At 41.0% G+C, this 144179-nt stretch overlaps 1 protein-coding gene across 1 annotated transcript; it reads left to right on the forward strand.

The window, feature by feature from the left end:
- The first annotated feature begins 20282 nt into the window (after window positions 1-20282).
- Window positions 20283-97387, forward strand: LOC118928253 (relaxin receptor 2). Its single transcript, XM_057491718.1, is given in 19 exon segments — window positions 20283-20419; window positions 26801-26844; window positions 43520-43666; window positions 45898-45975; window positions 48547-48652; window positions 49432-49503; window positions 64264-64335; window positions 64963-65034; window positions 66550-66621; window positions 67637-67708; window positions 69946-70017; window positions 71467-71538; window positions 74545-74616; window positions 74717-74788; window positions 76945-77016; window positions 87619-87848; window positions 88530-88940; window positions 91880-92098; window positions 96152-97387. Coding segments are annotated over 19 exon segments (2352 nt in total). The 3' UTR covers window positions 96412-97387.
- Window positions 97388-144179: the final 46792 nt, after the last annotated feature.

Raw genomic sequence — 144179 nt, forward strand, 5'->3', positions numbered from 1 at the left:
AGAAGATTGGAGACTGACAAAAATTAGGCTTGGGGTGGAATAATGATTGTGCATTGAGCATTGACTCCCCTATACAGAATTTTATTGTCGTTAACAACCATTTGATCAATAAATATGAGAGATGCCCTCACAAAAAAAAAAAGAAAAAAAAAAAAGGACAGACTTCCAATGGTAAAATAAATTAGTAACCGGGATGTAATGTATAGCATAAGGAATATAGTCAAGATATTGTAACAGCCTGGTAGGGTGATAGCTGGAACCTAGAATTATGTATATAAATGTTCTACCACTGTGTTGTACACTTGAAACTCATGTAATGTAATACTGTGTGTCAACTACCCTTCAATAAAAAATAATTATTTAAAAAAAAAAAAATGTAATACAAGAGAGGTGAAATTAATTTTAATAATATATTTTACTTAGTTCAGTACATCCAAAACATTATCATTTCAACATATGATAAATATTTTAAAATTGTCATCAAGCTATTTTAATTCTGTTTACACTGTCTTTTAATTTGGTGTGTGATTTATACATGCGGCACAACTTGATTTAGACAAGCCACATTTCGAGTGCTCAGTGACCACATACGTCTAGTGCCAACCGTCTTGGATAGAGAAGGTATAGATCCACTGGTGATTAAGAGGAGGGAGCTTGGGCTTCAGACAGTTTAAGAGTTGGAGCCAGCATGATATCATGGGGAAAATGCGGGTTTCGGTTACCAGTATTCAAATTCTTGCTTCCCTAGTAATATAAGAACCTTCAGAAAATTGGTATATCAATTGATACCTAAAATGTGATCAGTAGTACTTTGTTGCATGAAAATGCCATCGAATTTCAGAAGAGAAGGAGACCATGAGGCTCAGGGAAGGTCTAGAAGGTTTTATGGAGATGGGAGGTCTTGGGTTGGCTTCACAGATGGCTAGAACTTAAAAATGAATGGAAGGTATATTGGTATTTCTAGGTGATACAAGAGAAATTAATATATATATTATACATATGCTCCTGGATTACACATTCTACATTTACTCTTGGATTTAATGACTTTGACATTATATATTTAATTTCATTCATTTCTAGCTAATTAATGGCAAAACCTGTTCTAAATACATTGTAAAATGTAGTTTTATCTTACACTTATATCTTTTATGTTTTTTCTGTAACTTTCAGCCTACATCATCAGAAATCACACTAAATTCATCAACATTGTACGACATGGAAAATAATCAGACAAAACAGCATTAGGGATGTTGTTCAGCTGCATTATAAGAAATGACCAACAATAATTTCACAGAGTACTGCATTTTATGACTTTTTATTTTTGTTAAGTGAGTCCAATTATGACTCTGTTTCTTCTAGTAGCTTAGGGTTTTTTCTTTATGTTCTCCAGGCAAAGCCTCTATGTCTCATCTGCCTGGAGTGAAACTCCTTCAACCATCCAAGAAAACAGCTGAGTTATTAGCACATTTTTCACTTTCATTTGCTACCAGCCCTAGCGCATCTTGATTTCTTTGTTCTACAAATGTATGCCATCGCCAAGGGGGTGCGTTAAGCATATTGTGATATAATTAACATGGAGTATTGTTCAGAAAGTAAAGAGGGTGGGATGTTTTTCACTTTTAAACTCTGTATTTACAGCCCTTCCCACACTGTGCCACAATATCTAAAGATGGAAAAGCATAGGCAACCAGCTGACATTTATCTCGTGACCATCCTGTTGTATCTAACGCTCCAGATGACCAGCACCCCATCATCTGACATTCAGGCATCACCTTGACCTCCTGCTCCTCTTTGCTGTTGTCATGGGTAAACTCCACCTCACTCCCTCTCATTCACTGATGAATTTGTGGACTGAGCACATTCTTCATTCCCACCGCTCCTGTCATCATTCTTAGCAACTTAAACATCCACATGGACAACTGATTCAGCATCTTAAACTCTCAAATCCTTAGGCTCTTGGCTTCCAATGACCTATTACTTCCTCTCAATTCAATAACATTTCTGGAATCTTTAAAAAGCTCTCTCCCTGAAAGCCACATCTTTCCCTTCCAGCTCACCTATCCTGAGGGCCACTCCAGAAATTTTCGCCCCACCAAAACATTGACCCAACCTTTTGCTGCCGTCAATCTTATCTCCCCCCTGTGCTTGTGACTCTTCCTGCTCAGCATAGATTCTGTAGATCATGACTATAAACTTAACCCCCACTCCTGCCTCCTTCACTTTGCTGGACTTGAAAAGTTGAAACCCCACCATCCACCTGCTCCCCACCTGCCCTCAAGCAGTACAACAATGGTGCAGCATATACACAATCAAGAAGACTCACTTCTGTTTAAGTTCACAGTGACCAGCTCACATCTTTAATACATGTGCTTGTTCACTCTCCAAAAAGACAATTTCTTATCTTCCCCTTTCTGCTCGACTTTGCTCATCACAAACACACACACACACTGTCTCCCCTCTACAATCTCTGCTTTCACCAATAACTTTGTTTCATTTGTTACTAAAAGAAATAGAGACAGTCAAGAAGGCACAGAATTAATTCACTTTACGGGACTAACCTGAATTAAGAACTTTGCTACTGGGGGCAGTGATAGATCAAGATAGAGAATATGTCTAATAAAAGCATGATTACATTTCTTGTCTACCTGAGTTTGTGATTTGAGAACATTATATCTTCAATCAAAACAGGCTATATGACAGTGAAAATCTTCACTAAGAAATATTTTAAAAGTATTGCTACATGATCATGTAGTTAATTGTGTTTTTCTCTGGTTGAATTAAGAATCCTGCATTCTTTGAAAGATCAATGGCAACTAAAATGATCTGTAAGGCCACAAAGGTCTGTTCTTGGACCTGTCATTTTGTTATTTTTATGGATGAAGATACTCAGATGCTAGAAAGTTAGAGAAAAAAATAATATGTTGGATGAAAAAGATTCAACATGCTAAAGCAATAGACAAACAAATAAGGTAAAATTTCATAGGGATAAATATAAAATCCTTCATTGGGGTCTAAAAACAAATTTGTGATACTGCACAGGATGGACAACACGGAATTAACAGAAATAAATGTACAGAGTAGTTCTGTATTCACATAAGATTTATGTTCATCGCAAAGAAAGTAGTGGCCCACCATCTCACACAGGCCGGACCTCAGCTGAAGAACTGGGTTTTAATTCTGGGGATTTTATTTCAAGAGAGAAATGTAACATCTACAGCTCATCAAATAGAAGGGAGGCAGGAGAGTGAAGAACAGAGGGCTTGTGTGCGCAGCAGCTCTCTGAGAAGCTCCAGCACATCCTGTGGGGACTGAAGGCACATCAGGGCGGTCAGCATAGTTGAATCTGGTGCGTTGAACAGGGGATTCAAATCCCAGCTCTGCCAGTGATACACCTCGTAAACTCGGGAAAGTTACTCACCTCTGCAAGCCCCAGTAGCTTCATTTAGATACAAGTTTTGAGATAATCTTATAAACATGAAAATCAAATTAAATAGTCCATTTGAAGCAATTAGTCCATTTCTTTCACATAAAAATGGTAACTAAACAAATGTTTGTGTTTGGGCCAGGCAGGACTGGCAAAGGTGTAGGAGAAAAACAGATTGTAGTTTTTATAGAGTCAGAAGCCGGTCCTTTCAAAGCTCAGTGCTTTTCATATTCAGAAAATATTTCTCTGTTTTACTCAGTTAAGGTGAGAGTTACTATTTTTTTTATTTTTAATCCAGACAGATTTCGTCCTGGTTAGGAGAAAAAACTATGTTTGTCCACATGTAAGCCAGAGAGACACTTCTCAGAGAGAGAAGGGTCTGAACACAGCAGGTGTCGTGGTAACAGCCGTGAAGCGCTGACAGATGCGGGGACATTGTCAGGAACTGCTTGGATTCTGTCGCCCGGAGTCTCTTTTTGAAACCTGCCTTGTGGCATGGGTTTTGTTTATCCAAGGGTGGTGTTTCCTTATTTGCTGCATTCAGGGAGACTGGATACCAGGCTTGGGGACAGAAAGTGATTTCCTGCGGGAGGGACTCACGGTAGCCATTTAAATGACTTGAACCAGCGCCGCTGTATGGCTCACCCCAGGCGGAGAGCTGGGATGCTTTCCTATAATCTCCCAGGAATTGCGTTTGAGTGCCTTTCCACTCCAACGAACAGGGAGCTCTGACCTGCATCCCTCCCTCTGGTGTTAATCATTCTCTTCCTAGACCTGCCCACGTAGGATAAAGAGTAGCGCTATCAGTCCTCCGTCGGGAAGCTCACGCCCTGCAAAATTAGCCGGATGCCTTGTTTTGCATCTGAGAGATCTCTGGTGGGCACTGACGTGCTGGTGGCATGTTTACACTCACCCCTGTACCTCCAGTCTCCCAATGTGTCTTGGTGAAAAGAAGTGCCTTTCTTGCTTTCTTCTCCCTCTAGCCCACATCATTCACTGTATTCTGCCATTTAGAATCAAACTTTCTGACAGAGTGGTCCTCAGGGCCAGGTAGAGGCAACAGCATTGGCCATAATCTGGTCTTCTGTTGGGTGGCAGGCAGTGGTGTTCATTTCATCACTATGTTGCACGACTTACATATATGTTACATATGTGCTTTTGTAAGCATCAAGTAAGGCAAAAGAAGAAAAAGAGTAGCCCCATGGGTTCCCGGCACCTCACCACCTCTTCATTCCTGAACCCACTGCAGCCTGGACCCCTCCCCCAGCACGCCCTTTGAACTTCCCTGCTAATGTGACCAATGGCCTTTTCATCAGTAGGTGGCTGTCTTTATTCCACTGGAATTCTCTGAGCTGTTTGATGGAATTAAGACTCCAAGCATTCTGGAATATTTTCTTCTCGTTTCCTGGACAACCTCCTTTCCTAGTTTGCCTCTTCCCTCAGTCTTTTTCCTCAGATTCCTTTTTTGCCCCCACTTATCCACCGGTGGTGGACGCTACTAGTTAGCTAAGCAACCTCCGCCCCCATTCTCTGTCTCTCTAGCCATCGTCCAACCAAGGTAGGTCACTGAGAAAGTTCTAATCAATGAGATACACACACAAGTCAGGTGTGGGGTTCCCAGCAAAGTTTCATTTTCTTGATAATTGGCACCTTCTTTCCTTCTTCCTCTTAGAATGCAGATGATGTGACTGGAATTGCCCCCAGCAAACGTGTGAGTAGGAGCTAAAGGAAAACACAAATTAGAGAGATTTCTGCACCAGCTAAGTGCTGACTCAAGACTTCTTGTTCTACGAGAATAAAACCCCATCTGTTTAAGCCACACGTGATTTATCGGTTGCAGCCAAATGCTGTTGATTCTCAGTTCCTTCTTTTTCCCTTGATATACTCTCCCTGGGTGACAGAGTCAAGTCCCCTGACACCCATATGCTGCTGAGGTATGTACACATCTACAGCTGTACCCCAAGCTCTTCCCTCTCCTCCCCATAGATATAGCCAAGTGCCTAAATTCCGTACGTCCAAACCGTCCCTCACCAGCCTCCTCCTCCTCTGCTCACCCACGATTAATCTACTCGGTCTCTGCAGCAGAGAGAAATAACCATAAAATCCTCCCACTCACCCATCACTTCCCCCAACAACCAAGCAACCGATAAAGCCTCCTCAGCTTCATTCTGCCTGCTGAGTTTTCTTCTCCTTCACTTGGAAGGAGAATTCAATGGGCACAAGGTACTGTTAGAGTCTTTCCCTTCAACACTTTAAAAATTTTACTCCACTCCCTGACTGCTTGAATATTTCTCTTGATGGCAAATCTTGTAGAAAGCAGAATACTCTTGGCATAATTGGAACAGTTACTTGCCCCTCTCTTCCTGCCAGAGAATGAAGGGATTTTCCCTGACCTTCAGAAAACCCGGGAGGGCTCCTGCAGGTAAAACTCACAAAGTATGCACCCCGCCCCAAAACTGGGCCCTCCTGAAGCTTTTAACTCTCAACCTGCCCACACTGAGTTTCAGTTAAAAATGCTTCCCTAGATCAGTACTGATTCCTGCAGAGTTTTCCGCTCCAGGGCTTCCGCTCGGAGAATTTGTGATTTTCTGTGTCTGCTTGTCTGTCCCTACAATTTTGGAGGCAGTGGTTTGTCCAAGACCTCAGTTCTCATGGATCTAAGCAGAGTTGTTGATTTCCTATTGCAAAGCTTTTCATTGTTATGTCAACAGGGAGAGATGATTTCCAAGCTCCTTACATGGGAGACCAGAAGCCAGAAGTCTCCAATTTCTTCTAAACTATTTCTTCACCTCAACCCAGCAGCCAACCTGTCTTTGTTCAGGCCATCATCCTCTCTTTTGAAGATGGCTACAACCACCTTTATACTGCCTCCCCATCTCCACGATCACACCTCTTAAATTCACTTATTTATTCAAATAAAGCAGTTACTGAACACTTGTTTCAATAACACAGGCAGAGAACCAATTTCTAGAAAGAAATCAATCACCTCACTTCCTTTCTCAAAAATCCCCCATTGGCTCCCCATGAGCAGCAGATTTAAGTCCAAAGTTCAAGAACAGACCTTCCCTGTATGAACGGGTCATCTTTTTGAAGCCCACCACTCATAACCCACTCTGCAATTCCTAAACACTAACCATCATGAGACCCCATCTTCTGTACCAATGCCATTTATTCCCTTGCCTGGAATGCTCTTTCCCTTTCTTGCATAACCCATTCTAATGCTTCAAAGTTCAGCTTAAAAATTAGTGAGCCCTTGCTCAGGGGCACTTAAAGGGACCCATTTATGGGAAGAACCACTTGAGGCTACAATTGTAGCTCTCTGAACAGCTCAGGTTTCTATTTTAAATGAATGCTTAAAGTTTTTATAAAATATATGTTCATTATAGAAAACTTAAAGTAGACAGGAAAAGCATAGCAAAGAAAATAAAGATACCTAGTGAAAAGCGCTGTTGGCATGGGCTGCGTATCTGCCATCATCGTGCTGACACTGAGGATGTACTTTTAATCATCAACATTTCTCAGCAATATTAAAGACTCCTGGGACTCAAGATTTTCAGTGACAGCATAATAGTTCTTGTGTGGATGTCCTTTAATTTGTTTAATTCTTCCTATGCTGTTGACTGTTTTGTTTGCTCTCAATTTTTGCTGTTATGAATTATGTGCACAAAGTTTGCCTGCATTTCTGCTTATTTCCAAGTGACACACTCTTAGAAGTTGATTGACAGAAAAGATGGAAAGGTTTTTAAGACTCCTGATAACATTACCAAATTGCTTTTCAGAAACAGATTAACACTCCCACCTGTAGTGTATTAGAGTTCATATTTCACTGGCACCCTAACCAGAATTATCTTTAAATTTTTTTTACTTATTCATTAATATTTGGTATCTTGTTTTTATATTTTAACATCTTTGTTTATTAGTTCAGTTTAATGTACTTTCACATTTTCTGGCTGTTTGTTTCTTTTTCTATGAGCTACGCTGGAAACGACCAGCCTCAAGGTACAGAACTTAGCAGTAGTGATACAGTAAGAGGATTCACTCATTTTACTCATTTCTCAATTTGAGCTATTGTATAAACTGTTATATGAAGCTATTTGTCAAATTAAGATAATCTTTTAAAAAATATATAAAATCACATAAGGAAGAACTTAATTCACTCAAAATTAATTGAGAGGCCATTATGTACCATTACTGTTCTAGAAACTGTATACAAAGAAAAATTAGACATATATTTTCCCTTCAAAATGCTTATAAATTTCATCATCATAGTACACAATGGAGTGTTATCTGCTAGAGAGCTAGAAACTCAGATTTCATTGTACACTCAGAGGAGAGCATTGAACTCCTTATGAAGCAGAAAAGTCGGGGAAGGCAGGACATTTTTTGAGAGGAATACTAAAGATGAGAAGGAGTTTAGCAGGCACAAAAGGGGACAGGCCTGTCAGATACAGAGTTACACTGTCCAACGGATCCCAGTGCCTCGGGGATCTGTCTTTGGTGGGATTTGAGAACTAGGTGTATTAGGAAATTGTAAGATTCAGGAATGGTTATGGTTAGTGTGAGGCCAAGCTATCAAGAAGCTTCTAAGTATTAACAAGGAATTTGAACTACTCCTATTTTGGGCATGGAGTCAACATTTTTAAAGCAAGGTATACTATCATCCTCATTTTGAAGATGAAGAATTGGAGGGGTAGACAAGGTAAATGATCTGCCAGGTGATGCTATTAGGAAGTGAAATAATTCAAACTCATCTGTCTCCAGACAGGGCTTTTGTGTTCAATGCCGTATGCTTCCCTTTATTCCCCTGAGCCTCACCATGTCCACGAGAAGTATCTGCCAGGAACTGTGCGAGGTACTATACACTGCACGGAGGAACCGGGCCTGTCCTTTCTGCCCCTTTCACACACCGTGCCTGAGACACACACACACACAGCCCCTATGTTACACACTCACTACGCGAAGAATAGCTACTCATCTATCTGGCAAAGGACAGAGCTGTGGGGGACAGTGCAGTGGGTGTTGGGATGTCAACATAATTTGTTTCAGGCTCAGAAACAAAGAATATACTCATTACCAATAAGAATGCAAAACACACCTCTATTTATCTTCCCACAGGTTAGTATGACCTCAGGAAGCACTGGTTACAAAAGCATTTTTCTTCTTTCCACCCATATTGATAAAAGAACGTTCTTAATCAGATAATTAACATTTTGGAAGTTTGAATGAGAGAAAGAAAAATGCTTTTTTCCCTTGGTGTTCAGGGAATCGTTCTGCCCCTTATTAAAGTCCCACTGGTAAAAAAAGAAAAAAACGCACCATTTGGAAAGTTTGGACCATGGTCTAGAAAACCAAAGTCTCCTCCCTGACAGAATCCATGTATGCAAGTTTTCACTTTGATCCCTTTGGTCTCCTCTTCACTTTCCAGGTCCTGGTCTTCAAAGTGAAAGAAAACCTAAAAATAACACCTGTGTCCTTAAGACCTACTGTTTCCTTCCCTGTACTTCAAAGTTACTGGAGATATTTTTCAAGTTTATTTAGTTTCTCTGAATTATTTTTATATGAGTCAGTAGAAACATGATGCTGAAAACGTGATAAGAAAGAAGTTTGCTGTATTTTGATGGCTTACTGGATAGCAGCTCATAAACCACAAAGCCCGCCTATGAGCCCTCTGTCCAGACACGTCATGACTGCATGAGGTCACCTCTCCAGAATACTCTGGAATTTATTAACCATCCGGAGATAGTGTTAAGGTTGCTACCATGATTCTGTAGGTGTGAAGCCTCCTTATTTTTCTGCAGCCTGCTTATCTCTCAGCAAGTGCACATCAGCCCTTTAACAGAAACTTTATGTCAGTCATAGAGATTTAGTGGCATAGAATTTCTTTACTTCGACCTTCAAATTCTTGACATGACAGCCCTTTATTTTTATTTGACTTAGTTTATATATTTTTAAGTACACTTAAATACTTATTTTTATTTATTTTATTTTTAAAATTTTGATTACCCATTGATTCTTCACAATCTGTCTTTGTGTGTCACTCTTGAATCACTGTTCTCTTTGAAGAGCTTTACCCCTGTCATCAAATGGCCACTACTGCATATATATTGGGAAGGATTTGAGAAATACTGGTAAAAGTTCTGGGCATTTATTATTAATTTGTACCTGTTATACAGCTGCTCAGATTTTTAAAGAAAAGATTAAAGTACCCAACCTTGAATTGCATATTCTAAAAATCTACCTCTTTTCATCTGAGATATAACAACAAACAAGATAAGGTAACTGCCTCAAACACACAGCTAAGCATTTGAGTTTGGTAGAATACGTTTCTAGAAGTAGATGATGCTCAAACTAGTCAGAATAGGATTCAAAATTAAAGAACATGTGTGTAACATTCAAATCAAAGATGTTTGTTTTGTCTAGCAGAGCTCAGAAATTGACTATCTATGGTATTTGCTCTAAGTAAAAATGTGGTATAGATTAGTAAGATAAGCCTGAGACATTTTTATATTTATATATAAATATAAAATTATATATATAGAAAATGAGATTTGAGTTTCTGTTTTGCCGCCTGAAGCCATTTATGTAATAATCTTTTGAAAGATGTATTGATCCTTCTAGGAGAAAGTCATTTTCACCAGTCATGAAGAAATAGTACCTCCTGTTTATTGTGGAGGGAACAACTGTTAATGATGATTTTTCTCTTAATTCAGGAATCTTTAAATGAACCAAAAGAGGATATTCACCAAGATGAGAAACACTAAGACATTAATCAAGGAAAGGGCAAAGAACCTGAAAAGAGGATATATGGTGAGAGGAAGGGGGAGGAATAAATAATGGCTTAAAGTTATTGATGTAATTATTCAGGAAGAAAACTACATAAAGTTCAGCAAAACCCTAACAGGCCATTTCCGGTTGTGAAGGTTTGGCCTTGGACCTGGCCGGGTGGAGGTGGGAGCCGGACTGCAGGCCTCCGAGAAGCAAGGGAGAGGAGACCAGGACCCGGGGCAAGGGGGACTTGGACAAGGTGTGGTCTGGAAGAGACAGGCCGGCAAGATGGGAGGCTGGGACCTTTCCACTGGGAGAAGTTTCTAGGAGCAGGAAGGGCTGTGTGCCCTTTTATAAATAGAAATGTGCCACCTGTAACGTGAAGGTGGTTTGCCATCCTAAGGGGTTTTAGGTCTACTTACTGTCCATGGTCTGGAGTGTCGGAGGGACGTGAAGAAAAGGGGACAGTGTGATGGGAGTCACATGAGGTAAGAAACAGGAGAGACTGAGAATTCTGTTGATTCAAAACATTGGAAGAAGAAGCAACTAGAGGAAAAATAAGCCCCTCAAATCTCCAGATGTTCTGTCACAGAGAGTGGGTTCCTACTGCGCAAAAGAACTGAAGCTATTCTGATTTAAATACAATGGAACAAGGTGACACTGGCAAGCAGGAGCCCTAGGCTAACCTCCCTGCCCCTGATGTGAGGGTAACACGTTCTTCCTCAAAAGAGTAAAAGACACACAAATTAAAATAAGCAGCAAGTGCTATTTTAGCTTCCAAATTAGGGAGGAAATGTGTGAGTGATGAGTTAGAGTCTTGCCATTTCATAACTTCATGTATCATAAATTGGATCCACCCTTTAGAAAAGCAATTTAGCAATTATACGTCAAAAGAGGTACATATGTCAATATGTATGGGGCAATAGTTGCATTGTGGGTCTAGATCCTACGAATATTATCCCAATGTGAAAATAGCATCATTGTTATTTAAGCAACTGAATAATTGCCAATGACATATTTTTAAAAACCTGTTTGATCCCACTGGTTTGCTTGCTTTACTCCCAAATCCCATTGAAATTGCCAAAGGGGCATTTTTTTAAAAAAGAGGAAATCTGGTATCAGCTCTGAAAAACTAGGAACATTAATATAAACATGAAAAAAATGCTTCAAATCTGCCAGACTGCGTGGTGCTCACCAGAGCAGATTGCTCACATTTAAAACGAGCAAAGGCAGACCCCAGAGGGATCCCTGAATGGGCTCTGGAAACCTCAGCCAGCAGAAGAGAGCTGCTGGGCCATACATCAGCCCGTGGTGGGCTGGAGGAGTCAGGGGTGACAGAGGAGGAAGCAGTGTAGACACACCTAAGTGAAGGTTTCCCTCACTAGGCTCTGCCAACCAGCGGTGCCCGGGAACAACCTGACTGTCCAGAACTACCCTTCAGCCAGTGGGTTATGCTGTGACACACACCTTCCTGACCTTTCCACCTCCAGGCCTCACAGCCCATGGGACCTGGACCGTGGTAACCCAGGACCTCAGAAAACATACATTTTCCTCTTTCACTAGTTGGTGAAAGGATTAACACACAATTTCAAAAACAAACAAAACAAAATGATAAAAAACTCTCTCCAAATCCTGACCCTGAACAAAGACACATCACCCCTTCTGTGAAGGTGAATCAAAGATAATCGCAAGATAAATGAGATAAACAACAATATTCTGTTAAAGGCTAAAGAACGATAGTCTTTTGAAGAATAACTTCTTTAGAAAAGGTGAGACATGAACACCCAATCCAAATATAAACTCAAGATGCATTGAACATTTCCTTTAGCTCATTTCACAGTAAGAAGTAAAAACATCGGGGAGGCGAGGATGAGTCCAAAGAGCAGATGCAGACATGAACCATCTGGAATACTGAGGCAAATCTGCTTTTAGATGCAAAATTTGCCTCTTGGACAGAGCATCAATCACCAGCACCTTCATCTGTGAAGGCGTGTGGTTAACATAACCATTTGCCCACTAGAGTTACCTTCTATTGCTACGGAATCACCAAATTGTCAAGCCAGTGGAAGAGACAGATCCCCACAAAATTCAATGGCCTATCAGAATCATGGGTCCGAGAATGATTTTTAAAAATATTTCTAGAGGTACCTTAGGGGTTGTAAGGTCTCTGTCAGAACTACTCCACTCTTCTCAGGGCCAGCTTCCTAGTCCTGTGACCCGGGCAGTCTCAAACAGGAACCTTGCTCAGAAAAGCCCCTGCTGGGGGTTTAATCCTCTGCAACTCCTGTCTCTAAAGTCTTAATAATTTCATCTTTGAATGTGTGCTTTATAAATGAAGTGTAATGAGACAGTGGAGGCTGTGCTGAGGGCTTAGAGTTGACTTAACTGACTTCAGATTTACTTCCTGCCATCTCCTCAGCTCCCCACAAAGGGGAGAGGACCCTGCCATCCCCTCCACTCCCCATGAAGCCCCAGGTCTTCTGTGTCCCTGCAGTCATGGCCACCCTCCACCTGGGCATCACCCTGGCAGTTTCCATCACCGTCCTGTACATGGGGGTGAGGAAAGTGGGGGGCTGGACACATGCCCCCAGTTGTCCTCCTCCAGGCAGGCAGCACAGTGGCATGTTCAGTGCACAATCTGGGGACCCTTATACACCCCTGATTCAGCTATAAATGTGTCCCAGTGTGGATGGCAATCCATTGAGGGCCACCCATCTGCCCCAGGTTGAGCTATGGATCCCTACAGGGGAAGAGAGTTTGATAGGTAAGACTTAGCGGCTTGCTGTTCTAATCCCATCTGCTTTCCTGCCCCTCCACCCCACCCCAATCCCTTCAGCAAAATAAGCCAAGAGCAGCTGATACTGAACAAGAAATTGACTCCCAGCATTTCTAGCCTCTTTCGTCCATACTTCTTGCACTTATTTTCCATTCCCAGCTGCAGGCTGTAATTCTGATCCTAACCCCACTCCAGCGCCCTGCCATATTTGCTGCAGTTTTTTTTTGAGTGTTTTAGCCTTGATTTGTATGTGTGCTGAGTGTGTATGTGTTTGTAACAACATAGACTAAAACTTTTAGAGGGTTACTTTTATAGATGTTTCCTGTGTCTTAGTTCATCACTTTCAACTAAGGAAATGACCTTGAGCTTTCAATTCTATTCTCTCATCTATCTGCCTGTTCTTTCATCAGCAGCGCCTGGATTTCATGTCTATAGTAGAGGGCTGGCAAGATAGCCACGGAGTCAGGCAGATTCACCCACTGCACGGCTGTTTAGCTCTCGGATCTTGAACAAGGTGATTTAACCTCTTGAATTTCTTCTGTAAAATATGGATAATAACAGTGCCTGGTTCATAGCATTATAGTGAAGATTAGAAAAAGTAATGCACAGAGTGGTTAGCATAATGCCTAACACATCATAAGTGCTCACCAAATGTTAGTTTATCATCATCATAGTTGTCATATCACCATTAGCTTTCTTTAAAATGGATTTTGAAACCTGGTGGTTCATAACCCATTTTTTGAAGTAATTTTTGCCTGTTTATGTCTTTCAATACTATGCAAGTTGTTTGTGAAGTTCTAAAAATCTACCAGGATTCTTTGTTTCAGTTATGCTAACCCTGTAAGATAACAGTCATTATTTTTCTTAAAAATCAGTATTTACACCTAAAAACATAGCAGATCTTTCCATTTGTTCCACTCCCACATCCATCAGGACAGTTTGGTGGTTTTCTTCCCATTGGCAAATAGATACTAATGCAGGAGGGACATTAGCCAAGGAGATGCCTATTACCCATGTGAATGGCAAGATTTAGCACCACGCCAGGGGAGGAGAACAGATGTGGGCAGGAGGACCCATCTGGAGGGCCTGGGGTGTGCAGACTCTCGGGAAAGGTCATAGCTTGGGACTGCACGTTATGTACCACTGCCGTGCGAGGGCACAAGGAGCAGATGGCCACCTGCCACCCAGCAGGCTTTCCTCAGTCTCCCTGACCCTGCACCACCCAGCCTGCAGAAATAAATGCTGTTGTTTAAGCCACACAGTCTACAGTATTCTGTCACAGCAGCCCCTGCAGGCTCAGACAGTCATCTCATTTCTATTTGAAATTGCATCATTCTCCAAGTGTTCAGGGAATTCCCACCAAGTGGTACCTGGGTCCTGAGCTGTGCTGGAGGCCGTGTGGGGGGCAGAGCAGCAGGGCACAGCCAGGAGCCTCCTGTAGAGGGTGACAGTGGAGGTGTGAGAAGGCAGACGGAAGCAGGCCCTGGAGACAGAACATCGATTGAGTGACCGTCAGGGCGGTTTTCTGGAAACATGCAAGCCTCAATTCCTTTACCCTCCTGTCCTGCCTGCAATTCAGTGTCACACCTAAAAAGACAGGAGGAGAGGCCTCGGACAGGAAAGCCGGAGAGAACCCAACACTGACAGTTCACCTTACAGGAAGTTTTATCGCCCTGTGTTCCCACCTCCCCTTGCTTCTCTCCCTTTTCCGACCGACTGGGGCCATGAACGGTTTCCCACCACATTAACTCTGGAGATCTGAGGGGTTCAGCAGCACCCACAAGAAAGGATGGATGAAAACTGGCCATTTAACTTCTCTGGGCGCCAGCAGGGAGCAGAAGGAAGGAAGGCGTCTTCTGCTTCTGTCCTATATTGTGCAGGTTATCTGGAGAGAAGGGTGAGGATTCCAATACCAGACCTCGATTGACTTTTTAGTAAATTCAGACAGTCTTGTCATGGTGTGGAAATGGCTGACCCCTGCCTGCTTCTGGGATGAGAAGTCCACTGTGGGAAGCCCTCCCCTAAGGCCAGGACCACACGTTTGTTTCTGTTTGGCACTGAATGATGGCAGGTGGATTAAATGAGAATATGAATTTGAAAGTAATTTGTAAACTGTAACTATACAAAGCTCTATTCAGATAGAGTGAATTGGTTTCTCAAACAGGCTTCACTGCTTTAGGAGAAAAAAATGTGTTGACATTACTTGTCAAAGTGTTCCTGGCAGTCATTTTCCTCATTAAAAAATGAGTAAGTCAGCTTTCTGCCCCAACCTGTACGGCCATGGATATGGGCATGCGGCCCTGTTTCCCAGGGTGTAATGGCTTCAGGTTCATTCAGCCATGAAGAAAGCTTTCGGTTACATTACAGCCAATCTGACAGACCAAACAGAAGTCATGAGTGCCTCCCCATTACAGTTGGGGAACAACGTACCTGTGAATCCCTATGCTGCAGCAAGTGGTTCAGAAAAGGAGTTGAGACACATGGCGGTGCTGACATGACCTAAGCAAGCTGGTTAACCTCTTTCAGCCTTAATTTTGCACTCGTTAAAAAAAAGTGCATTGAATAATACTATACTAACTCTGCCTATTTCAGAGTTGTTCTGAAGATTAAACAAGGTCTGTAAAAATACTTTGCACACTATCAAGTGACCTGTGGAAGCTAAATTTTATCAGTTATGAAATATATTATGATATAACTGGGTTAGTATTTAGAAAAGGAATCAAGTTAAAACCTAACTAAAAAGGCAGGAGATTTTTTATCTCCTAAAAGCCAATATTTGGGAGGTCATAAAATAAGAATAACAGCAGAAACAAACTATGTTTTAAAGGTGTTGTCTCATTAACTACTCATAAGAACAAAGTTCCCAACATTAGGGAAGACTGCAATTTTTATTCTCTAACTTTTATTCATTGAGCAGCTTAGAACTTAGAAGAGGTGTGAGAACGTATATACCTAGAGGAACAAATAAGGTCACAAAACTGTATGGGCAGCAATGAATTCTGTATTATAGACTAGAATTTGCCTCCAGAATTGAGAGGAGGGACAAAGCTCTGTGAGCTGGAAATCTGGAAAGGGGTGATGAGAAGGCAGCGGGACTTTGACCAGATCTTGAAGGACTGGTCACATGTATTCAGACACACATAGATTCCTAAGCAACCAATGCAGGCAGGGAGAACAGTACGTGAGCAAAAGGTCATAGGTGAGAAACCATGGCTGTCCTTGAAAAATATTAGGGTTTTCTGTTTGGCTGGAGGGAAGGAACAAGGGAGGAGCCAATGGGAAACTGGGTGAGAGAGGAAGACTTTGAAAGCCAGAATAAAAGCATCGATTTCATTATAAAGGCAGTGGGGAATGATGGAAATATGCAAATATGGAGGGGTAATCTGGAAGTGATGCAGAATGCATCAGACATGATGCAGCCGAGTTAGAAGCCTTTTAGGATAGTGTATCAGTCCGTTACTAAATGTATGACTCCGTTAGTAAATGGAGACCCCACTAGGTCTCCCTACTGCCTTTCTAAGCCTCCACAGCAGCTGTCCATTGGGTCTTCCAGATCTTGACCTCTAATCCCATCCTCCACCAGAAAGAACCAGACCTCCTTGGAGGAGTGGCTGATTCCTGGGCCAGGGCAGAGCAGGAATGTCTGTGTATGCCACACAACGTGCAAAAGTGGTAAAAACAATATGATGGGGTGTATGTACAGGGAAACAGGAACCTGAAGGGGCACCCACTGGTCAAATCTGGGACAGATCACACTTACAGAAATGAATTTTATGAGCAGGAAAGGCAGATGCCCATGTACTGTAGAATGCCTGTTGCAGACTGGTAAAGCTAGGAGTGCTGGAATTGGAAAATCAGCATTTTGTCACCATCATAGGAAGACTGAATTAGGCAGCAATCATCAGTGGATGCTACTTTATGAACAAACTTATTGAAAGGAATAAGATATGTGAATGTTTTAAAGCAGTTCCCTGCAGATCTGTTACTGGTTGCCAGGGGGAAATAATGTACACATTATAGCAAAGTCAAAAATACCTTGACCAGGCCATCAAGGCCATCAAGTTGACAGCATGAATGAGGGGCTGATGGAATTTGTGTTCCCCTAGATGGGACACTCTGAGAAGAACACATCCCCTGTGCTGTGTTCTGGCTTGTAAAGCACAACCCAAATCTAATAATAAGGAAACATCAGGCACACCCAGAGGGAGAACTATTCTATTTTTTAAAGTGAGGATCAGGGTATGTGTTCTTCAAAAACATCAGTGTCGTAAAAGACAACAAAAGGTTATAGAAATGCTCCAGGTTACAGGAGCATGAAAAAGCATGAAATCCAAATGCAATACCTACCCCTAACCTAGATCTTGTCTGGAGAGGAGAAATGCTAAAAATATTATCATTTGGTCAATTAACATAACTGAAACATGGATGGTAGGTTAAAGTGTTGCATCAATGTTAAATTTACTGATGTTGAAAGTACACTGTGGTTATATAATTACAAGGAATAAAACACAAGTTTTCTATCAAGAACTTGTAATAAACAGAAAATCAATCAAGGTTTTAAAATACTACAAAACAGTAAATTCATCCATTTACTCGTGGATCACATGACCCCTTAAATTCTTTTTAGCAAAGAAATCTTAATATTTTAGCAAACTAAAATCATTGGCATCCAAATCTCTTTGAGTTCCATGTTGTATTATTTTCAATGAGGAAACAGCTAGAAAGAAAAGTGGTAAGAGATGGAGAAAAACACACAGAGTGAAAAGAAAGCTGGATGAAGAAAATAGTCACAGCTTTACTCCATCAGCAAATGTTTATTGGGGGGCTCCTGTGTGCCCAGAACAATATGCTATCAAGGAGGAAGCGGGTAGAAGGAAGGAGTGACAGACAGGAGAAGGCCTGTGGTTTCTGAACTAGAGGAAGCGCAGGTTAACTGTTCCTAAGGCTGCGCTGGTGGCGATGGTACAGCCTGGATGCTGAATCTGCCGCCCTTCATTGCGATGCTGCGTTAAGGTCTGCAGGTCACAGTTCTCCTCGGTGCATCATTCAATTTGCACTGACTCCTCCCCAAATGGAATAATCCCAATAATACAATCACACTGGGGGCTGCAGAAGCTCTTGGCAGGCCCACACTCACCTAGGGAATATCAGCCAAGATTCAGATGAACTAGGCCGAGGGCCAAGTTTGGCCCACAGGCTGGAAGTTTGCCAAATGCAAAGTAATCCAATGTTATCTTAACAAATATTCTGCAGTTTTTGGTCATGTCCTGAGTTCAGTTTAATGTAGTGAAAAACTGATCTTAATCAAGGATTACTTTTTTATGGAATGCCATCCTATTTATATTCCTAAAAGATACATTAAAGGAAATGCAATTAATTATAGCTGAAATATATAATTAGTCCCTGTTGTAAATTTCAACAAAGACTCAGTTTACTAAAATTAGTAAGTGGTTTTTAAACTACAGAAGTAGTTCAACTTATGCTAGTTAAAGACATACTCTGCAGACATCATAAAATTGTCAGTATTTGTTTCAGGAAATGAGGTTTTGCTGATTTATTCAATGACTACAACTTCCTGGACCATTGACATGATTTCCCTCTCTCTCTCTGTCTGTCTCTCACATTCCCTTCTTTCTTTAGTTTTCTGTTAGCAGTGGCTTCCAAAAAGGGCCAGAAAACATGAAAATGCGAAGCACTAAAAGATGAAATACTGTATTATGATGATGGGTCCCCCTTTCCTTCCCATTCTCCTAAATTATGTGTATGTTAAATTTGGCTAAAAGAAAGGGAGATGTCTGCGCCTGCAGAAGCATGAGGGAAGGGAGGGCAGTACAGATTCTAGGCAGCCAGCTATGCTGGATGATGCACATAAAAACTTGGGCCAGACATTGTACCAGCCAGTGAGATCCTTCCTGTCTCTCCGTACCTCAACCCCCATCCCAGGTGCCTTTCTGAGTCTCTATGAGCAGCCTTGACCATCACTGGACCTCAGGGGCCTCCTAAATAAAACAAAGACCTAGAGGAGTCATCCATCCTTACATGCATCTGCCTTGGGGATGGCTCTGTGATTTAATAGCCTTTCCCGGACCCTGTGCTTGGCTGTAACTATTGGGCTCATCAACTTGATTCTGAAGTTAGCTGCTATATCATAGTCCATGAATATACAACTTTTCAATATTTTCACAAAATTTAACTCCATTCATTTGTTTGCTTTGTGTGTTTTAATATCCATAATGAAACCCAGTAGCATTTACTGGCAGGACCTAGCCAATTTTCTGCATACAGCCTTAGAATATGTACATGTACCTAGTTACCTATATGTACATGTAATTAGTTACCTAGCCTCATCTACTACCTGTGATATTATAGCTTTTCTTTTCTTAGTTCTTTTATTTTGGTTTGCCCATAAGCAGCCAGGATATGCTGGTCAAACAAAGAATGCACACTAGGTAGTAATCTGAAATCAGCTGTATGTGGCCCTAGTACTGTGAGCGCCGTACCATGTTAATGACTTTTCAAAAAGCTTCTAATGACTATCTTCTTATCTATAGCAACCAAGTGATTTAAAATTTTTGACTGTAGCTTTTCAATCCCTTTATTTTAAAGTCATTTAGTTAATTATTATGACATAAGAGTCTCCTTATTTGCCCCACCACACCTCTTTCTTGAATTCTGACATCAACTTCCAACTACTAGCAAGGCAATGCTATCTGCATGTTCCTCAGGCCCCTCAAATTCAGCACATGGAAATATTCCCTCAGCATTGCCCCTGATTTAGAAAAGCAAACTCCTCCTCCTACGTCTATTATCCAGTGGCTCAATCTTTCTCTCTTCGTTCATCATATCCCTTCAATTCTACTTCCTGAATGTATCTCACATTTGCTTCATCTTCTTCATTCCCTCCACCACAGTCCTGCTTCATGCCTTCCTGGACTAGGGCAACAGATCTAACGGCCCTCCTCCTTCAAGCTCTGCCCTCTGCAACACCATCTGTGGTGGCCATGCCAAGCTATTTGTCCCTTCCATTTGATTAAAGCAACTCTCACTTTCCTGCTACAGAAAGCCTATGTTTCTTCCCTCATAAATTACGCTTGTCCTATTCTGTGAATGTCCTTGGCTTCTGCCCACAGACCCCTGCCCTCTAGCCCTCTGCACACGCCACGTTCCCTCACTCTTCAGCTCACACGCAGTGTCTGTTAAAGAATAGATCAACAAATGAAATAAAAGTAGCCATCGTGAGTTGCCACAGCATGGCCCACAGAGGAACAGAGTTGACTCTGCATCCAGAGGTGATCTGACTTACTGATTGTTTGGGGAATGGCTTTTGCTCATTCTGCCACCGGAAACCAAGAGCTGGGGCGCTGCTCTGATACTTCGTCCAGCCGTCAGGATGTGAAGGGATACAAGGAAGAAGGAGCGGACAGGCCGGAGCTCACATCCAAGCAAAAGGCAAGGTAAGGGAAGAGGGAGAGAACAATGGCTGTTGTGAGTCTTTGGGCTTGTGTGAGGCCTTCTGTGGGCTTTGCCAAGTTTGTGTTTTTATGATCCTATAAAATAAAGGGCTGCATAATGAATTCAAAAAGAATTTAGATAAAAATATCATTTATGGCTTTTCACTTTAAATCAAGCAACATTACCCAGTAATACACATGACTGTGCTACATAAATAAAGGTACATTTATTCAGGGTAAACTCAGCACACTGACTCAACAATTGAAATAGGCCCGAAATAGTGCCCTAGTTTATTTCATGTAACCTGAAGCTATAAATGCAGGCACTTAGAGACCATGAAACATACACAGTAGAAAATAGCATCTACTCACTTAAGCACATACTGAAGTTCAGTCACACAGAATTTCAGAAAAACCAAAGGTCTTAAAAATATTTAGGAAGCATTTTGTGAATAATGAAGGGAATGCCACCTCTGGGAGTGACCCCTGTATAATTCACTTGAAGAAACCTGGGAATAGAATAGAATATTGAAGATATTCCTAAAAATGAAAATTTCTCCAAGGAAAACTGGAGTTAGGATATACATTTATTCAACATACATGGCATGTGCCTCTAGGTCAATATTCTCAGTTTTGGTCTTGAAAAACCAAGGACTGATGACGTCCAGACTGACCTATCTGAGTTAGGTTTTGCCGTGTCCACCAAAACAGCAGCGAGAGAGTCACAGGTTCAGGGGCTGACAGCAGTAACACGTATGCCTCAGTCACAGGTCTGTGCATCATTGTTGGCTCTTCTGGGCTTGGCTGGACTCAGGCTCAAGCATGCTACCTCTGGCTAAGGAGTGGGAGACACAAAAGGTCAAGCCACAACCCACAAACACACTGAAAGTCTCAGCTGGAACGTGGCACGTGTCACATCTAGTCACAGTCAATTGGTCAAAACCAGGCCATGGGCAAGGGAGAAGTCGGTGGAGCAGATAATATCCATGGCCCTTAAGAGGTCCTGCCAAGTCACATGGCAAAAAGTGGGGATGCAGCATCCTTCTACAGCAAGCAGAATACTTGGGAACAGTCATCTAATGTACTACGGCATCTCTGATATACTTCTCGAGTATCTGTCGTGGTTTTGGTGCAGCCATGCATGACCAGACACGGTATTCTGACAAGAACCTGCTTTATTTCCTTCTCCCTTTAGCCTTTCTTGAGTGAGCCTAATACCTTATGCCACTGTGAGGAGAGTTGCCCTGACTTCTAATCTCTTAGGCTGTTAGGTTGTTCAAGATGGACAGAGCTCAAGTTTCACCTAATGGGCTTTGCAACTCAACTGAAATGTTCCCTTCCCTCAAATGCCTTAGAACTTCCTGTCTGCATGGTTCATTTTGGTTCTTACTTCTTAATATATCTCATACATGACTTTATCCTATACTCTCTTTAAAAATGGTTTCCTGGGTACACAACTTTTAGTTGCCAGTTATTTTCTCTCAGAAATTGGGATGCTATCCCACTTCGTCTGACTTCCATTGTTGCTGTTGAGAAGTGTGCTGACTTCCCAATTTTCCTTTTGTAGGTGGTCGGCCTTTTCTCTCTCGTTTCTTTTAAATCCTACCCTGCATATTTTCTTTTCATTGTGGTGTCATTAATCTACAATTACATGAGCAACATTATGGTTACTAGACTCCTCCCATTATCAAGTCCCCCCCCCACCCCATTACAGTCACTGTCCATCAGTGCAGTAAGATGCTATAGAGTCACTACTTGTCTTCTCTGTGTTGTACAGCCCTCACATGCCCCCACCCCCCACATTATGTGTGTTAATCATAATGCCCCTTTTCCCCCCTTATCCCTCCCTTCCCACCCACCCTCCCCAGTCCCTTTCCCTTTGGTAACTGTTACTCCATTCTTTGGTTCTGTGAGTCTTGCTGCTGTTTTGTTCCTTTAGTTTTTGCTTTGTTTTTATACTCCACAGTTGAGTGAAATCATGTGATACTTGTCTTTCTCCACCTGGCTTATTTCACTGAGCATAATACCCTCTTGCTCCATCCATGTTGTTGCAAATGGCAGGGTTTGTTTTCTTCTTATGACTGAATAATATTCCATAGTGTATATGTACCACATCTTCTTTATCCATTCATCTACTGATGGACACTTAGGTTGCTTTCATTTCTTCGCTATAGTAAATAGTGCTGAGATAAACATAGGGATACGTATGTTGCCCTTTATATTTGATATTATGCAATTTCAATACCCAAATGTCCAGTCGTTGATTTATTTTTATTTGTACTGCCTACTAGAAATGACTTTTCCTATTTCTGTAAATCTTAGGTTTTATCGCTTCTACAATATTCTCAGTCATTAGCACCTCAGATATTGTTTCTTCTTCATTCTCACTATTCTCTCATTCTGGGACTCCAGCCATATTTTGAAACTTTTCCTGCTTTCCTCCAAATCTCTTAACTTCTTCAACTGTTTTAAAATCCCTGTTTATCTGTACTACCTTCTGGATAATTGTCTCAACAATAATTTTACCTACCTTCTGGATAATTGTCTCAACAATAATTTTACCCACCCACTGACTCCTTAAATTCTGCAACCCTGTTGCTCATTTCTAGAAAATCTCTTTGGTTCTTTAGAGTGATTTCTTATTCTTTACTCACCTTTTGTGATTCCATCTGTTTCTGTCTTTAAACAGTTTGTATTCCATAGTTGATCACTCCAATATTGGAGGTTTTGGGGGCTCTAAATCTATTGCTTTTGTTTCTGTTGACTTTCACCCAAGTGTGTGTGGTTGATCTTTGCTAATGAGCCAGTATTTCATTGATGTTAATCTGGGTAAAACCTAAGGATCTGAATTGAGGATCATGTTTCTGTTGCATGGTGCTAGTGGCCTCCTTTGACAGCGCTCAGCTGAAGCCCCTGAGGAGGCTGAGATGGAGCCTCAGAGCTTGCCACAGACCCAAGGCTTGGTCCAGAAGCGGCAGCACCAATATCCACATTTGTTTGCATAATCTTGCCTTCTACATTTGTTTACTGTTCTCCATTGCTGTTTCAGCAATTCGGTTTGGTTTTGTCTTGTGATCTCCCTTTAGATTTAGTTCCATTCATTTTGAGACTTCAGAAACAGAATAAAATTGTTTTATGCAGGGGCTATTATTTTCAAGCAAGAAGGCCCTGCAGAGTATCTAATCTACAGTACTGCCAGCAGTGGGTGTCTTCGGTGATATTTTTTACTTTGGGTTTATAGCTCTGCTTCTAAAAGCTGAGCTTGCTCAGAGTTGAAATTCCCAGATAAATGGAGCATGACTTAAATTATTTTAAACATAGAGCAGCAGAGTAAAACACTCAACTTTGACTTTCTTGCACAAAATGCATCCAATATCAGGACTGGTTTGCTTAAATGACTGACTCACTATGTTAAGGAGATCACATCACTCAGTTAGGTTTGCTCTGCTCTCAGGGTGCATATAAATCTGTCACCACTGCTAAAAAGGTTACTCAAAATAATGCTGATTGAATGATGAGTTAATAATATAATCTCATAAAGAAAGGCTAAAGTAATTATCATCACAAATAACTTAGCTAGTATGGCTGAATTACCAAGGCCTTACTACAACTCCATTTATGGTAAGGAGACTACTGGTGCGAACATTGCCACTGTGGGCCTGCTATCTACCATGATCTTTGGATTCTGATATTTGTTACTCCGTAGTTTATCTTCTTGAGGAAAAATATTAGCCATTAATATAATTCATTCATTGACTAATGCTGTCCTTTTCTCTCAAAAAAAGAAAGTGATACTAAACAGCTAAGGATCAGGACTTACGAATAAAAGATTAGAAAGTCTGTAGAAGTGAGACGTGTTTACAAGCCTATCTTGGCATTAAGCACAGTGGGTGTTTAATAAATATCTTGAATGAAAATATTCATTTGACAAGAATGTGAATTACAGCCTATATGAAAAGCAATCATGCAATTCTGAAAATGTGCTAAAATCAGGGTTTTCTGAGCATATTTAAATAAATTGTGTTCTGGATTCAGAACTTTATATGTAACAATGGCTTCTAAGAAGTGAAGAAAAGTTACAGAAGAAATTAAGAAACTCCCCTACCCCCATGCCTTTACACATAGAAAAGGATAATTAGTACTTTCAGTAAAAAAACTCTCTTGAATGAGCCAGAATTATATTGAATTGTACTATGTTGTAAATACTATATTTACACAGCTTTTATGCTATTACTGCCCAAAGTATGCATGCATGCTATGCACAGGTGATTAGAATGAAGGAGTGAGTTGATTCAGACAACAGTCAATAAAGTACACTTGCACAAATTTGAAGTTACTATCTAAGGATGAATCAATTTACACACGTTTCTCTCATCTCTGCCTGAAGCAGTCTCTAGAGTTTCCCTACTAATGATGTCTCTAAGGAAAGAGTAAATTCATTCACTCTCATTTAAACCCATACATGGTATCTTTGTGAACATTTCACCTACTTCAGTTTAGTTCAGAAGGTTGGATATTCACACTAGAAAAATCAAAGTTAAAACATACTGAGGGACACATTTCAGTGTTTGTACTTTCTGGCTTTGGGAAACTCTATAATGAGCCAAAGATGTTTGTAAATATCATTTATCCTAACTCAGATCTGAATATTTTTGTGTTAATATTTCAAAGATTAACTCCAAAAGCCTAACACAAAGGGATGATGATTGAACTTTTTAGCAATTTAAATCTATTTCTAAGGTTCATATTCATGAAAAAATCTTTGTTTGAAGTTCTTTGAAATCTTGACATCTTTTTCTTTCTCCAAAAGTTGTATTTTCATGGAATATATATTTAAACTTCAAATAGACTTGTGATGGGCAATTCATGGTGTTTAACTGCACTTAAAAATTCAGGCTTAAAGTTTCAATATCAGAAACTAGCATCCATGATGTTATTTGCAGAATACAAAATGTAAGAAAAGATGTTTTTAAAGTGAAGTAAGGCAATTTTCATCTGAAAAGACCTTGAGGTTAATGAAGAAAAAGGTCCTTGAAATGTAAGAAAATATCTTGAAATATTTCTTCTCATCTTTAACGTTATCCTCGCTGCTCTTTGTTTCTTTTTTTGAAAAACTAGAAGGAGAACGCATCTCAGTGTGTCTGGAAAGAGCCTTGGGGGAATTTAGCTCACTTGTTAAGAGAGAAAGGAACTAACCACATTATATGATAATTAAAGTATTTTCTACTTAAAATTCCTTTTGAATCTTTATTCTATCAAAGGCTGGAATGAAAGAAAGCGCGATGAAAACCCCGTCTCTCCTGATACGTGATGATGACAGACTGTTATCACGGGATGTTTTCTTAAATCACTGTTGCTACGGCACCATTAATAACATAAGAGAATCCATATCCTTCAGTAACACAATCCTCTGTCCATATCAGGACTACAAACGGCTTTGTATGTCTGCATAGAAATTTCCCTGTTAGTAAAATATATATTACTCTGACAGTGAAATTCTCCCAATAACTTTTGTAGAAATCTTTATGACCACACAAGGGTCAATGAAACCCTACAACCAAAAATCGCTTTCTGTACTTTTAACTGGCACGAACTGCTGTTTAGGGGCTGCTTTCAGGATATAAGAACTAAATTTTAATTAATGTTTTCTAACAGGCGTGCAACACAGAATTGAAAGGAAGAATAAAATTATCCACTTTTAAAAAGAGGTATTATTATAGAGGAAGTAAATGAAGTTGCAAATATTGTGTAAATGCATTAATGAGTAAAACACAAGGCCATATATTTTTGTTATTAGTATCTTTATGTATGTTGTATAAAAACATTTAAATGCATTTGAATAGAATCGGTGTTCTTCATGCATTTGCTAGTAAGTAGCTTTTTGTCGCTTGCTTATTGCATAAAAAATATGCTTGTAGAAAGTTTCATCACCTATTCAGTGTAAATCTATATCCCTTCATATCTAACAACTTCATATATATTTGTGTGTTGAATATAAAAGCACATTGTACTACATGCTTTGAGGGGAAATTTTTAAGTGATTAAAAAAATATATTTCTTATCTAATAGTACCAAAGTCTTATTTATATCTCTTTGTACATATATGATGAAGTAATGACCAATAGTGCAACTGTAATTTTAAAATAAAATGAAACAAACAAACCAAACAACAAAAAAGATAGGCTACATAGTGTCAAAAGATGGTTTCCCCTCATGCCAGTAAAGCTCTAGCTGTGAGCATGCTCAGACGCATGGGAGGTACCGAAGTTACTATGTCAGAACTCCTTCTGAGGTGTAAGGAGGATACATCTGATAACTCAATCGCTGCAAACATATTGTTATTTTGCTGGTAGTAAACATCTCTGCAGCCTCAAATTGATTGAATTTGTTCCTTCTACTTCATTTCATCATTCTGATAGATATCAAAGGTAAGTCTGGTGCTTTCTCACATAAATGAATGCAGTTTCCAAAAGAATATAATATTTCTCTTAAGTTCTATCACATTTATCATAGACTCCTTCAAGCGTTTGCTAAACAGACATCCAATCTGCATTTTCATTATCATTATCAGTCATTGTTTCTAGTCCCATCCTAGCAATTTCCAGATGGAAGAAATTTTTCATGGGAAGAACTGCCTTTATATGTCATTAAAATTCTAGATGAAATATATTTAAAAAAGAACGTGAACTATACCATTTATGGAGAAAATTTTAGTATTTGTAAAAATTATGATAACAAATTAATTAGAATTTTACCTTACAATGTTTCAACCTGTTGAAATCTGTTCATCAAATGTATGCAATTGCTAGTTACTGTGTTTCATTAATGTAGTTAAACTAGTTAAGCTGGGAACCGCAAAGCCACAGACAAATCTGAAGACCAGTATCTCTCCCTAAGAGGAAATCTATCTAATAACAAATTGTTAAAAATGTACAAAAGTGTACCTATTTTGATAATTCTCTTTTCTGTTTTTGATATTTAAACATTTTTATTTCAGTCAAACTGCTAATTTTCAAGTTAAAGACATTTTTATTGTAAAGCTGAGAAAAAAGATTTTAATCTTCACCTGGTTCTAAAGAAAAATAAGGACTTGTTTTGTTGTGAGCTTGTACATTTGTTAGTAAGTAAATAAATAATCTATTCATCATATCCAAGGCATTTTGGGTTTATTACTATTATTAAAAAATATACCTATTTAAGTTCATAGTCTTTCTTAAAGACTTTGTAAACTCTCTGAGAATAAGTTACAATTTGAAGTTATTTTACTTTTCTGAGAAATTCATTTTAGGCTTTTAAAATATTCACTTTTATTAAATGATCAACTGAATATTTTAAAACTTGAATTAGAATGCAGTGTTTATAAGCAGTTGTTTAAGAACTAACAAGTACAAGATTTGTTAAACATTTAAATTTTAGTTTGAATTTGAAGTGGTACTAAAACTATGCTTCACATTATTTAAAAATATTCTGATGCACTTAGCACAATTTATATTTTGTTTTAATCTCTTAATGAAAAATTGTTATCTTAAGTTATCACTAGTGTGTTATTTGAAGTACTTCTTAAGAAGAAACAACATGAGCTCATTTTGCAGGACATACAGATGTTTAACAATGTGATGTTCTTTGATTTAAGGTCCCTCAGAAGGTCATATCTTATGCACATTTGCAATACTCAATTTCATCTGATTTTTAGAAGGACAGTTAAAAGTAGGTTCTTGGGTTCAACACATTTTATAGAGGTCATATATACTCTTAAAAATTCTTTAATATACAGGAATATAAGGTTAATCAATTTTACTATAGTATTGCTTTTACTTATACTAATGTATTTCATTGATTTTGCTTAGAAAAAATCTGAGATGAAAAACAGCTATTACTAAAATACTGTTTTAAGTTTTGTCATAATGTAATGGTGTTCTTTAAACCAGAAAAAGAAGGAAAGAAGTTTTAAACACATGATCACTATTTGTTTTCTTTTTCTAAGTAAATGCTATATTTCAGATCCATTGTAACAATAAGTATTTATTAATTGTAATTCTCTGGAAATTTTATTTTCTAATCTTACATTACTTTGGATTGCTAATTTAACCTGTTATACTTTAAATCATTTATTTTCAAAATTGGATGTGCTAATCAATACTTTGATATCTTCCTTGTATTTATTAAAGTACTAATCATTTGCTACATAAATAGCAAAACTTCTTTCTTTTTCGCAATAAAATTATAGACAGTTAAAGCCATAAGATATAAAAAGCAAAGAAAAGTAATTTTGAATTATGTAAGAGCAAAGATTGCTTTTTAAAGTTTAATTAATATCTGTTTTAGATTCATAGGACCAAATCTAAACCAAACAGGAAAGGGTAGAAATTATATTTTGTCTTTTTTCTTCTGGCCAAGACCAACTTGAGTTTGAGGAATAAATGATACTATCTGAAGCTACAGACATTAATTTATAAGTAAATATAACATCTTATTATCACTTTCTACTGTATTTTATCATCCATTTATTCACTGGGTATCCTTATTAACCAGCTTCAAACCACCTCATACCCTGAAAAAATACAGATTTTGTGGACTAATCATGGACAGTATTACAAACCCAAACATGGGCTTACACGAGAAATTTAAATCATGAAGTGTCAAGCATCTTACTTAGGAACTACCAATTTCTACTTACTCAAATAATTTGCTAACCTTGGAAAAATGCCGTCATCACCAGCAGGGACCCAGCAGCATTTTGAAGTGAGCAGCGTTTGACTGCCCCCTAGTGGACAAGCTCAGAGCTCAATTCCGACCGTCCTTTTTCTGAGTTCAAATCGGTCTCTGTAACTTGAGAAAAGGTTTACCAATTAAATTGTAATTTCACACAATTACATCCAGGCTTCTGATAGCTGCGAAAATCAATTATACTGCAGGCCAGTCATACTGAGAGGCTACAGCAACGCCACTAATGAAAAAGAAACGCATCCGCCTAGGGGCTGAATGGAGCCCCGCTGTGAGGGAGGAGGGAAAATATCAGAAACTCCGAAGTTAAAACCACTCAGGATGTGCCAACTCTAACAGCACTGCTAAATACATGTGGCAACAGATGTCTATCATTCGTTCATCTCACGGTGAATAAATATGACCAGATGTGTTAAGAGTTTTGAGGACGCTCACTTGAAGTGGCAAAATTGGCTAAATTCTAGAGATGCAATTGGGATGCTGCTTTTAAGAAAATTGATATTGAAAAATGGTGTGTTTTTATCCTAGGAAATTGTGGCCTGAATGAAACTCAGTTGACTAAGAATAGTTTTTGGGTACATAGTTATATAATAATAAATTATTATTTTTAGGAGTATTTTTAGGATGAGCACATATATATATATAATATATTGCATTATATATATTATATATGCATATATCTCTATAATAGTGAGAACCAAAACTGTCTGGTTCACTTGTTTGGTAAATATATAACCTAATGTTCACCAGGCAAAAAGAATGTGCTTGTTTTACATGAGAAGTAACACTGGAATTATCTAAAAATGAAAAATACACCTCTTTTCCATGCTTTATTCACATATACCAATTTCTCACCCCTCTACTTCCAGTTGTTGAGGACTAGAGAAAAAAATAAGTTTGCAATAAATTTCCACATGGCTTAAATGCCTCAGAGAAGTGCATCTAAATCAAAATGAAATGACTGATGTAATAATTTTGCGACAAATAGAGTTCTGCACATTTTAAGATTAGAAAGGAATTTTGATTGGAGAGTCAACTTTGAATACTAAGTTAAAAGCCTTTGATTTTGAGCATTCCATTCACTTAAATGGAATCACACAGTAAAAAAAAAAAAGCCTTTGAAATATGCTCAGCCTGACTGACCCCATCGCTGACCTCTCCTCCTGCGCGCCCTCCTCTCCACTGTTCTGGCTTCTGCCCTGCCACTGTCTCTGCGCCCTCCCCCCGCTGCTGCCCCCTTCTTGGTTCGGCTTCCCACCACCTGGGTCCCCTTCTCCCGCCCACCTCTGCACACTTCCGTCTGGGATCCGCTCCCTGACCCTCTTCCCACCATCTCTGCACCTCACCTGCTCACTCTCACCTCTGTCTCCCAGGTTTCCTGGCCTCTGAAACCCTCCTGTCTTGTCTTCCCGTCTCATTTTCAACCCTCTTGCCCTCTGAGCTCCTATCTTCTCCCGCTCAGGCTTCATCCTTCCCGCATCCCGGGCTCTCAGATTCCCGTATCTGCTCCTCCCTGATGATTAGCATCGTCTTTACATTTGCACCTTGGAATCCGCGATCCCTCAGGTTGCTCCTCCTCACGTATTCCTCACCTCTGGTCATCCCTGCCTTTGTTGAGCTTCCTCTCCGGAGTCTTCAGCTGCTTTTCTCACCTCCCCTTTGACTCTGCCTCCTTCCTGTTATTCGTGTCCAGCCCCAGTGCCTCCGGGCCTGGTCAGCAGTCACCCTTTCTGCTGCTCAGATTGCTGGAACATGTGCCCAAATGGAACCAAACAGGTATTACATCGAATTACATCTTCAACACCAGTTTGCTCTTGTTTTTTACATCCATGGTGATTTATCTACAATTCTGAAATCCAGAAAGCTCTGAAAATGGAAAGTTTGAACACTTTTGCCTACAAATCTGGTCAGAATTGGCCAATAGATCATCTACCCTGAGGCTATTTAGAGCCTTTATTTATAAACTTATTGCAAAACGTCATACACTGTGATGCAGATAAATACTGATGTGTTTAATTATGGGTTTTTCCCCCAGACCTAGCAAGGAATGTTATGGAATTTATAGTGTGTATATCATATTAACTTCCTAAAATCAAACAAATTATAAATTCTGAAACACATCTCTCCAAAGGGTTCCTATGAAGGTATTGTAGATCTGTACTAGCCATCGCCCTGTTTAGCTTACCCACTGTCTGGTGTCATATTATTCTCACTAGTAATATCTGATCGTCCTCTTTGCCCATGAAAGTTGTGTGTTAATAGAATAAATGTTTGATGAAGAGATCATTTTAAACAATTCTCCCTTTCTCTGACTCTAGTTTACTTTTTATTCAAGCAAATTCTTAGAAAAATGTTAGTGACTATATTTTTCTTTCTAATAATTCCAACCATATTTAAATCTGTTCTGGTTTTATAATGATATTATTATATCATACTATTATACTTGGTTTTGTTCATGATATTATTCTTTCCATTATTTCTATGGGAATTTTAAATTGCACAGATTTTTGACAGCTCTTTTAAGCACCATCATTTAGTTCTCAGATATAAATTCTCCCCTCTTTGGAGCCCTGGACATTTTCATAAACTTGGAGGGATATTTTCCTGTTTTCCTGCACAGTCTCCCTATGAATGGTCCCATAACTGCTTCAATATAGCCATTGGAGTGTTCAGATCTGAGCTGCAGTTTGTATCAGTATCTCAGGGATTTCACCTCATGGGTGATTCAATTCTAAATCTCATGCCCAGTTTGCAAAGGTGTGACTGCTGGTCAGGGGCAATGGGCAATATGTAAATCACTGCCTTGAGTGGTCAGGCAGAGCTATTTCAATCCTCATTCCTTCCCAGGGTCTCAGTCCCAGCATGTGGCTCCTGTAGGTCCTGGAGTCACCTGGGTAGGTGGCATTCAGCCACTTCTCAAACAGGAAAGAACCCAGCTCTCATTGCTCATCAGCCCCAGCTCCTGTTGACCAAGCAGGACAGTTCCTCTCCCGACTGGCTTTTCTTCTTGTCCTATTCTGTGGAGAGTTGTCTCTTCCACGAGCTAAGGGTTTTAATGAAAAAACATAACATCAATGTTTTCCGTGTCTGTGGGAAAGAGTATGTCATGGGGAGCATATCCAAGACTTGCTCACAATAGGACATCTGGACCCAGAAGCTAAGAAAAGAAGGTGGTTTTTATCCTTGTGATTTTGCCTTCTTAGAGATTGGCACAGGTAGGCACACTCACCAGAGATGTGGTCATGAAGTAAAGGGCTACACAAGCATAAGGGATGGGCTAAGAGAGGTGGCACAGTGACAGGATGCTGGATTCAGAGCTAGAAGACCTGTGCTCATCACAGCGCCTGATCCTTACCTGCCTTTGACCTTCAGCCTCATTCCGAAAAACCTCTCAGCCGCAGCCATAACACTGGTAGAATTGTTTAGTTTCTAAGAACCACTTATAATGTTATTAAATAGATTCTAGGACTCCATCCCCCATAGATTCAATAGGTCTAGGGTGGGATGTGGGAGTCTGCCCATTCTAGAAGGGTCCCAGGGATCTGATCAACTTGTCCCATGGATCATACCTCCAGAAACTGGTATTAACAGGTCACACATCAAAATAGAAGCAGGCTTTTTACAAAACAAGAGATGCGAATTCCTTGTTATACTCTTTGTGTGTACCGGGATTGCTAATTGGGTTCGCCTGGATTATTTAACTTGCTAATTCTACCTGAAAGGTTTTTTTTTAATTTTGGGGATTATGAGGACAAAAATAGTTGGCAGGGGGATAGCTGAACGTGTACTGTCTAATGACCAATACACAGCCTCTTAAGGGATGGTATAATTTTTAGAAGTATAATTAATCTGAAAGTTTATAAAGCAGTTTTGATGTTAATTACCACTCCCTTCTTTGGAAGAGTTAGTAAACCCCTGACATACGTGGCCAGGGAAGAGTCCTGATTTGCAGAGAGATTCTCTTTCTCAATCGTTACCTGGATTTCATTATCCAATTTTTTGTTTATGATCCAGCCAGTGGACCCTGGAATTAGTCATTTGCTGGACGAGAGTGCTAATGCAGGGGCCTCTCCTCTCTCCCCCCTCCCCCCTCCATTCTGTCACCCCCAGCCCCATCTCTTACTCACACTTTGAGTGAGACTTTCTGTCTCATCCGCACAGGCTAAAAATAGTGCATCTGCTGTTGCAGATAGTCCTACTCTTAATTTCCTTTTATGTAAATTCATGAAATGTAAAAAATGCAAAAGATATTAATTCGCTTTCATTCTGCCTTTGAGGGCCACTGAAAAAGCGTTCCCTCAAAAGCCTCAAATCCTATCTGAGGATGAGGTGAAAGAGTTGTAGGTAAACTTACCTACAGGCAGGAAAAATAATCTGTGCTGAGCGGTGCTGAAAAACTCCATTCCCTTGCTTAGAAGCCATTCCTTCATGGTTGTTTCCTGCTTCCCACTAAAAAATGCCACTCTTAACTATGGTGGATAAAATGAAAGCTCCTGTGGCCAGGATTCTCACCTGGCCCAGGTTGGTTAGCTCACTACACACGTGTGAGCAATATGTTGTTATTGACTCTATATAGAGAGCCCTGCCCTGTGCTCTGGGCAACATGGTGGCACGGCTGCAAGGCTGCAGGAGAGCAGAGCAGAGGCTGGAGTGGTGGCAGTGCTGAGGACAGAGGCCTAGAGGATGGCTGTGTGGGTGGACAGGCCCAGAGGCAGAGTCTGACTTGCTGCATGCAGACTCGCTCTGAGTGGATGGGATTTTAGTGACTGACCTGCCACCGTGGAAATAAAGTTGGATATAAACCTTTCTTCCCAAGAACATTCTAGTATCATTTCTTTGGCCTCATTGAATCCATAGTGAACTTGCCTAGGGCTGAAACCCATTGGCAAGACACTACTTAAGCTGTAACTACTAAAGCTAAAATTATCTACTTTGAAAATAGGTTGCCCTCAGTGAGAGCACAGGGTTTTGCAGTGCAGTGTTATTTTCGTTCATTGTATGTATGAGTTGCAGGGGTTTTGCAAGGAGTAAACGCATGGGGCAATTCCTTGTCCTATAACCTGATTTCTAGGTGTAGAGCATAGAGTGAAATAAGCCAGTGTGGGCGGTAGAATTTACCTGGAAATTGCCCGCCTCTCCTCGTCTGCTACCTCTGCTGTGTATGGGAGATTCCTTCAAGCAAAAAAGCTGAAGTAAAAAAAGAAGCATTGATAGAAGACAAATGAGAAAAGGGAAAATGAGCATAGAACTTGTGTGTGCACCTAACCTACACTGGCATATATCCAACACAAACTTAGCCTGTTTCTGACATGATCATTGAAGAACCTGTATGCTCCCCACTTCCACATGCAGGGATTTAGGCATGTGTAGGCCAATTATGGAAACAATTTTATTATCCTTGAAAATGTTAATTAAGTTCAGATAACAATTTGGAGGCATATGGTATGTGCTAAAAACTGAGAACTTTTCTAGGCATCAGGAGATACAAAATTAATTAAGTAAATTCCTTTCCATAGGTGGGGCACAGTAAACAACAGGAAGAATGAAAATATCTCTAATTATAATAAATGCCATAAATACTACAATAAATGTATGCGCAAGATGCTCTGCAAAGAAAAGAGAAGTTCATCCTCTGTAGTGGTCATGGAGGGATCAGTAAAGTTTGCAGAGAAATGATTTTTGAGATAAATATCAAAGAACGATGAAGTGCAAAATGAGAAAAATTGCATTTTGGACATACAGAACAGGGCAAACTAATGCCTCAGTGTCTTATTACCATAAAACGTGTGTTTCCCTGATGGAACACACAGCGATTATAAGCAGTACAGGAGAACTGTCCACTGGCTATGCTTGATCTGAAATCACTTTGAATGATTTAGTTTCTTCATTTTCAATATCATATGTTATGCATATATCCATTTCTTATCCATTTTATTTTGGAAGGACAGTTGGACTGTTTCCAGTTTTGTCCTTTTCTGAGTACTGTTTCTGTGATATCCTTGTCTGAGTCTCTTGGGGCACCTGGGCGTGCATTTCTACGGGGATCTGTATCTAGAGGTAAAACTGCCGACTCATAAGGCTCCCAGAGCCTCAGGTTTGGTAGGTTACAAATGACAAACTGTTTTCTAAAGCAGTTGCTCTAATTAAGAGTCCCACCCGTGTGTGAGAGTTTGCATAGCTCCATAGCCTTGTCAAATAGTGTAAGATTGTTTTTTTTTAATTATAGTCATGCTGGTAACCTGTGTTCTATCTCCTTGTAGTTTAAATTTGCATTTCCCTGATCACTAATTAGATTTAACACTTTTTCAGATTTTTTTGGCCATTTGGATATCCTCTTATATTTAGAGTCTATTCAAGCTCTTGCTACTTTTTCTATTTACTGTTCATCTTTTCTTTATTAATAAGTATTACCACTCTCTCTCTAATATATTTGTGTATATATATATATATGTATATATAAGGTAGATAGATAATATAAATATATGCATAAATATAAATATAAAACATATATGTATTAGAGTATTAGAATGTATTCTAATTACAGACTTTGAAAGTTTTTGAAACATCTCTGCAGCTTATTTTCATACTTTCTTAATAGTGACATTTTCTTATCTTTCAACAGTTCCTAATTTTAGTCTAGTTTATTTCTCTTTTCTCTTTTGAGTGATGCTTTTGTTTGTTGTTTTTGTATTTTCTTAAAATCTCTACCCCAAAGTCATAAGGACTTTCTCCTGTATTATCTTCTGGAAATTTCCTTGGTTTACTTTTAATATGTAGCATAATCTACCTCTAAGTGACCATACTCAACGGTGCTCTGTGGTGCCACCAGGTCATAAATCAAGCGTGCATATGAGTGTGTCTGTGTCTGAGCTATCTATTCTGTTCCATTGATCTATGTTTCAGTTGCCCTGATATCGTGCTGCTTAAAGTCCTGCACCACTGTGAGTCTTGATACACAGATGAGTTCTCTCAACTTGTTCTCTTTCTTCAAAGCTGACTTGGCTGTCTCTTTCTCTCCTGCATTACCATATGCCTTTCAGAAGCAACTTACCCATTCTGCACACATATACATGCACACTCCTGGATTTTTGTTGTTTTGAAGCTATAGATGAATTTGATATAAATGTTAACATCTTTAAAATAGTAAGTCTCCATTCATCTAAATCTCTAATGTCTCTCAATAATTGTATATACTTTGCATCAATGTCTTGCAGATTTTTGTTAGTTTTATTCCTAAATATATGAAACAGTTGATGTGATAGTAAAGGGTATTTTTTTAAAACATTTCATTTTCTAATTGTTTGTTGCTGATATATAGAAATTAAATTGATTTTATGGACACCTTGCTTAACTCACTAACACTAATAGTTTATTATTCTGGATTTTTTATGTTCACAATCATACCAGTCATGAAAAATGACAGATTTATTTCTTCTCTTCCAATAATTAAACCACTGATTTACTTGCCTTATTGAATTTGCTAAGCCCTTCCACACAATGTTGAAGAAATGTAGTAATAGGGGATATTGCTGTGCTATTCCCAGTCTCAAAGGGAAAGCCATAAAAAATTCACCATTGAGTATACTATGTTATAGGTTTTTATAAATATCCTTAATTGAATCAAGTAAATTACCTTCTGTTTTCAGTTTGCATAGTTATCTTAAAGTCAGGATCTGATAGTTCTCTCTGGAGCCCCTGTCATGAGGAGAGTTAAAGACAAGTGACAAACTGGGAGAAAATATCTGTGAGTTATACAACAGAGAGCTAACCTCCCCAGAGAATTCCGGTGACATTGCCAGATTCCATTTTCTCACACATATTAGAGCACTGTTCCAGGCCACTGCTGTCATGAATGTAAATTTTACCAGTCCATGAGCCTAAATAAATTAGGTTTTCACAAAGCTAAACGCCTTCCTTTCAAAGGATTGTCTTTTCTTCTATGGGTATGTTCTCTCTCATTTTAACAATAAAATACTATTTTTCTAACAAACCATTATTATAAAACACAGTCACTCAGGGGTTTTTAATGTTCTTATTTGCAAAACTAAAATATTAGTAACTTTTTGCAGGTCCCCCTAACTTCTTCAGTCAATCCGATTGGTGTCAGAAACCTCGGACCTCATCTGTGTATCAGTGAACCTCAGGGAATTGGCAAAGAAAAGGAAACCAGACCATTACAGAGAAAAGGGTTGGTGATAAGGGAACCTTTGGAGATTATGGAGAAAGAGGAAGTAAACCAAGGCAGTGGGGCACCACGAAGCCAGGGCAGAGAAGGGTTTCTACTTGGTGACTGCGGTTGGCTGCGTTAGCGCTGCAGAGAACTCTGAAATGCTTATTGTATTTAGTAACAAAGAGGATATTAGTGCTTCTGGTGTGAAGAATGACAGCAGAGCAGCACGGCCAAGACAGAATGCTTTTCAGAAGAAAAAAGGGTGGTGAGAAAGTGGAGACACTGACTTGTACGATTTTTCTGGGAAATTTCCTTTTGAAAGGAGAAATGTGTGCCTCCGTCCTTGTGTGGACAGAATAGGATTTGAGTGGATTGGCTGCTTGCTTGCTTGAGTGGTTGGCTGGTTTAGTTGGTTGACTGGAGGGGATTGAATAAAATTAATGTTAACAGAAAAACCCTTAACGGGAAAGACAGGGGTATTGAAAATGTAAGAGATAAAGGAAATAATTAACAGAAGGGAAATTCTGAGAAGAGGTGGTTAGATGGAATGCAGAACTCAGATGAGAGGCTAAACTGAGCGCAGGAAGGGAGACCTTTGTCCTTGGTCCACCAGAAAAGATGCTTCCAGAACTCCAGCCGTCTTCACGTCTCAGCACAAGTAAATCAGTGTGTAGGGGTCCCATGCGGGTGCCAGGTCCACCGAAGTCTGGGATGCATATAAATCTGTAATCCAATGTGACTAGAATTGGGGAGAATGACCACCAAATTGAACAATAGCCAGTGAAAGTCCCTTGGGACGGGGCAGTCAACGAATCCGAGAGGGATCAAGGGAGAGGCAAAGAGCACAAGCTGTCCCCTTCTGTCCTCCCCACGTTTCCCATCAGGCTGCACCCTGCCCCTGCAGACACCCTCCTCACATCCACCTAACCTTCAACACCACAGTGTTATTGTCCGAGTTCATTATGCTCAGGCAGCTTGTAGGAAGAACGTAGTCTCTCAAACTCAAGGAGAACAAGACAGGTGTTCGAAGACTAAAAGGCAAGCTTTCAGCTAAAAGAAAGCATCTCTCAAGGTGAAGTGTATAAAGTTTCCTGGTCAGTAAAAGAGATCGTTTGGGGAGACAAGTGTTCCTTGTGCCCTTATACACCTAAAACCCCACAAAGGCCTCGACATCCTGTGTGTGATCCACATAAATACACCAGCCTAGGGGAGACATGGGGCTGCAATCTACCCCTGGTGAGAATGATATTGACAATTTGAAATTCACCTGTTTTCAACTATCAGTCAACATGTATCCAGCCCATACTTTATTCCACATAGGTATGTATCATTACTGTAAATCAGTTTGTCCAAACATCAGACAATATCTGAAGAGGGAGACGGGATGACTGTTTTCTGAGAAAATCTGTGAGTAGAAGCCTGAGGGAAATACACAGGCATTTCGTTTGTCCTGAAAAACATGACAGAAATGGGTCTCGGTGACCTTCCGCGAAGGCAGGCATCCTTGAAATGGAAAGGAGGTGGGGTAAAAGTGTGCATGAAATGGGGTCTGAATCCTGTACTTACTGACTGATGTGGCCACGCAGTCCTGTCAGGGCAAACGGTAGCATAAACGCATAATATTTCTAAGCTGAGGAAACAACACGCAAGAGGCCAATTCCTCTCCACTCACCGTCACATAAAAGCTTTCTTAGCAAGACTTTACTGGTTTCCTTCACCCAAACAGTGAATCGTCTGCCCCACCACGGTGGGCCTTCAGTGAGGCACAGACCCGTCCCCGAAGTGGGGGTTCTGCAGTGGGTGGACTCGAATGAGCTGGATCGTCTTTGCTTCTCGTGGGGGCTGCGCTGAATTGTGTGGCTGCCCCTCGTAGAGATCCTGAGCCCCAGCTGGGAATGGATGCTGTCTGACCCTTGACGTAGCACCTAGAGGGCATTCGGTAAACATTTTCTTGATGCTAAATGAGTGGTTTCCCTGGTGCTGCTATTTCAAGAGTGGCTGGCTCTCTGGCGTCCGTGGCAGAGGGTTTTCATCTGCGTCTGAACAAGACCGAACTTCACTAGGAGTGGTGCACTCTGGGAAATGGCCTCCCTGGCCTGGACCCTCTGTGGTCCCCGCATTCCTGGGGCCACAGGGTCGTCATCTCTGGCCTCACTGAGGAGAAAGACCTGGCCAGAACAGCAGGCTGAGGGGGAAAGGCTTTGGCCTGCTGTAAGCAGGACTAGCCCTGGCAGAGAATCAGAGAAAGAAAAGAAGGACGTGTACATCTCCTTGAATTCTTAAACTGAGAACCTAAAAGGTCGTTCTCACCTGTTGTTTCCCAATCACGCAAGGAAGATGTTGGTGGGCAGGAAAGAAAGAAACGTCCTTGAGCAGCAGTCCAGCAGGCTTCAAAAAGCTATCAAAGAGTCATTTTAAGCCCCTTTGCACAGACATGTCCAGAATATTGACCCTAAGACAGAAGAAGAGAGACTATTCCTGAGCGACTTCCTCCGGTGCTCACACCTCCCCTCAGCTGTGTGTTCGGCAGGGGCCCCACAGAAATTGCTGTGGAAGCTCTCAGCATAGCTTTAATGCAGGCATCCTCCATTTTTATAAGCCCCAACTTTCCATAAAAGCTCACTTTTTCCATTCCCACAGATGGCAGGAAGAATAGACTGCAGAATATACCCTCCACAGGTGTCTATTCATTCTTTTTCATTATGTGCCAAATACAGCAGGGATTCTTAATTATCTTTTTAATTGTATGACAGAACAGAATGATAAATGGAATAAACAGAAGACTAAACAATATTTTATAATCAGAATAAAAATGTAAGCCTGAAACTTTTGGAGGTTTAAATTTTGTAAGGGCCTCTTCCTTCAATTCCTCTTTTATTCCTAAAGGACCCATTAATTCATTCATTAATTTAAAAATTTATTGAGCACCACGTACCAGGCCCTAAGTTACAGGATGAGGATTTAGGATGCAGAGGGCAAGGGGTAGGGTACAGATTTCATTTATTTACTTTCAATTCATATAAAATTTCTACCTTAAGATGTCTTCAGGAAAATGCCATTCTGGGGTGAAAATGGGGAATTATGAGAAACGCAATGGACAAACTGTTTGCGTTTGGCTGGTCTTTCTCCGCCCTTCCCTCACCCATCCTTTCTAGATGTGACCCAGTTTTTAACACAGAAAAAGAAACTACCTTGATCCCTCTCATCTGACAGTTGAATGTTTGTTTCCCCCTAAGTGAGTCTGTCGCTGGGAGATGGGCATTACTTGGGTCTAGCCCTCAGAGAACTCAAGGTTATCTTCATGGTAAATCTCATAAGGGAACACAAAAGACTGTCTTCAAAATGCCTTATAAGGCCTCAGCCTTCTATTGCAAAATTGTCTTTAATCAAATGTTTGAGCAGTTCTTCTGGGTAGTTAAGAAAGTATAATTATTAGAAGTTTATGAGGACATTTTCATTGTTTATTTGTCATTAACAGACCCCCATTAATTTTCAAAAGAGAGTTGAGGCTTCTTAAAACAGAAGCTGTAATGTCCTAGGGCAGTTAAGAGAGAAAAACGTGGAGAAGTTGGGGAAGCTTTATTACAGCTCCTATTATTTTTTCATAGAAGTCACAAAACATGGTGAAATGCTAAGGCACAGCAAGCCTCCCTCTGCACCAGACCTTCCTGAAGTCCTCTTTTTTTAGTTGTGCTGAAATTGCCTGTATGACAAGGCTAACTGAGGGCCCGGCAGTCTCCAGCACTTCACAGGCCTTAGCGTGGCCAGCTCCTGAAACACACCCATATGGAAGATATTATCATTACTGTATTTTAAATATGAGAAAACAAAAGTTTAGAGATCAAGTATCTTGCTCAAAGTCACACCACTAGTGAGTGGCAGAGCGAGTTCTACTCCAGGCAGGTCTGATAATGTCCAGAGTACTTCACTGAGGTACATTTTTGAATAGTGGGTCACAGATCAACATAGTGGCTTATGAGTCCTTTTCAACTGAGTCAGAAGAGCAATGATCAGAGCACGTCCCACATAGTAAAAGGCAAGGAGTATTTGAAGAAATTGTTTTCAGTGGTGTGCATGAGCGAGCTTGTTTATTTGTGATACAAAACTTATTTCTAACTGTGAGTAACACTCTTTAAAAAATTCCAAAACTGTTGCACTGAGATGTATTGATTCTCATTCATTCATGTTCCAAACATAGAAGGAATACGAGTTTTTATGACTCTGCCCTCTACAGAAATCTTTACACAGAAGAAATTAAGAGATTTAAAAATCTAAGACTCAGTATGCTTCTTGCTGGGTGAATAGGCTTCACAAGCCAAACCCCACAGGCATGCAGCTGAGGGTCCTTAAAATGGTCACACCTGACTGGTCTCCAGTGCCTAGTTGCTGGTAGTAAATCATTCATCTGTCACTGCCTTAGAAGCAGAGAAAAAGTTTTTTGCTTTTGTAAGAACAAAAATCCAGTGGGTAGAAAGCATAGGCCACATCCCTTCTCAGGAAAGGCCTAGCAGATGCATCAGCCTCTGGGGAACAGTGTCACTGTCACATTGACTGTCCCCAGGAGAGGGCCACACTCCCCGTCTTTGCATTTATGGGATTTTGTGGGTCATCATGACTAAAGGTCTAAAGCTCAAATAATGAGATCATCTACTCTTCCTCTCTAATGAAATCACTAAAAGCTTAACATGCACGTGTAGCTCAGACATGTCTTTAGTGCCTATATCAAACTCCTGCCTTGTGATAAAGGGCATTATTTGCTAGACAACAAGGGCCAGCAGGCTCCACTATCTTTAGGAAAGCCTGGTGGCCTGCCTGGTGGGGGAGCAGACCACTCCAAGTCAGCATTTTCTTTAAGGACCCAGATGTAACAAGGACATTTCCCCAAGAACCAGAGTCAGAAGTGCCATCATGTTCTCAGGCTTTGCTTTGTCATCTTTCCATGGAAGTAATAACACCAACCACACAAAATTGATATTAAGATTAAGTGAGATAATTAGGGTACACCCAGTGCAAAGTAGATGGTGCTCCACGAAGGTTTATTCTCCATCCTTCCGCTGTATTAACAAACATCTTACCATTGACTCAAGGAAATTTCTGGCCATGACTCAGGGGCATGGTTAGGAACACTTTGCCAACAGCCCTCTCTTCCTTCAATTACTCATAATGACCTGTAGACATGCCTGAGTCTACAGTCTCTTTAAATCAGCTTCTGTGACATTTCATGTTGTCCCCCTTTTTTAAAACTATGTGACTTCCACAATTTTACTATTTACAAAGAACATACCTCTTTATTTTCTGGAAAGTACTGTTACAAAATTGAAAGACTGTCTCTTACATCTAAATGCCTGGCATGTTTTGGTCATCCTATCCACAGAGCAGGGCATTTTCTCAGAGCTAGTTATATTTCCTTACCGCATTCCTTCATTCAACCCAGCAGTTGTTCAACTCTTCTCTTCTCTTATGTTCTCCACACAGAGACTGTTCCCAGTTTGTACTCATAGAGGACATATGCTCCTTGAAATGTAGGTTCCTGACTCAGTCGATGTCCTCAGAGCAGAATGGTTAAGAGTGGGTCTCTGGGATTGGGGACGGGGGTGATTTAAACCAGCTGTATGTCACTTTCCAGATGGGTGACGGCATTCGACCTCCTTACTCCTGAAACATAAAAGACAGTGTCACCCAGACATGGATGAAGGAATAGCTGAGATAACCATTGTGCAAAGGCGTGGCACACAGTAAACTCAACAAGTGTCAGATGTTATTACTATTCTCTCTCCTTATTCAGATGTGGTTCTGCACTCCTGATTCACGCTTCAGCCGTCCTTTTGCCTATGCATCTTTTATTATACGTCACCTCAAATCCTTGTAAAGGACTAATGAGTAAGCAAATCCCTCTGTTGGGTTCTGCTAGCTTTGACTTCATACAAAAGTAGCGCAGTAGCTTGGGTTTTGTTACTATTGCCTTCATCAAGTGGAGTCAAAATGGGCCTTGACTCCATTGCTGGTATGGCTGGTGTTGGGTTCATGATGGTGATTGGGTAGAATGTTCTAATTAAGAATTCAAAGAAATTGTGCACTGAGAGTAACGGGAGACAGATTCAACCCAGAGGGATCCTGGGGAAGTGACATGAATGGGGCACCATGACAGGAGCTCGGCCATATTAGAACTTTCTTGCTATTACATGAGATTTTGGTCCCCTTTCACTTAGATTTTGTACTGACTGAAGGTGGTACAGTCACTCCTTTGTGCCCAAAAGGATATTTCCCCTGCGGGAATCTGACCAAGTGCCTGCCCCGGGCTTTCCACTGCGACGGCGTGAACGACTGCGGGAACGGGGCTGACGAGGGCAACTGCGGTGAGTCCGCCTGATACCTGCACACGGAACAGTAATGGTCACCCGGCAGCGGGGCGGATCTGCTCTTCTATAGGGAACACAAGTAATTGATCCCTGATTGATTTGTCGTGATGACCTGAATTTTCTTAGAGGTTGCTTAAATCAGAAATACGGTATTATAAAATATATTATAAAATACAGAATGACAACATGTATAAAATACAGTATTGTAAAATTAAAAATATTTTATAAAAATTGAAGTTGTATTTTCAAATCTCCTTGGATTCCCAGATTTTGGTTTTAAATGGCTTCCTATGGCTACCTTCTTAAGGATTACTAATATGGTTCAGTTGCAAGAATATCCTAATCCCACCCTGAGAATGAATTCATTGACCAGGTGTCCCCTCCTCAAGGAGAGGCTGGCTTGCTTGGCCATGTGCCCTGACCCGGAAGCTCCCCATCAGTCTAGGATGAGCACTCGGTCTGTGGCCACAGCATCCTAGTGTATCTGCTGTGATGTACTAAGGACCTTCTTGTCTTTTCACATACTAATCTCACTAGACATAGAGTCCTCGAGAAGAGTTTATTTGTGCCTTATTTGTTTTGCTGTCGCAGAGCCTAAAACAATGAAGTCCATCGCAGGTGCTCAAACGGTGATGGGGGGCAGCCCTCCGGATGCCCGTGGGCAAGTCACTCAAGCTCCTTTCCTTTCCTCCTCACTGCACGGGGATCAGAGATTCTGCAGGCTTATCTGCCTCATTAGGATATTCTGAATGCAAATTAGATAATTCCTACAAAGGCATCAAATAGAATCATTTAAAACACCATTGAAAGTATTATAAGACAGAAATTAATTAAAGATGACAGGGCTCAAAGGCACCTGTGTACAACATTTTAAACTTACTTTTCTGTCTGTGTGGACTTTGCTATCATACATATAATGTGTACCTTTTTAAGAGCATATGCTAAAGTAATGATACTGCAAATGATGCCTCCTTTTTAAAATGAATATGATTTTATTGCAAAAAAAGAAAAAGAACCTTGGCAAATAAGCAAAATCATATCTTCTGACAAATTAAGAAAACATTATTTCTTTCAACAGGAATGGATAGCCTTCATGAAAAGGAATTTCATTTTTGCTTTATTAAAAAGATCAGGAAAGATGACTTTTATTTTTTTGACATGTAAAATTTTTTTTTAAGTGGTCCCAAAATGTTTATCTTTTTTTGTTTTTGAGAGGGCATCTCCCATATTTATTGATCAAATGGCTGTTAACAACAATAAAATTCTGTATAGGGGACTCAATGCACAATCATTAATCAACCCCAAGCCTAATTCTCAACAGTCTCCAATCTTCTGAAGCATAACGAACAAGTTCTTACATGGTGAACAAATTCTTACATAGTGAATAGGTTCTTACATGGTGAACAGTGCAAGGGCAGTCATATCACAGAAACTTTTGGTTTTGATCACATATCATGAACTACAAAGAATCAGGTCAAATATGATTATTTGTTTGATTTTTATACTTAATTTATATGTGAATCCCACATTTCTCCATTATTATTATTATTATTATTATTATTATTATTATTATTTTAATAAAATGCTGAAGTGGTAGGTTGATGCAAGATAAAGGTAGAAAACATGATTTAGTGCTGTAAGAGGGCAAACGTAGATGATCAGGTGTGTGCCTGTAGACTAAGTATTAATTCAAGCTAGACAAGGGCAACAAAACATCCATGGATACAGAAGATTTCTCTCAAAACAGAGGGGGTGAGGTTGTAAGCCTCACCTCTGTTGATCCCCAATTTCTCACCTGATGGCCCCATTGCGAGGAGACATGACTTTTATCAGAACTCATTACATCTATCAATGTAATATGTAATGCATATGCATTTGACAAAACAGAATTCAGATTATATTGTATTATTCTGAGGAACTCAAAATTAAGATCAAGCATTTAAAATGTCAGCATAGAAATAGGTGACAGTTTCCAAGATGGATACATGTATGTAAAATAATTACTGATTTCCATTATATATTTCAAGATAAATACATTTGAAATATTTGTAACTGAAAAAAAGGGGAAAACTCCAAATGTTTACCTAGCTCTTTGTCCCTTACCATTGATGTTGTTAATACTTAAACAAATTTTTAATTGATTTCATTATCAAATTTTTATACTTTTGCTTTGTAGTTTGATATTTGGTTTATAGAATAACTGACACATATTCATAACCATTTCACAGGAGATACGAGTGGATGGGCAACTATATTTGGCACAGTCCATGGAAATGCTAATAATGTGACATTGACACAGGAGTGCTGTAAGTGGTATTGGTTCAAAGACTCAGTATCAGCTTTGCAAGCAACACGGTTTGTGGCTTATGGATTTATATGGGTAGTGTGAGAAATTCCCTGTAGAATTTCACTTTCAGTTCAGCGTATTTCAAGGGTCAACTGATCTGTTGTTTGCCCATAGGCTGAAAAGAAAGAAGAAAAAGACATCCTCAATTCATGATCATTTTATGCATTAGCCTATCATTGCAAGAATATATAGGCATTGAATGATTGTGACAAATAATAAAGATCTTATTCCCTCTAATTATTTTCTTCAGTAAAGATATTGAGCACCAACTGCTTTCCAGCCCCTACATCAGACACTGAGACTACCGTAAGATGTGGTCCCAGCCCACAAATACATAGTTCACATTGCAGTAAGAAAGACAAATCCTTACAGAGGCAGGAAGGATACACTATTAATGCTAAATTGGAAGAATGATGTTTGCACAGGCAACGTGGACGCCCACTGGTAGAAATGATGGCCCTGCTGGGAGTGGGGAAAGGTCCACAGAAAAGATGATAGTGAGATGGACTTCGAAATCCTTGGATGGAGGGAAGGGTAGGAGGTAACAGGATGAGCAGGAAAGCAAGGCCACGAAAGTGCTGGAATGGGAAGGTAAAGAGCACAGTTCCCGATGCCTTTGGCAATGGTTCTGAGTGCACAAGGTGAAGGACATGAACCCAGAGAGGGGCCAGCTCCTTAGGGGTTCTGGGTACACACTTTGGAGATTGGCTTCCATGCTGGACATAGAAATATGTCTATGTATATGCATGTATTATATATGTATACTGTGAATATAGACACAGTTATGTAGGTACATATATGATTATATATACACATTAGTAAGTACATATAATATATGTACATCATGTATATATTATTAAATACTGCATTGACAATAGCTTACATACTTTATAATACTAGTTTATAATTACCACTTATTAAAGACTTATTCACAAGTATATCATGTATAAATTTAGAAATTAAGAAAATTAAAAACAGACAGAACTGAAAGTTCTAATATTCTCTTCCTGACACCTTACACATGTCCCATGTGGCTATCACTGCTGTACACAATGGGCAGCCTCCCAAGTTGTGTGCTTATTTTCTTTCAATGAAGAGGAGAAGCACATGATAAGAAATATATGTGAAAACGATCCCTCCACCAGAATTGTAGAGAATGGGTTAGGATGGTGGTTTTCTCCCTGGGACAATTTTGCCCCTAGAGAACATCTATTTATCAGTAAATAGAAGTCTGCGACCCCAGGGTTTTAATCTAATAACACTATTTTCAATGCCAATATATGTTGAAGTAAACATTTTGAACTTATCTTTAGGAAGCCGAGCTACCTAGCATAAACCTATAAACAACATTGACTATTTCCCAAAACTTTGTATGCTAAAATGCATCTTTTGAATTGAGCAGGTATTCAAAATAAGTGTGTTGAATTTACTAAAATTCAGTGAAGTTAACTTTTAAAATAAAGTTTAAAACTGATCTAGAAGAAGCAGAGCAACTTGATTCAACAGATTTCAACAAATTAAAAAATCAGATTTCAACAAATTAAAAAAGTTAATTTTTTAATTTATAATCAGATTTCAACAAATTAAAAAAGTTAAAATTTGAAAATAATTCTCATTTTTCTTAGTGCCTTCAAAGCAAATACCAATAGAATCAGAGACAAAATCAAATGCTCCATTAGTATACCCTGGTCATTCTCTCTGCCAAACACACACACATGCACACACACACAAACACATACACACAAAGGGACTGTCCCACAGAGTGACTTGGCCTGGTTTCTCCACAGATTCTTCACACCTTTATATGCCATTATTTCTATAATTATGTAAGTTTCTTCAGAGTAAATTTTGAAATCTTATTTCTTCTGAATGCTTCAGATAGCTGGATCTAAGGTTTTCTCAACTTTACAGCTTCTCTACAACTTGTACGACCTACTTTAACTTCCTAGCCAGGAAAAACAAGAACCCAAATGACAGGGTATCTGACTTTTTATTTTAATAAAGTGCAATGGTGTCTATGGTAAAACCTGCGACTTCTCACAGCTCTGAGAGGTTTGAAAATGGTAAAAGAACTGAACTGAATTTAAATCAACAGTATTTATTGAGCAACCTCTTTGTGCCATTCAATTAAATCAAATTGCCTCAATTGTACCCATTCAAGTTTAAAGATTATACCATAGAGATACACGCAATTATAGTAACATTCTTCGTTGAGGAAAACTTAATCTTACTTTACTAGATGATTTTCTGATATTTAAATTTTTCTGTGGCTTCTTTCTAATCACTTATTATATGTGTGTGAAATGACCCCTGGAAGCTACAACTGAGATGAACACCACATCAGCCTATATTTGACTAGGAAAGGATTCTGACTTGTTTTTATCATAGGGCTGAATTATTAGTCCTTTTAACAAGACATAAATGTTATATACATTCAATGAAAAGAGAACAACATCAGTTCTTAGAGACAAAGTCATAATTAAAGCAAAGTATATTTTCCCTAGTGAAATCTCACTGTTTTTGCCGGTAGTTCTAGACCAGTTTCCACAGCATTGTGACTGCAAAGAAACTGAGCTGGAATGCGTGGATGCTGGCTTAAAGTTCGTGCCCGTGATTTCCAGCCATGCCACCTTACTGTGAGTAGATGTCAAATCCTCATGCTATTTACCCCTAAAGTCATATGAAAGCCTTGTAACCCGATCCAACGTGTCTTTGTTGTTTTATGCTACTTGTATATTGGCAAAATAACAGTGCCTGCTTTTAAGACCACCAGCCATTAGAGAATTCCAGTCCTTCTCCAGGGAAAAAACATTTTCAACACTGTATGTTGAATTAGCCAGGTTATGCTTTAGTTCACAGATGTCTGGAGTTCTAATTTTTAATTGCTTTCTGATGTATGTATTATTAGGAAAATGCCAGATCTGTACAACTAAAAATAAAACTCAAAAAGAATACTCACATATTTGATCTCATTTTTAATGGTGGCCAAGACTGCAGAGATATAAGAGCTATGAAACTAGCTATGTCATCATCCTGTGAGTTTTTCGATGCTGTGAAAAAACCTTTTGAGAGCCTCAGGAATTTCAGTCATGTCATAATTTGGGCATGCGTGAGTTGGTTAGGATTTGTGGACTTTTTGGTTTTGTAAAGTAGAGTAAAAAAGTTAAATCACTGTAGACATTCCAGACTATTAACTAGCTGACTAGACTTGCTAAGTGTTTGCCAACTGCTCTAATTGTGCTTCCTAAGCTTTTTCTTCTGCCATGATAAAGTTTTAAGTTACTTTGTTTTTTTTCAAGTGTGTGTTAAGTAGCTTGAAACATCACCAGATATTTTCTTCTCAAGCACAGTTTCTAAGGAAGAGTTTGGTTGGTCATAACAACCATAATGAAGTCTGCTTTACATGTTATTTTAGGTCTCTTAAGAAAAACAAAATTCATAGTCTTCCAGATAAAGTTTTCATCAAATACACAGAACTTAAAAAGATGTAAGTAGCTATTAATAGTGTTTTTTAGGGGGAAATCCTTGTGATGTTTTGTTTAAGATGTTTTTGATCCGAAAGTAAAATGAAATATAATGTTGATTACCTTTATCATTAAATTAATTTTTCTAAATATAGTGAAGATTAGAAAAGAAAGCATTGAAAAGTAGTATCTTTCCATTTCATAACATAGCTGAGCTAATTTTGATTTAAGCTATTTTTACAGAGTTAAGAGTTGAGAACAGGCATTTTAATAAGAAAACACATAGTTGAATGCTTTTCTCCAAGATATTTGGAAACAGACATTGCAGATTCAGAGACATTAGATGCACTTTTTAACTTCAAAGAAAAATGTTAGCATAGGCAAGAATGATCAGATCATTTAAAACACATGACAGGCTACAGGCTGTCTCCCAATAGGAGCAAAAACACAATCTGAGTGAAATCAGGGATAAGAGTATATCTGAGGAAATAAAATGTTAATAAATCGGGTGCAGTCAGCAGTGAAAAAATGGTCATCAGTAACGAACAAAGTGTCAAAATGTTGCCAATATCATCCTAGAAAGCAAGCCAGGGTCGGGGGTATATGACCGAGAGACAGCCTCTGTGGGAGGACAGGGATGGACTGGGAATTGTCACAACTTACATAACTGTCTCTTGATAGAGTCCTTGCTTTGATTGCCAGCTCACCAAGCAACTTTATGACAACTACATTCACTTTCCAAATTACTCATACTAACATATTTGGGAAACATTCTTATTTGAGGAATAAGATAGTTCCCATTTGAGTAAAGAAAATGAGATCATTCAGACTTTTATGAGTTTGACTACTGTGTGTCAGTCCCTCTATGCCCAGTCACTCTGGGATAAAGGAGAGATCAAGTTTCTATACTTGCCAAGATGGTCATTAGAGTACATTTAAAAATGAGCAAAGTTACGCTGTAAGGCCCCTTGGCAGGGTCATCAGCTTGTTATTTTATCCATCAACATTCGGCACAGAGGAGGAGTTTTAGAAATGTGGAATATGTCAAAACCAGGAATGAAAAAATTCTGATCCTTTGCTGATACTGGACAAACATGTTTGGTTTCAGATCCCACCGACAGCTCTGTGCTGTTCATGAATCCAGGTCCAGAATCCCTCGTACAGAAAGGAAGTCATTGGCGTGGGTCCATTAGTGAAGTAGAATTTTATGTGAACGTAGATAACCATGCCTGGGTTTGATTATAGCCTGTGTGAATTTCATCTGCAGCCAGGACCTTCTTCTCCATCCTGGAAATGTGGTCACAATGTCATTGTCACATGGGAGTAGCTGTGCATTAGCTCCGGGTTTCCAGATTCCTCTAGAGGACACACTGCTTCTAATCTTACTGGGAATTCTTAAGATCACAACATACTCATTCTGTGAATCAATATTGTCCTTGCACTGCCTGACTTATGCTCAAGGGAGGACAAACAAAGGAGCACTAGCAGAAAAAAGGAAAAAGATTCACAGTTTAGAGCACCTGTTTAAATTCTATTGCCTGGAGTCATAGAAGTTTTATGAATCTCTAATTAAATCTTTTCATTATTCATTTGGTAATTAAAGTCTGCAATGGTTAAATGAGTGACCTAAGATCTACAACTAGTTAGTGGAAAAGCTAGAATTAGAGCCTGTCTTCGGATGCCTAATGCAGTGTTTATTTCAAAATAACCAGAAACATAGAAATGGAAAGAAATTGTTCTAGCATCTAATTGAATCTTCTACCAACACATACTGCTCTTCAACACACAGACCACACCTCCTTCTACACACTTTTTTACCCTCTAGTTTGGGGAGAACCATCTTCTGGGGGGGGGGCAGAAAGATCAACTGAAGACCAAGCAAAGGAGCATTAAAATTAGACTTCTCAGGCCAAGTGCTTTCCCAGACTGCTGACCCAAAGCCTTGTGCTATGTCTGTATTTATCTCTCACAGTATCTGCTGTTCCACTCAATGGAAGAATATGGAATCACTAATTTCACTAATTCAGGCCCCAGTTTTTCCTAGTTAAAAAGAGTAGGGGTGGGGCGGAAGATGGCGGCGTGAGTAGAGCAGCGGAAATCTCCTCCCAAAACAACATATATCTATGAAAATATAACAAAGACAACCCTTCCTAGAATAAAGACCAGAGGACACAGGACAATATCCAGACCACATCCACACCTGAGAGAACCCAGCGCCTCGCGAAGGGGGTAAGATACAAGCCCCGGCCCCGCGGGAGCCGAGCGCCCCTCCCCCCAGCTCCCGGCGGGAGAAGAGCAGGCAGAGCGGGAGGGAGACGCAGCCCAGGACTGCCGAGCACCCAGCCCCCGCCATCCGGGCCAGAGTGCAGGGCGCTCGATACTGGGAAAACAGGGCAGCAAGAACAGTGAGCGGGCACTGGAGGCTGGGCGCCAGAGGACATAAGAAAAGCTCGCGACCATTTTTTTTTTTGCTTTTTTGCTGCTTTGTTTTGGCGAGCGCTTTTTGGAAGTCTTAAAGGGACAGGGACCCCAATATTAGGGAAACAGGGCAGAAAGACCGGTGAGCAGAGGCCTGAGGCTGGCACCGGAGAATAAAGAAAAACGAACGACCACCTTTTTTTTTTTTAATTAAAAATTTTTTTTTTTTTTTTTTAATTAAAAAAATTTTTTTTCTTGTTTTTTTTTGTGGTCGTTGTTTTGTTTTGGCGGGTGCTTTTTGGAAGTCTTAAAGGGGCAGGGCGGGTCACTTAATCCAGAGGTAGGGAATCCGGGGTCTCTGGGCACCCTAACCCCTGGGCTGCAGGGAGCAGGGAGGCCCCTTACGGAGATAAATAGCCTCCCAGCAGCTCCTGCTCCAACGCGACTCCACCATTTTGGAGTAGCTGCCCGAGCCAGGCCACGCCCACAGCAACAGCGGAGATTAACTCCATAGCAGCCGGGCAGGAAGCAGAAACCCTGTCTGCGCGCAGCTGCGCAGCACAAGCCACTAGAGGCCGCTGTTCTCCCAGGAGAGGAGGGCCACAAACCAACAAGAAAGGAAGTCCTTCCAGCCGTCACTCGTCCCAGTTCTGCAGACTATTCCTATCACCATGAAAAGGCAAAGCTACAGGCAGACAAAGATCACAGAGACAACACCAGAGAAGGAGACAGACCTAACCAGTCTTCCTGAAAAAGAATTCAAAATAAGAATCATAAACATGCTGACAGAGATGCAGAGAAATACGCAAGAAAAATGGGATGAAGTCCGGAAAGAGATCACAGATGCCAGAAAGGAGATCGCAGAAATGAAACAAACTCTGGAAGGGTTTATAAGCAGAATGGATAGAATGCAAGAGGCCATTGATGGAATTGAAATCAGAGAACAGGAACGCATGGAAGCTGACATAGAGAGAGACAAAAGGATCTCCAGGAATGAAACAATATTAAGAGAACTGTGTGACCAATCTAAAAGGAGCAATATCCGTATTATAGGGGTCCCAGAAGAAGAAGAGAGAGGCAAAGAGATGGAAAGTATCTTAGAAGAAATAATTGCTGAAAACTTCCCCACACTGGGGGAGGAAGTAATCAAACAGACCACGGAAATACACAGAACCCCCAACAGAAAGGATCCAAGAAGGGCAACACCAAGACACATAATAATTAAAATGGCAAAGATCAAGGACAAGGAAAGAGTGTTAAAGGCAGCTAGAGAGAAAAAGGTCACCTATAAAGGGAAACCCATCAGGCTAACGTCAGATTTCTCAACAGAAACCCTACAGGCCAGAAGAGAATGGCATGATATATTTAATACAATGAAACAGAAGGGCCTTGAACCAAGGATACTGTATCCAGCACGACTATCATTCAAATATGACGGTGGGATTAAACAATTCCCAGACAAACAAAAGCTGAGGGAATTTGCTTTCCACAAACCACCTCTACAGAACATCTTACAGGGACTGCTCTAGATGGGAGCACTCCTAGAAAGAGCACAGCACAAAACACCCAACATATGAAGAATCGAGGAGGAGGAACAAGAAGGGAGAGAAGAAAAGAATCTCCAGACAATGTATATAACAGCTCAATAAGCGAGCTAAGTTAGGCAGTAAGATACTAAAGAGGCTAACCTTGAACCTTTGGTAACCACGAATTTAAAGCCTGCAATGGCAATAAGTACATATCTTTCAATAGTCACCCTAAATGCTAATGGGTTGAATGCACCAATCAAAAGACACAGAGTAACAGAATGGATAAAAAAGCAAGACCCATCTATATGCTGCTTACAAGAAACTCACCTCAAACCCAAAGACATGTACAGACTAAAAGTCAAGGGATGGAAAAACATATTTCAAGCAAACAACAGTGAGAAGAAAGCAGGGGTTGCAGTACTAATATCAGACAAAATAGACTTCAAAACAAAGAAAGTAACAAGAGATAAAGAAGGACACTACATAATGATAAAGGGCTCAGTCAAACAAGAGGATATAACCATTCTAAATATATATGCACCCAACACAGGAGCACCAACATATGTGAAACAAATACTAACAGAACTAAAGGGGGATATAGACTGCAATGCATTCATTCTAGGAGACTTCAACACACCACTCACCCCAAAGGATAGATCCACTGGGCAGAAAATAAGTAAGGACACGGAAGCACTGAACAACACAGTAGAGCAGATGGACCTAATAGACATCTATAGAACTCTACATCCAAAAGCAGCGGGATATACATTCTTCTCAAGTGCACATGGAACATTCTCCAGAATAGACCACATACTAGGCCACAAAAAGAGCCTCAGAAAATTCCAAAAGATTGAAATCCTACCAACCAACTTTTCAGACCACAAAGGCATAAAACTAGAAATAAACTGTACAAAGAAAGCAAAGAGGCTCACGAACACATGGAGGCTTAACAACACGCTCCTAAATAATCAATGGATCAATGACCAAATCAAAATGGAAATCCAGCAATATATGGAAACAAATGACAACAACAACACTAAGCCCCAACTTCTGTGGGACACAGCAAAAGCAGTCTTAAGAGGAAAGTATATAGCAATCCAAGCATATTTAAAAAAGGAAGAGCAATCCCAAATGAATGGTCTAATGTCACAATTATCGAAATTGGAAAAAGAAGAACAGATGAAGCCTAAGGTCAGCAGAAGGAGGGACATAATAAAGATCAGAGAAGAAATAAATAAAATTGAGAAGAATAAAACAATAGCAAAAATCAATGAAACCAAGAGCTGGTTCTTCGAGAAAATAAACAAAATAGATAAGCCTCTAGCCAGACTTATTAAGAAGAAAAGAGAGTCAACACAAATCAACAGTATCAGAAACGAGAAAGGAAAAATCACGACGGACCCCACGGAAATGCAAAGAATTATTGGAGAATACTATGAAAACCTATATGCTAACAAGCTGGGAAACCTAGGAGAAATGGACAACTTCCTAGAAAAATATAACCTTCCAAGATTGACCCAGGAAGAAACAGAAAATCTAAACAGACCAATTACCAGCAACGAAATTGAAGCTGTAATCAAAAAACTACCAAAGAACAAAACCCCCGGGCCAGATGGATTTACCTCGGAATTTTATCAGACATACAGGGAAGACATAATACCCATTCTCCTTAAAGTTTTCCAAAAAATAGAGGAGGAGGGGATACTCCCAAAATCATTCTATGAAGCTAACATCACCCTAATACCAAAACCAGGCAAAGACCCCACCAAAAAAGAAAACTACAGACCAATATCCCTGATGAACGTAGATGCAAAAATACTCAACAAAATATTAGCAAACCGAATTCAAAAATACATCAAAAGGATCATACACCATGACCAAGTGGGATTCATTCCAGGGATGCAAGGATGGTACAACATTCGAAAGTCCATCAACATCATCCACCACATCAACAAAAAGAAAGACAAAAACCACATGATCATCTCCATAGATGCTGAAAAAGCATTTGACAAAGTTCAACATCCATTCATGTTAAAAACTCTCAGCAAAATGGGAATAGAGGGCAAGTACCTCAACATAATAAAGGCCATCTATGATAAACCCACAGCCAACATTATATTGAACAGCGAGAAGCTGAAAGCATTTCCTCTGAGATCGGGAACTAGACAGGGATGCCCACTCTCTCCACTGTTATTTAACATAGTACTGGAGGTCCTAGCCACGGCAATCAGACAAAACAAAGAAATACAAGGAATCCAGATTGGTAAAGAAGAAGTTAAACTGTCACTATTTGCAGATGACATGATACTGTACATAAAAAACCCTAAAGACTCCACCCCAAAACTACTAGAACTGATATCGGAATACAGCAAAGTTGCAGGATACAAAATCAACACACAGAAATCTGTGGCTTTCCTATATACTAACAATGAACCAACAGAGAGAGAAATCAGGAAAACAACTCCATTCACAATTGCATCAAAAAAAATAAAATACCTAGGAATAAACCTAACCAAAGAAGTGAAAGACTTATACTCTGAAAACTACAAGTCACTCTTAAGAGAAATTAAAGGGGACACTAACAGATGGAAACTCATCCCATGCTCGTGGCTAGGAAGAATTAATATCGTCAAAATGGCCATCCTGCCCAAAGCAATATACAGATTTGATGCAATCCCTATGAAACTACCAGCAACATTCTTCAATGAACTGGAACAAATAATTCAAAAATTCATATGGAAACACCAAAGACCCCGAATAGCCAAAGCAATCCTGAGAAAGAAGAATAAAGTAGGGGGGATCTCACTCCCCAACTTCAAGCTCTACTATAAAGCCATAGTAATCAAGACAATTTGGTACTGGCACAAGAGCAGAGCCACAGACCAATGGAACAGACTAGAGAATCCAGACATTAACCCAGACATATATGGTCAATTAATATTTGATAAAGGAGCCATGGACATACAATGGCGAAATGACAGTCTCTTCAACAGGTGGTGCTGGCAAAACTGGACAGCTACATGTAGGAGAATGAAACTGGACCATTGTCTAACCCCATATACAAAAGTAAACTCAAAATGGATCAAAGACCTGAATGTAAGCCATGAAACCATTAAACTCCTGGAAGAAAACATAGGCGAAAACCTCTTAGACATAAACATGAGTGACCTCTTCTTGAACATATCTCCCCGGGCAAGGAAAACAACAGCAAAAATGAGTAAGTGGGACTATATTAAGCTGAAAAGCTTCTGTACAGCAAAAGACACCATCAATAGAACAAGAAGGATCCCTACAGTATGGGAGAATATATTTGAAAATGACACATCCGATAAAGGCTTGACGTCCAGAATATATAAGGAGCTCTCACGCCTCAACAAACAAAAGACAAATAACCCAATTAAAAAATGGGCAGAGGAACTGAACAGACAGTTCTCCAAAAAAGAAATACAGATGGCCAACAGACACATGAAAAGATGCTCCACATCGCTAATTATCAGAGAAATGCAAATTAAAACTACAATGAGGTATCACCTCACACCAGTAAGGATGGCTGCCATCCAAAAGACAAACAACAACAATTGTTGGCGAGGCTGTGGAGAAAGGGGAACCCTCCTACACTGCTGGTGGGAATGTAAGTTAGTTCAACCATTGTGGAAAGCAGTATGGAGGTACATCAAAATGCTCAAAACAGACTTACCATTTGACCCAGGAATTGCACTCCTAGGAATTTACCCTAAGAATGCAGCAATCAAGTTTGAGAAAGACAGATGCACCCCTATGTTTATTGCAGCACTATTTACAATAGCCAAGAATTGGAAGCAACCTAAATGTCCATCAATAGATGAATGGATAAAGAAGATGTGGTACATATACACAATGGAATACTACTCAGCTATAAGAAAAGGGCAAATCCAATCATTTGCAGCAACATGGATGGAGCTGGAGGGTATTATGCTCAGTGAAACAAGCCAAGCGGAGAAAGAGAAATACCAAATGATTTCACTTATCTGTGGAATATAAGAACAAAGGAAAAACTGAAGGAACAAAACAGCAGCAGAATCACAGAACTCAAGAATGGACTAACAGGTACCAAAGGGAAAGGGACTGGGGAGGATGGGTGGGTAGGGAGGGATAAGGGGGGGAGAAGTAGGGGGGTATTAAGATTAACATGCATGGGGGGGTAGGAGAAAAGGGAGGGCTGTACAGCACAGAGAAGGCAAGTAGTGATTCTACAACATTTTGCTATGCTGATGGACACTGACTGTAAAGGGGTTTATAGGGGAGACCTGGTATAGGGGAGAGCCTAGTAAACATAATATTCGTCATGTAAGTGTAGATTAGTGATAGCAAAAAAAAAAAAAAAAAAAAAAAAAAAAAAAGGGCAGTTCCTGTGTGGTAACCTCCAACGAGTTCTACACAAGGGTATAAAGGGCATATAAAAGTGTAGGCAAAGGGTCTGTTTGTGTTTATACAGAGGATCAAAGCCTAATTGGGCTACCCCGAAAATGAACTAAGATATGATATGAAAAAGAACTTCCAACATCTGCACTCTCGGGAAGACTCATGCCAGAAGATGATCATCAAAAAACCCCAACAAAGATCCACGCACTGCTACAGCTGTAGATGCACTCATCCCACCAGTTCCTGGACCTGCCATGGGAATGAGGAAGGAGATATCTAAGCTGGCCTGTGTATACAGTAAAACAACAAAATTGGACTGGATCTATACTGTTGGAACTCAACCAAGAATTTGGAGAAGTGCAAATTGTAGCGCTCCAAAGTCTTACAACTACAAACTATTTATTGTTAAAAGAACATATGGCATGTGAACAGTCCCCAGGAATGGGTTGTTTTAATTTGTCTGATTTCTCTCAGACTGTTCAAGTTCATTTGGACAATATCCACCATATCATAGATAAGTTTTCACAAATGCCTAAGGTGCCTAACTGGTTTTCTTGGTTTCACTGCAGATGGCTGGTAATTACAAATATGCTTTGGTTATGTAACTATACTCCTATTATGTTAATGTGTGTGTGCAATTTAAGTAGTAGCTTAAAACCTATACATGCTGAAGTTACTCTACAAGAAGATATGTCAAAGAAATAATCAATCTTCCCATGTTTTCTTCCGCCTGCTACTTCTATAGCTTTTCTTCTTCCTTCCTAATCACAACCCTTAAATAGAATTCGTGCCTCATATCAAATTTACCGAGTATCATAATTCTTCCAAGTGGTAAAGATACCTCAAGACAAATGCTGGGCATAGAAGCCACAGGGCATAAATATGCAAAGAAGTAAAAAGCTAACTTTTTCAAACAATAAGGCTTCTCTCTCACTTACCAACTTCACATTTCCCTGTATGGCCCCGGAAGATGACTGGTTAGCCAGAGACGGGTAAGATTCCTCAAGGGAGGAACAACCTAAGACAGGCACAGTCGCAGGGGGGCCATCAGGTGAGAAATTGGGGATCAACAGAGGTGAGGCTTAGAACCTCACCCCCCCGTTCTGAGAGAAATCTTCTGCATACGTGGATGTTTTATTGCCCTGGTCTAGCTTGGATTAACACATAGTCTACAGGCACACACCTGATCATCTACATGTGCTCTCTTACAACACTAAACTATGTTTTCTACCTTTATCTTGTATCTACCTACCACTTCAGCATTTTATTAAAAATAATAATAATAAAGAGAGAAATGTGGTATCCACATATAAATCAAGTATAAAAACCAAATGAGTATTCATATTTGAACTGACTGTTTATAGTTCATAATGTATGAGCAAAACCGAAAGTTTCTGTGATGACTGCCCCTGTACTGTTCACTATGTAACTTATTCATTATGTAAGAATTTGTTCTACATGTAAAAACTTGTTTGTTATGCCTCAGAAGATTGGAGACTGACAAAAATTAGGCTTGGGGTGGAATAGTGATTGTGCATTGAGCATTGACTCCCCTATACAGAATTTTATTGTCGTTAACAACCATTTGATCAATAAATATGAGAGATGCCCTCACAAAAAAAAAAAAAAAAAAAAAAAAAGGACAGACTTCCAATGGTAAAATAAATTAGTAACCGGGATGTAATGTATAGCATAAGGAATATAGTCAAGATATTGTAACAGCTTGGTAGGGTGATAGCTGGAACCTAGAATTATGTATATAAATGTTCTACCACTGTGTTGTACACTTGAAACTCATGTAATGTAATACTGTGTGTCAACTACCCTTCAATAAAAAATAATTATTAATAAAAAAAAAAAAAAAAAAAAAGAGTAGGGATTAACCTTAACTGCCTGAATCAGCTGGAAACTTCTCCAAATAAATGCTTAATTCTGTTTTGAGAGAACTTAGGTGCCACATCATAACCTGAGTATCATCCAGCAAGGATTCTCCCGATGCAAGGAGCTATTTGATGCTTTCTAGGCAATTTGATTCTCCTAGAGACTCAAAGAAAAGAGACTAGGAGACCGTCATCAATGAATATGCACTAAGTGACTATGCCATGCAAGGTGCAATGCCTTATATTCATATGCCACTTTTTAAAGTTTACAAAGGGTTCCAAGATTTGAAATTCTTATCTGATCCTCAAAATCTGCAAGGTGAGGCAGAAATCATGAAGGGCCCTTTCAGGATGAGGAAACCTACTCGGGAAAGAGAGGTTGTTTGCCCAGAGTCAGCCAGCTGATGAATAGCAGAGCTCGGTCTCGAAGCCAGACCTCTGATCGTGACCCTTTGGAAGCCTACCCACATGGTCCAGTCTCAGAATATTGTTAACCGTCAAGGAAAATGTCCAGGGACCAAACTCTGCTTTGAGAATGACTCAAGTTCTTCACAAGGTGTTACTAGAACCTCGTAGAGCAGCTCATAAGCTTGGCAACCCTCCCTCACGGCCGCTCCCCTCGCGCCTCCCAGCAGCTCCTGCCGCTCTTCTCCAACCCCCGGCCTCAGCCCAGCCCTGGTCTCTCCTGTCCTTCAACACTACCTTTTCTTCCAAAGTCTGCATTACAACAGCTCAAGTAACCAAGGTAGCAAAACTCCACCTACTCACTATCCTCCCAGCACTCTGTCATCTGAAAATAAGATGACCCATCTTTACCCAAGATCTGGCGTAAAATACCAGAGAGGGTGTGGCCAAGTCACCTTTCCAGGGCCTGTTATCATCATCCTTCAGACAATAAGTATTGTCTTTTGTTTCGTCCATAAACACACCATGAAAACACATGATCGGTGTCTGGTAGACATTATACCGAGTATTTCTGTTGACCAGTCTTTCGGAGAAGAAGGCCAGGAGGGTCTGACGTGCCTGTTCTCTCCCTCTTCGAGGCGCTCACAGAGCGGTGTCCTGTGAGCCTGCTCTACGATCTCTCCCTAAACAAATGTCAAGCTCATCCAGCCAGAGCTTGTGAAATCTACTTTTTCCATTTTTGAAAAATGAGAACTATGCTTCCCATCTTTAATTTTCCAGCTGCTCTTCTCCTTTCTAGATTCCTCAGTAACTGGTCATGATTCAGTGTTTTCATTTTTGGTGTTTCTCAATTTCTAGGAGAAATTGCCCAAGCCAGAGGGCTTTAACTCATTTTGATGAATGTATTCTACCATCTGGGCTTGAAGTGCCCCGACTCTGTATTCTCTCTATTCATTGCTGTCCTGAGATTATCTCTTGGACTGAGAAGACAGGAATAATGCAGGAGTTGAGAATTTATATTTATATATTATCATCATATCATAAAACAGTTCCCATACACTAGGCTTGGTCATTTCCTTAACATTTACTTATTTATAAAATATAACTAGAAATACATTTCCATTGCCCATGGTATTCTTTAGTCTCTGAATTTTGAACATGACTTAGATCATTCTCTGGACTACGATTCCATTTTTTATGAACCCTTCCCATTCATCCTTGAATTTTGAAGAACCTCCCACTGACCACCTCCTTCTGAGTTGGATGGTCCTAGTTTTCTCCCACTACCATGTACCACCACCCCTCAGTGTTGCATATGTCAAAACACACATGAGGATCAATGATTATTTGTTGAAGGAATGATGTGTACAACTAACCCACAGGACTAAAGCAAAGGTGGGGGGCATCTTCAGCAGGGAGAATGAAAAACATAATCAGAAATCTTCAAAGGATATTGTGACAATAGAGAAAAGGGCACTTTTCTAAGAGCAAAGGGTTCCCATAGGAAACAAAGAAACATTGTTCATAATCATTGAATCATAATTGTAGGACATTTAAATTCCTGGCTAAAGAATTTCAGTTTTATTCTGTTTGACCAAAGAAAAGGCCTACCCAAAGGTGTGGTTGACATTGTATTGAGCCAATAAACTTAATATGCATTTTTAAGTTGTATTGGGATAGATCCTAGGAGATCACCAAATTTAATATTTAATTCTAAGTGACTTTCTGGCCTGGAGTGCTGTAAATATTCACAGTGGAATAGAGGTCATTTAAGCATCCAGAAAAACAAATTCCTAAATCAAAATGAAATTTTAGTTGCCAGATGGATAACTCTTGTTCAACTTATCAGAATGCTTTTACTATTGATCAGTTTATTCATTTTAATAATCTTTTAGAATATGCAGCCTTTCTAATATTGCATGGAGGGGAGCAATTTAAGATGACCTTTCAGAGAAATAAAATATAATTCAGGAGATTGACTGTAATAGTTTATCACTGCTACCATAGAAACCAACAGCAATTTTCCTCCTCATTGTAATATAAACCTTATATAAACCAGGAATTCCTTCTTAAACTGGGTACTTATTCAATGCAATTATTGGCAGCAAAATGTAATTCAAGTCTGCCTGACTCATGAATACAAAATGTTGGATTAAAATATAGCCTATAAACACGTATGTCATTAAAGCATTTATTTGCTCTAGTTTCAGGTACATAAATTCCTGGTGTTTCTGCTTGAAAATCCCTGACAGCTGAAACAGCAGGAATACATGAACTAGTAACTTAGAAAAGCCGTTCAATGTAAAGTATATTAAATGGGCTTCTATCTCAGCTCTGAATACAAAGAGGTCACCATTGCTAAATTGCCATGTTTCCGAATTTCCCCTTATATTCACCTACTACTATTCCGCAAAGAAAGCAGGTACTAGGGGATCAAGTGAAAATGCAGCAGCCTAAGTCTGAGATAAGATATCTGGGGCTCCATTTCTCAACAGGGTGCCAGAAAGCTGACTGAATAGAAGACTGGAGGCTTTATTATTGTAGGCATTGGAATCTTAACTCAGGGTCAGGAAGGCAGTTAGGCTGTACATGTCAGATGAGTCATGCAGATCAAACGCACAAGGTCAGATTCAGAACTCACAATTACATGCATCCCTTCAGTACTGACAACATGTGGGTAAAATGTGCATGGTGCTTTTGAATTACTTATCCTGAATAAAATGTAAACAGCACTAGTTAGGTAGTACATTTTATATTTAGGAGGAACTTCAATATACCTTTCTTATAATATATGCTTTTCCTTTTTTCATGTGCTGTTGTAACATAATTTATCATATTAACTTTCCTTACATCACTGCAAGGGTTTTGAAAATGCTGAAACGGATACTGATCTACATGGGCTTATTTTATTCATAGTAGAACTTTAAACCAAAGGCAGAATTTATGTTGCATTGGGAAGCGTCTTCTCACAGACACGGTCCAGGGGCTGTGGGTTTGGAATGAATGGTACAAGGTCTTCTGGGCTTCCGGTCTACTTTGTAGGATAGAAATTGATGCTTTCTGAACTGCTGTGGATGTAATGCAGGTGCTCGGTAGTACCGATCTTTCCACGTGGCAGTACACAGATAAAATGACAGTAATTGTTCAACATTTGGGGTAAAAAAAATGGGTTTGCTGGTAACTGAAGCCTCGTCTCTGCTTTACCTAGCTGTCTATGGGGCTGAGGGCTTCAATGTCCTGGCATACCTGGTACAACATTCATGACTCAAAGGCTGGGAAGTTTTGCTAGGAAATAACTGTGGCATAACAAGATTCACAGGTGGCTGAATGAGCATATGTTTCAGCAATAGATTTGCAGTGAAGTAACGTAACAAGAAAATGTTACATATTATATATAGCAAGAGCCAAACCAAATCAAAAAAAGAGAAAGGAAAGCCATTCAAAGGACTATGTGCCATTAGTTACTATTATTAGTGATATTATTTCCTGTCCTGAAAGGTCTTTAGAAAATATGAATTAAGGCCTAACCTCCCATAATGAGCACAGGAAATGGAAATTATTTACTTAGATTGCTTCCAACAGTGCTATTATTGAATCAATACTATATTGCTAAATTGCTTTAGAGGTTAAACAAGGCATGACCCTGTGTGTAGTAGCCCCAGTTCAACTACTGATGCTACTTGGGACCTCGCTAGCTGACTTTGGCTTCTCACTCTGCATCTCAAAATAGAAATGATTAAGACTTCTCCTCTCCCTTTTGGGGAGTTAATGAGGAGTTCAGGTTGGAACTCTGAGCAGAAAGGGGAAGACAGCTCAGCAGTGAGAGGCTGGCCAGTCTCATGTGGTGCGAGACTCCAGCAAGTCAGAACAAGAAGGCCCCCAGAGTTCCGGTTTGTGGCAACAGGACTAGTTCCCTCCACCAACACGTCGCACCGGAGTTCCGTTGTCCAAATAACTCATGCCTGAGTCTCACTGGAGGGGTGCTAGGGGGACAGCGTGCATTGGCTGGGTTCAACATGAGAATAGGGTTTGGGAGTTTATAAACCAGTTGCACAAATTGTCTTTAGTTAAAGAAAGTGGAGAGCCCACCCAACAGCCTACCAAGTACAAAAACCATAATCACCTGGCACTTCTGTCTTATTCCCACCAGATTCCTTCAGCATAACTGTATTAGACACGTATCCAGGAAAGCATGTTTTGGATTACATAATCTGCAAATATTGTGAGTAACTTCTTTATAATTATATTATGAGTACAATTTTCAGTATAGATTAAAGGGTAGAATGGTATATTTAAAAGGGATGATTTGACTATAAAGAAACAGGAGGAACAGGTTATCGCAAAGTACTTAGATTCATTATTATGCTGAAAGAATTATTAAAATATTCCTAGTTTTACCATAAGGTGGATGCAAAGGTTCTTCTTAACTTTATCTTCTCAAGTGAGGGTTAGTTACACAATTTTTGAGCATTTTATTTTTTCTAAGCCTTGCGAACTTACCTATGTACCTTCTTAAAATGCTAGTCTTTTAAGGATGTGACCCAAAAGGACAAAAGCAAAAATTGCCCCACATATTTATTCCAGTCATATACTCTAACGTACTATAACATTCCAACACACTATTCTGGGGCACTTTCCAAGACTGGCCCCGTGATTGCAAACACTAGGCTTGTGGATATCTGTATTTCTTGGCTGTGTTTTGATTTTTCCTCTTCCGCTCAGATGGTAGAGTGCCTTCAGAAACAGATGTCCATACTTCATAATCATCATGAGAAGCTCATATTCTAATTATATGTGAATGACAGACAGTATCGAGTTTGCCTAATTAACTCTCCCATGCTGTTTGTAGATATCTCAGCCACAACTGCATTACAGCTCTCAGACCTGGAGTATTCAAAGACTTGCATCAGCTAACTTGGCTGTAAGTATGCTAGCTCTTTCTTCCTCCACAAACGATCCTGGTCTTAATTCCATTTGTGCATCTTGTTTTTCTGATTGTCATACGATCTGGAGCACTTTACCCAAGCAATTCAGACAATGGCATGCTGAACGGAAGTTGTGTGTGAGGAAACTGGCAGCACACTTTTCCAGGGGGCCTTCTGAGCCCAGCAGTAGGCTTGCTAGGCCCATCCATCCTGTGTTTACCCACAGCAGGTTTTCTCAATCTCAACTCTATTCGCATTTGGGGCCAGATAATTCTTTGACTGGAGGGTGGGGAAAATATGTCCTGTGTATTTTAGGGTGGTCAGCAGCATCTGTGGCCTCTCTACCCCACCAGATGCCAGCAGCTCTGGCATCCAGAGTTGTGACAACCCACAGTATCTCCAGACATTTCCAGTGCCCCTGGGGGAACGCCATTAGTTGAAAACCACTCACCAGGAAAGTAAGCCAGTTCAGGACTTTTGTGATTTCTGGAGCATTCATAGAAAAGTCTGAAAATATGATAGTTCCTGGCGTTTCACCACTTTCCAGCCTGAGTCCCCAGCTCCAGCCCAGGTACCTGTGTTTGTTTCCATCAGTTCCAGAGCTCTCTGTATTTGCCCAGTTTCCATAGGTTGGCCTGTTCTAGGGGCAAAGCCAGGACGTCAGCTTCGTGCAGATCCTTGGATATGCCGTGGCCCCGTGCTGAATGTTCCAGGCAACGCTCTTAGTCTTCTTAGACCTCGTTTTTCTCGTCTGTAAACTGGAGTCCTAATTCCTTTTTAAGAGTCATGTTGTGAAGATTGAATTGCAATGCACATATAAAGTGCCACATGCAGAGCCCCTGGCATATAGTAGGTGCTCATGTTAACTCCCTCTCTAAATCCTACATCAGGGACCTCTGAGAGGAAGATGAAATGGTACCTAGCTTCAAAGGTAAAGGGAAAGAAGGCACATTTCCCCCTCATCTAATATTTTCTAGGAAAATACCATATATAGTTAAAAACCAGTGATTTGAATATTTAAATATTTTCAGTCTTTCATCCTCAAAGCCCTTCATGAGTTTGCACAGACGTGCGAATGCCGAACCATTCGTGATTTCCTGAGCCTTTGTCCATTCATTCTTCATTTGGTCAGTCAGTAGGTCTAAGCATTTATGGAGCCCGGACTCAGTCAGTAAATCAGCGCAGCTGGTGCCGGACCCAAGTACCCAGAGGTGAAGGGTATGACCTGGGTCTTCAAGTCCAGTGGGAGGTGGAAGCAGGAAGAGGAAGCAGTCAGGACAGACCTGACAAGGGCTGGCTTGGGGCTTGTCGGAATTTGGAGCAAAGGACAGCTCCCACCACGGGGAGCAGGAAACGCTCTCGAGGGAGAGACGGGTGCCGAGTGTGGAGGGGCGGCAAGGTCAAGGGCAGGTGTTGGGGGGAAGCAGGATCGTCATAGGCCTTTTATTTTTTTCTGCTTTCATTTCACAAACGTCTCTGATGCTGGACGTGTTTGTGATGTGTTTTGTCAGAATTCTAGACGACAATCCAATCGCCAGAATTTCACAGCGGTTGTTTACGGGATTGAAGTCCTTATTTTTCCTGTAAGTATTCCTCTACCTTTCGATACGTCTGTCTATAAATTGCAAGGACACCGAACACTAGCTTAGGCTTTAAAAAAATCAAGTTAAAATTTGTATTACTCAAAACCTTTCCTGTCTTTCCAGCCACAATATTACTGTTGCTACTTCCTGGCCATAGCTCCACGTATATTCTGAGTCTACCAGTTGATTTCTTTTTTAATTTCCTTTAGTCCTCAGGCATGTTTTTATCTGCAGTTTTTGTCCAAAGATAGTATTCATGTTTATCTCCTGACTACATAGAAGTCTGTTAGAATCTCCCAGGGGGTCAGCTCCAACTACATTTCTAACAGAGGAAAATGTGCCTGTGCCCAGCAAGAGTCACTGAAAATCCTAAAATCTTCATCCTACAGAGCTGTTCTCATAATTACATTTTCCGTGCTTATTAGTACACTGGAATGATTTATCAGCAGGGTGTTATTATGTTCCTTTACAGTTGATCATATAGCTCATTATTTTTCCATTTGTCTAAAGGGGCCACAATATCATAAATTAATCATGCCGCTTAACATGCTGATGAGCTGTTTTCTCTCCCCAAATGCCTCCTATTCTTGCTTCTTAGATTTAATGCAGTTTCCAATGCAGCCCTTTAATATTATAAATGATTAGTGTTTCCCTTAAAAAGAAAGTTTGGATGTACAATGCTGGAAATGATTGTAAATTTGAAATTCACAAGGAAAATTACCATGGACTTCAAAGTTATTACCCAATATATACTTTTGATTCATTTCATAAAATTAAAGTGCATTTTTTTTCCTAGGTTGTAGATTGTACTTTTCCATTTGTGGTTTCTATGACGTCTGCTCCTTTACCGACACCATATCCATGTCTAGAGGCCATTCTGAAGAGGCAGTTACATTTATATTCTTCATCCTACTTTATCGATTTTAGCATGCACGTTTTCAATTTGTGGAAATAGTAAAAATACTGTTGGCAAAGTGGCAGGTCACTGTGTTTCTAATGTCTTATTTGTGTTCAGGTCTATGGTTAATAACCACTTAGAAGCCCTTCCCAAGGAGATGTGCACCCAAATGCCTCACCTCAACTGGATGTGAGTATGCACTTAAGGGTTAATTTGCTATTTGCCTGGATTAAGGAAACTAATCCTGAAGTTAATTCATGATTACAGAAAAAGCCCACCCATGATATTCTTTACAAACCCCAAATCCCATTATGTTACTTCCTGGTTTAAATCTTTGGAGAATTCCCATGGCTCTCAGGGTCAAGTTCAAACTTCCCCCCAAAGCACTCAGGACCCCACATTTTCTATCCCTCCCCCCATCAAGTCTCTTTCCCTGCCCGCCCTTTTCATGTGCCACCAATCCACAGCTCCTCTGACCAATTTCCTGAGCACATACTGTTTCTTCACCTTTAACAGTCTTGCTCGGTTATTCCTTTTATCAACTCCAACATTTCCTTCAAAAGTCCACTTAAGCATCACTCCAGGAAGCCACCCCAGACATACCAACCAATTTCCATGGCTGCCTCCATGTTCCCATACACCATGAACAGACTTCAGCAAGCCACCCATTGTCTACACCACACCCCTATCTCACAGTACTATCAGCATAGATTCATTCATTTACTTGTTTGCCCTGTACGGTTCTGTAAATTCTGAGGGCAGAAACCTATCTTGTGATTTTATATCCCAATATGGACACCATGATCAACACGTAATAAGTGCTCAACAAATCCTTATTAAATGAATGTGCTAAACCATTTCCATTACTTGTTAGCTTTTAACCAATACTTCATTAAAGCATTTACGTAAGTCACTCCATGGTTTCCCCACCACTACCTGCCATTCCGTGTCATGTTGACCTTCTCAGTCTCCTGAGACAGGCAATACTGTCACAGTCAGTGACTCCCTGCCCTGTGACATGTGACTGTACTGTCCCCTCCGCTCATTGCCAAATCAGGGATGATACCTTTTATTTATTTACTAATTTTTTTGTATTTATTTATACACCTGCCATCAAAAGGCTTTTAAGTCAGTAGAGGTCTCATGTGAGTGTGCCACTCTTAACACTTGTGGGATATAAAAACATTTTCCCCATTTAATGAGATTCAGACTTTTAAGAGGCTACAGTGCTTATTATTTTAATCCATATTTAGACAGTGAAAAAAATATTAAGCTCCTACAAGACCGCCTAAATGGCTTTAAAATAGGGTTTCAAGGGAAATGACAAATGGATTGGTGGTTTCAGTGTGAACATGAGTTAAGGTTCAAAGGCAGCAAAATGCCTATTATCATAGATAAGGAAGACTGTCCAAGACTAACTATAAATACAAGTTGGCAGAAAAGTCGAGTCTCTCGTTCTGAGGCCCTGCAGGAAGCAGCAATGCAGCAGTGTAGCCGAGGGCGTTCCCGGGGTACGTGTGCCACCCTTGTTTTAAGGAGCCATCGGCATGGTGTCATCTCTCCACCAGGGCTTCTAAAGCATCAGCGGGCATCGCAAACAAGGCGAGCACTTGTTAGCATAGATGGTTGCTACAGTTTAAGATCCAGGGTCTGGGGTGGAGCCCAGTATCTTTTATTCTAATAAGTTTCCGGGGGACGGAGGCCCCCCACAGCCACCCTGGGAGCGGCGCTGCGCTCAGCAACAGCGTCCCTGGCCCCCCACAGAGAGAGCCCTGGCTTTCCACTTCGCAGGATGGGACGCGCATCCTGACTCTGCAATTCAGTATTTGAAAGGCACCTTTGGCCTGAATTTCCCCTTCAGCAAAACAGAGACAAACATATCCTCCTGATGTTGGGGGGAAATGAGGGAGGTAACAATCTATGATGCCATGGTCAGTGTTTACACTCAGACAGACCTGGATAAGGAGGTCGGTCCCACCACTTACCAGCGATGTGACAGGAAGGAAAGTGCACTTCCAAGCGTCGAATCCCTCTTATGTGAAAAGGGGGCTAATGATACCAGCTTAGGGGCAGTGCTGTGTTAGGCCCTCAGAACAGCACCTGGTACCATCAAAGCCCAATAGATTGTAGTTACTGCTATTCTGGTGGCGACATTATGGTAATTAATAGCATGGTATTCAGCGCAGAGAGACACTCAGTAAAATGATGGGCTGCTCTTTCCCTCAATTTTATTAAGTTCTAGTATTAATTGGAAGGGGAAAGGAGGCATAATGTTCATTATACCAGCCCCACAATAATTAGGAGGAAGACATAAAACTTGGAATGAAGTAAAAATAAAGCTCAGAGCTGTTATGTCAACAAAAGGTGCCTCTAGGTACATGATTTGTGCAAAAACATTAAAAATGTTTTTCCTCCATGCTTTTTAGGGATTTGGAAGGCAATGGAATAAAATACCTTACGAATTCCACCTTTCTGTCATGCAGTTCACTCACTGTGCTGTAAGTATGCAAAGGAATTCAGCAAGTGAGGGGAAGCCCAAAAGATTTGGAAATCACACGAAAATGTTGACCAGGAATTTTAAAGTTGTGTTCTGTTTACAGCCTTGGTCTGACACTGCAGTATTAGAAAATGCATACATGGGTTTTGATCCCGATGGAGGGGCTGGGCCTTATGCTCATCCACCCACCATTTAGGTCTCCAGCGGCTCTCCTTTTATCTGAGAGCAATCATCATTTCTGTGCATCCTCTCCGATGAACTGGTACCCAGCCCATCATCACCAAGGAAATGGGATAATGTGTGTGAAAGTGGTTAGCTAATTGACAATTAGCTGTCACCGCCAGTCACACTGATTACTTGATGTCTCTCTCTCTCTAAAGAAGAAAGCCATAATTTTATTCTAAAAGGAAGACTGTCTAATGTATTCTGATTGGCCAAAGGTTCTGATTGGTGATTCTGATTACTGATTATGTTTCTATGGAGTCAGAAGGGCAGACAGATCAGTGAATGGGCAAATTTTGCACTGGTAAGCTTAAAAAGCCAAGAGTTTTGCCTTTGTTTTAGCCTTAGCTGTCCACATGTAGTAAGCACTTGGTAATGTTTGTTGGCTGGCTGGATGGTTGGAAAAGAAAAATCAGAGTATATCCATTCCTAGTGGCTTAACCCCTCTTCTCCAAGAGGGAAGAGATAAGGCTACTGCCAGGGGGCGTATTTATTAATTAGATTGCAGATTAGCATATTTAATGAGGAAAGAATCTATCCCACTTAGGAGATGCAGAATTTATTAATTTTTCTCATGGATAACGAGAAAGAACACTGAAACCAAACAAATTACATTGATGGCTTCTATTTTTTTTGATAGCTCCGTGTAGCTTTTGCATCACTTTCATACTCATCATCTTACGTGTTAACACCTCTGTAAGGCAGTTAGCTGCTGACCCCGTCCTTTTGCTGTTATTCTTGGAGGAGTACATTTCTAGACAAAGGAAATGTAAAAACACCATCCCCCCACCACATTTAAAATTTGTCTGTGGCCCCAGAAACTGCTGTGAGGTTGGTTCAAGCATTGCTTTTTCTGATATTCTCCTAAGGAACATTCCTTATGCAAGGATTGTCTCACAGCCTCTCTGAAAACTATTAACAATGTCCAGACTTAACATTACACCTGGGAATATTAGGAAAGAAACACTTTCTAAGGTAACGAGAATCCAAACAAGGTGCCACTTTATAGACCACACGCAGCACCCCCAATAACTTATGGCAGCAGTTCCTGGACATCCGGGTATCCTCTGTGAGAAACTCCTGCCTGTGCTCGACCCCAGAACATGCCTCACTTCAGGACTTCAAAGGAGGCTCATTAAGTTACACCCAGATCAACGGCAGCTCCCAGTGAGAGCGGGTGGTTACGCCAGATGCAAACAGCAGGGCTGACTCTCACCGTGTCTTGCAGGTTTCTGCATAGAAATTAAATTGATTTTGTTCCAGAGACGACATTTGCCTCATTAAAAAATTTAGGAGAACTGTAAGTAGCACTGTCTACCAGGAAAATCTGACTGCTTGTTCTTAGATTATAAACTCAAATGACTAAGTGAGACTGCCTTTCCACTAGCAGCAATCAAAATCCTGCAGAATACCAGATATTCAAAATCAATTAAGAAAACCAACATTATCCTAAAGCCAAAAGCAAATGAAAATTGGACAGTGGGCTTAATATGGATTTAACTTATTCTAGTTTCCCTATTTTCTTTGGGTTATTTCATATATATGAGTGTGTGTGTTTGTGATAAATGAGTTTTCCATAGCTCCTTAAACTCAGGGATCATCATGTCTAATGGCTGGAGTATAGGTAATTCTCAATAAATGTTTGCTGAATGAATAAGTGACTGACTAAAATAATATGAATTATAATGGAACAAAGGAATGAAGACACTTATTGCCTCTAGAGTAGATGAAAAAAATACAAATATCCAGCATGAAGAGTAGGAGTAGGTTCACTGAAAAATATTCAGAGAGCTTGGGCAATTTTTTTCTGTCCAAATATATGTTGGTAGATCTGAGCCTTGTAAAAAGCATCTGGCCTGCTATTAATTCATTGCTACCAATGCAATTATGTATCACTGGAAGTTAAAATTAAGTCTGTTACATTACAAATCATAGCAATTAGGGCAGAGAAATCCTTCTCCTGATCTAAATCGTAAAAATGGAAAATAATTTCTAAATTAATCTCTCCCCCATTCTGTATGCCTTGTACTGACCTCCAGAAAGGGCTGGGAAAAAAATAACTCGGTAAGAGTAATTTGAAAACTAATCCCCAAATAATTAAGTTAACTCAATCTAATCAGTAAGTATCATAAGTCAAATCCACAAATATTTAGGAGTACCTACTATGTGCAAGACGATGCATTAGAATTGAAAATGTTATCATGCGATGGCAAAAAATTACAGACAGCTCCCTCAGAAGAGCTCACTCAGTCCTTGCAGGGACATTTGTGAGCAGACCTGGGAGGATGGACACTTGAATTCGGGTTACACGGGTGGAGGGATTTCAAGACACCCCTCCCAGAGAGCAATAGGCACACTTAGTTGAGGCCACTAAAGTCTGTTCCCCACGAAAGACTGTCCTTGATTTTCAACTTGACTTTTCAATGGACACTTCAACGTTTTCTAGGTACACAGACCATCATCCTCTTGCTCTGTTGGCACGCTCTCTCTACCTGCATACCTGTAGCTCTCCTTCTGCACATGACCCAGGTGTGCTCCTCACATCTGGAGCATCGGATCAGAATTTCCAGAATTCCCAGGATGTCTCCACTGGGATGTCAAAGCAGCACCTCAGAAGTAATTTGCACATGACCCTTACCCCACTGCCAGCTTTCTTCCCCCGGACTTGCTGCCCTAGTGCTGTCGGCGTCCTTCCTAGCAGCTGGCTGGAAGGTGGCTCCATCTCCCTCTGCCCATCTCTACTCCTCACACCCCAGCCGACCGCAAGCCCTGTCCGTGCCCCGTTGAAGCCCCAGCAGCTCCCCCCTGGGCCAGGGCCAGAGCCTCCGGCCTGGTCTCTCTCCTTTACCTCTATGACTTCTCAGGCTTCTGAAAGAATCATCCCACAGTCAGAACATGGGACGTATGCCACCATGAAGAATCATCACCCCACAGTCAGAACATGGGACGTATGCCACCGTGCTGTTTAATGTCCTCGCTCCTTGGTGCCTGCTGTTGAGCAAAGTCTTTGACACAGTTCTTGAATGTTAATGTTCAGAAGAACCACAGGGGATATGGGCTTCACATTGCAGGTTACCAGGCTCCCTTCCAGAGATTCTCGCCTAATGGTTCTGGAGTGGGCACCGTGAATATGCTCTTTGCCAGCCCCCTCCCTGATCCCGACGCCTGGACATACTACGGGAAACCCTGCTTCGGAACGTACCCGTGGCCTTCCCATTTTGTCTCCGTATCTTCCAGTACATTTCCCCCTCTACCCACGTCGGACCATTTGCTGACTCCTGCAGATGTCCTGAATTACCAACGTCTGTTTCTCTGTCTCTGCTTAACCCTCACCTGAATGATCCTCTTCTTTTATTCCACCCATAAAAATCACCAAGCTTTGACCAAACACTTCCTAATTTCCCAGGCCCACTTTGACGACTTCTTCCTTGGTGTTTATCTGTACTTCTGTAATAGCACTTGGTTCCATCCCAGCTTTATAATCTAGCTGCTTACCCTAGTTGGAAGCTGCCTTTGGGAAAGACCTAAGTCCTAGTTATTTGTAACTCCCACATATCTATCAGCAGCTCCAAAAAACAGGATCTTTTGTTTGACTCTTATGCAACTTCACATCTGTTTCACTTTTAACATCTTCTCTGACTCAGAGGCATATTTTGGACTCCCAAAGATACCTGATTCCTTCTAGGTCTTAAGCCATCTCTTTTCCACACTCTGTAGAAATACTTCCCTATGATTCTTTCCAGATTGGACAGTCCTATTATATTCTGTTCTAAATTCTCAGTTTCCTTTGAATAATAGTACCATATTAAAATAAGTTAAAAATGTGTGAATTTATTCAGTCAAGGTTATCTGGGCAGACACTGTGTGGCCAATACTATCTTAGTTGGAATGCAAAATAAGTTGAAGATGAAGGTCTTGACTTCAGAAAGCTTACAGTATAGTTGGATAAACAAGATATCATCATACATGAACCAAGTAGAAATCACAGAAACAATGGAGAAATCAAAGTGTCCATAGGGTACATAAAACAGAGGAAATAAATCAAAGTAAATGTTGAAGCCAGTTTAGGAATGTGCTGGAGAAGGGCTGAGGGTAAATTCCAGGCAGGAACTGGATGAGCAAAGTGTCACATCTAAGAATGATGGAGAAGCACACCCATTTGGCTAGTTGGGCAACCAGTTATCAGGTTGGTTAAAGTGGAGCACATTTTCTGTTACGTCAAATGGAATGATGATAATTATGAGGAGTAATAGGTATGTCATTTATTTCCAATGTAATTGCCTCTGACTTTCACTGTCACCCACAGGGACCTGTCTAGCAATATGATAATGGAGCTACCACTGCACATTTTTGAAAACCTGAGGCTTCTACAAAAATTGTAAGTTTTTCCTACTCTCATCAGATTGAAATGGCAATGTCTTGATCTTTGAAATAATAATGTTCTCATGCTTCTTTCTTCCTCCTTCTAATTCCAAAAGGAATCTGTCATCCAATCCTCTTTTGTGTCTCCATAAGAACCAGTTTGAAAACCTTGAACAACTCCAGTCTCTGTAAGTGAAATTTAACAGGATGTGGATTATCATTTGGGTGGATGTACTTAGACCCAAATTTATGTTTAAGTGGGTATATTTAATATACATGAAGGCTTCTGACTTGAGCCTGCATCCTCAGACAGTTGCAAATACTATTGTTACCGTAAAATATGTATTCAAAGACGTTACCATGGAGTATGTACTGAATCTTTTTTTTTACCATTCAAATTATGTGAAGACCCTTTCTGCATTTGAAGCTAGATATAATTCCTTCCTGAAAACTGGGTCATATGCAAGAGTCTCATGTTAAAATTGCCCAAAGAATTGAATTTTCAACAGTGTTGCTACCAAACAGTTGGTAAAGAAAAAATTAAGATTTACCTGTGTTTTCCCTTTCCCTTTTGCTAAAACAGTCCACTTGATACTGATCTACAGAGTGTGCTTTTTACTCTTCTTCAGTAGAGAAAAAAATTATCCTCCAAATAGGAACATTCAGACAATTCATGTTGTGCAGTGTTTTAAAATTTCAAACATGTTTGGCTTCAGTGCCAGGAATTCTGCCCGTCATCATCCGAGCTCATGATTCCTTTCCCGCGAACAGCCCTTGTCAGCTGGGGCTTACCTGTGTGTTTCTGCACAGAGAGCAGCCTACACGACCCGACCTCAGCCTAATTGTCTGTCTTCATTTCATCCCAAAGACCCATCTGTAATGCCATACTTTTATATTCTTGCTAAATCATTTTCTACCGGAAAATACTGCAAGATTTAGGTTCTCTCTCAAAGATATTAGGGAGCATCTGCTGATGGAAAAGACTTGGTTCCTGCTCTCAAGAAGTTAGAATACAAAAGAAGCAAAAAATATAAATGATACATTGTTTTTAAATATAAAAATAGACCTCAGCATGCAGGCTAAATGAATCTTCCCTTCACGCAGCACTTACTGAATTCTGAAAGCCAAAATGTCATGTCACCACATCATTGCCTTTCTAAACGTTGAAGTAGCAATGATTTACTCCGCACTTAAAAATTTTTTTCTCCTTTATTTATTGTCTCATTTGTTTTTTCCTAAACACACACACGCTTACTTCATAGACATTTATTGGCGACCAGCTTATTCATAGCAGTCTTTGGCACCCAGGAGACAGTGGTCTCTGCACTTTTGGAAACTATGATCTTGTAATCACATAATCTCACCATCCATTGTAAAGCTAACAATGGTGACAAGTCTAGGAGAAAGCTGGGGAACAGAAGAGACAAGGGGGGGATCCTTTCAAAAGGACTGACCCTCTGATGATTCAGTGGTATAATTTCTCCCCTAAATTTCATCCCTGACTGCCAAAGAACAGGGCAGTTCCTCTCCGAAGGACACAGTGGGCAAAGGAAAACTCAGAACCATGCCAAGAAATCCTTACTTGGATTAGCCAAAAAGAAAGTGATTGAGAATCAAACATCTTTCCAAATAAACCCTAAAGGGGAAAGGCCCTGCCTTTTTAGATTGTCCTCTCTCCACCTGTGTTTGCTGAGAACACGGCAGGCTCCCTTAATTCATGCCGTCCTAGGGTCTTCAAAGCATCCATATTGGAAGAAGCTTCTGGATAAGCGGGGAGCATAGGGTTCTCCTTACAGCCCTCTGAGAGCGACTGATGGGGCCTGCAGGAGTGAGAGGAATAACCCTTCCCACTGTTGCCTTAAGAACAATTCTCCTGAATTGAAGCTGCTCATACGGCTTCTCTGGTGTTCCCTCTAAAGACACACAGGCCTGTCATGAAATTATAATGTGATTAAATCCAGACTCTCACAAAACTTGCTTCAGTGATATTCTTAGGTTGGAAATATGAGCTCCTGTCTGAGACCCTAAATGCACACGGTTTATAAAATGAAACCACAGGACCAGTTTCATAATCACACAAATCACCTCTGCCATGTTTAAATTAAGTGAACCAGTGCGTTGCATTAGAATGTCATTCTGCACAGCAAGGGACACATCAGCTTCAACCTACAGGAGGCATAAAGAGAAATGGCAATTTTCTAAGAGACTACCTGTAAAATTTTTGAATCCCGATATGAATTGGTAACATGAGATTTTTAAGCATGGCATTTCGGATATGAGAAAGAATGTAATTGCTAAAAAGTTCAGCCCTAAAAACATGCAACCTATTGTGCGTATTTTCTAGAGACCTGGAAAGGATAGAGATCCCAAATATAAATACACAAATGTTTCAGCCCATGAAGAATCTTTCTCACATATATGTATGCATGAAAAAATGGAGAAGAAAGTATGATGCAATGTTACCTGTGTTTTAGTGTAAACTGTCTAATGTATCACTACAATGTGTTTTATGCAAGAAAAGTCTTTTTATTGAGAACTTTTTAATTTTGTCACCTTTGGTCCCTATTCAAATAGAGTTCAATATTATGATGTGCCGACATAAATAACACTTCTCTCTGGAAACACTCTGTTTATCCAATTGAGGCCCACTAAGAGACCAGGGTACCGGAGTGCCACATATTACACGAGATGAAGTCACTGGCTAAATGGTACTCAGGAGACCTGGAATCATTAATCCACCTCACATGAGTGAGCAGTCGGCTGCTCTATGGTTTGAGTCCCCAGGAAGAAAGGTGCTATAATAAATTCCAGGTGTTACTGTTACTAAGTGCACTGCAAAATTGAGGTAATTAATCTTTGTCGTAGTTTTTGATAAGTCACTTTACTAGATTTGGCTAAAGTGCACTATGGAAGTTGTGTTAATATATGTGCTTATGACATGATCATTTCTTTTTTTTTTTTTTAAATAATTATTTTTTATTGAAGGGTAGTTGACGCACAGTATTACATTACATTAGTTTCAAGTGTACAACACAGTGGTAGAACATTTATATACATAATTCTAGGTTCCAGCTATCACCCTACCAAGCTGTTACAATATCTTGACTATATTCCTTATGCTATACATTACATCCCGGTTACTAATTTATTTTACCATTGGAAGTCTGTCCTTTTTTTTTTTTTTTTTTGTGAGGGCATCTCTCATATTTATTGATCAAATGGTTGTTAACGACAATAAAATTCTGTATAGGGGAGTCAATGCTCAATGCACAATCATTAATCCACCCCAAGCCTAATTTTTGTCAGTCTCCAATCTTCTGAGGCATAACAAACAAGTTCTTACATGTAGAACAAATTCTTACATAATGAATAAGTTACATAGTGAACAGTACAAGGGCAGTCATCACAGAAACTTTCGGTTTTGCTCATGCATTATAAACTATAAACAGTCAGTTCAAATATGAATACTCATTTGGTTTTTATACTTGATTTATATGTGGATACCACATTTCTCTCTTTATTATTATTATTTTTAATAAAATGCTGAAGTGGTAGGTAGATACAAGATAATGGTAGAAAACATAGTTTAGTGCTGTAAGAGACCAAATGTAGATGATCAGGTGTGTGCCTGTAGACTATGTGTTAATCCAAGCTAGACCAGGACAATAAAACATCCACGTATGCAGAAGATTTCTCTCAGAACAGGGGGGGTGAGGTTCTAAGCCTCACCTCTGTTGATCCCCAATTTCTCACCTGATGGCCCCCCTGCGACTGTGCCTGTCTTAGGTTGTTCCTCCCTTGAGGAATCTTACCCGTCTCTGGCTAACCAGTCATCTTCCGGGGCCATACAGGGAAATGTGAAGTTGGTAAGTGAGAGGGAAGCCTTATTGTTTGAAAAGGTTAGCTTTTTACTTCTTTGCATATTTATGCCCTGTGGCTTCTATGCCCAGCATTTGTCTTGAGGTATCTTTACCACTTGGAGGAGTTATGATACTCGGTAAATTTGATATGAGGCACGAATTCTATTTAAGGGTTGTAATTAGGAAGGAAGAAGAAAAGCTATAGAAGTAGCAGGCGGAAGAAAACATGGGAAGATTGATTATTTCTTTGACATATCTTCTTGTAGAGTAACTTCAGCATGTATAGGTTTTAAGCTACTACTTAAATTGTGCGCACACATTAACATAATAGGAGTGTAGTTACATAAACAAAGCATACCTGTAATTACCAGCCATCTCCAGTGAAACCAAGAAAACCATTAAGGCACCTTAGGCATTTGTGAAAACTTATCTATGATATGGTGGATATTCTCCAACTGAACTTGAACAGTCTGAGAGAAATCAGACAAATTAAAACAACCCATTCCTGGGGACTGTTCACATGCCATATATTCTTTTAACAGTAAATAGTCTGTAGTTGTAAGACTTTGGAGCGCTACAATTTGCACTTCTCCAAATTCTTGGTTGAGTTCCAGCAGTATAGATCCAGTCAAATTTGTTGTTTTACTGTATGCACAGGCCAGCTTAGATATCTCCTTCCTCATTCCCATGGCAGGTCCAGGAACTGGTGGGATGAGTGCATCTACAGCTGTAGCAGTGCGTGGATCTTTGTTGGGGTTTTTTGATGATCATCTTCTGTCATGAGTCTTCCCGAGAGTGCAGATGTTGGAAGTTCTTTTTCATATCGTATCTTAGTTCATTTTCGGGGTAGCCCAATTAGGCTTTGATCCTCTGTATAAACACAAACAGACCTTTTGCCTACACTTTTATATGCCCTTTTATACCCTTGTGTAGAACTCGTTGGAGGTTACCACACAGGAACTGCCCTTTTTTTTTTTTTTTGCTTTGTTTTTGGTATCACTAATCTACACTTACATGACGAATATTATGTTTACTAGGCTCTCCCCTATACCAGGTCTCCCCTATAAACCCCTTTACAGTCACTGTCCATCAGCATAGCAAAATGTTGTAGAATCACTACTTGCCTTCTCTGTGTTGTACAGCCCTCCCTTTTCTCCTACCCCCCCATGTATGTTAATCTTAATAGCCCCCTACTTCTCCCCCCCTTATCCCTCCCTACCCACCCATCATCCCCAGACCCTTTCCCTTTGGTACCTGTTAGTCCATTCTTGAGTTCTGTGATTCTGCTGCTGTTTTGTTCCTTCAGTTTTTCCTTTGTTCTTATATTCCACAGATAAGTGAAATCATTTGGTATTTCTCTTTTCTGCTTGGCTTGTTTCACTGAGCATAATACCCTCCAGCTCCATCCATGTTTCTGCAAATGATTGGATTTGCCCTTTTCTTATGGCTGAGTAGTATTCCATTGTGTATATGTACCACATCTTCTTTATCCATTCATCTATTGATGGACATTTAGGTTGCTTCCAATTCTTGGCTATTGTAAATAGTGCTGCAATAAACATAGGGGTGCATCTGTCTTTCTCAAACTTGATTGATGCGTTCTTAGGGTAAATTCCTAGGAGTGCAATTCCTGGGTCAAATGGTAAGTCTGTTTTGAGCATCTTGATATACCTCCATAATGCTTTCCACAATGATTGAACTAGTTTACATTCCCACCAGCAGTGTAGGAGGGTACCCCTTTCTCCACAGCCTCGCCAACATTTGTTGTTGTTTGTCTTTTGGATGGCAGCCATCCTTACTGGTGTGAGGTGATACCTCATTGTAGTTTTAATTTGCATTTCTCTGATAATTAGCGATGTGGAGCATCTTTTCATGTGTCTGTTTGCCATCTGTATTTCTTTTTTGGAGAACTGTCTGTTCAGTTCCTCTGCCCATTTTTTAATTGGGTTATTTGTTTTTTGCTTGTTGAGGCGTGTGAGCTCCTTATATATTCTGGACGTCAAGCCTTTATCGGATGTGTCATTTTCAAATATATTCTCCCATACTGTAGGGATCCTTCTTGTTCTATTGATGGTGTCTTTTGCTGTACAGAAGCTTTTCAGCTTAATATAGTCCCACTTACTCATTTTTGCTGTTGTTTTCCTTGCACGGGGAGATATGTTCAAGAAGAGGTCACTCATGTTTATGTCTATCAGGATTTTGCCTATGTTTTCTTCCAAGAGTTTAATGGTTTCATGGCTTACATTCAGGTCTTTGATCCATTTTGAGTTTACTTTTGTATATGGGGTTAGACAATGGTCCAGTTTCATTCTCCTACATGTAGCTGTCCAGTTTTGCCAGCACCACCTGTTGAAGAGGCTGTCATTTCGCCATTGTATGTCCATGGCTCCTTTATCAAATATTAATTGACCATATATGTCTGGGTTAATGTCTGGATTCTCTAGTCTGTTCCATTGGTCTGTGGCTCTGCTCTTGTGCCAGTACCAAATTGTCTTGATTACTATGGCTTTATAGTAGAGCTTGAAGTTGGGGAGTGAGATCCCCCCTACTTTATTCTTCTTTCTCAGGATTGCTTTGGCTATTCGGGGTCTTTGGTGTTTCCATATGAATTTTTGAATTATTTGTTCCAGTTCATTGAAGAATTTTGCTGGTAGTTTCATAGGGATTGCATCAAATCTGTATATTGCTTTGGGCAGGATGGCCATTTTAACGATATTAATTCTTCCTAGCCACGAGCATGGGATGAGTTTCCATCTGTTAGTGTCCCCTTTAATTTCTCTTAAGAGTGACTTGTAGTTTTCAGAGTATAAGTCTTTCACTTCTTTGGTTAGGTTTATTCCTAGGTATTTTATTTTTTTTGATGCAATTGTGAATGGAGTTGTTTTCCTGATTTCTCTTTCTGTTGGTTCATTGTTAGTATATAGGAAAGCCACAGATTTCTGTGTGTTGATTTTGTATCCTGCAACTTTGCTGTATTCCGATATCAGTTCTAGTAGTTCTGGGGTGGAGTCTTTAGGGTTTTTTATGTACAGTATCATGTCATCTGCAAATAGTGACAGTTTAACTTCTTCTTTACCAATCTGGATTCCTTGTATTTCTTTATTTTGTCTGATTGCCGTGGCTAGGACCTCCAGTACTATGTTAAATAACAGTGGAGAGAGTGGGCATCCCTGTCTAGTTCCCGATCTCAGAGGAAATGCTTTCAGCTTCTCGCTGTTCAATATAATGTTGGCTGTGGGTTTATCATAGATGGCCTTTATTATGTTGAGGTACTTGCCCTCTATTCCCATTTTGCTGAGAATTTTTAACGAATGGATGTTGAACTTTGTCAAATGCTTTTTCAGCATCTATGGAGATGATCATGTGTTTTTTGTCTTTCTTTTTGTTGATGTGGTGGATGATGTTGATGGACTTTCGAATGTTGTACCATCCTTGCATCCCTGGGATGAATCCCACTTGGTCATGGTGTATGATCCTTTTGGTGTATTTTTGAATTCGGTTTGCTAATATTTTGTTGAGTATTTTTGCATCTACGTTCATCAGGGATATTGGTCTGTAGTTTTCTTTTTTGGTGGGGTCTTTCCCTGGTTTTGGTATTAGGGTGATGTTAGCTTCATAGAATGAGTTTGGGAGTATCCCCTCCTCCTCTATTTTTTGGAAAACTTTAAGGAGAATGGGTATTATGTCTTCCCTGTATGTCTGATAAAATTCCGAGGTAAATCCATCTGGCCCGGGGGTTTTGTTCTTTGGTAGTTTTTTTATTACCGCTTCAATTTCGTTGCTGGTAATTGGTCTGTTTAGATTTTCTGTTTCTTCCTGGGTCAATCTTGGAAGGTTATATTTTTCTAGGAAGTTGTCCATTTCTCCTAGGTTTCCCAGCTTGTTAGCATATAGGTTTTCATAGTATTCTCCAATAATTCTTTGCATTTCCGTGGGGTCCGTCGTGATTTTTCCTTTCTCGTTTCTGATACTGTTGATTTGTGTTGACTCTCTTTTCTTCTTAATAAGTCTGGCTAGAGGCTTATCTATTTTGTTTATTTTCTCGAAGAACCAGCTCTTGGTTTCATTGATTTTTGCTATTGTTTTATTCTTCTCAATTTTATTTATTTCTTCTCTGATCTTTATTATGTCCCTCCTTCTGCTGACCTTAGGCCTCATCTGTTCTTCTTTTTCCAATTTTGATAATTGTGACATTAGACCATTCATTTGGGATTGCTCTTCCTTTTTTAAATATGCTTGGATTGCTATATACTTTCCTCTTAAGACTGCTTTTGCTGTGTCCCACAGAAGTTGGGGCTTAGTGGTGGTGTTGTCATTTGTTTCCATATATTGCTGGATCTCCATTTTGATTTGGTCATTGATCCATTGATTATTTAGGAGCGTGTTGTTAAGCCTCCATGTGTTTGTGAGCCTCTTTGCTTTATTTGTACAGTTTATTTCTAGTTTTATGCCTTTGTGGTCTGAAAAGTTGGTTGGTAGGATTTCAATCTTTTGGAATTTTCTGAGGCTCTTTTTGTGGCCTAGTATGTGGTCTATTCTGGAGAATGTTCCATGTGCACTTGAGAAGAATGTATATCCCGCTGCTTTTGGATGTAGAGTTCTATAGATGTCTATTAGGTCCATCTGCTCTACTGTGTTGTTCAGTGCTTCCGTGTCCTTAGTTATTTTCTGCCCAGTGGATCTCTCCTTTGGGGTGAGTGGTGTGTTGAAGTCTCCTAGAATGAATGCATTGCAGTCTATATCCCCCTTTAGTTCTGTTAGTATTTGTTTCACATATTCTGGTGCTCCTGTGTTGGGTGCATATATATTTAGAATGGTTATATCCTCTTGTTTGACTGATCCCTTTATCATTATGTAGTGTCCTTCTTTATCTCTTGTTACTTTCTTTGTTTTGAAGTCTATTTTGTCTGATATTAGTACTGCAACCCCTGCTTTCTTCTCACTGTTGTTTGCTTGAAATATGTTTTTCCATCCCTTGACTTTTAGTTTGTAAATGTCTTTGGGTTTGAGGTGAGTTTCTTGTAAGCAGCATATAGATGGGTCTTGCTTTTTTATCCATTCTGTTACTCTGTGTCTTTTGACTGGTGCATTCAACCCATTAACATTTAGGGTGACTATTGAAAGATATGTACTTATTGCCATTGCAGGCTTTAAATTCGTGGTTACCAAAGGTTCAAGGTTAGCCTCTTTAGTATCTTACTGCCTAACTTAGCTCGCTTATTGAGCTGTTATATACACTGTCTGGAGATTCTTTTCTTCTCTCCCTTCTTGTTCCTCCTCCTCGATTCTTCATATGTTGGGTGTTTTGTGCTGTGCTCTTTCTAGGAGTGCTCCCATCTAGAGCATTCCCTGTAAGATGTTCTGTAGAGATGGTTTGTGGATAGCAAATTCCCTCAGCTTTTGTTTGTCTGGGAATTGTTTAATCCCCCCATCATATTTGAATGATAGTCGTGCTGGATACAGTATCCTTGGTTCAAGGCCCTTCTGTTTCATTGTATTAAATATATCATGCCATTCTCTTCTGGCCTGTAGGGTTTCTGTTGAGAAATCTGACGTTAGCCTGATGGGTTTCCCTTTATAGGTGACCTTTTTCTCTCTAGCTGCCTTTAACACTCTTTCCTTGTCCTTGATCTTTGCCATTTTAATTATTATGTGTCTTGGTGTTGCCCTTCTTGGATCCTTTCTGTTGGGGGTTCTGTGTATTTCCGTGGTCTGTTCGATTACTTCCTCCCCCAGTGTGGGGAAGTTTTCAGCAATTATTTCTTCTAAGATACTTTCCATCTCTTTTCCTCTCTCTTCTTCTTCTGGGACCTCTATAATACGGATATTGTTCCTTTTTGATTGGTCACACAGTTCTCTTAATATTGTTTTATTCCTGGAGATCCTTTTGTCTCTCTCTATGTCAGCTTCTATGCGTTCTTGTTCTCTGATTTCAATTCCATCAATGGCCTCTTGCATTCTATCCATTCTGCTTATAAACCCTTCCAGAGTTTGTTTCATTTCTGCGATCTCCTTTCTGGCATCTGTGATCTCCTTCCGGACTTCATCCCATTTCTCTTGCGTATTTCTCTGCATCTCTGTCAGCATGTTTATGATTCTTATTTTGAATTCTTTTTCAGGGAGACTGGTTAGGTCTGTCTCCTTCTCTCTTGTTGTCTCTGTGATCTTTGTCTGCCTGTAGCTTTGCCTTTTCATGGTGATAGGAATAGTTTGCAGAGCTGGGACGAGTGACGGCTGGAAGGACTTCCTTTCTTGTTGGTTTGTGGCCCTCCTCTCCTGGGAGAACAGCGGCCTCTAGTGGCTTGTGCTGCGCAGCTGCGCGCAGACAGGGCTTCTGCTTCCTGCCCGGCTGCTATGGAGTTAATCTCCGCTGTTGCTGTGGGCGTGGCCTGGCTCGGGCAGCTACTCCAAAATGGTGGAGTCGCGTTGGAGCAGGAGCTGCTGGGAGGCTATTTATCTCCGTAAGGGGCCTCCCTGCTCCCTGCAGCCCAGGGGTTAGGGTGCCCAGAGATCCCGGATTCCCTTCCTCTGGATTAAGTGACCCGCCCTGCCCCTTTAAGACGTCCAAAAAGCACCCGCCAAAACAAAACAACGCCCACCAAAAAAAAAAAAAAAAAAAATTTTTTAATTAAAAAAAAAAAGTTTTTAATTAAAAAAAAAAAAAAAAAAAAAAGGTGGTCGTTAGTTTTTCTTTATTCTGCGGTGCCAGCCTCAGGCCTCTGCTCACCGGTCTTTCTGCCCTGTTTCCCTAGTATTGGGGTCCCTATCCCTTTAAGACTTCCAAAATGCGCTCGCCAAAACAAAACAGCAAAAAAGCAAAAAAAACTGGTCGCGCGCTTTTCTTATGCCCTCTGTCGCCCAGCCTCCAGTGCCTGCTCACTGTTCTTGCTGCCCTGTTTTCCTAGTATCGAGCGCCCTGCACTCTGGCCCGGATGGCTGGGGCTGGGTGCTCGGCAGCCCTGGGCTCCGTCTCCCTCCCGCTCTGCCTGCTCTTCTCCCTCCGGGAGCTGGGGGGGAGGGGCGCTCGGCTCCCGCGGGGCCGGGGTTTGTATCTTACCCCCTTCGCGAGGCGCTGGGTTCTCTCAGGTGCGGAAGTGGTCTGGATATTGTCCTGTGTCCTCTGGTCTTTATTCTAGGAAGGGTTGTCTTTGTTATATTTTCATAGATATATGTTGTTTTGGGAGGAGATTTCCGCTGCTCTACTCACGCCGCCATCTTCTGCCCCTCCTCTCGACATGATCATTTCTTTATCAACTGTGTAATCTATGTGTTCATAATCTCAAAACTTAACCCTTGTTATCCACAGCAATAGGGAGGATTCTGATCTAAGATTACAAGTTGGGTGCAGCCAGTGGATGAAATGGTTGGTGTGAAGGTGCTCTTTTGGGAGAAAATTTTGTTTATATCTGTGCAGCAGGTGGATTGCTACAAGACAAGCATTTGATATACACTACATGGTTTTCACCATGTCTCTTTCTGTGGCACCAGCAGATAAATAGTTAATGAAGGTGTCATGTCCTTGTTGCACTCAGAATGTGAGGTCGTTTTAAAATAGAGAAATGCAACCTCTTCAGAATTTGATGGAGAAGCTACTGCTTTAACATGTGAACTTGAGGCTGAGGACAAGAAGAACCAACAATTGGCAGAAAATGTGTCAGTTGGTTACACCTGCCAACCAGCGCCATAGCCAGAGTGGGAGGAGAGGTTGTGTCTCTGAGACATGCTGGCTGGCTCTCTCTGAACATAGTGGACACAGTGGAACCCTGAAAGAACCAGGAGGCTCCAGGGAAGAGGAAAGCAAGAGAATTACACATCAAATGCATTTAATTGCACAAATGATATCAGGACTCTAGACAGGAAGTTACTTAAGGTCAGGGATTGTCTCCTGGTTCTCTACCTGACATGCCCAGAACCAAATTACCCATCATTCCTTTGTCCACCTAAGTATTTGCTGAGTACTAAGGACTTCCCAGGGGTCAGGCTCTCTGCTGGGTCTGAGAACACGGGGCTGAACAGGAGACACGAGTGGCTGCCCCACGGAGCTGCCATTCAGAGTGAAGAAGTCAGTGCTCAAAAAGTTCATAAATTCTGTGAGGAAAAGTAAAGCAAGATGAAGGGGTGTCAGAGAGACATGACATTCGAGCAGACCTGGAGGGAGGGAGGAGGCAGCCCTGCCCATATCTGGGGGAAAAACCTTCCAGGCAGAAGGAGCAGCCCAAGAGCTGCCCTGGGCAGGGGATGAGCCTGGCCTGCTTGGAATTAGACGGTCAGCGTGTCTGGGTGGAGAGAGTGAGGAAGGGAGGCAGTGAGGCATCAGGGCCCAGTCCTGCCGGGGCCAGATAAAGCTTTGTCTAACTTGCTGGTCCAGAAACTGAATGGGGAGATGACAGAAAAAAAGGCGGAGAGAAATGAACTTGAAAACATGGCGAAAACAAATTCATAGAATGAGTCTTATGGGAGAAAATCCTAAACACAGATATTTGGGGACTATCAATAAACCAAACGACCTCCCCAGTTCAGACACCTCGAGATTGCGCACACCTAGGTCATAAATACAGTGATCACACGTAAACCTGCCTTTTCCTCTAGACATTATTTTAAGTCCTTCCAGGCCCTGATCAGAAATCTGGGTTTAAGGCCGCTGCTTCTCCTCCCAGCTCCATGAGACTGAATTTTCCTAGTGGCAGAGACCCTCCCTTCCTGCCCATGTCAGGGAAAAGGAGGCCCGGCTAAGTGAGTTTATTTAAAACTAAGTGCAATGCAGGAATGCTCCTAATGAGTTACTCTGGGTCCCTTACACCCCGAACACAAGCGCCTGACTGTTGGTAAAGATCAATTTAGCAACGGCAATCTCCTTTTTATAAAACCCTAGAGAAGAGTCCAATATGATGTGGGGGAAAAAACAGGATCCCAGACACTTCCAATCTCATGTCCTCCCCTGACTCACCTCCGACAAGACACAGAATTCATTTGTCTTTTCGGTTCTTCATCTTTAAAATGAGAACATTACCCAGGGTAGAGTAATATTGAATAAAGAGCTCTACAGTTACATTATCACTACTAAACAAACACAAACAGACCTAGTGAAGTCCTGGGATTGCAGCTGCTCATTGTGTCATTGCATGTAAAGTGACTCTTTTTTTTCCCTTTGACTTTAGTTATTTTAAAAACTTTCGATACTGCTCCTATGCTCCCCATGTCCGAATATGTATGCCCTTGACTGATGGCATTTCTTCATTTGAGGACCTCTTTGCCAACAATATCCTCAGAATATTTGTCTGGGTTATAGCTTGCATAACCTGCCTCGGAAATCTTTTTGTCATTGGCATGAGATCTATCATTAAAGCCGAAAATACGACTCACGCTATGTCCATCAAAATCCTTCGCTGTAAGTATGTTTTCTATCTTCTGTGAGCTGTGACTAGACATATATTAGCCTTCAGCAATGGCATTTAATATGAATTACATATGCCGGGCCATTCATTTTTCTAAGTATGTAGGCACTGTTCCCTTTTGATCTGCTCTGTTCTAGATTGCATAGGTTTGCGGTGATCGAGCACGCACCCCTGGCAGTTATGTCTTAGAAATGGGGTCACGAGGAACCGAAGAGTCAAGGATAGATGTAGAGGACAGGTCGTGGGTCATAAAACTAAGCTTTGTTTAACCTTCGATTATAATAACACCATGCTCCTCAAGCCCAGAAAATGTTTCCCTTGATTAACTGTGTAATACGTATTTAATTCTCCAGAGTCAAGTAGGTGAGCAAGAGCACGGAGACTTCGGTGGACAGCACGGCCAGGAACCCCATGAGGCGGCACTGCAAGCTCTCCTTTAAAAACTAACTCCCCTCACAAAATACAACCCCGCCACCACCACTGTTCTTTTAAATGATCAAACAAAGATCCGAGGTGGTACTTTAAAAACATTACAGCTTTTGAAGTCCGTTGCTTTCCAGGTAGTGTTGTAGGTGTTTATGTACGTCTATTTAATACAGGATGAAAGATGTAGATCTAGGTGGGAGCACCAGAGATGCGGAGCACCCACACACTCTGTACTGGTCCCCCAACAGGTGCGGACTGCCTGATGGGCGTCTATCTGTTCTTCATTGGCTTTTCCGATCTGAAATACCGCGGGCAGTATCAGAAGTACGCGCTGCTGTGGGTGGAGAGCTTGCAGTGCCGCCTCATGGGGTTCCTGGCCGTGCTGTCCACCGAAGTCTCCGTGCTCTTGCTCACCTACTTGACTCTGGAGAAGTTCCTGGCCGTTGTCTTTCCCTACAGTAACCTTCGTCCTGGAAAACGGCAGACCTCGGTCATCCTCTTGGGCATCTGGATCGTGGGGTTTTTAATAGCGGTGATTCCCTTTTGGAATGAGGATTATTTTGGAAACTTTTATGGAAAAAATGGAGCCTGTTTCCCCCTTTATTATGACCAAACAGAAGATGTCGGAAGCAAAGGATATTCTCTGGGCATTTTCCTAGGTAAATTACATTTTTTCATTTCCTGGGCAAATGTAACTGCGGTAGAAATGCCATCAAGTTCAGCAAAGGCGTGTTTGTCCATCTCAGGAAGTAAGTGAATATACCCAAGACTGTGTGTGCTCTTAAAGAAAAGTTCTTGCTGCATATGTATGGAAATGTTTATTAAACTTGCTATTATATAGATTCAGTAGGGGAAACAAAAACACTGTCTGGATCTCTGGTTGATCTTGCATTATCTCTGAGACTCTTTGCTTTTCACGTAGTGACTATGAGCTGAAGGAATTCTATTTTAGCGCCTTGTCCTATAACCCTACCAAGTTATTTGAACTCATATTTTGTTTTAAAACCTAGAATGAATTAGATAAAAAATATAATAAAATTCTGGAAACTCATTAGCAGGGGATTATCTATATGAAATACCAAGGTTTATTATCTTGGTGAGTGTAGTTCTGAAATCAGCAATGTAAGGGTGTCCAAGGTTCTTAATTTCTCCTAATTATTTAGAAAAGAAGCCCCCACCTTCTCCATAACAGATAAATGAGAAGATCAAGCATTTAATGTTAAAAAAAAACCACATTTCTGATTTTCCAACAGATATCTCTCCTGCTTCAAGTTAAGACCATTCTCATGTCCTCTGTTTCTTAGCATTTCAATTCCCCTCAGCTAAGTGGTCAATACGCTTTATAACCCTTTCTTTTTCGTCAAATATTTTACATCAAAATATGCCTGTCTTCTATTTCTTCCAGTCTCTACCTACTGCTATTACCTTCCTTAAAAACCTGACTATCTCAGCCTGGAATTATTACATGAGCTCTTATTGGTCTTTTGGCCTCTGGGGGCCTTCTTTCTCTTTATCTGCTCACCACCTGGGTGCCAAAAAGACTGGGTGCCTCTGCTCAGAGACCTTCCATGACTCCCTGCTACTGCAAGATCAAGTTTAAACTAATCACAGAATGGTCCTAACCACTGTTCCCATCTCTTCTCCGGTGATTCCTTCCCCTCCTTCTCTGAAAAATATACTTTTTTGGTGCCAATTTGATAATACTCTTCACATACCACCCCGTTTTGTAGTTATGTTTCAGAGATATGTTTCACCAGGATATGGTAAGCTGGTCCCAGCATTGGTGCACGCCAGACAGACATTCACAGACACACACGCACGCTCCTTTACATTCACTGATTCAACAAGGATTTAATGAGCACTTACTATAGGCCAGGCACTCCCTCGAGGACTGGACATACAACAGATAGGCCCTCACAGACCTACAGCCGGAAAGGAGGATGAAGACAAGTCAACATCCTTCCGTCACAGGCTGACAAAGCCACGAAGGAGGACAGCAGGACGTCCTAGGAGCCCCAGATTGCAGGGCCCGACAGGCTTCCCAAGAGAAATGAATCCCAAGTGAAGCCTGAAGGGTGAGGAGGCACTAGCCAGGTGACATCCTTTCCAGGAAAAGGCACTGGATCTCAAAGCCCAAAGCCAAGGAGCAGGCCCAGATGAATGGCGAAGGAAGCTGGATGCAGCTGGATCTCAGGGGCAGGGAGGAGGCTAAGAGGTGATATGCTCCAGACAAAGAGCTACAGCACGCAAACACACACGTGCACACACACGTGCACGCACGCGCCCATGCACCCCCGTGCACACACATCCTCATCTCTATACCCACGGCTCACCTGGAGGATGACTCCTGGAGCCCTTTTTTCTGCTTGAAGAACATAAGAAAACACAGTTTTAAATTATTTGTTTGAGAATAGAATTAGATGTAGAGAAAAACTGTGAGGACAGTACAGTTTCCATACGCCCCACCCCCAGGCTCCTCGGCTGTTCCTACATTCCCGTGGGGTTTTCAGAACACACTTTTGAGCCTTTCTGTAAGTCTGTTTTCACAATTTGTCCCAGAGGGTTCTCGTTAACAGTTATTTTTATTTATTAATTAAAACTTCCTGACAAGAGGCCTAAGATACACCAATTTTATAAACTTCTATAGTGTGACTTTACTATGAGAGTCTGTGGAATATGAAGGTTTTGGATAAAAACAACAGACCACTGTGAATCTATAGAATTTTCCCTTAAATTGTGCTGGTCTTCCACAGAGTCTAGATTCAGATGAACATTTTTTTAAAACAACTTTGAAAGTATGTGCCAGTTCTATGCTCACAATGAAGAATTATATGACCCCTCCTGGGATTTTTTTATTATAGTAGGAATATAACAAAGAGACTAAGAGGTCAGCATAATAGGATAGTGATGTTAAGTGAGAGACTTCTGAACATATTTGACCCTGAAGAAGTCATATAGTTAAATTTAAAAGGTTTTTTTTCTTGTCTTTTTTTCTAAAACATGTCTAACAGGTTCTGATAGTTTAAGTTACAGTAAGCAATCTGAAGAAAAACAATAATGTATTTTTGTTTTATGTAGTACTTTTATTTAAGACCAAAAAACAGAAATACTGTTTCTGGGCTATTATCTTCTTGATATTCCAAGATCATCTTATTCATATTTGTAAGATAAAGGAATGGGGTCATATTTATTATATATATATATATATATATATATATATATATATATGATTACAGTAATCCCTTAAGGTTTGAATTTGCAGAGAGCTAAAAACAAAAATAGCGTTTTCCTGTTTCAAAAAAGTTAAAATTTACCTCATGATATACCTGGCTCTGAATCTCAGAGGTCTATATAATTCTTTGTAAAAGGTTTTTGTATTTGGGGTGTCTTTTTGATCCGGCAAGCTCAATTCCTTTTGCTTTTCCCAGCACAGAGCCTTGGATTTAGGGTTTAAGCTGATTACCACTGGGCTTCTACAAAAGAATGCTCCTTGGAAATACAGCATAAGAGGCACCGTATTGAACACCTAAGTAATACAGTGTTTTTCCTGTTGACTTATACACCTGAGATGTTAAAAGGTGTGAACTTTTCCCAACAGGTGTGAACTTGCTGGCTTTTCTCATTATCGTCTTTTCCTATACTATCATGTTCTGTTCCATTCAAAAAACTGCCTTGCAAACTTCGGAAGTGAAGAATCACATTGGAAGAGAGGTGGCCGTTGCAAATCGCTTCTTTTTTATAGTGTTCTCAGATGCCATCTGCTGGATTCCGGTATTTGTCATTAAAGTTCTTTCCCTCTTCCGGGTGGAAATACCAGGTCAGTCCCTTCGGTTATTCCCCAGCACATTGTGCCTTCTTATGCTCTTTGTTTGGCAAGGTCAAAATACAATGACTTACCCATAGTAAATGCTCCATAAATACGTACAACTTCAGTACAAACAGTTATTTCCCTCAATGCTTTATAATCAGTATTCTAAGATACCAACTGGGTAGGGGTGCAATTCAGACAAGAATAACAAAAAACAGGAGCTAGAAAAAAACTAACTCTTAGAGTCTTGCTCCTACCTGAGACATATAGTGGTTCTTGACCAACAGTACATGTAAAATATCAAAATAAACATGCGCAGGTTCTACCTGAGCTTCTTAGTTTAACCTCCAGGGACAAAGGGCTACACATGGGTGTTGTGGAAAACCTGCCTAGGTGACAATGAGGCACACATACACCTCTGGGTAGGAACCACCAGTCTGTGTCTTTCCCTAGCCCTGTGGATGTCACACTGGGCTCCACTCTGTGGAGTGCTAGATGTTTGCAAACCCTCACACTAGTTAGAAATTTATCAGGTCCCCTTTTCTGGGAACTAGAAGTCATAGCCATCTAGGGGCCACCCAGAGCTCTTGGCTGCCTTCCTGTGAACCAGATTTTGAGATCATCTTCAACTCATTGTTTCAGGCTATTGCAAATATCCTTGGAGAGTTCAACCAGAGCAGAAATTCTGTCTTATTTATCTCGCTACCCCAGCATCAAGCATGCAGTTGACATGTCGGAATCCCTTATAAAAGAATGGTGAACTTACAAGTAACAGCTGTGACAATTTATGCCCCTCTGGCTTGTACACAATGTCATGGGAGGCCTTGTCAAACGCCTCACTGCAAAATGACACACAGCATCCCCTTAACCTGTCAGCTCAGTCTCATAACAAGGCAGAGAAGGCCCTAGAGCCACGGACGATGTAGAAGTGGAGATGCAGCAGGTTGATCAGGGTCAGCTACCCCAAAGCCCTTGCTGGGTGGCGGGAGCAGAGGCCGTGAGAACGCGTGCGAGGTCCCTGATCCCTGAAGAGCAGAGCTAATTAAGTGTCCCTGTCGCAGATGCGGAACCTCGTGGACAGCCCCCAGTCTACTGCAGCTTCCCGGACACCTCAGCTTCTGCAGCCTACACTGCAAACTCAACAGGGCCAAGACGTCCTTTGGCCTCCATTCCTCATGCAGTGAAGTCCAAATGCTGGGATTGGCACTAAAATATTTCTCACCTCCCACCCCACCCTCGTATAGTCTATGATCCAGGCCCGTCAGAATGATTGGCCTTTTTCAATCTGCCTTTTCTTGATGTCCTGCCCTTGCTGAAGCTGTTGCCTCCATCTGGACGGTACTTTCAACCAGTAAACAGCCTCCTAAACACCCCTTCTCACTCCTCAAGGTTCACCCCAAATACTCCCCCTTCCGGACCTCTCTCCACCCCTCTCCCATTCAGTCCTGTTGCTTAAATGTCAGCTGTATCCTGTTCGCATTTTACTTACTAGCTTCATTTGAACTGCCTCAGATCAGTAGCGCTTCCTAAGTGTATTCATTGCCCCCTTCAGACTATAAGCTTCGGGAGAGGAGGGACCATGTCTGGTTTGTCTTTCCACATAATGTTATTGAATATATGCTTTTTCAGGTAAAGATGCTGAGCTGGTCCGAGAGTGGTAGACGGGGGTAGTGGGGTGCCATCCTCCCTGGCTCCTCTTTCTACACCTTTCGGTGCCCTTCTCCACCCCAGAACTGGCTGTGGAGGAGGCAGCCCGTGTGGTGGGAGGAAGGACCGGGGGGAGGCAGGAGTCCTGCGTTCCTGTCCTGACCTTGCCACTGAGGGAACTTAGGACCTCACCTCATCTCATCCAGGCTGTTCCCAGATGGTCTCTGAGATGCCTTTCAGTTTTAATGTTCTTTGAATCTGTTAACTCTGTAAAGGTTTTTCTCCCTGTGCTCGTCTGCTGGGGCTGCCATAACAAACACCGTAGGCTTACATGGCAGAAATGCATTTCTCGCACCAGGATAAGGAGTCGGCAGATTCCTGTGGGGGCCTCTCTCCTTGGCTTCTCCTCAGTGTAGCTGCCTTCTCACGGGGTCCTCATGGGGTCCCCCCTCTGGTGCACATACTCATAGTGTCTCTGTGTGTATCCAAGACTTCCATTCTTATAAGGACACCCATCAGATTGGAGTGAGGCCCTTCCTAATGGACTCAACTTAAAATTTTGAAGGCCCAGCCTCCAAATATAATCACACTCTGAGGTGCTGGGAGGGTAGGATTTCAACTATGAACTTGGGGGAACGCTACTCAGCCCAAAACATTCTCTGATTTAGAATCAGGAGATGACAGGTGATCAAGGGTATCTGATGGCAGCAAGAGCAGTCATCATCCTCAGGGAGACTAAGACATTTCAGATCATGGTGGGGAACTGGAATCAGAAAAAATGTCTTGCGAAAACATTATCGGACCACACTGTTGTTCACTACGTTTATAGTGCGTACTTTGAGGTTTGTTTTGAACACCTCAGTGCACCTAGAAATCTTCATCACATCTGGCTGAGCCCCTTCTTCTTTGCCTGGCTTCCCACAGTGTTGCCAGAAATGCACCCACTGTCCTAAGCCCATCCTGGTCCCCACCAAGAACTCTGGTGGAGATTTCATGTCACTGACAGCAGTGTGGTCAGCCCAAAAAGATAAGCCAGCATTAACCCTGCCATCTCAGGGGAGTCCTGAGAGTGTCCCCCTGACACTGAGTGGGAAGTCTCTTTACGGAGCCAGCTCCTTGGAGGACCCAACAGGCAAAAAGCAACTTACCCTGTTTTTTTTTCAGTCATGAACTGTGCCTAGTTTCTCCTTTTTTAAAATTAAAGTTAAATAATATAGTAATATGAAACTTTAATAAGTCTAAGATATACCAAATATAGATCTTTTTCTTCCCTATTTATTCCAGTTAAAAATAAATAAATAGGGACAATAAAGAGAAGATTGGTTGGGAAGAAAGGGGGGTAGACATAGGGAAAGGAGACAGGGGACAGGTCAGGTGAATAGTCAGAGAAGAATCAAAAAAAAGGAGAAAACCAGAAAGGTTGGAAGGAAGGAAGAGGACAAAGAGGAACAAGTCACGGGGTTTGTAGGGTAAGAAAATTATGGGGGGGACGACAAGAGTGAGAGGCATAGTACCTCTGGTCTCACCATCCAGCTTCTGTCTGGAGCTCTTTGAAAAGGGAGAGGAGGCCTCCTACTGGGGGTGGGAGTGGAGAATCAGCCTCAGGCACTGATGCTGAAGAGGGATGTCAGCAGAGCTGACACTGGCCCAGGCCCCTGACGTGCATCCAGTAAGTGAAGGGGACCCCCTTTCACACAGAAGGCAGGGGAGGTCTCGGGAGCTGAGACACTTTGCCCACAGTGACATAGCTAAGAGGCGTCTTATTGCACGTAACAGGGAAATCCACTTCCTCCTAACCAAGCAAAGGATGTATTCGGAAGGTATAGCATCATCCCAGATTTTATCCTCACAAAGAACATTTTGTGGCATCTTTCCCTTAATATTCTTTTAGCATTTGTGAGGCTCTACACAAAAGGACTTCCTTGAGTTTGGAGATGTCTTCCTTTCTGCTCTTCAAACTGTCAGAGTCCTGTCTGCCCAGACCCTCTGGAATATGAGGGGTGCAAGAAGGCCTTCAGGGCTGCAGTTAAGCTCAAGGTCAGATCTGACCTGGCTCGGCAGTTTCCTGAACACTGTTCCACTGCTTAAGAATGATTCCCTCATTTTCTTATTTTTTATAGGAAAGGCAATAAAAACAAAAATACCACTACATAAAAAATTAAAGTTTGTGAAATGCATTCACACACTTCCTCTCTGTTGGCCTCACAACACCCATGAAGTGGCTACTGACATTCAGAGATGTCAAATGGCAGGACCTTGAATTCATAGCTCCCATAAATATTCAACAAGGTGAGAGAAAACTTAAAGGAACTGGGGAGCCTTCTGGAAAATACCCCTGACTACACAAGGTGGCGCGCACTTTGTGTCTCTTTAAAATGCCGACTTCTGCTTTCCACGCTCTGCTTCCTTCTCCAGGCCCAGTCACTTCCTGGGTGGTGGTTTTCTTCCTGCCGGTCAGCAGTGCCTTGAACCCCATCCTCTACACACTCACAACCAGCTTCTTCCAGGACAAGTTTAAACAGCTGCTGCACAAACATCGAAGGGAATCGGTTTTCAAAACTAAAAACAAGAGTGTATCCACGTCCATTGTGTGGACAGATGATTCCTCTTCACTTAAACTTGGGGTTCTGAACAAAATAGCCCTTGGCGATAGTATGGGGAAACCAATTTCCTAGTAACGGTTTTGGCTCCCTGGACATTGGGGGACCACCTATAAAGAAGTACAGCCCTTGGGCAGGGACATCTGCAAAGCCTTTCAGCTCTACCAACGGCCGAGCTTCCTGCAAGGAGGGCGCAACCGAATGCCCGCTGGCACTGCGTTCCCGCGGCAGCTTCACTACTTACAAGCTGTGCTAAGAACCGTGCCTGAGGGTTCTTCTCACCCTGCATCCTTGAAATGCACTAGCAAATCCACTAACAGGAGGCCGTTGTGCCGCTGGTCTCTAGCTAGTCAGCACTGCCAGCCTACCAGGGAATGCCCGCATGTGGGCACTGCTTGCTCTGCTTTTAAACTGAGGTGCACTGCCCATAAAATAAAGACATTCATGGCATGCAATTCCAGTGTGGCCGCAAGAACATGGCTTTCTTTTCTTTTTCCACAGCAAATTAAGTCAGCAGCTCCCTGCTGAAGAGCTAGCCCAGGATCTCTGAGATGTTCACCCACCGCAAGCCCAGCCCCACGGAGGCGGGGGAGCAGCCACTTTGAAAGCAGAACGTCATACGGGCGACCACACCTAGCATATGAGCAGAGAGGAACACGGACGGAGCCTAGTACCACGTGCCTTCTCGGCTTTTACTTAACGTCAGAGGAAGTGAGATCCCAAACAGGATATCGCTTTGCAGGCCCCAGAGGAAAAGTGGACAAAACTGTCAAGATATGCATTTAAACATTTTTATTAAAGTATTAATAAGATCTATATTCTTAAGTAATTTTAAGTGTAACTGTCATTGCTGGAAAGTTCTGCCTTCAGAGAACACACAGATAAGAGGTGTTAAAGAGGATTTAAGGATAGTGGTTTGATTGGGACCATTTGCTTACTCAGGGAAATTCCCATTGTTGTTAATAAAAAGCCCAGTAAGTTTGGATTCGTTTTTCGAAAATGAGAAGTACTTGCGAAGGCCTCACTATGGTTTATACTGAAAGTATATGTGAAAAAAAAATCAGGTAAATAAAATTATATTTTGCATTTGTCCATATATTACTTTCAGTTTAACAGACCATGGATTTATTGACTGTTAGCCATGTTTATTCAGACATAGCTAGGAAACAACATCAGTTATTAAGACACATCTTACCTTTTTCTTTCTGTCCCTTTTACCAAAACAGGAGGCGGCAACCTCACTTCCTCACTGTGCACTCCATTCTGAGTTCCTTTAATGAAACAAACTGTAAGAAGCTGACCAAGAACACCAGATCGTCTCAATTATTTGTTAATGGGACTACCTTTTATCCAGTAGCATCCAGGCAAGGAAGAATCTCAGTTTCTGCATCACAGCTGTTCTAGTAACTTACCTGTTGTTACTTAGTATTGACTAAAGCCATCACATATGGTCCTTCCTTTTAATCAAGTGAGATATTTTTTACATCAGTGAAATGTTTCCAGTAGGATTCTACAAATAATGTTCCTACACATCGCGTAGGCTGCCCTTTTTCCTTATGGTTTCAAACTTTTCTCCATCTTGTCTCTTCAGTATGATTAGTTGCTTCCCAGCTTTTAGCTTAGTTCCAAACAATCAGTTGCTTTCTACAATCACTATTATTTTACTAAATGTCTTTTGCCAGTTCTTGATCACCATACGATTTATTTCCTAATACATTTCCCAACATCAGGAGCATAAGTAAGGAATAGACCCTGAGCCTAGGGTATTGCAATCTCAGCACGAATGTGTGTCTCCCCATCTTGAGAAATGTCAAGCATAGCCTATGAATCAAGCGTGGGGGAACCGAGTCTGCGAGGTCCGTGCTCCTGCTGCTGAGCAGAGGACATGAGGAGAAGCAGAAGGTCAGGAGAGCCAAGGAAGGTCGGAGTATGTTGCACAGAGAAATGGAAGCAACGGACTGGTCAGCAGCATGCCAACAAACGGTACGGAATTGAATTCTGGTAACTGTGCGATTAACAATCTCATTCTGTACTGCTGTGTAAGAAGAAAGCCATCAGGAGTACATTTGATTTTAGCAAATAATAGTCTTTTATCTGGATCGAGTGAGGTCTTTTGTATTAGGCCACACTTGCTTTTTAAACCCAGTGCTTCTGTGTGGTTATGAAAATACCACCTCTGAATCATTTTCCACAACAATATAAACATCAATTAAACATTGCTCCAGAATTTAAGTGGCCATGGACTGTGCCATCTCTGAGTAGGAAATGATGAGGGTGAATTACCTGGTCTGTATTCCTTCCGTGTGTCTGTGTGTGACTGACATCTTGTCTTGACAAGAAAAAGATATTCAAAAAAATTGATGTGGCGCATCAGAGAAGTGTACAAAAAAAGGGTACATGGTTCATCTGTGTTACACATGGCTAAGCTTATTCACATCATTTTGTTTCATTCTTAATGTCTATCTCTAATTAAAATTAAAATAGTTGATGTCCACTGCAGTTGCTGAACTAGCTTCTTGACGGCCAGGGGCTTTAAACGAGACACACATATCTGAGCTTCTGTAGACAGGCAGCAGTATCAGAGTCCCCCATCCCTACCTTGCCCCACAATTTTGCATCTCCATCTACCTGTTCTCCATAACATCATGGACTCTCATCGTGAGGCAAATCTACCCCCTCAACGTTTGTCTCTTCAGGCTGACTCGGGGGTCAGATCGAGTCAGTATTTGGTAATTTGTTACAAATCTGCTCATGTAACATTTTCCAGAATTTAATCTCACCCAAGGTGATTCTTCACTGTGCTTTCCACCCTCAAGTTCATAAGCAATGCAGAGATCCAGAGAAGGCACAAGATAGAAATGAGAGATGGTAAAGTGTCACCAATGATATCCATGCTATTGCTTTATTAATGCTCCAAGGGCGTCTAAAGGAAATGCATCTTCCGATGTTTCTCTTTTAAGTTTTTGCAGGGTAGCATAAGTGGACATGTATTTGTATTAAATACATAGACTTAGACACCTTTACTCAAGAAACAAAGTATTGAAGATAAGCATTTGTGTTTTCTTATTCTCTTACTCTGGTGAATAAGAAAGAGTGATTCCAAAGATCTCTCTTTGTATGTATCTATTTATAAATGTGGGTAAAATTGCAGTATTTCCAGAATCTATCATCTGGCCTTAGTGCATCTCCACATCAATAGGTGTTTCCAAAGCTTGGAGAGAAGAATCATCTACATATCAATAGGTGATTACAAGGGTGGGCGGAGCAATGGTGGATCTGGACTGGAGAGGATTAGCAGGGCCCTTTTTGCAGCGGGATAGTGAGACAGGGGCGAGCAGAAGTGGATGACTGCCTCTAAGCAGTAAACAAGTTTCTCCCACTTTATTTCTCCCTTTGATGATTTCGGCTTCAAAGGTAATTTGCCCCAGGCTGGGAACATGTTTTCCCCCAAGAGTTACAATATATTTACCTATTTTTATGTCAGCTGTCTGTTATACTGTTTATGAAAAATGAAGATGCATATTTAATAATAATGTTTATTTCTGAACAAGGAAAATAAAGTTAAATCAGACTATTCTCCCTTTAAATATTTTTTTCAGTGGGAGATCTCAGTCCTTGAGAAATTCTTCCTAAAGTCCTGATTGAAACCTATTCATTACTCAGTGCGCTTCATTAGCATAGTCTTCAGGACATACCTTCACATGACATGTACAGGAGGGAGAAATTACAAAGGAAGAAATAGAAAACAATAAGGCCAAGTGACAAAACTGCAGATCCAGAAATGGGGATCTGCTCTCTGAAAGCGCCTGGTCCCAGCCCTAGGTGACACCTCTTGCCTCTGGGACCTGAGCAAATTCCTAACTATTTTGAGTTATAGACTCCTAACTAGTTTGGATACAAGAAGAAATTATTTCTGGACTGCCTGGGAACCAATAAAACTGTCACCTGTGTACTGATTTTCTGAATTCATGGTGCTAGGGTGTTTGGTTCAGTAATGGTTTTGTAATGGAAGCTATACACTTTCCTGCTACAGACAACATCCACTTAGGGCGAGGAAATGCAGGGTGAGATGTCAGTGGGCCGGGGTCATAGTTGCAGTTGTTCAGCCATCAACTGCTGGTAAGACCTAGCCAAGCATCTTTCAATCTCCTCCATTCTCTGCACCCAAGTTCCTTCAGATCCTGTCACATAAACCAATGTCTTGTCCCATTTGTGGGAAGATCTATAACTTGGAATAAACCACTTCCTGAAGGTCTGTGTGAAGTAAAAATCCAAAAGTTCAGATGAAGTTCCAGGATCATCCAATTCTCCGTTCCTGGGATTCACACATTTCTCAGGCAGACTCAATGCACAGGAAATCCACGTCTCCAGGGAAGCCTTACAGGGCCCTGTTCTATTTGGAAAGAAAACTGAGGCATAGCTTCAAACAATGAAGCTTTTCTAAGACACAGCAGATCACAACAGCAGGGCAGTCGGCACACCTTAAAAGTTAAGGGACCTATTGCCAGCAAAATCTGGGAATGCAGACAGCGTGGCAATCAACACGTGACCATTTTAACTGTAAACCTCAGACTCCTCTCTTCACGTGAGTGTATAAACAGGTCTCCTATCACCTACATTACCCTCTAAAACAGACACAGATGCACAAGGAAGTCCAGCGTGTATAACTGGGTATATTTCTGAGAAAAGTGTGATTCAGAGAAAGCAACAATGACATATCTAAATCCCTCATAGAACTAGGATAAAACATGTATTTCTGGACCCGGGATTGATCTTTGTTTCATCCTTCGCACCATCAGCCGTGAGCTCTTGTAGCCTCCCCCGCTCCCTCTCTCTGTCAGCTCCTGCCCCTCAGCCCACAGTGCCCGGATGTCTCGCATCTAACAAGACAGCTGCACCAGCCTACACCCTCCTTTAGCATCTGTCTGATGCTCACTGTCTCTTTATAACTGAACATTTGAAAGCATCTCATCAGTGCTTTGACCTCTCAATCCCTGAAAGCCTCCACCCCCACCACGCCCCTGAGGGTGTCCCCATTACTTGACCTCTCTGGAGGATTTATTCCTAATGACCACTTCCTCCTTTAAACTTTTTTCTTGGATTGGAGGGCGCCACTCTTTCCTGTTCTACACTCCTTCCCTGGCTTTTCTGACACCTTTATGAATTTCCTCTTCCTCCTCTTTTCCCCAAAAACTTACAGACAAGTTTCTGACGTTTTCCTATTGGTTCCTTGTTTCTGGCCCTCCCTACACCCCTCCCTGGCTTCAGTTTCTCTCTGGCTGTCATAGCTAAGTAAATTAATTTTTTTTAAACTCACTTTAAAAAATACAAATATGAGGAGCTATTTTGGTGGTTCTCACTGAAGCTCAGCACTTATTTTTTAAACTCCTCCACCAATTATACTATAATTTTTATGGAAAGTTCTAACCTCCTTGAGGAGAATCAGCTATTCTTTCAAACTTACCCCAAAGTGATGTGTTTTTACACGTTTCACAATGGGTTCAAAACGCATCAGAATTATTTCTTTGGAAGTTTTTAAAATAGGATAGAAAACTCTATACACTTAAACTTCATAAACAGCCCAGGCTAAAGAAGGGGAAATGAGGATGCTGGTAACTCCATATTTAAATTCTTCTCAGTTCCCTTTGTTTTAGTCCAGGACCTAAGCTTACATAAACTTTATCTCTACTTTTGTTGGACCGAATCAGAATGCGCAGACTTGACCACTGAAAGTATGAGATCGAGAAGGGATCTTAAGGAAATGTTTCACACACATCCCTGGAGAGTCCCTGGATGGGGTGGGGTGGAAACCCCGGGTCACATGCCAGTTGCTTTAGAGGCTGAGACAGTGATTCTAATTGATTTATCTTTCCTGGTTCTGTGGGCAGGCCTGGAGGTCAAGGACTGAATTTTTCTCTTGCTTTTGAAACAGCAAACTAGTTTGTCTTAGTTTTCCACTTCCTCCAGTGATGGTTTTCCTTAACAATGCTTGGTGCTTAAGTTGCTTTGAATTTTTCATTTGCTCTTCTATACTATTATCCAAACACCAGACCAAAATAGAGCTTCAATGTTTTGTTCTCAGTAGGGGCTCACTCTACACCCGGCAGCACTGAGTTTGGTTTAGATTCACCACCGTCCATCTAGCGGGAGCCCAGCCCTTGGCCGCGCCCCTAGGGAACATGGCCGTGCTTAGAGCTCGCCCTGTTGTTTGTCAGCCAATAAGAAAATAGGTGGACATAAGGTATGACTCTAAAATAATAATTAATTGATTGATTGATTAATTAATTTTATTTTGGTATCATTAATCTATAATTACCTGAGGAACATTATGGTTACTAGACTCCCCCCATCACCAAGTCCCCCCCACATGCCCCATTACAGTCACTGCCCATCAGCGTAGCAAGATGCTGTAGGATCACTACTTGTCTTCTCTGTGTTGTTTAATAATAATTTATTTTTAAACAAAGTGAATCACTCCCAAAAGTATACATCTAACTTTCTATCGCCATCCATTTATTCATTTATTCTGCCCACAAATAAGCCTTCCGTAGCTTCCTGGAGCTGAATCCTGTGCTGTCTGACAAGTCACCGCCAAGGTCACGATCCAATAAAACGGCCTCGGCAAGGGGGGCCTTGTTTAGAGTTGTCTTCAGAGATTAAGTCCCACATGTGTATCAGTCTTTATTCAAGAATATGTCTCTTTATTGCAATATCTTTTTCTTTCTACTTTTCTTCTTCCTCTCTCAAACCTTCTGCTCAAGCAAAACCCTTTCGCCATAATTGCTACATTGATCTCAGCTCCTGCCTTTCTAGCACAATCCAAGTGAAGCTTAATTTGACTTGGGAACAGTGCTTATTAAGAAACAATGTATAATCATAGGAATATAACCTAGTTAATGCTTTTTTGGAATTTGAAACTGCTGATCCAAAATTGATAAAGCAGTTTTTTTCTTACAATAAATGATGTTCCTTTGTTTCCTCAGAATGCTAGTAAAACATTTCTCTTCCGCCTAATACATTGTGTGCGTGAATGTCCATGTCAGTCTGTGACAGTCATTCCACATGTGCACCCACGTGCAGCCATCCACAGGGAAAGGGGGTGATTCCAATCCTAACCCAATCAACTCAGTCAGACTTCTTAAATCATTAGGTAATGGCTCTGGATGTTGGCAAGCATCCAGATGGCTTGCCTAGCTTTGCTCTCATTTTTTTTTTTTGAACACCACACATGTTGGTCTCAAAGAAAAAGAAAAAGTTGAGAATGCCAGGAAAGGAAAAATTAAATATGAATTAAGAGACAAACCGACTGTACTTGTGTTGCACATCTTTTTTCCCCAGGCAACAGCACCAGATCCGCATGACACCTCTATTCGTTCACTGACTCGCTTGATTGGTGTTTTTTTGCATGAGGACTCACTGTATGCTGCAAACCAAGGGGGATTCACAACTGAGTGACACGCAGCTCTTCTGCGGGGATATAGGACAGGTGGTCACACTAGGAATCCAGGCAGGACACGGCCAACGCCATAGATTATAAAATGCGATCCTTGCACTGTTTCCCACCCTTACCCCACTCGGCCACTCAGCAGCCTGGGACATAGGTGACCAGTTGTCCTCTGCCTTCTTGAAGTGATGTTTTTTACCTGTACCACCACAGCTACTGCCAGCCCGTTAGATATCATGATCACAAATAGACACCCCTTCTTGTGGATTGAGTATTGGGCAGATGTGTCCCCGTGCTAAGGAGAACACAGCCTGTTAGCACCCCTTTACAGCTTGGAGAGTGGAGTTCAGACTAGATTGCCCCCTCACTCGCACCCCGCACCCACCCCTGCCCAGGCATCCTTGCACAGACCACAGCCTGCATGAAGAACCAGATTAAAGTGAAAACCAATGGCATTCTTCTCTAGATTCCTTTGGAGTGGGGCTGAAGCCACCAGGGCACAATTTCCCCCTCAGGCAAATGCTGGAATGCAAAGCAGTGAGTCCTCTGCCCAGCCAGTGAGGCCTGAAGCTCTCTCTCCATTAGTGATTTAGAGGGTCTTAGCATCTCTTCCTGAGTTTTTGCTAAGGAAGTTAATAGTCATGATTCTTGTCTTAAAAAAAAAAGTTTGCTAGACCAAAATTTTACCAGTTATATAACTTTGGCCTTATTTTATGCCCCTTTAAGCCTCCATTGTCTCATCTATAAAATGGGCTGTTAGTCCATCAGTTTGGGATGTGGTTCGAATAGGTATTTTTAGCACAGTAAATGTAGACGGTGTCCTTAATCGTTATCACTTGTGTCAGGTCACTTTCTGGCTTTTTTCCACTCTGATACCGTTTCCTGAGGCCTCCCCCTTTTCCTGTACCACTGCTACTTTTCTCTGGGCTTCCAAAGTCTATGCCTAACCCTATTCTTAAAGATTCATTGTATGTTTTCCTAAGATTTTTAAAGGAAGAGTCAGTTGGTTTTTACAGATATGGAAAGTGAAATCGTTCTAGGTCACCTTAAATGACAACTTGAAGGCTCATGTAACAAGCCAGGGATAAATTCAGATTTTGGTTTGCATTTTAGGCACCTCTGTCCCAGTGCCTTTCTAACTACATTTTTTGTAAGCACCGTGCCCCATGCCCCCTGAGGGAGAGGGGACATGGAAGGGTAAATGTTTTATCTCAGCTTGTAGCAGGTGTCTTTCTATTTGATTTGCAGGCCTTTCAACAAAACAAAAGGCCTTTTCTGTTCATTTAAAATATATCCTCTCTTTAAAGGTACTCAAATGAGGAAAAAAAGCATACATTGGACAAGATTTCAGGTTCTAATGGACAGAACTGGACCCTTAGTTGCTGAATCTCTCTCCACAGGGAAAATTAGATGCCATTAAAGACATTCTTTTCTAAATAGTATCTAAAATTTTATGATATTTTCCTCTTGAAATATATATGAGTGGCATTCTCAGCAAATAATATGTTTATAGTAGGGACTGAAAACCTTTAAAAGCCAGTTAAGATCTCTTTTATAAAGTCAGCGGAGAATCTCTGTATGCTTGAGTAACAATATGTAGTACCAAGTTCACTTATGCAGCTGTTCTAAATGTCCCCAACTTGCTGTCCCCAAATACTTACCGTTTGTGTTCAAACATGACATACCATCTGTGGCATACAAATTGCACAAAAACATATTTAACCTAAATTTAAAAGTTCTATTCTCGAGTCCCTAAGGTTTGTAATAAATATCAATACAGCTAAAATTGAATGACGTTTCCACCATGTGTAAGAAGGCACTGTGCTAAGCCCTTTCATTCATGTCATTTACAATGTCCAACAACAGAATGAGGTTGGTGCCACCACTATCATCCCCATTTTACAGACGAAGAAACTAAGGCTTAGTGAGGTTAATAGCTGGCCCGGGGCCTCTTAACTAGTAGCGTGTGGTGCCAGGTGGGAATCTGGGGCCTGTCCTAGGGCTTTGTGCTCAGTAACTCCAACGCATGGGGCAGCCTCTCTGCTCACCCACTGCCATCTGCCGTGGGGGAGGCATCAGGAAGGTGGGTGTGGAGATTGGCTTTTGATTTCAGATAGAATAGCTGTGTTAAGGTAAAACCTTTGGGCCCTGTTTCACCTGGAATGCATGTATTCAAAATACAGGTGATCAAAGTAGCTCATGAACCCTAGTACGTGTGTCAGGGAAAAAGTCAGTCTGATGAGAGACTCCGTGAGAATAAAGTGCTGAGTGGACGTGGCATTCTTGGGTGAGTGCTGGCCTTCTGCGTGAGGGTAAGGAGTTTGGAGAGCTCATTGTATGGAGAGTGACTTGGGGCATTTCGAGGCACAGTCCTCAAAGTTCTCTTTAGTGTTGAATTTGAAAAATTCTTAGTCTTTAAAAATACCTGCATTGTACTATTTCTCTTGCGTTTCTCCAGTGGACTGTTAGTCTAAGAAATCCTTGTGGGGTGGAGGGGAAGAGTGCCCAACATGTTTTATGTTAAATAATCATTAATATGGCTTATTCATTCCTATGGCAAACATAATCATAACTCTACTGGGAACGGGGAGGGATTCCGTGGTTTATGAGATGGCTGGCCAAGCCCCACCTATGCAAACATAGCCAGTCAAAATAAAAATACTCATTTAATCCCCTAGTCAAGCTAACTGATAAAATGAAACAAAGCTTTCTGAAATCAGGATAGGTGGGAGCAAGATTTCATGAAGTAAAAAGCCATTGTATGGCAAGAAATCTAATGCTGTTGCTACTTATCCTTGGGGTGCACATAAAAAAAGCTTTATTAAGCTTCGTGATTCTTAGAAATGAAAGCTTTGAGAAACAGATTCATTGTGGAGCCCACGTTCGGTAAACAAGCGGTTAGTTTGTAGGTCCTCCTGGAAGCTCGCGTTAGGGTTTGGGGCGCCCCCCCTCCCCGCCTCCCAAAAGGATGGCATTTCAGGACGGGAGCCGGGCAGGTGCAGCTGCCACTGTGCCGCTGAATATCCTGTTGTTATCCAGCTCTCCTACTGCGGCGAGGCTGACAGACGGGGCTTTTGAAAAACGTCACTGCAGCCAGATCCAGGGGTGCAGCTCTGCTTGCTGCAGCGCGGTGCAGTTGTGTGTGTTTCAGGGACAGACGCGAGGGGACGTGGCAGCCGGTGCACGCCCGGGGCCGCTCGCTGGAAGCCTTTCTGAGACGCGAGGCTGCAGAGAAGCCGGGCTGCTCCTCCTCCCGCTGAGCCGGGGCTGCGGGGCGGCGCAGGTTGAGGCTGTGCGCAGGGGCAGGGCGGCGCTCCCAGCCCATCCTCAGCCTGCGGCCGCCGTGGGAGCAACCGGGGGGGCCGGAGCCGCCTGCGCTGTCGGGGCGGCGGGCCCAGAAGCCCTCCCCCCACCCGGGGGAAAACGACCGCCGTTCAGGTGGGGACCTCCTCGGTCCCGTCCCGGGCTGCAGCAGGCGCTTCTGGGTTCGGCAGCGCAGCATGAAAGCAGCGGCCGCCGCCGCCTCCAGGGCTGCAGGCAGATCAGCCCCCAGCGAATAAGCAGCGAGTCCTGGACCCGGAGGAGGAGGAGCAGCGGCCGAGCATCTCTCTCGCCCGCCGCTCGGTGTCCTTTAAATGAAGACTCCCCGCGGGCGCCGGGGGTAGATCCGCAGAGCCTCGCCCCGCGCCGCCGACCCCGCTCCCATCACTCACCTGTGACCGGCACCGCTCAGCCCGCCCGGTCCCCGCTCCTCCAGCGGCCCTGGTCCGGGCGCCCCTTTGTATGCCGCCGACATGGCCAGCCAGCAGGATTCCGGCTTCTTTGAGATCAGTATCAAATATTTACTGAAATCCTGGAGTAATAGTGAGTAACAGAAAATAATCTTTTTTGTGTGTTTGTTCGCTGGCTGTAGCCTAAGGTTCGAGAAATAAAATCTCAACTGGGTGCATATATGATTGGGGGGCAAGGAAGTTTTCTTTGCTTCCATCTGCTATGGAAATCAAAATGTCAGAGACTGAACTGCTTTTCTTAAGTGCAAAGGCTGCAGTGGAATTACAGCAGATTTCGTCTGATGAATTTTTTTTTTTTTTCGTTTGATGAAATTTAAAAGTGAGATAGACCTTCAGACGCGGCAGAGCACAGGCTGGGGGGCATTCCGGGCTGCATTTCCTGCCTCGATGTTTATTTGATTTGTTTAGGCTTAATCTTAATATTTTGTGAAGTGTGCTGTAGTCAGAGGGGTGTGGCAAGGTTTCAGAGGACTTCGTAATTTTTGTTGTAGCATTGTCTAAAGAAAAAAGTACTCAATAGTCCAAAACCTAAGACTCATCTTTTTTTAAATAAATTTGCTTTTGTACATTTACTTAATCTCTCCCTTGTCTGTGTGGATGATGTTAGGAATGCTGTTTAATATTCAAATTTTTACAAACCTCGATGTTGGTCATAGTCCAAATAGCATGCTTTTCTGAAATGTAAACAAGTGAGGTTCTGGCCCTAATCGTGTATTAGGATATCAGAATGTTACATAGCTTCTGAAGTTCCATTTCTGACCTACTTAAAGATTTTAGCCATAAGATATGAAAAGACAACCTTTAAGGCATCGTGGACCTGGAATCAAATTAAAATGAGGCCTTCAGGTAATCAGTGACACCTTGTGATTTTGGAACAGCTTAAAAACAAAAGTCTTCTCTAGCTCACCAACAGCCTTTATACTTTGGATAAAAGACCAGCAGGTACTACAGACAGAGACTTAATTGTTGGAAATTGAAAAAAATTTCCCAAGAAAGATTCTGTTGTATTACGTGCATGCTAATTAACCTACCTGTGCTCACAGAGCTGGTGATCAGTTATGTCCTACACCAATGACCTGTGGCCAAGATTGTTCGTATGTAAACAAAACCTGGGCCAGGGAACCTGGGCTGTAACTGCTTTGAGAAAAGAGACAAATACCTTCAGTCTTAAGGTATTCAGGGATAGGTATCTCTAAATGATATCCAGAGAAACCATTTTTTCCTTGTCATTTTGCTCCACTGTATACACTATGGGGCTTGTCCGAAGCTGTCTTCCTACAAGTGGGAAGCCATTTAGGAGAAATACTGAAGCCCGAACAGCATTCCTTCATTTGCTGTAGTCATAATTCATTTATCCTGGACTCGTTATTTGTGCAGTACTTCACACTCGAGGATGAATCTTCCTTTGTCTATCCACCCTTTGATTAATGAAAAGAATTTGACACATGGGTTCTTTATGGAGCAGGTTTCCAATAACTGGAAAGACTTACTGTGAGATTGACATCAGTATGTGGTTTTGAATCATCCTTTTGAGTCCCCCAAGGCCAGGTTATTTTCTTCCATCAATTTTGTCATTGCCTCATTAGACAGAAAATTATGTTATGACAACAGCGAGGTCAGTGGGATTTCTTTTAAAGTCTCTCTCCCCTGGTCAGCTTTCAGTGACTCTAGACAATGTAGATATTCTCTCCACTCTTCCCGAACCCTCCCCACTCCCCCATACTCACATCAGGAAATGGTCCAAAAAGACTGTTCATTTCTACTTTGAGAATATGCGGGACACAATTTGGAATTCTTTCCCTTCATTCAGGAAATAGTCATTCAGTACCTACTATGGGCCAGGCTGTGGGGCTCTAAGGGTGAACAAGACACAGTACCTGCCCTCTATCTTAATTTCTTCATTGCCAAAGAGTGAACTTGGCAGTTCTTCAACATTCCTTTTGGGGTCAGAATGTATTTCAGTCCTTTCTTGAAAGAGGAAGAGGAAATACTCTGAGCAAATTGCAATACTAACCTGCTTACAACCTAGCATAGCTCTCAGTTTTACATATTTTCTGTAGCGAAGAGAAAGGAATGTGTCTTTGTGGAAGACAAAGTACAAAATTAGAAGCCTCAAGGGTTTCAGCCTCTTCATTGTGACCTTCCGGGAAGGATGCCCTGGGGCGAGCAGCTGATTGGCCCAGTATCGGGTTTGAGAAGGGAGGGTGCCTGCCCAGTACCTGAATGGAGAACAAGCCCCTAGTTGTATAGTGGTGCTGATTTATAAAACTACAATTAAAAAGCTGTGAAACAAACTTTGTAACTGTGGCTTATTGCTTTGCAAGGTGGTAGTTAGAGGAAGGTGATTCCATGAACATTTCCAGGTTGTTTTTTTTTAGTGGTCCATTGTGGTGAAAGTATAACTTTATAATGTATTTGTCTCCTCTGAAGAATGAACAAGTTGGTTAAATCAGTCCTTGCCTGGTGAGATGTATTAGCTTTTTATTCATGTTTATTTTGACACCCCTTCCTCCGTTGACGGGCCTCTCTGTCAGGCTGCCCTTTCGTTTTCATGGAGTCAGGAATTGAAATGGCCTTGGTGTCCAGAAGTGAAATGTCGTGTGCAGACGTCACTGCTGAGGCCGTCCTTATCTCCTGGGACCCCTGTCCTGTTTCTCCTTCCCCGACTCCTACCCAGACTTTCCCCGAACGATCCACGGTTCTCACAGCTGCGGCCCCCTAGTTTTATGGCCACGGCCACCACGGTTCTTTCTCATTTCACCTGGAATACGCCTGTGGGTTCTGAGTGGTCCACCTGACTTAGGGAAGCACGGAACATTACAAAGACTGCCAGCATTTCAAAGGCGATGCCCCCGCTTCCTGTGGCCCCATGAGTCTATAACTGCCATTCAGGACTGTCTTGGAATTCCTCATTCATCCTCTCTCCTGTTTTTCTGTTCCAGCTTTAATGAATCTGCTCCCCTTCCTCTGCATTTTACTAACTTGTTCTCCAGTCCACGCCCGCACACGTGTCAGCCCCCAAATCTGGCGTACACACGAGTTGCAGGACCAGATAGACATGGTTTGGATCTCTAGCTCCTGCACTTGTGTGGCCTTGGATAGTTAATTACTCTCTGCCTCAACGTTCTCATCTGTACAATGGAGGAAAAAATAATGGGTCCTTTGCAGGAGTAAATTGGGTATAAAGAAATCAAGTACTTAGGACAATATCCGGCCCACTGTAAATGCCCAATAAATGTTAATATATTTCAATGCTCCCCTCTTTTCTAAATCCACATAAAATCAGACTTAGGCCATTTTTTCCCCTTAGCATTGACACCCTCAGTGGATTAGTCTACGAGTACTCAGTATTTGCTGCTCCCCTAGAAAAGGGAACTGTGAGAATGTATGCCAAAATAAGTTGCTCGCTTTGAGCCATGTTTTTTTCTAGATTTACTTTTTTTTATTTTTTATTTTGGTATCATTAATCTACAATTACATGAAGGACATTATGTTTTACTAGGCTCCCCCCTTCACCAAGTCCCCCCGACATCCCCGTTCACAGTCACTGTCCATCAACATAGTAAGATGCTGTAAAATCACTACGTGTCACCAAGTTCACAGTCACTGTCCTTCAACATAGTAAGATGCTGTAAAATTACTACTTGTCTTCTCTGTGTTGCACAGCCCTCCCCGTGCCCCCCCAACACTATACATGCTAATCGTAATGCCTCCTTTTTTTCTTCCTGCCCTGATCCCTCCCTTCCCACCCATCCTCCCCAGTCCCTTTCCCTTTGGTAACTATTAGTCCATTCTTGGGTTTTGTGCTTCTGCTGCTGTTTTGTTCCTTCAGTTTTCTTTTGTTCTTGTACTCCACATATGAGTGAGACCATTTGGTACTTGTCTTTCTCCACCTGGCTTATTTCACTGAGCATAATACCCTCTCTATCCATCCATGTTGTTGCGAATGGTAGGACTTGTTTTTTTTCTTAGGGCTGCGTAATATTCCATTGTGTATATGTACCACCTCTTCTTTATCCAATCATCTGCTGATGGACATTTAGGTTGCTTCCATATCTTGGCTATTGTAAATAGTGCAGTGATAAATATAGGGATGCATCTGTCTTTTTCAAACTGGAGTGCTGCATTCTTAGGGTAAATTCCTAGAAGTGGAATTACTGGGTCAAATGGTGTTTCTATTTTGAGCTTGTTGAGGAACCTCCATACTGCTTTCCACAATGGTTGAAGTAGTTTACATTCCCATCAGCAGTGTACGAGGGTTCCCCTTTCTCCTCAACCTCGCCAACATTTGTTGTTGTTTGTCTTTTGGATGGTAGCCATCCTTACTGGTGTGAGATGATATCTCATTGTGGTTTTAATTTGCATTTCTCTGATGACAAGCGATGTGTAGCATCTTTTCATGTGTCTGTTGGCCATCTGAATTTCTTCTTTAGAGAACTGTCTATTCAGCTCCTCTGGGCATTTTTTAATTGGATTATTTGCTTTTTGTTTGTTGAGGTGTGTGAGCTCTTTATATATTTTGGATGTCAACCCTTTATTGGATATGTCATTTTCGAATACATTCTCCCATACTGTAGGATACCTTTTTGTTCTATTGATGGTGTCCTTTGCTGTACAGAAGCTTTTCAGCTTGATATAGTCCCACTTGTTCATTTTTGCATTTGATTCCCTTGCCTGTGGAGATATATTCAAGAAGAGGTCACTCTTGTTTATGTCTAAGAGATTTTTGCCTATGTTTTTTTTCAAAGAGTTTTATGGTTTCATGACTTACATTGAAGTCTTTGATCCATTTCGAATTTACTTTTGGGTATGGGGTTATACAGTGATCCAGTTTCATTCTCTTACATGTAACTGTCCAGTTTTGATAGCACCATCTGTTGAAGAGACTGTCATTTCTCCATTGTATGTCCATGGCCCCTTTATCGAATATTAGTTCACCATATATGTTTGGGTTAATGTTTGGAGTCTCTATTCTGTTCCATTGATCTGTGGCTCTGTTCTTGTGCCAGTACCAACTTGTCTTGATCACTGTGGCTTTGTAGTAGAGCTTGGAGTTCTGGAGTGAGATCCCCCCTACTTTTTTCTTCCTTCTCAGGACTGCTTTAGCTATTTGGGGTCTTTGGTGTTTCCATATGAATTTTTGAACTATTTGTTCCAGTTCATTGAAGAAAGCTGTTGGTAATTTGATTGGGATTGCATCGAATCTGTATATTGCTTTGGGCAGGATGGCCATTTTGATGCTATTAATTCTTCCTAGCCACGAGCATGGGATGAGTTTCCATTTGTTAGTGACCTCTTTAATTTCTCTTAAGAGTGTCCTATAGTTTTCAGAGTACAGGTCATTCACTTACTTGGTTAGGTTTATTCCTAGGTATTTTATTCTTTTTGATGCTATTATGAATGGAATTGTCTTCCTGATTTCTCTTTCTATTAGTTTATTGTTAGTGTATAGGAAAGCCAAGATTTCTGTGTGTTAATTTTGTATCCTGCAACTTTGCTGAATTCCAATATCAGCTCTAGTAGTCTCGGAGTGGAGTCTTTAGGGTTTTTTATGTACAATATCATGTCATCTGCAAACAGTTACACTTTGATTTCTTCTTTATGAATCTGGATTCCTTGTATTTCTTTGTTTTGTCTAATTGCTGTGGCTAGGACCTCCAGTAATATGTTGAATAACAGTGTGGATAGTGGGCATCCCTGTCTTGTTCCCGATCACAGAGGAAAAGCTTTCAGCTTCTCGCTGTTCAGTATGACGTTGGATGTGGGTTTATCATAATATGGCCTTTTTTATGTTAAGGTACTTGCCATCTATTCGCATTTTGCTGAGAGTTTTTATCATGAATGGATGCTGAATTTTAACGAATGCTTTTTCAGCATCTATGGAGATGATCATGTGGTTTTTGTCTTTCTTTTTGTTGATGTGGTGGATGATGTTGATGGACTTTCGAATGTTGTACCATCCTTGCATCCCTGGGATGAATCCCACTTGGTCATGGTGTATGATCCTTTTGATGTATTTTTGAATCCGTTTTGCTAATATTTTGTTGAGTATTTTTGCATCTATGTGCATCAGGGATATTGGTCTGTAGTTTTCTTTTTTGGTGGGGTCTTTGCCTGGTTTTGGTATTGAGTTTGGGAGTATCCCCTCCTCCTCTATTTTTTGGAAAACTTTAAGGAGAATGGGTATTATGTCTTCCCTGTATGTCTGATAAAATTCCGAGGTAAATCCATCTGGCCCGGGGGTTTTGTTCTTTGGTAGTTTTTTGATTACCGCTTCAATTTTGTTGCTGGTAATTGGTCTGTTTAGATTTTCTGTTTCTTTTTGGGTCAGTCTTGGAAGTTTGTATTTTTCTAGGAAGTTGTCCATTTCTCCTAGGTTTCCCAGCTTGTTAGCATATAGTTTTTCATAGTATTCTCTAATAATTCTTTGTATTTTTGGGGGGCCGTCGTGACTTTTCCGTTCTCGTTTCTGATACTGTTGATGTGTGTTGACTCTCTTTTCCTCTTAATACATCTGGCTAGAGGCTTATCTATTTTGTTTATTTTCTCGAAGAACCAGCTCTTGGTTTCATTGATTTTTGTTATTGTTTTATTCTTCTCAATTTTATTTATTTCTTCTCTGGTTTTTAATATGTCCCTCCTTCTGTTGACCTTAGACCTCATTTATTCTTCTTTTTCAATTTCGATAGTTGTGACATTAGACCATTCATTTGGGATTGCTCTTCCTTTTTTAAATATGCCTGGATTGCTCTTAACACTGCTCTTGCTGTGTCCCACAGAAGTTGGGGCTTAGTGTTGTTGTTGTCATTTGTTTCCATATATTGCTGGATCTCCATTTTGGTAATTGATCCATTGATTATTTAGGAGCGTGTTGTTAAGCCTCCATGTGTTTGTGAGCCTTAGTGCTTTCTTTGTACAGTTTATTTCTAGTTTTATGCCTTTGTGGTCTGAAAAGTTGGTTGGTAGGATTTCAATCTTTTGGAATTTTCTGAGGCTCTTTTTGTGGCCTAGTATGTGGTCTATTCTGGAGAATGTTCCATGTGCACTTGAGAAGAATGTATATCCTGTTGCTTTTGGATGTAGAGTTCTGTAGATGTCTATTAGGTCCATCTGCTCTACAGTGTTGTTCAGTGCTTCCGTGTCCTTACTTATTTTCTGCTCGGTGGATCTATCCTTTGGGGTGAGTGGTGTGTTGAAATCTCCTAGAATGTATGCATTGCAGTCTATTTCTCCCTTTAATTCTGTTAGTATTTGTTTCACATATGCTGGTGCTCCTGTGTTGGGTGCATATATATTTAGAATGGTTATATCCTCTTGTTGGACTGAGCCCTTTATCGTTATGTAGTGTCCTTCTTTATCTCGTTACTTTCTTTGTTTTGCAGTCTATTTTCTCTGATATTAGTACTGCAACCCCTGCTTTCTTCTCGCTGTTGTTTGCCTGAAATACGTTTTTCCACCCCTTGACTTTTAGTCTGTACATGTCTTTGGGTTTGAGGTGAGTTTCTTGTAAGCAGCATATAGATGGGTCTTGCTTTTTTATCCATTCTATTACTCTGTGTCTTTTCATTGGTGCATTCAGTCCATTAACATTTAGGGTGACTATTGAAACATATGTACTTATTGCCATTGCAGGCTTTAAATTCGTGGTTACCAAAGGTTCAAGGTTAGCTTCTTTAGTATCTTATGCCTAACTTAGCTCACTTTTTGAGCTGTTATATACACTGTCTGGAGATTCTTTTCTTATCTCCCTTCTTATTCCTCCTTCTCGATTCTTCATATGTTGGGTGTTTTGTGCTGTGCTCTTTCTAGGAGTGCTCCCATCTAGAGCAGTCCCTGTAAGATGTTCTGTAGAGGTGGTTTGTGGGAAGCAAATTCCCTCAGCTTTTGTTTGTCTGGGAATTGTTTAATCCCACCATCATAGTTGAATGATAGTCGTGCTGGATACAGTATCCTTGGTTCAAGGCCCTTCTGTTTCATTGTATTTAATATATCATGCCATTCTCTTCTGGCCTGTAGGGTTTCTGTCGAGAAGTCTGATGTTATCCCGATGGGTTTTCCTTTATAGGTGACCTTTTTCTCTCTAGCTGCCTTTAAAACTCTTTCCTTGTCCTTGATCTTTGCCATTTTAATTATTATGTGTCTTCGTGTTGCCCTCCTTGGAGCCTTTCTGTTGGGGGTTCTGTGTATTTCTGTGGTGTGTTCGATTATTTCCTCCCCCAGTTTGGGGAAGTTTTCAGCAATTATTTTTTCTAAGATACTTTCCATCCCTTTTCCTCTCTCTTCTTCTTCTGGTACCGCTATAATAGGGATATTGTTCCTTTTGGATTGGTCACACAGTTCTCTTAACATTGTTTCATTCCTGTAGATCCTTTTATCTCTCTCTCTATGTCAGCTTCTATGCGTTCCTGTTCTCTGGTTTCAGTTCCATCAATGGCCTCTTGCATCCTATCCATTCTGCTTATAAACCCTTTCAGAGTTTGTTTCATTTCTGTAGTCTCCTTTCTGGCATCTGTGATCTCCCTCCGGACTTCATCCCATTTCTCTTGCGTATTTGTCTGCATCTCTGTCAGCATGTTCATTATTCTTATTTTGAATTCTTTGTCAGGAAGACTGGTTAGGTCTGTCTCCTTCTCTGGTGTTGTCTCTGTGATCTTTGTCTGCCTGTAGCTTTGTCTTTTCATGGTGATAGGAATAGTTTGCAGAGCTGGGACGAGTGATGGCTGGAAGAATTTCCCTTCTTGTTGGTTTGTGGCCCTCCTCTCCTGGGAGAACAGCGACCTCTAGTGGCTTGTGCTGGGCAGCTGTGCCCAGACAGGGCTTCTGCTTCCTTCCCGGCTGCTATGGAGTTAATCTCCGCTGTTGCTGTGGGCGTGGCCTGGCTCGGGCAGCTGCTCCAAAGTGGTCGAGTCGCGTTGGAGGGGGAATGGCTGGGAGCCTATTTGTTTCCTTAAGGGGCCTCCCTGCTCCCTGCAGCCCAGGGGTTAGGGTGCCCAGAGATCCCGGATTCCCTACCTCTGGATTAAGTGACCCGCCCTGCCACTTTAAGACTTCCAAAAAGCACCCGCCAAAACAAAACAACCACAAAAAAAAAAAATTTTTTTTTAATTAATAAAATAAATAAATAAATGAACAATGGCCGCTCGTTTATCTTTCTTTTTTTTGGTAGATAATTATTTTTTATTGAAGGGTAGTTGACACACAGTATTACATTACATTAGTTTCAGGTGTACAACATAGTGATTCAACATTTATATGCATAATTCTAGGTACCAGCTATCCCTATACCAAGTTGTTACAATATTTTGACTATATTCCTTATGCTATACATTACATCCCGGTTACTTATTTAATTTACAGTTGGAAGTGTGTACTTTTTTGTGTGTGTGAGGGCATCTCTCATATTTATTTATCAAATGGTTGTTAACAACAATAAAATTCTGTATACGGGAGTCAATGCCCAATGCACTATCATTAATCCACCCCAAGCCTAATTTTCGTCAGTCTCCAATCTTCTGAGGCATAACAAACAAGTTCGTACATGGAGAACAAATTCTTAAATAGTGAATAAGTTACATGGTGAACAGTACAAGGGCAGTCATCACAGAAACTTTCGGTTTTGCTCATGCATTATGAACTATAAACAGTCAGTTCAAATATGAATACTCATTTCATTTTTATACTTGATTTATATGTGGATACCACATTTCTCTCTTTATTATTATTATTTTTAATAAAATGCTGAAGTGGTAGGTAGATACAAGATAAAGGTAGAAAACATAGTTTAGTGTTGCAAGAGAGCAAATGTAGATGATCATCTGTGTGCCTGTAGACTATGTGTTAATCCAAGCCAGACAAGGGCAATAAAACATCCACGTATGCAGAATATTTCTCTCAGAACAGGGGGTGGTGAGGTTCTAAACCTCACCTCTGTTGATCCCCAATTTCACACCTGACGGCCCCCTGCGACTGTGCCTGTCTTAGGTTGTTCCTCCCTTGAGGAATCTTACCCGTCTCTGGCTAACCAGTCATCTTCCGGGGCCATACCGGGAAATGTAAAGTTGGTAAGTGAGAGAGAAGCCTTATTGTTTGAAATGGTTGGCTTTTTACTTCTTTGCATATTTATGCCCTGTGGCTTCTATGCCCAGCATTTGTCTTGAGGTATCTTTACCACTTGGAAGAATTATGATACTCGGTAAATTTGATATGAGGCACGAATTCTATTTAAGGGTTGTAATTACGAAGGAAGAAGAAAAGCTATAGAAGTAGCAGGCGGAAGAAAACATGGGAAGATTGATTATTTCTTTGACATATCTTCTTGTAGGGTAACTTCAGCATGTATAGGTTTTAAGCTACTACTTAAATTGCACACACACATTAACATAATAGGAGTATAGTTACATAACCAAAGCATACCTGTAATTACCAGCCATCTCCAGTGAAACCAAGAAAACCAGTTAGGCACCTTAGGTATTTGTGAAAACTTATCTATGATATGGTGGATATTGTGCAACTGAACTTGAACAGTCTGAGAGAAATCAGACAAATTAAAACAACCCATTCCTGGGGAATGTTCACATCCCTTATGTTCTTTTAACAGTAAATAGTCTGTAGTTGTAAGATTTTGGAGCGCTACAATTTGCACTTCTCCTAATTCTTGATTGAGTTCCAACAGTATAGATCTAGTCAAATTTGTTGTTTTACTGTATGCACAGGCCAGCTTAGATATCTCCTTGCTCATTCCCATGGCAAGTCCAGGAACTGGTGGGATGAGTGCATCTACAGCTGTAGCAGTGCGTGGATCTTTGTTGGGGTTTTTTGATGATCATCTTCTGGCATGTGTCTTCCAGAGAGTGCTGATGTTGGAAGTTCTTTTCCATATCGTATCTTAGTTCATTTTCGGGGTAGCCCAATTAGGCTTTGATCCTCTGTATAAACACAAACAGACCCTTTGCCTACACTTTTCTATGCCCTTTATACCCTAGTATAGAACTCACTGGAGGTTACCACACAGGAACTGCCTTTTTTTTTTTTGTATCACTAATCTACACTTACATGACGAATATTATGTTTACTAGGCTCTCCCCTATACCAGGTCCCCCCTATAAACCCCTTTACAGACACTGTCCATCAGCATAGCAAAATGTTATAGAATCACTACTTGCCTTCTCTGTGTTGTACAGCTCTCCCCTTTCTCCCACCCCCCATGCATGCTAATCTTAATACCCCCTACTTCTCCCCCACCCTTATACCTCCGTACCCACCCATCCTCCCCAGTCCCTTTCCCTTTGGTACCTGTTAGTCCATTCTTGAGTTCTGTGATTCTGCTGCTGTTTTATTCCATCTGTTTTTCCCTTGTTCTTATATTCCACAGATAAGTGAAATCATTTGGTATTTCTCTTTCTCCGCTTGGCTTGTTTCACTGAGCATAATACCCTCCAGCTCCATCCATGTTGCTGCAAATGGTAGGATTTGCCCTTTTCTTATGGCTGAGTAGTATTCCATTGTGTACATGTACCAAATCTTCTTCATCCATTCATCTATCGATGGACATTTAGGTTGCTTCCAATTCTTGGCTACTGTAAATAGTGCTGCGATAAACATAGGGGTACACTTATCTTTCTCATACTTGACTGCTGCATTCTTAGGGTAAATTCCTAGGAGTGCAATTCCTGGGTCAAATGGTAAGTCTGTTTTGAGCATTTTGATGTACCTCCATACTGCTTTCCACAATGGTTGAACTAACTTACATTCCCACCAGCAGTGTAGGAGGGTTCCCCTTTCTCCACAGCCTCGCCAACATTTGTTGTTGTTTGTCTTTTGGATGGTAGCCATCCTTACTGGTGTGAGGTGATACCTCATTGTAGTTTTAATTTGCATTTCTCTGATAATTAGCGATCTGGAGCATCTTTTCATGTGTGTGTTGGCCATCTGTATTTCTTTTTTGGAGAACCGTCTGTTCAGTTCCTCTGCCCATTTTTTATTTGGGTTATTTGTTTTTTGTTTGTTGAGGCGTGTGAGCTCTTTATATATTCTGGACGTCAAGCCTTTATCGGATGTGTCATTTTCAAATATATTCTCCCATACTGTAGGGTTCCTTTTTGTTCTATTGAAGGTGTCTTTTGCTTTACAGAAGCTTTTCAGCTTAATATAGTCCCACTTATTCACTTTTGCTGTTGTTTTCCTTGCCCACTTAGATATGTTCAAGAAGAGGTCACTCATGTTTATGTCTAAGAGGTTTTTGCCTATGTTTTCTTCCAAGAGTTTAATGGTTTCATGACTTACATTCAGGTCTTTGATCCATTTTGAGTTTACTTTTGTATATGGGGTTAGACAATGGTCCAGTTTCATTCTCCTACATGTAGCTGTCCTGTTTTGCCAGCACCATCTGTTGAAGAGACTGTCATTTCGCCATTGTATGTCCATGGCTCCTTTATGAAATATTAATTGACCATATATATCTGGGTTAATGTCTGGATTCTCTAGTCAGTTCCATTGGTCTGTGGCTCTGCTCTTGTGCCAGTACCAAATTGTCTTGATTACTATGGCTTTATAGTAGAGCTTGAAGTTGGGGAGTGAGATCCCCCCTACTTTATTCTTCTGTCTCAGGATTGCTTTGGCTATTTGGGGTCTTTGTGTTTCCATATGAATTTTTGAATTGTTTGTTCCAGTTCATTGAAGAATGATGCTGGTAGTTTCATAGGGATTGCATCAAATCTGTATATTGCTTAGGGCAGGGTGGCCATTTTGACGATATTAATTCTTCCTAGCCACGAGCATGGGATGAGTTCACATCTGTTAGTGTCTCCTTTAATTTCTCTTAAGAGTGACTTGTAGTTTTCAGAGTATAAGTCTTTCACTTCTTTGGTTAGGTTTTTTCCTAGGTATTTTATTTTTTTTTGATGCATTTGTGAATGGAGTTGTTTTCCTGATTTCTCTTTCTGTTGATTCATTGTTACTGTATAGGACAGCCACAGATTTCTGTGTGTTGATTTTGTATCCTGCAACTTTGCTGTATTCCGATATCAGTTCTAGTAGTTTTGGGGTGGAGTCTTTAGGGTTTTTTATGTACACTATCATGTCATCTGAAAATAGTGACAGTTTGACTTCTTTGCCATTCTGGATTCCTTGTATGTTTTTGTTTTGTCTGATTGCCATGGCTAGGACCTCCAGTACTATGTTAAATAACAGTGGAGAGAGTGGGCATCCCTGTCTAGTTCCCAATATCAGAGGAAATGCTTTCAGCTTCTCGCTGTTCAATATAATGTTGGCTGTGGGTTTATCATAGATGGCCTTTATTATGTTGAGGTACTTGCCCTCTATTCCCATTTTGCTGAGAGTTTTTATCATGAATGGATGTTGAACTTTGTCAAATGCTTTTTCAGCATCTATGGAGATGATCATGTGGTTTTTGTATTTCTTTTTGTTGATGTGGTGGATGATGTTGATGTAATTTCGAATGTTGTGCCGTCCTTGCATCCCTGGGATGAATCCCACTTGGTCATGGTGTATGATCCTTTTGATGAATTTTTGAATTCAGTTTGCTCATATTTTGTTGAGTATTTTTGCATCTACGTTCATCAGGGATATTGGTCTGTAGTTTTCTTTTTTGGTGGGGTCTTTGCCTGGTTTTGGTATTAGGGTGATGTTAGCTTCATAGAATGAGTTTGGGAGTATCCCCTCCTCCTCTATTTTTTGGAAAACTTTAAGGAGAATGGGTATTATGTCTTCCCTGTATGTCTGAGAAAATTCCGAGGTAAATCCATCTGTCCCAGGTGTTTTGTTCTTTGGTAGTTTTTTCATTACTGCTTCAATTTCGATGCTGATAATTGGTCTGTTTAGATTTTCTGTTTGTTTCTGGGTCAGTCTTGGAAGTTTGTATTTTTCTAGGAAGTTGTCCATTTCTCCTAGGTTTCCCAGCTTGTTAGCATATAGTTTTTCATAGTGTTCTCTAATAATTCTTTGTATTTTTGGGGGGCCGTCGTGACTTTTCCGTTCTCGTTTCTGATACTGTTGATTTGTGTTGACTCTCTTTTCCTCTTAATACATCTGGCTAGAGGCTTATCTATTTTGTTTATTTTCTCGAAGAACCAGCTCTTGGTTTCATTGATTTTTGTTATTGTTTTATTCTTCTCAATTTTATTTATTTCTTCTCTGATTTTTAATATGTCCCTCCTTCTGTTGACCTTAGACCTCATTTATTCTTCTTTTTCAATTTCGATAGTTGTGACATTAGACCATTCATTTGGGATTGCTCTTCCTTTTTTAAATATGCCTGGATTGCTCTTAACACTGCTCTTGCTGTGTCCCACAGAAGTTGGGGCTTAGTGTTGTTGTTGTCATTTGTTTCCACATATTGCTGGATCTCCATTTTGATTTGGTAATTGATCCATTGATTATTTAGGAGCGTGTTGTTAAGCCTCCATGTGTTTGTGAGCCTTAGTGCTTTCTTTGTACAGTTTATTTCTAGTTTTATGCCTTTGTGGTCTGAAAAGTTGGTTGGTAGGATTTCAATCTTTTGGAATTTTCTGAGGCTCTTTTTGTGTCCTAGTATGTGGTCTATTCTGGAGAATGTTCCATGTGCACTTGAGAAGAATGTATATCCTGTTGCTTTTGGATGTAGAGTTCTGTAGATGTCTATTAGGTCCATCTGCTCTACTGTGTTGTTCAGTGCTTCCGTGTCCTTACTTATTTTCTGCTCGGTGAATCTATCCTTTGGGGTGAGTGGTGTGTTGAAATCTCCTAGAATGTATGCATTGCAGTCTATTTCCCGTTTTAGATCTGTTAGTATTTGTTTCACATATGCTGGTGCTCCTGTGTTGGGTGCATATATATTTAGAATGGTTATATCCTCTTGTTGGACTGAGCCCTTTATCATTATGTAGTGTCCTTCTTTATCTCTTGTTACTTTCTTTGTTTCGCAGTTTATGTTCTCTGATATTAGTACTGCAACCCCTGCTTTCTTCTCGCTGTTGTTTGCCTGAAATACGTTTTTCTACCCCTTGACTTTTAGTCTGTACATGTCTTTGGGTTTGAGGTGAGTTTCTTGTAAGCAGCATATAGATGGGTCTTGCTTTTTTATCCATTCTATTACTCTGTGTCTTTTCATTGGTGCATTCAGTCCATTAACATTTAGGGTGACTATTGAAACATATGTACTTATTGCCATTGCAGGCTTTAAATTCGTGGTTACCAAAGGTTCAAGGTTAGCTTCTTTAGTATCTTATGCCTAACTTAGCTCACTTTTTGAGCTGTTATATACACTGTCTGGAGATTCTTTTCTTATCTCCCTTCTTATTCCTCCTTCTCGATTCTTCATATGTTGGGTGTTTTGTGCTGTGCTCTTTCTAGGAGTGCTCCCATCTAGAGCAGTCCCTGTAAGATGTTCTGTAGAGGTGGTTTGTGGGAAGCAAATTCCCTCAGCTTTTGTTTGTCTGGGAATTGTTTAATCCCACCATCATAGTTGAATGATAGTCGTGCTGGATACAGTATCCTTGGTTCAAGGCCCTTCTGTTTCATTGTATTTAATATATCATGCCATTCTCTTCTGGCCTGTAGGGTTTCTGTCGAGAAGTCTGATGTTATCCCGATGGGTTTTCCTTTATAGGTGACCTTTTTCTCTCTAGCTGCCTTTAAAACTCTTTCCTTGTCCTTGATCTTTCCGATTTTAATTATTATATGTCTTGGTTTTGTCCTCCTTGGATCCTTTCTGTTGGGGGTTCTGTGTATTTCCGTGGTCTGTTCGATTATTTCCTCCCCCAGTTTGGGGAAGTTTTCAGCAATTATTTTTTCTAAGATACTTTCCAAGTCTTTTCCTCTCTCTTCTTCTTCTTCTGGTACCCCTATAATACGAATATTGTTCCTTTTGGATTGGTCACACAGTTCTTTTAATATTGTTTCTTTCCTGGAGATCCTTTTATCTCTCTCTATGTCAGCTTCTATGCGTTCCTGTTCTCTGGTTTCAATTCCATCAATGGCCTCTTGCATCCTATCCATTCTGCTTATAAACCCTTCCAGAGTTTGTTTCATTTCTGTAATCTCCTTTCTGGCATCTGTGATCTCCCTCCGGACTTCATCCCTTTTCTCTTGCGTGTTTCTCTGCATCTCTGTCAGCATGTTTATGATTCTTATTTTGAATTCTTTGTCAGGAAGACTGGTTAGGTCTGTCTCCTTCTCTGGTGTGGTCTCTGTGATCTTTGTCTGCCTGTAGCATTGCCTTTTCATGGTTATAGGAATAGTTTGCAGAGCTGGGACGAGTGACGGCTGGAAGAACATCCCTTCTTGTTGGTTTGTGGCCCTCCTCTCCTGGGAGAACAGCGACCTCTAGTGCTTGTGCTGTGCAGCTGCGTGCAGACAGGGTTTCTGCTTCCTGCCTGGGTGCTATAGAGTTAATCTCCGCTGTTGTTGTGGGCGTGGCCTGGCTCGGGCAGCTGCTCCAAAGTGGTGGAGTCGCGTTGGAGGGGGAGCGGCTGGGAGGCTATGTATCTCCATAAGGGTCCTCCCTGCTCCCTGCAGCCCAGGGGTTTAGGGTGCCCAGAAATCCCTGAATTCCCTACCTCTGGATTAAGTGTCCTGCCCTGCCCCTTTAAGTCTTCCAAAAAGTACCCGCGAAAACCAAATAACGACCACAAAAAAAAAGAAAAAATAAGAAGGTGGCCGCTTGTTTTTCTTTATTCTCCGGCACGAGCCTCAGGCATCTGCTCACCAGTCTTGCTGCCCTGTTTCCCTAGTATTGGGGGCCCTATCCCTTTAAGAGTTCCAAAAAGCACTTGCCAAAACAAAACAGCATAAAAAGAAAAAAAAATTTTTTTAATTAAAAAAAAAAAGGTGGCCGCTCGTTTTTCTTCATTCTCTGGCGCCAGCCTCAGACATGTGCTCACCAGTCTTGCTGCCCTGTTTCCCTAGTATTGGGGTCCCTGTCCCTTTAAGACTTCCAAAAAGCTCTCTCCAAAACATAGCAGAAAAAAAAAAAATGGCCACTCGCTTTTCTTATGTCCTCCGGCACCATGCCTCCCCTATCCACTCACCGTTCTTGCTTCCCTGTTTCCCTAGTATCCAGGGCCCCGCACACACACTGTGTCTGCACTCTGGTCCAGATGGCTGGGGCTGGGTGTTCTGCAATCCTTGGCCCCGTCTCCCTCCAACTCTGCCTACTCTCCTCCCTTCAGGAGCTGGGGGGAGGCGCGCTCGGGTCCCGCCGAGCCGGAGCTTGTAATTTACCCCCTTCGTGAGCCGCTGGGTTCTCGCAGGTGTCGATGTGGTCTGGATGTTGTCCTGTGTCCTCTGGTTTTTTTTCTAGGAAGAGTTGTCTTTGTTATATTTTCATAGATATATGTGGTTTTGGGAGGAGATTTCCACTGCTCTACTCACACCGCCATCTTGGCTCCACCTCTGGCTAAGCATCTCACTTAATCTTAATAGCAATTTTGTGTGGTTGGTGTTATTATTTCCATGGATAGATGACAAAACAAAGCCTGAGAACATGATGGCACTTCTGACTCTGGTTCTTGGGGAAATGCCCCTGTTACGTCTGGGTCTTTCAAGAAAATGCTGACTTGGCGTGGTCTGCTCCCCCACCAGGGAGGCCACTATGCTTTCCTAAAAATAGTGAAGACTCTGGCCCTCGTTGTTTAGCAAATAATGCCCTTTATTACAGGGCAGGAGTTTGATATAGGCACTAAAGACATGTCTGAGCTACACGTGCATGTTAAGCTTTTAGTGATTTCATTAGACAGGAAGAGTAGATGATCTCATTACTTCAGCTTTAGACCTTTAGTCATAACGACCCTCAAAATCCCATAAATGCAAATAAGGGGAGTGTGGCCCTCTCCTGGGGACAGTCAATGCAACAGTGACACTGTCCCCCAGAGGCTGATGCATCTGCTAGGCCTTTCCTGAGTAGGGATGTGGCCTATGCTTTCTACCCACTGGATTTTTGTTCTTACAAAAGCAAAAAACATTTTCTCTAAGGCCGTGACAGATGAATGATTTACTACCAGCAACTAGGCACTAGAGACCAGTCAGGTGTGACTATTTTAGGGACCCTCAGCTGCACGCCTGTGGGGTTTGGCTTGTGCAGCCTATTCACCTAGCAAGAAGCATACTGAGTCCTAGATTTTTAAAGCTCTTAATTTCTTCTGTGTAAAGATTTCTGTAGAGGGCAGAGTCATAAAAACAAGTAGTCCTTCTATGTTTGGGACATGAATGAATGAGAATCAATACATCTCAGTGCAACAGTTTTGGAATTTTTTAAAGAGAGTTACTCACAGTTAGAAATAAGTTTTGTATCACAAATAAGCAAGCTCGCACATGCACACCACTGAAAACAATTTCTTCAAATACTCCTTGCCTTTTACTATGTGGGACGTGCTCTGATCATTGCTCTTCTGACTCAGTTGAAAAGGACTCATAAGCCACTATGTTGATCTGTGACCCTCTATTCAAAAATGTACCTCAATGAAGTACTCTGGAGATTATCAGACCTGCCTGGATTAGAACTCGCTCTGCCACTCACTAGTGGTGTGACTTTGAGCAAGATACTTGATCTCTAAACTTTTGTTTTCTCATATTTAAAATAAAGTAATGATAATATCTTCCTATGGGTGTGTTTCAGGAGCTGGCCACGCTAAGGCCTGTGAAGTGCTGGAGACTGCCGGGCCCTCAGTTAGCCTTGTCATACAGGCAATTTCAGCACAACTAAGAAAAGAGGACTTCAGGAAGGTCTGGTGCAGAGGGAGGCTTGCTGTGCCTTAGCATTGCACCATGTTTTGTGACTTCTATGAAAAAATAATAGGAGCTGTAATAAAGCTTTCCTTACTTCTCCAGGTTTTTCTCTCTTAACTGCCCTAGGACATTACAGCTTCTGTTTTAAGAAGCCTCAACACTCTTTTGAAAATTAATGGGTGTCTGTTAATGACAAATAAAACAATGAAAATGTCCTCATAAACTTCTAATAAAAATACTTTCTTAACTACCCAGAAGAACTGCTCAAACATTTGATTAAAGACAATTTTGCAATAGAAGGCTGAGGCCTTATAAGGCATTTTGAGGACAGTACTCTGTGTTCCCTTATGAGATTTACCATGAAGATAACCTTGAGTTCTTTGAGGGCTACACCCAAGTAATGCCCATCTCCCAGCGACAGACTCACTTAGGGGGAAACAAACATTCAACTGTCAGATGAGAGGGATCAAGATAGTTTCTTTTTCTGTGGACAAAACTGGGTCACATCTAGAAAGGATGAGTGAGGGAGGGGAGGAGAAAGACCGGCCATATGCAGAGTTTGTCCATTGCATTTCTCATAATTCCCCATTTTCACCCCAGAATGTCATTTTCCTGAAGACATCTTAATTATAAATTTTATATGAATTGAAAGTAAATAAATGAAATCTGTCCCCTACTCCTTGCCCTCTGCATCCTAAATCCCCATCCTGTAACTTAGCGCCTGGTACGTGATGCTCAATAAGGTTTTAAATTAATGAATGAATTAATGGGTCCTTTAGGAATAAAAGAGGAATCGAAGTAAGAGACCCTTATAAGATTGAAACCACCCAAAGTTTCAGGCTTACATTTTTATTCTGATGACAAAATATTGTTTAGTCTTCTGTTTATTCCATTTATCATTCTGTTCTGTCATACAATTTAAAAAATAATTAAGAATCCCTGCTGTATTTGGCACATAATGAAAAAGAATGAATAGACATCTGTGGAGGGTACATTCTGCAGTCTATTCTTCCTGCCATCTGTGGGAATGGAAAAAGCGAGCTTTTATGGAAAGTTGGGGCTTATAAAAATGGAGGATGCCTACATTAAAGCTATGCTGAGAGCTTCCGCAGCAATTTCTGTGGGGCCCCTGCCGAACACACAGCCGAGGGGAGGTGTGAGCACCGGAGGAAATGGCTCAGGAATAGTCTCTCTACTTCTGTCTTATGGTCAATATTCTGGACATGTCTGTGCAAAGGGGCTTAAAATGACTCTTTGATAGCTTTTTGAAGCCTGCTGGACTGCTGCCCAAGGACGTTTTTTTTTTCCTGCCCACCAACACCTTCCTTGTGTGATTGGGAAACAACAGGTGAGAACGACCTTTTAGGTTCTCAGTTTAAGAATCCAAGGAGATGTACACGTTCTTCTTTGCTTTCTCTGATTCTCTGTCAGGGCTAGTCCTGCTTAAAGCTGGCCAAAACCTTCCCCCTCAGCCTGCTGTTCTGGCTGAGTCTTTCTCCTCAGTGAGGCCAGAGACGACGACCCCGTGGCCCCAGGGATGTGGGGACCACAGAGGATCCAGGCCAGGGAGGCCATTTCCCAGAGTGCACCACTCGTAGTGGAGTTCGGACCTGTTCAGACGCAGATGAAAACCCTCTGCCACGGACACCAGAGAGCCAGCCGCTCTTGAAAGAGCAGCACCAGGGAAAACAGTCATTTAGCATTAAGAAAATGTTAACCGAATGCCCTCGAGGTGCTACGTCAAGGGTCAGACCGCATCCATTCCCATCTGGGGCTCAGGATCTATACGAAGGGCAGCCACACAATTCAGCGCAGACCCCACGAGAAGCAAAGACGATCCAGCTCATTCGAGTCCACCCAGTGCAGGCCCCCCACTTCGGGGACGGGTCTGAGCCTCACTGAAAGCCCATCTGGGTGGGGCACACGATTCACTGTTTGTGTGAAGGAAACAAGTAAAATCTTGCTAAGATAGCTTTTATGTGATGGTGAGTGGAGAGGAATTGGCCTCCTGCGTGTTGTTTCCTCAGCTTAGAAATCTTACGCATTTATGCTACCGTTTGCCCTGACAGGACTGCGTGGCCACATCAGTCAGTAAGTACAGGATTCAGACCCCACTTCATGCACACTTTTACCCCACCTCCTTCCTATTTCAAAGATGCCTGCCTTTGCGGAGGTTCACTAAGCCCCATTTCTGTCCTGTTTTTCAGGACAAACGAAATGCCTGTGTATTTCCCTCAGGCTTCTACTCACAGATTTTCTCAGAAAACGGTCATCCCATCTCCCTCTTCATATATTGTCTGATGTTTGGACAAACTGATTTACGGTAATGATACATACCTATGTGGAATAAAGTATGGGCTCGATATATGTTGACTGACAGTAGAAAACAGGTGAATTTCAAATTGTCAGTATCATTCTCACGAGGGGTAGATTTCAGCCCCATGTCTCCCCTAGGCTGGTGCATTTATGTGGATCACACACAGGATGTCGAGGCCTTTGTGGGGTTTTAGGTGTATAAGGGCACAAGGAACACTTGTCTCCCCAAACGATCTCTTTTACTGACCAGGAAACTTTATACACTTCACCTTGAGAGATGCTTTCTTTTCGCTGAAAGCTTGCCTTTTAGTCTTCAAACACCTGTTTGTTCTGCTTGAGCCTGAGACACTACGTTCTTCCTACAAGCTGCCTGAGCACAATGAACTCGGAGAATGAACGCTGTGGCGTGTGAAGGTTAGGTGGACATGGGGAGGGTGTCTGTGCAGGGGACAGGGTGCAGCCTGATGGGAAACATGGAGAGGAAAGGAGGGGACAGCTTGTGCTCTTTGCCTCTACCTTGATCCCTCTTGGATTCGTTGGGTGCCCCATCCCAAGTGACTTTCACTGGCTATTATTCCTCTTGGTGGTCATTCTCCCCAATTCGAGTCTCATTGGATTACAGATTTATGTGCATCCCAGACATCGGTGGACATGGCACGGGCATGGGACCCCTTCACACTGATGGAGTACTGCTGAGCTGTGAAGACGCTGCACAGTCCTGACTGGAGTTCTGGAAACATCTTTTCTGGTGAACCAAGGACAGAGGTTTCCCTTCCTGCCCTCAGTGTAGCCTCTCATCTATGTCCTGCATTCCATCTAAACACCTCTTCTCAGAATCTCTCTCTGTTAATTATTTCCTTTATCTCTTACATTTTCAATACCCCTGTCTTTCCCCTTAAGGGTTTCTCTGTTAACATTAATCTTATTCAATCTCCTCCAGTCAACCAACTAAACCAGCCAACCACTCAAGCAAGCAAGCAGCCAATCCACTCAAATCCTACTCTGTCCACATGAGGACAGAGGCACACATTTCTCCTTTTGAAAGTAAATTTCCCAGAAAAATCTTACAAGTCCATGTCTCCACTTTCTCACCACCCTTTTTTCTTCTGAAAAGCATTGTGTCTTGGTCCTGCTGCTCTGCTATCATTCTTCACACCAGAAGCACTAATATCCTCTTTGTTACTAAATACAGTAAGCATTTCAGAGTTCTCGGCAGCACTAATGCAGCCAACCGCAGTAACCAGGTAGAAATCCTTCTCTGCCCTGGCTTCGTGGTCTCGCACAGCCTTGGTTTACTTCCTCTTTCTCCATAATCTCCAAAGGTTCCCTTATCACCACCCCTTTTCTCTGTAATGCTCTGGCTTCCTTTTCTTTGCCAATTCCTTGAGGTTCACCAATACACAGATGAGGTCCAAGGTTTCTGACCCCAATCGGATTGACTGAAGAAGTTAGAGGGACCTGCAAAAAGTCACTAATATTTTAGTTTTGCAAATAAGAACATTAAAAACCCCTGAGTGACTGTGTTTTATAATAATGGTTTGTTAGAAAAATAGTATTTTATTGTTAAAGTGAGAGAGAACATACCCACAGAAGAAAAGACAATCCTTTGAAAGGAAGACATTTAGCTTTGTGAAAACCTAATTTATTTATGCTCATGGACTGGTAAAACTTACATTCCTGACAGCAGTGGCCTGGAACAGTGCTCTAATATGTGTGAGAAAATAGAATCTGGCAATGTTACTGGAATTCTCTGGGGAGGTTAGCTCTCTGTTGTATAACTCACAGGTATTTTCTCCCGGTTTGTCACTTGTCTTTAACTCTGCTCATGTCAGGGGCTCCAGAGAGAGAACTATCAGATCCTGACTTTAAAATAACTATGCAAACTGAAAACAGAAGGTAACTTACTTGATTCAATTAAGGATATTTATAAAAACCTTTAATATGGTATACTCAGTGATGAATTTTTTATGGCTTTCCCTTTGAGACTGGGAACAGCACAGCAATATCCCCTATTACTACATTTCTTCAACATTGTGTGGAAGGGCTTAGCAAATTCAATAAGGCAAGTAAATCAGTGGTATAATTATTGGAAGGGAAGAAATAAATCTGTCATTATTCATGACTGGTATGATTGTGAACATAAAAAATCCAGAATAATAAACTATTAGTGTTAGTGAGTTTAGCAAGGTGTCCATAAAATCAATTTAATTTCTATATATCAGCAACGAACAATTAGAAAATGAAATGTTTAAAAAAATACCCTTTACTATCACATCAGCTGTTTCATATATTTAGGAATAAAACTAACAAAAATCTGCAAGACATTTATGCAAAGTATATAAAATTATTGAGCGACATTAGACTTAAATGAATGGAGACTTACTATTTTAGAGATGTTAACACTTACATCAAATTCATCTATAGGTTCAAAACAACAAAAATCCAGGAGTGTGCATGTATATGTGTGCAGAAATGGGTAAGTTGCTTCTGAAAGGCATATGGTAATGCAGGAGAGAAAGAGACATCCAAGTCTGCTTTGAAGAAAGAGAACAAATTGAGAGAACTCATCTGTGTGTCAAGACTCATAGTGGTGCAATATGTTAAGCAGTATGATATCAGGGCAACTGAAACCTAAATCAGTGGAACAGAATAGGTAGCTCAGAAGCAGACACACATGTATGGACACTTGATTTATGACCTGGTGGTACTGCAGAGCAGTGTTGAGTATAGTAACTTAGAGGTAGATTATGGTACATATTAAAGGTAAACCAAGGAAATTTCCAGAAGATAATATAGGAGAGAGTCCTCATGACTTTCGGGTAGAGATTTTAAGAAAATACAAAAACAACAAACAAAAGCATCACTAATAAGAGAAAAGAGAGATAAACGACTAAACTTAGGAACTGTTGAAAGATAAGAAAATGTCACTATTAAGAAAGTATGAAAGTAAGCTGCAGAGGAGATGTTTCAAAAACTTTCAAAGTCTATAATTAAAATACATCCTAATACTCTCTAATACATATGTATTTTATATTTATATTTATGCACATATTTATATTATCTATCTACCTTATATATATTACATATATATATATACACACATATATATTAGAGAGAGAGTGGTCCTACTTATTAATAAAGAAAAGATGAACAGTAAATAGAAAAAGTAGCAAGAGCTTGAATAGACTCTAAATATAATAGGATATCCAAATGGCCAAAAATATCTGAAAAAGTATTAAATATAATAAGTGATCAGGGAAATGCAAATTTAAACTATAAGGAGATAGCACACAGGTTACCAGCATGGCTATAATTTAAAAAAAACACAGTCATGCACTATTTGACAAGGATATGGAGCTATACAAACTCTCACACATGGGTGGGACTCTTAATTAGAGCAACTGCTTTAGAAAACAGTTTGTTATTTGTGACATACCACACTTGAGGCTCTGGGAGCCTTATGAACCAGCAGTTTTACCTCTAGATACAGATCGCCGTAGAAATGCACGCCCAGGTGCCCCAAGAGACTCAGACAAGGATATCACAGAAACAGTACTCAGAAAAGGACAAAAGTGGAAACAGTCCAACTGTCCTTGCAAAATAAAATGGCTAAGAAATGGATATATTCATTGATGCGTAACATATGGCATTGAAAATGAAGAAACTAAATCATTCAAAGAGATTTCAGATCAAGCATAGCCAGTGGACAGTTCTCCTGTACTGCTTATAATCGCTGTGGGTTCCATCAGGGAAATACGCGTTTTACAGTAATAAGACACTGAGACATTAGTTTGCCCTGTTCTGTATGTCTGAAATGCAATTTTTCTCGTTTTGCACTTCATCGTTCTTTGCTATTTATCTCAAAAATCATTTCTGGGCAAACTTTACTGATTCTCCACGACCACTCCAAAGGATGAACTTCTTCTCTTTGCAGAGCATCCTGCACATACATCTATTGTTGTATTTATGGCATTTATTATAATTAGAGATATTTTCATTCTTCCTGTAATTTACTGTGCCCCACCAATGGAAAGGAACTCACTTTATTAATTTTGAATCTCCTGATGCCTAGAAAAGTTCTGTTTTTAGCACATACCATATGCCTCCAAATTGTTATGTAAATTTAGTTAAAATTTTCAAGGATAATAAAATTTTTTTTGTAATTGGCCTACACATGCCTAAATCCCTGTATGTGGAAGTGGGGAGCATACAGGTCCTTCAATGATCATGTCAGAAAGAGGCTAAGTTTGTGTTGGATATATGCCAGTTTAGGTTAGGTGCATACACAATTCTATGCTCTTTTTCCCTTTTCTCATTTGTCTTATATCAATGCTTCTTTTTTTACTTCAGCCTTTTTGCTTGAAGGAATCTCCCATACACAGCAGAGGTAGCAGACCAGGAGAGGTGGGCAATTTCCAGGTGAATTCTACGGCCCACACTGGCTTATTACACTCTATGCTCTACACCTAGAAATCAGGTCATAGGACAAGGAATTGCCCCATGCGTTTACTCCTTGCAAAACCCCTGCAACTCATACATACAATGAACGAAAATAACACAGCACTGCAAAACCCTGTGCTCTCACTGAGGGCAACCTCTTTTCAAAGTAGATAATTTTAGCTTTAGTAGTTACAGCTTAAGTAGCATCTTGCCAATGGGTTTCAGCCCCAAGCAAGCTCACTATGGATTCAATGAGGCCAAAGAAATGATAGTAGAATTTTCTTGGGGTGAAAGGGTTATGTCCAACTTTATTTCCATGGTGGCAGGTCAGTCACAAAAATCCCATCCACTCAGAGCGAGTCTGCACACAGCAAGTCAGCCTCTGTCCCTGGGTCCCTCTGCCCGCACGGCCATCCTCTGGGCCTCTGTCCTCTGTGCTGCCACCACTCCAGCCTCTGCTCTGCTCTCCTGCAGCCTTGCAGCCATGCCAGCATGTCACCCAGAGCACTGCGCAGAGCTCTCTATATAGACTCAATAATGATGTATTGCCCACATGTGTGCAGTGAGCTAGTCAACCAGGGCCAGGTGAGAATCCTGGCCACAGGAGCATTTATTTCATCCACCGTAGTTAAGAGTGGCATTTTTTAGTGGGAAGCAGGAAACAACCATGAAGGAATGGCTTCTAAGGAAGGGAATGGAGTTTTTCAGCACCGCTCAGCACAGATTATTTTTCCTGCCTGTAGGTAAGTTTACCTACAACTCTTTCACCTCATCCTCAGATAGGATTTGAGGCTTTTGAGGGAACGCTTTTTCAGTGGCCCTCAAAGGCAGAATGAAAGCGAATTAATATCTTTTGCATTTTTTACATTTCATGAATTTACATAAAAGGAAATTAAGAGTAGGACTATCTGCAATAACAGATACACTATTTTTAGCCTGTGCGGATGAGGCAGAAAGTCTTACTTAAAGTGTGAGTAAGAGATGGGGCTGGGGGTGATATAATGGAGGGGGGAATGGGGAGAGAGGAGAGGCCCCTGAATTAGCACTCTCGTCCAGCAAATGACTAATTCCAGGGTCCACTGGCTGGATCATAAACAAAAAAGTGGATAATGAAATTCAGGTAGTGATTGAGAAAGAGAATCTCTCTGCAAATCAGGACTCTTCCCTGGCCACATATGTCATGGGTTTACTAATTCTTCCAAAGAAGGGAGTGGTAATTAACATCAAGACTGCTTTATAAACGTACATATTAATTATACTTCTAAAAATTATACCATCCCTTAAGAGGCTGTGTATTGGTCATTAGACAGTACACGTTCAGCTGTCCCCCTGCTAACTATTTAATTTGTCCTCATAATCCCCAAAATTAAGAAAATATACATTTTCAGGTAGAGTTAGCAAGTTAAATAATCCAGGCGAACCCAATTAGCAATCCCAGTACACACAAAGAGTGTAACAAGGAATTAGCATCTCTTATTTTTTAAAAAGCCTACTTCTATTTTGATATGTTACCTGTTAATACCAGTTTCCAGAGGTGTGATCCATGGGACAAGTTGATCAGATCCCTGGGGCCCTTATAGAATGAGCAGACTCCCACATCCCCCCCTAGACCTATTGAATCTATGGGGGCTGGAGTCCTAGAATCTATTTAATACCATTATAAGTGGTTCTTAGAAACTAAACAATTCTACCAGTGTTATGGCTGAGGCTGAGATGTTTCTCGGTATGAGACTGAAGGTCAAAGGCAGGTAAGGATCAGGCGCTGTGAGGAGCACAGGTCTGCTAGCCCTGAATACAGCATCCTGTCACTGTGCCGCCTCTCCTAGCCCATCCCTTATGCTTGTGTAACCCTTTACTTCATGACCACATCTCTGGTGAGTGTGCCTACCCGGGTCCAATGTCTAAGAAGGCAAAATCACAAGGATAAAAACCACCTTCTTTTCTTAGCTTCTGGGTCCAGATGACCTATTGTGAGCAAGTCTTGGATATGCTCCCCATGACATATTCTTTCCCACAGACACGGAAAACGTTGATGTTATGTGTTTTCATTAAAACCCTTAGCTCGTGGAAGAGACAACTTCCCACAGCATAGGACAAGAGGAAAAGCCACTGTCAGGAGAGGAACTGACCTGCTTCGTCAACAGGAGCTGGGACTGATGAGTAATGAGAGCTGGGTTCTTGCCTGCTTGAGAAGGGGCTGAGTGCCACCCGCCCAGGTGACTCCAGGACCTACAGGAGCCACATGCTGGGACTGAGCCCCTGGGAAGGAATGAGGATTGAAATAGCTCTGTCTGACCACTTGAGGCAGTGATTTGCATACTGCCCATTGACCATGACCAGCAGGGAAAATCAGCAGTCACACCTTTGCAAACTGGGCGTGAGATTTGGGATTGGATCACCTACGAGGTGAAATCCCTGAGATACTGATATAAGCTACAGCCAAGATCTGAACACTCCAATGGCTATATTGAAGCAGTCATGGGACCATTCATAGAGAGACCGTGCAGGAAAATATCCCTCCAAGTTGACGAAAATGTCCAGGATCCGAAAAGGGGAGAATTTATACCTGGGGAACTAAATGATGGTGCTTCAAAGAGCTCTCAAAAATCTTTGCAATTTAAAATTCTCATAGAAATAATGGAAGGAATAATTTCATGAACAAAACCAGATATAATAGTATGATATAATAATATCATTATAAAACCAGAACAGATTGAAATACAGTTGGAATTATTAGAAAGAAAAATATAGTCACTAACATTTTTCTAAGAATTTGATTGAATAAAAAGTAAACTGGAGTCAGAGAAAGGGAGAATAGGTTTAAATGATCTCTTCTTCATCAAAGATTGATTCTATTAAAACACAACTTTCATGGGCAAAGAAGACAATCAGATATTACTAGTGAGAATAATATGACACCAGACAGTGCGTAAGCTAAACAGGGCGATGGCTAGTGCAGATCTATAATACCTTCATAGGAACCCTTTGGAGAGATGCGTTTCAGAATTTATAATTTGTTTTATTTTAGAAAGTTAATATGATATACACACTATAAATTCCATAACATTCCTTGCTAGGTCTGGGAGAAAAACCCCATAATTAAACACATCAATATTTATCTGCATCACAATGTATGACATTTTGCAATAAGTTTATAAATAAAGGCTCTAAATAGCCTCTGGGTAGATGATCTATTGGCCAATTCTGACCAGATTTATAGGCAAAAGTGTTCAAACTTTCCATTTTCAGAGCTTTCTGGATTTCAGAATCGTAGATAAATCACGATCGATGTAGAAAGCAAGAGTAAACTGGTGTTGAAGATGTAATTCGATGTAATGCTTGTTTGGTTCCATTTGGGCACATGTTCGAGCAATCTGAGCAGCAGAAAGGGTGACTGCTGACCAGGCCCGGAGGCACTGGGGCTGGACACGAATAACAGGAAGGAGGCAGGGTCAAAGGGGAGGTGAGAAAAGCAGCTGAAGACTCCGGAGAGGAAGCTCAACAAAGGCAGGGGTGACCAGGGGTGAGGAATACGTGAGGAAGAGCAACCTGAGGGATCGCGGATTCCAAGGTGCAAATGTAAAGGCGATGCTAATCATCAGGGAGGAGGAGATACGGGAATCTGAGAGCCCGGGATGCGGGAAGGATGAAGCCTGAGCGGGAGAAGATAGGAGCTCAGAGGGCAAGAGGGTTGAAAATGAGAAGGGAAGACAAGACAGGAGGGTTTCAGAAGCCAGGAAACCTGGGAGACAGAGGTGAGAGTGAGCAGGTGAGGTGCAGAGATGGTGGGAAGAGGGTCAGGGAGCGGATCCCAGACGGAAGTGTGCAGAGGTGGGCGGGAGAAGGGGACCCAGGTGGTGGGAAGCCGAACCAAGAAGGGAACAGCAGCGGGGGGAGGGGGCAGAGACAGTGGCAGGGCAGAAGCCAGAACAGTGGAGAGGAGGGCGCGCAGGAGGAGAGGTCAACGATGGGGTCAGTCAGGCTGAGCATATTTCAAAGGCTTTTTTTTTTTACTGTATGATTCCATTTAAGTGAATGGAATGTTCAAAATCAAAGGCCTATGACTTAGTATTAAAGTTGACTTTGCAATTGAAATTCCTTTCTAATCTTAAAATGTTCAGAAGTCTATTTGTTGCAAAATTATTACATCAGTCAGTTTATTTTGATTTAGAAGCACTTTTCTGAGGCATTTAGCCATGTGGAAATTTATTGCAAACTTATTTTTTTCTCTCTAGTCCTCAACAACTGGAAGTAGAGGGGTGAGAAATTGGTATATGTGAATAAAGCATGGAAAAGAGGTGTATTTTTCATTTTTAGATAATTCCACTGTTATTTCTCATGTAAAACAAGCACATTCATTTTGCCTGGTGAACGTTAGGTTATATATTTACCAAACAACTAAAGCAGGCAGTTTGGATTCTCAATATTATACATTGAGATATATACATATATAATGCAATATATTATATATGTACATGCTCTCCTAAAAATGCTGTGCATTTATTATTATATAACTATGTACACAAAAACTATTCTTAGTTAACTGAGTTTCATTCAGGCCACAATTTCCTAGGATAAAAACACACCATTTTTCAATATCAATTTACTTAAAAGCAGCATCCCAATTGCATCTCTAGAATTTAGCCAATTTTGCCACTTTAAGTGAGAGTTCTCAAAACTCTAACACATCTGGTCATATTTATTCACCGTGAGATGAACGAATGACAGACATCTGTTGCCACATGTATTTAGCAGTGCTGTTAGAGTTCACACATCCTGAGTGGTTTTAACTTCGGAGTTTCCGATATTTTCCCTCCTCCCTCACAGCGGGGCTCCATTCAGCCCCTAGGCGGATGCGTTTCTTTTTCATTAGTGGTGTTGCTGTAGCCTCTCAGTATGACTGGCCTGCAGTATAATTGATTTTCGCAGCTATCAGAAGCCTGGATGTAATTGTGTGAAATTAGAATTTAATCGGTAAACCTTTTCTCAAGTTACAGAGACCGATTTGAACTCAGAAAAAGGACGGTCGGAATTGAGCTCTGAGCTTGTCCACTAGGGGGCAGTCAAACACTGCTCACTTCAAAATGCTGCTGGGTCCCTGCTGTTGATGACGGCATTTTTCCAAGGTTAGCAAATTATTTGATAAGTAGAAATTGGTAGTTCCTAAGTAAGATGCTTGACACTTCATGATTTAAATTTCTCGTGTAAGCCCATGTTTGGGTTTGTAATACTGTCCATGATTAGTCCACAAAAAACTGTATTTTTTCAGGGTATGAGGTGGTTTGAAGCTGGTTAATAAGGACACCCAGTGAATAAACGGATGATAAAATACAGTGGAAAGTGATAATGAGATATTATATTTACTTATAAATTAATGTCTGTAGCTTCAGATAGTATCATTTATTCCTCAAACTGTCAAGTTGGTCTTGGCCAGAAGAAAAAAGACAAAATATAATTTCTACCCTTTCCTGTTTGGTTTAGATTTGGTCCTATGAATCTAAAACAGATATTGATTAAACTTTAAAAAGCAATCTTTGCTCTTACATAATTCGAAATTACTTTTCTTTGCTTTTTATAGTCATAGCTTTAACTGTCTATAATTTTATTGCGAAAAAGAAAAAAGTTTTGCTATTTATGTAGCAAATGATTACTACTTTAATAAATATAAGGAAGATATCAAAGTATTGATTAGCATGTCTAACTTTGAAAATAAATGATTTTAAATATAACAGGTTAAATTAGCAATCCAAAGTAATGTAAGATTAGAAAATAAAGTTTCCAGAGAATTACATTAATAAATACTGGTGGAGCCAACATGGCGGCGTGAGTAGGACAGTGGGAATATCCTCCCAAAAATATATATACTTTTGAAAATACAACAAACACAAGTAGCCCTAAAAGAGAGACCAGAAGACGCAGAACAGTGGCCAGACTGCAGCTACACCAGCGAGAACCCAGCGACTGGTGAAAGGGGTGAGATACAAGCCCCGGCCCCGCGGGAGCCGAGCGCCCCTCCCCCCAGCTCCCAGCGGGAGAAGAGCAGGCAGAGCGGGAGGGAGACGGAGCACAGGACTGCCGAAAACCCAGCCGCCGCCATCCGGGCCAGAGCGCAGACACAGTACGTGCCCAGGGGGCCCTGGATACTGGGGGAACAGGGAGTAAGACCTCTGAGCGGGTGCCTACGTTGATGCCCCTGTGACAAAGAAAAGTGGGGGCTTTTTGAAAGTCTTAAAGGGACAGGGACTTAACAGCTTGACGGAAACAACCCAGGTCACAGAAGAGCAGCTGGAAATTACAGGGAAAACCGGGTGCACTAACCCCCTGGGCAACAGCTCTGAGACCCCTCACGGAGGCAAACAGTCAAGCAGCCCCCCCATCCATTACCCCACCGGGCGCTGCCAAAGCAGAGAAGCAGCCTGAGACAAATTCCGCCCACAGAAAGGGAAATTTCTCCCTTCCGGCCAGGCAAGACACAAAGACCCAGTCTACACGCAATTACCCAACACAAGCCACTAGGGGTCGCAGTTGCCCCAGTAAAGAAAGGCCAGTAGCAAGTGAAAATTTTGGCCCTCCCAGCTGACAGTCAATAGCACCTGTCAACATGAAAAGGCAAAAAAATATGATCCAGACAAGACTAACCCAGACAGCTTCGGCATCTGCTACATCTTCCCCTGAGAAGGAATCTGGGGAGATAGATTTAGCCAGTCTTCCTGAAAAAGAATTCAAGACAAAAGTCATAACCATGCTTATGGACTTGCAGAGAAATATGCAAGAACTAAGGAAGGAGAATTCAGAAATAAAACAAGCTCTGGAAGGACTTCAAAACAGAATGGACGAGATGCAAGAGACCATTAATGGACTAGAAAACAGAGAACAGGAACGCAGAGAAGCTGATGCAGAGAGAGATAAAAGGATCTCCAGGAATGAAAGAATTTTAAGAGAGCTGAGTGACCAATTGAAAAGGAACAACATAAGAATCATAGGTATTCCAGAAGAAGTAGAGAGAGAAAAGGGAATAGAAAATGTCTTTGAAGAAATAATTGCTGAAAATTTCCCAGAACTAGGGGAAGAAATGGCCTCTCAGACCACAGAGGTACACAGAACTCCCATGACAAGGGATCCAAGGAGGGCAACACCAAGACACATAATAATTAAAATGGCAAAGATCAAAGACAAGGACAAAGTATTACAGGCAGCCAGAGAGAAAAAAAACGTTACCTACAAAGGAAAACCCAACAGGCTATCATCAGACTTCTCAACAGAAACCCTACAGGCCAGAAGAGAATGGCATGATATACTTAATGCAATGAAACAGAAGGGCCTCGAACCAAGACTACTGTATCCAGCACGAATATCATTTAAATATGAAGGAGGGATTAAACAATTCCCAGACAAGCAAAAGTTGAGGGAATTTGCCTCCCACAAACCACCCCTACAGGGCATCCTACAGGGACTGCTCTAGATGGGAGCACTCCTAAAAAGAGCACACAACAAAACACCCAACATATGAAGAAGGGAGGAGGAGGAATAAGAAGGGAGAGAAATAAAGAATCATCAGACTGTGTTTATAATAGCTCAACAAGCGAGTTAAGTTAGACAGTAAGATAGTAAAGAAGCTAACCCTAAACCTTTGGTAACCACAAACTTAAAGCCTGCAATGGCAATAAATTCATACCTTTCAATAATCACCCTAAATGTAAATGGACTGAATGCACCAATCAAAAGACACAGAGTAATAGAATGGATAAAAAAGCAAGATCCATCCATATGCTGCTTACAAGAGACTCACCTCAAACCCAAAGACGCGCACAGACTTAAAGTCAAGGGATGGAAAAAGATATTTCAAGCAAACAACAGAGAGAAGAAAGCAGGTGTTGCAATTCTGGTATCAGATAAAACAGACTTCAAAATAAAGAAAGTAACAAAAGACAAAGGAGGACATTACATAATGATAAAGGGCTCAGTCCATCAAGAGGATATAACCATTATAAATATATATGCACCCAATACAGGAGCACCAACATACCTTAAACAAATATTAATAGAACTAAAGGAGGAAATAGAATGCAATGCATTCATTCTAGGAGACTTCAACACACCACTCACTCCAAAGGATAGATCCACCAGACAGAAAATAAGTAAGGACACAGAGGCACTGAACAACACATTAGAACAGATGGACCTAATACACATCTACAGAACTCTACATCCAAAAGCAACAGGATACACATTCTTCTCAAGTGCACATGGAACATTCTCCAGAATAGACCACATACTAGGACACAAAAAGAGCCTCAGTAAATTTCAAAAGATTGAAATCCTACCAACCAACTTTTCAGACCACAAAGGCATTAAACTAGAAATAAACTGTTCAAAGAAAGCAAAAAGGCTCACAAACACATGGAGGCTAAACAACACGCTCCTAAATAATCAATGGATCAATGACCAAATCAAAATGGAGATCCAGCAATATATGGAAACAAATGACAACAACAACACTAAGCCCCAACTTCTGTGGGACACAGCAAAAGCAGTCTTAAGAGGAAAGTATATAGCAATCCAAGCATATTTAAAAAAGGAAGAGCAATCCCAAATGAACGGTCTAATGTCACAACTATCGAAATTGGAAAAAGAAGAACAAATGAGGCCTAAGGTCAGCAGAAGGAGGGACATAATAAAGATCAGAGAAGAAATAAATAAAATTGAGAAGAATAAAACAATAGCAAAAATAAATGAAACCAAGAGCTGGTTCTTCGAGAAAATAAACAAAATAGATAAGCCTCTAGCCAGACTTATTAAGAGGAAAAGAGAGTCAACACAAATCAACAGTATCAGAAACGAGAAAGGAAAAATCACGACGGACCCCGCAGAAATACAAAGAATTATTAGAGACTACTATGAAAACCTATATGCTAACAAGCTGGGAAACCTAGGAGAAATGGACAACTTCCTAGAAAAATACAACCTTCCAAGACTGACCCAAAAAGAAACAGAAAATCTAAACAGACCAATTACCAGCAACGAAATTGAAGTGGTAATCAAAAAACTACCAAAGAACAAAACCCCCGGGCCAGATGGATTTACCTCGGAATTTTATCAGACATACAGGGAAGACATAATACCCATTCTCCTTAAAGTTTTCCAAGAAATAGAAGAGGAGGGGATACTCCCAAACTCATTCTATGAAGCTAACATCACCCTAATACCAAAACCAGGCAAAGGCACCACCAAAAAAGAAAACTACAGACCAATATCCCTGATGAACGTAGACGCAAAAATACTCAACAAAATTTTAGCAAACCGAATTCAAAAATACATCAATACCATCGTACACCATGACCAAGTGGGATTCATCCCAGGGATGCAAGGATGGCACAACATTCGAAAGTCCATCAATATCATCAACCACATCAACAAAAAGAAAGACAAAAACCACATGATCATCTCCATAGATGCTGAAAAAGCATTTGACAAAGTTCAACATCCATTCATGATAAAAACTCTCAGCAAAATGGGAATAGAGGGCAAGTACCTCAACATAATAAAGGCCATCTATGAAAAACCCACAGCCAACATTATATTGAACAGCGAGAAGCTGAAAGCATTTCCGCTGAGATCGGGAACTAGACAGGGATGCCAACTCTCCCCACTGTTATTTAACATAGTACTGGAGGTCCTAGCCATGGCAATCAGACAAAACAAAAAAATACAAGGAATCCAGATTGGCAAAGAAGAAGTCAAACTGTCACTATTTGCAGATGACATGATACTGTACATAAAAAACCCTAAAGACTCCACCCCAGAACTACGAAAACTGATATCGGAATACAGCAAAGTTGCAGGATACAAAATCAACACACAGAAATCTGTGGCTTTCCTATATACCAACAATGAACCAACAGAAAAAGAAATCAGGAAAACAACTCCATTCACAATTGCATCAAAAAAAATAAAATACCTAGGAATAAACCTAACCAAAGAAGTGAAAGACTTATATTCTGAAAACTACAAGTCACTCTTAAAAGAAATTAAAGGAGACACTAACAGATGGAAACGCATCCCATGCTCATGGCTAGGAAGAATTAATATCGTCAAAATGGCCATCCTGCCCAACGCAATATACAGATTTGTTGCAATCCCTATGAAACTACCAGCAACATTCTTCAATGAACTGGAACAAATAATTCAAAAATTCATATGGAACCACCAAAGACCCCAAATAGCCGAAGCAATCCTGAGAAAAAAGAATAAAGAAGGGGGGATCTCACTCCCCAACTTCAAGCTCTATTATAAAGCCATAGTAATCAAGACAATTTGGTACTGGCACAAGAGCAGAGCCACAGACCAATGGAACAGACTAGAGAATCCAGACATTAACCCAGACATATATGGTCAATTAATATTTGATAAAGGAGCCATGGACATACAATGGCGAAATGACAGTCTCTTCAACAGACGATGCTGGCAAAACTGGACAGCTACATGTAGGAGAATGAAACTGGACCATTGTCTAACACCATATACAAAAGTAAACTCAAAATGGATCAAAGACCTGAATGTAAGTCACGAAATCATTAAACTCTTGGAAGAAAACATAGGCACAAACCTCTTAGACATAAACATGAGTGACCTCTTCTTGAACATATCTACCTGGGCAAGGAAAACAACAGCAAAAGTGAATAAGTGGGACTATATTAAGCTGAAAAGCTTCTGTAAAGCAAAAGACACCTTCAATAGAACAAAAAGTAACCCTACAGTATGGGAGAATATATTTGAAAATGACACATCCGATAAAGGCTTGACGTCCAGAATATATAAAGAGCTCACACGCCTCAACAAACAAAAAACAAATAACCCAAATAAAAAATGGGCAGAGGAACTGAACAGACGGTTCTCCAAAAAAGAAATACAGATGGCCAACACACACATGAAAAGATGCTCCAGATCGCTAATTATCAGAGAAATGCAAATTAAAACTACAATGAGGTATCACCTCACACCAGTAAGGATGGCTGCCATCCAAAAGACAAACAACAACAAATGTTGGCGAGGCTGTGGAGAAAGGGGAACCCTCCTACACTGCTGGTGGGAATGTAAACTTGTTCAACCATTGTGGAAAGCAGTATGGAGGT

This window comes from Manis pentadactyla, chromosome 2 (assembly GCF_030020395.1).
Source record: "Manis pentadactyla isolate mManPen7 chromosome 2, mManPen7.hap1, whole genome shotgun sequence".
Classification (NCBI taxonomy): Eukaryota; Metazoa; Chordata; class Mammalia; order Pholidota; family Manidae; genus Manis; species Manis pentadactyla.